General features: G+C 39.9%; 1 protein-coding gene across 3 annotated transcripts; it reads left to right on the forward strand.

Annotated features, from left to right (window-relative positions):
* Positions 1-17,131: 17,131 nt before the first annotated feature.
* On the forward strand, positions 17,132-106,331 carry LOC115573267 (epidermal retinol dehydrogenase 2). Of its 3 annotated transcripts, none has more exons than XM_030403979.1 (7): positions 17,132-17,286; positions 21,718-22,045; positions 43,317-43,448; positions 55,698-55,797; positions 69,782-69,926; positions 83,113-83,238; positions 105,664-106,331. In XM_030403979.1, the coding sequence occupies exons 2-7, from the start codon at positions 21,725-21,727 to the stop codon at positions 105,758-105,760; spliced, it is 921 nt and encodes a 306-aa protein (XP_030259839.1). In that variant the 5' UTR covers positions 17,132-17,286; positions 21,718-21,724; the 3' UTR covers positions 105,761-106,331. The 3 variants fall into 3 exon arrangements, with proteins under 3 accessions (XP_030259839.1, XP_030259838.1, XP_030259841.1); XM_030403978.1 differs by lacking the exon at positions 105,664-106,331 and adding an exon at positions 91,952-92,442; XM_030403981.1 differs by lacking the exons at positions 83,113-83,238; positions 105,664-106,331 and adding an exon at positions 70,256-70,959.
* Positions 106,332-144,179: the final 37,848 nt, after the last annotated feature.

Here is a 144,179-nt window from a genome sequence, read left to right on the forward strand (position 1 = left end):
AGCACTGTTCGGGCGGACAGGGACGTGACAAGCAGCGGAAAGAAGAAAGGAGGAGGGATTGCACTGTATGTGAGTGAGAGGTGGTGTAATCCCGGACATGTTCACGTGAAGAAACGTCTCTGTACCCCGGACATTGAACTGTTGACTGTGGGGATGAGGCCTTATTATTTGCCCCGGGAGTTCACATCCGCCATCATTATCGGTGTGTACGTTCCTCCTTCAGCTGATGCAGCGGTGGCCTGTGACGTCATCCACTCCGCTGTTGCCCAGATACAGACGCAGCATCCTAACGCATTTATCGTCATCACTGGGGATTTTGATCACGTCTCACTGGACAAAACCCTCCCAACATTTCACCAGTATGTTGACTGCCCCACCAGAGACTGTAACACACTGGATCTGTTGTATGCAAATGCTAAGGATGCATACAGTCCCACAGCCCTCCCCCCTCTTGGAAGATCTGACCACAACATGGTTCTGCTGACCCCTAAGTATATGCCTGTTGTTCAGCGGCAGCCTGTCCACACTAGGAGTGTGAGGAGGTGGACTCAGGAGGCTGCTGACGCACTACAGGACTGCTTTGAGTCGACAGACTGGGATGCACTTGTTGAGCCACATGGAGAGGATCTGGACAGCATGACCGACTGCATCACAGAATACATCAGGTTCTGTGAACACACCACCATGCCAACCCGGACTGTACGCTGCTTCCCTAATAATATGCTGTGGATCACCAATGACCTGAAAGCCCTTCTTAACAAGAAGAAGAGGGCGTTCAGGTCTGGAGACAGGGAAGAACTGAGGAGAGTGCAGCATGAACTCAGGGATATGCTGAGGACCTGTAAAGACGCCTACAGGAGGAAGCTGGAGGCCAAACTCCAGCAGAACAATGTGAGGGATGTGTGGACTGGTATGAAGCAGATCACTGGGTGTAAGGTGAGCTGCAGACAGTCATCGGGCAGCCTGGAGAGGGCAAACGAGCTGAACAGATTCTTCAATAGGTTCAGCTCACAGCCTTCTGTCGTCTCCCTGACACCTCCAGACCCCCACACACCCTCACTGCCCCAAATGCTTCCTCCCCTCCCCCCTCACTCCCCTGCTGTGAGCACTCCTGTGCAGCACCTCTCCTCCTCCTCCACCTCTTCCTCCTCCACCTCCTCCTCCTCCTCCACCTTCACCTCCTCCTCCACCTCCTTGTCCTCCTTGGCTGCAGGCCCTGATGGTATCAGCCCCAGGATCCTGAAGACATGTGCCAGCCAGCTGTCTCCTGTCCTACAACACCTCTACAACCTGAGCCTGGGTCAGGAGAGAATACCAGTGCTTTGGAAGACTTCCTGCCTGGTTCCTGTTCCAAAGAAGTCGACACCATCAGACCTCAATGACTATCGACGAGTGGACCTCACATCTTACGTCATGAAGGTGCTGGAGAGACTGGTTTTGGCCAACCTGAGGCCGCAGGTGAGAGCCCTGCTAGACCCTCTGCAATTTGCTTACCAGCCCCACTTGGGAGTTGATGACGCTGTCATCTACCTGCTGCAACGAGCCCATTCGCACCTGGATGGTGGAGGAGGCACTGTGAGAATCACATTCTTTGATTTCTCTAGTGCTTTTAACACCATTCAGCCACTGCTACTGGGGGAGAAGCTGCGGGTGATGGGTGTAGACGACTCAATGATCTCCTGGATTACTGACTACCTGACAGGCAGGCCACAGTTTGTCCGTATGGGCAGTGTTCTGTCTGATGCGGTGGTTAGTGATACAGGAGCTCCACAGGGGACTGTACTGTCTCCTTTCCTGTTCACCTTATACACCACTGGCTTTCAGTACAACACCGGGTCGTGTCACCTGCAAAAGTTTTCTGACGACTCGGCTGTTGTTGGGTGTATAAGTGAGGGACAGGAGGAGGAGTACAGGGCACTGGTAGACAACTTTGTGGAGTGGACTGGACAGTATCACCTGCAGATGAACATCAGCAAGACCAGAGAGATGGTGATAGATTTCAGGAAGAAAAGGAAGACAGCTACCCAACCACTGTGCATTCTGGGAAGGGATGTGGAGGCAGTGGAGGATTACAAGTACCTGGGTGTTACCATCAACCACAGACTGGACTGGAGATCTAACACTGAAGCTGTTTACAAGAAGGGGATGAGCAGACTTTACTTCCTGGGGAAGCTGAGATCCTTCAACGTGTGCAGCAAGATGTTGGAGATCTTTTATCAGTCTGTGGTGGCCAGTGTACTTTTCTTTGCTGTGGTTTGTTGGGGAAGCAGCATCAGAGCCAGCGACACCAACAGACTCAACAAACTGATCAGGAAGGCTGGCTCTGTGATTGGCTGCAAACAGGACACTCTGGAGGCTGTGGTGGAGAGGAGGACACTGAAAAAACTGTTATCCATCATGGATAATCCTCTCCACCCTCTCCAACTCACACTGGTCAGACAGCGGAGCACCTTCTCCGGAAGGCTGCTTCAGCTTTGCTGTCGTAGCAATAGATACAGGAAATCTTTCCTGCCACAATCCATCACTTTATACAACAACTCTCTCACCTCTGCCTGACAGAGAACTCTGGTCTCTCTACTGTTCTGTTGTATATATTATTATTGTTATAGTATATTTAGCATATTTTGTTTTGTTGTATATATTATTATTGTTATAGTATATTTAGCATATTTTGTTTTGTTGTATATATTATTATTGTTTATTGTTTATAGCACACTATGCACTGTATATATACACTATGTATACATTGGATTCTATTTGTGTTATGTACGAAGTGTTTTATTTGCGGACCCACTACTGCTGTAACAAAATAATTTCCCAGTCTGGGATCATTAAAGTAATTCTATCTATCTATCTATCTATCTATCTATCTATCTATCTATCTATCTATCTATCTATCTATCTATCTATCTTTCTATTTCCCAACATTTAAACTACATTTAATGATTGATTAATGATGATTATTTTTTCACTCATTCAATGTGCGGCTCGATCTGACTCAGTATGCTATTATTCAGTTTTCCAGAATATTAATGTTTCGCGTCGTAAGACGCGAACTACTGCGAAACATTTCCCATAAGGAATGAATGGGACTAGGTCAAAAAAGTCACAAATCTGCAACGTTTTTCAAACATGTCCTGCTCTGGCATACATTCACCTAGAAACACCATTCAAACTTTAAATAGTAGGCACAAGTCCTGTGTATTTGAGTTGTATTTGAACTTTTTTCCTATGATGTGTAGTTTTTGAACGGTGAGAGACTTTAAAAAACTCTCAGAAATGTTCTCTTTTAGTGATGCTCCCAGCCACAAACTTTACTCAAAAACAGTGATATTTTCCAGGAGTTGTAGCCACATGTGTCTTCTTTCTCCCAATGTGTCTTCTTTATCGGTAGGATTTATGGTTTTGGATTTACCTGCCTCTAACCGACAAGAGTAGCTCTCAACTGCTCCATTCACTCCAAATTAAATCGGGAAGAGGGTTTGCAAAACTGCGGCCTTTTTTAACTCGCTCCTATTACCACATTTCTGAAACTAGGACCACAAAACTTGATGCGTGTGTTCCATAAGGCCTTGCCCGCTTGATGGTGAGGAAACTTTGCTGATGCCATGTTTGCTTTTTCGTCACGGGGCAAAGCGCTCAGCCCACTCTCGCGATTTCCCAGCGGGGAATTGTCTAGTTAGCATTCACACTATTGTTCTTCTGGAGTTTATTAGTGTGACTAATGACTGCAGAAGTGCGCCATGGCTACTGCAGTGTGACATTTCCAACTTTACGCACACGTTTATTGACACAAATACTGAACACAAGGAGACAAAAAAAGGCTTGTTAGATAGCTCTGCCACTCTATTTTCACCAGGGAAAAAACAAATACACATATTTGAATGCACGTGCCCAAACGGGCATTGTGCTGGTTTAAATTCGGGGCGCAATTAAACGGATAAATTATTTACTCACCGAGAAGCCACCCATCGCGCACCGTGCCAGCCTCCAGCCTGTTACCAACCATGCTATTAGTTAGAATGAACGAGTCATGCGTTGAACCAGGCCACCTTGCCACGATGTTGGTGAGCTGCATTTGCGCATCACATATTATTTGAACATTTATTGAATGAAAATGTTTCCTGTTCACAAAAACAAATTCATCCTGTGATGGCGCTTTTATAGCAACATGTGTGCGAGTCAATACCTCCGATTACATTAGGGAAACCGGCTCTTGCTGCAAATTGCGCTTTAATGTTGGCCTGTTCAACAGCTTTGTATGGGAATTTAATGTACCTGGATGACATTCTTATGATCCCGTCCCACACAGCTGGCATGGCTCGGCTCAGAGTGGACTGGCACACTCCTGTTGCCAGAAACCCCAGAGTGGTCAGCACCTGTGTGGGCACGGACAACCCCTGGCTCCTGGCTGTGTGTCGTTCTAGGGCCACAGCTCTGCGCACAGCTCCAGTAACACTGGCCTCGGCAACCTGAAATGACTCATGAGCCAGTTGTCGTCATTTGCCAACAGATCTTCCCGTTCTCTAAACACCCTCTCACATCTGATATAACCATTTGCGATGTCTTCTAACAAGGCCAAGGCTGCCATTGTTAATGCCATTTTTTCATCACTTTGCGCATGCTTTTATATCCATCCATATGATTGCAAACACGTGTGTGTTAATTGTCCATTAATGTGTCTCTGATGTGCACATTACACTGAGGATTAATTGTTTTCACATAATTAACAGTTTCCCAGCATCACCTCTAAGTGTCGCCAAAGGAACAATAGCTGTAGAAACATGCGTACGCCAGCCATGAAGCTTGCGTGGCGCACCGCACATTTCCATGGTCATTTCACTTTTGATACATCTGAACGTTGGCGTGGAAAATGGCGTACGCCACGTTTTTGTGCGTACGCAACATTGATACATGAGGCCCCAGGTGTTTATTTGGGACAGGCGTGTAATTCCCTCCTCACAAAAATCTGGGATGAAAATGTCACAAACTTCTCCAGCTTCTCGGTGAAATCTCTTGCATCCTTCTGGGCAATAGTTGTCTTCTGCAAGTAAAGTTGTTGCGGCGGAGGAAATGATTCAGCCAACCAGCACTGGCTGCAAACTCCTCATCTCTGCTGTCACTCACGGTGGCGGACATTTGTTTCTCAATCACCCTGATCATTTTGCGGGACACTCTCTCGTGGCGTGCCCGTTTGCTGTTAACTAATTCCCGCATGTTTATCTGAAGCTCCTCGCCAGCCTTCTTCCTCCCTCCAGCAGGCAGCCTGGCCCTGTTGCTGTCCTCCTCGGACAGACGCTGAAGCTCTGTTTTATTTTTTCACCAATCTCTCACTATCTTGGGGTCGACAGAGAACATCTAATGGCTGCTTCTCCCGAGTTTTCCTCTGCATGGCGATCATCAGGGTGATACTGACTGACAGAAAGCAAGCACAATACGTGAAAAAGGCGAAGAAAAAAATCGTGCAGTGTCAGTGGTCACGTCTTCTTCCTTGATGTTTTTTTAAAAAAGAATTTTTAAAATTTTTTTAGACTCGGCATCAATTTGGAACTTGCGGTTATCCAAAATATTCACCTTCACCCGGCGTTTAAAGGGGACCACATGTTGTGTTTTATGATGTGTTTATGTGTTTACAGCTGCTAATGTATGTAACGCTGTTACTGTGATGACAATGACAGTTAAATATTGAATCTGTCTATAATAACCACGTCCTGACATGTAACTGTGATTTTTGATAATCTAAGTACTAATAATAACAATCATAACAAAAAAGACTGCAGATCACGATAAGAAACTGCAACTGGCAGTGAGCTGCTTTCTTTTCTTTTAGCAGTGAAGTGATGCACTCCATGACAGAACATTATAAAATATGATGATGTATAAAATAACATTTAATGGTAAAAAAAAGTACAGTTGCAGTAGACTTCTGTTATAAATAAGCAGCATATATATAGTTTATTATTATTATTATTTTTATTATTATTATCATTTTTATTATGACTACTATTTTTCTGCATATTTTTGACTTTGAATGGGAGCTGCTGTAAAGCATTTCTGTTTCTGATTTAATATATTATGCAGTCAGTTGTCCAAATTTTAAGTTAAATTAAATGAACCAAGACAGATGTCACATTAACATGTCAGGGTGTAGTTATTATACACACAGATTCAATATTTAAGTGTCAATTATCATCACAGTAACAGCGTTACATACATACTCCCCCCCCCCCCCCCCCCGCCTGTATAATTTCCTGCTTTTTTATCTTTGTCCAATCACATCCGTGTTTTCTAAGTTGTTGTAGTTCTATGTTTTTCTGTAATTTACTGCAGCAACTCTGAACACTCACTCAGAATGAACTGTTGAACAAGTCAGTTAGTTATTGTTTTTCAAGGAAGGATGCTCTTCTTTTTATGCATGGGACACTGTAATTTTAGTTTGTGAGCAGCCTTGAGCAAAAGTGAGGATGTGTTCGAAGGTGTGAAGGCCTTTTTGTTTGTCTACATGTCCCAAGGAAGGTGTCTACATCCATTGACACACTTCTTTAATTTTAAAGCAATACTGGTTGGAGTTGAGTTGTTGGGATTGTAATAAAAGTCCTGATTGAAATGTCTTTTCAGCTAGTTTTTCATGTGTTAATTTTAAAGTTTGACTCAGCTAGTTCTCATTTAGATGATCTTTGACTGCAGTGTCAGACAGGAGGAGGCTGTCGAAGGTGCGGGCAATACTGCAGCATGGCTCTCACCCTCTCCACAACGCTCTGGTCAAACAGAGGAGCACCTTCAGCCAGAGACTGATTGCTCCTAGATGTACCACTGAGTGCCACAGGAAGTCTGTGGCCATCAAACTGTACAACTCCTCCCTCTGATGATCAGACTTTGACATAAAAAAACAAAACACAAAAACAAAAACACAGAACAAAACAAAGAAAAAGCAAAACTGTAATGTAAAAATACAATTATTTCTCTGTATAGTGTATATATTATCTCACTGTATATTCTATTGTATATATTTCCAGACTGTCTACTTTATTATTTAATATTTTATGTTATTGTTTACTTTATTATGTTATTTTATTATTGTCTACTTAATATTTTATTTATATCTTTATCTTTATTTCTTATTTCCATTCATGCTGTATTTCTACTTCTCCTTTGCACGGAGCACCTGTAACAAAAACAATTTCCCCTCGGGGATCAATAAAGGATTCTGATTCTGATTCTTTGTAAAGATCACTTTTTTGAAATGTATCAATTTCTGTAAACTTAAATAACTTTAATGTTTCATTTAATGTTGAGCTAACTTGATTATTAATTTCAAATGACTTGATAAAATAAGTTCAACTAACATCCTTTTTAGTTATCTGAAGTAATATTTTCTAGTCCAAATTACTTGACACAAGGAGTTGAGTCAACAAACTGCATGTTGTATCAATTTATTATTTCATGTTGTGCTAACTTGATGAGCATTTGTAAGAACTTGATAAAATAAGTTCAACCAACATCTTTTTAAGTTATCTTATATGATATTTTCTAGTCCAACTTACTTTATACAGGAAGTTGAGTGAACAGACTGCATGTTGCATCAGCTCAAGAAGTTTGACACTATAAGTTGACTCAATTTAACTAAGTCAAAGCAACAAGATGACTTGATTTAGTCAAGTTGAGTCAACAAATCTTTTTTAACAGTGTATACTGAATCTTCATATCATATAATAAAGACCCTAGATAACACACACTCCTCCCTCTCTTACACAAACCATGCCATCTGACTTCTGTAGATAATATCTGAGTGCATGATCAGCCTGATCTATATTCATTACACCTTGAGGTTGAACAAGAGATTAACTGTTTCATTAAAAATGTAAATTAACTCCTATCTTGTCATGAAGTCTGGATTAGGACAGATAGTATCAGCCACCACCACCGATGTAATTTTATATTAACTGTTCAATCAAAATTGAAGTAAATTTTGTTTTTGTGATCCAAAGTTCATCTCACAACTACCATGGTCTGTGGGTAGTGCAGATACAGATTTACCATTCACCATGACATTTTGGTATTGTGTATTTAGGCACATATTATGTTCAAAAGCATAGAAGTCGTCATAATTTTGTTTTTAACTCTACAGTTTAACCAAGATAGATTTGATGTTAGTTGCAGTAAAGTAGTTCATGTGAATACCGTTCACTATAGGCTATAGTCTATTACACTTTGTGAGTCTTCTTTGCGGGCCCTGCGATGAGCTGGCGACTCATCCAGGGTGTACCCTGCCCTTGCCCAGAGACAGCTGGGATTGGCTCCAGCAAAAAACGCTGCGACCCCATAAAAGGGATAAAGCGGTTACAGACAATGGATGGATGGATGGATGGAGACTTCTTTGCAGATCACATGCCTTTATATTCCACATATTTTTCCTCCATTTAAAGAATGAATGTTACATCATTCTATGCCACTTCCTGTGTGTCACTGCTGAGAAGAACTGCTTCATGCATTTATAATAAGCAGTGAGTCAATGATGGTAGCAACACAACATATGACAACACATGTCAGGAAAGACACAGGAGACTGACACACACTCATGAAACTGAAAACAAGCATACAAATGAAACACCAATGATCAAACACTGGAATTTGACGTAACTTTCTTATTTTGCAGAAGGTTATAATAGATTGTTTTTTTAGAATGGTTCATGAAAAGTTGGATGAATTATGCTTAGACTCTTTGATGCATTAATTTCAATGGGTTGTTCCAAAATGGTACGATGTTGCAGGGAAAGGGTTCCATCGTATGAAAAGAGATATTTTTGAATGTTTTTACATTTCAAATGGTATGTATTGTATCCTGTTGAGGCTATGTATGTGTACCATAGAGGGTTAAACTGTCTTTTCAAGGTGGGAATATTGCGCAGCATAAAAGTTACAGAGGCTGAATAGAGGGACAGCGCCGTTCCAACTCCGACTTGCAAGCGGAGGCAGTAACAGAGTCATAACAAAAAAGGAATAAAAGGCCGGACGTTAAAAATAGAATGCAGTGGACACAACGGCAGGCATCAATAAGACACATTAATTAAATAGCCTAAATAAAACAGTTATGTATAAACCACCAGCCACAAATTTAAAGGGAGACTGCATAGTTTACACAGCACCTTGCACATACACACTGTAGCCAGGTGAGCTGTTATCTCTTAGTGCCATTGATTGGCTATTGTTGGGCTGGCCTACACTTTGCACCCCCTTAGCATGCTGTGAGTTGGAAATAAGTATGTATGTTGTTTTTGCTTTCTGTAATTACATATTGCAGCGCTCGATTGTACTGGAGTTCATCTCCTGCTCAGTTGTTTCAATGTTGACTAACAGTTGTCCTCTTTAGGTGTTGGCACTCTCCATTTCGGTATGCTGTCACCACTTAGTGCAGTGTCATGAGTGATGAGTGGCGCCTGCACCACTAGATTGTGGGCCAAATATGGCTTTGCTTTGGCAGGGTGGAGGTAGCTTAGGCCATGTCCACATGTACCAGAACGATCTCCCCTCTCCAAATGGATCCATTGTAAACGACTCAACAGGTTTTAGTTCATATTTCAGGCCTATAGGTGGCGCTTGAAATTCACCAAAAACGGAGAAGAAGAGACAGAGCAAGTGCACTGTATACAAACAAACAGTAGAAGGAGAAACTGAACACAACAAGAAGAAGATGAAAATGGCTAGTCAGTTGTCCATAATCCTTTATCGCTCAGCGTAGTGGCAGAGGAGCATAATTGCCCTAGTAACCCTAATAGGCTCAATATCTTCTGCAGCACGAACACAAGCATGTAGTCTGCCATTGTTGTTGTTGTTGTTGTTGTTATGAGACGCTGCAGGGTTAGGAGGTCGAAGGCTAGAGGTCGAGGGGTGGGGTGATGGTGTCATCGTTACGCAAAGTATGCGGATTCGCTGTCCACACGAGAATGCAAGGGTGGCGTTTACACACAAAAGCATTTTCATGTGATGGCCCCTGACTGTCCTCTGTCATAGTTGATGGGCCATCAGGACCCCTGTGGATAGACACCCTGAGTCTTTCATGACCTCATGTGAGACCTTCTATCCTTTGCCACACCTTTCTGCAGAGGCTGAGAGATTTCAAAACTTGTCCTGTGAGAACACTCAGACTCTACGTTGACTGTCCTTCCTATGTGCCCTCTGCACTTCAGTCAAGCTTTTTGTGTCATATGGATGACTCACATGGACAGGCCTATTTAAAAGCAGCCTCAAAGCGCTTTCAAATAGCGCCACAGCTCCCAATACTTCCTTTCTCCACTGATCAAGGACTCAACCATACACTTAACTGTCACATAAAGACTGATTGTGTTTTTGTTCTTGTTGTTATTTAATATCTCAGGAACCCTGCACATTGCACATTTGCACTGGCACATTTAGTATCTATTGCACACATCATGCACACACAAGGCCAGTATCAGTATTTATTCTATATTAATTCAAATAGCTATTTTTTTCTTTTCAATATATCTCTAATATTGTCTCTATTTTTTGAGACTTTCTCTTGTGCTACTACTTATTTACCTCTGTGCTGCTGTGTTACCTGTGAATTTCTCCCAAGGGAGATAAATAAAGGAACATCTTATTTGAACTTATTTTGTCCATTGGTCAGTGGATTTCATTGCTCTTGTTTATGTATTCTTCAGGGGGAATGGCTGCATCGTGGGTGCTGTTTCAGGGCGCATCCTTTGAAGAAGTGTGTGATGCTGCAATGCGAGGAACATTATTTGTTACTCAGGATATCTACAGTGATCTGCATGAGGCACTCGTCATTGTAATTTAGTTGTTATGATCAGAAATTGTCTTATTTTGTTGTTGTTTTTTGAATGCGCCATCTTGGTTATCTGGCGTCCTCTGTTACGTGGCTAGTGCACAACAAGCTCCTCTGTGGGAGGGGCTTTGAAGGCAGGGCTGCAGGCAGCAGAGAGGAAGAAGGAGGGAACTGGGAGCTGTATCATTCAAATATTCTGGCTAAGTCCACTTTATTCTCAAAACTCCAGACTGCAGCTTTAACTCCTCATATGGTTTAATTTAAATAGATATCTGAGGCTCTTAGAGGCAAAACTCTGATATATTTCACAAAAAAGCCAAGATTAGACTAAAGGTATGGAAAAATGATACAAATTTGTGTAGCAGAACTTTTTTCCATATTTTCTATTAGCCCATTAATAATGTCAGCACCCCTTAGATTATCTTTTGAACCTTTGATAGGGGGCCCAACCCCTTGGTTGGGAACCACTGAATGAAACGACCTAATAGTATATTAAGTAATTACAGCTACAACAGAGTCATCTATGGTAAATGATCTATAAATGCATCAGTCAAAAACATCTGTCACTTTCTACAGAACAACTTTTGATGCTTTCAGCTGATACTAAACTACTAATTGCTACTACTGAAACTCAATTGAATTCAATTGAACTTCAGGATTCCTACATATACCCTGCATTGACGTGCTATTACTCATTTGTTTGTATGCTGGCAATGAAATGCTTGAATTCACTGTGTTCTGTTGTTTTACTAAGATGTGGTCAACTCTGTAAGGACACTCCCACACAGAGTTTAAAAGCTAGTAGCTCCTCCAGTTAGTTAGAACTGAAGAAGCCTCTTGGATGAGAGGTAAAACGTCTTCAACACACTGAAACACGTCCAGTTGCCTACAATACAGCACTTAGATTTGTATGGTTTATCTACCTTATAGGTGGTGCCAACTCACTCTCCTGATTTTACTGATGTGGTCTACTGTTAGTAATCAAAATAACTATTTAAAAAAGCAAAGTCTCTACTGAAAAAATGGAACATTATCATTATACATATTATATAATGATCTGAAAAATAAATTAGCACGTAACAATGCCACATAGCAATACATATAACACAGTGCATACATCAACAGACAGTACATAAGACAAGTGCAAACAATTTGGGCTGTCAAAATTGCTACAAAATGATGTTTGAATATTCGCTCTAAAAAAAACACATAGGTTCGAACCATTCGGATATCTATATTTTCTCATTATGTTAACTAGTGCAGTGCCCGTAAGAAAATGTATTCCTATAGAAAAGTGGGAGGTTAAGTAGCTTTTTCATGGATGGCCAAATGAGGCTGTGTTTGAAGGTGGGACGTCAGGGATATTTAGGTTTGTTGTGAAATCCGATATTCCAGGGTATAATTGGCCGTTTTTGACTATTTTTTATTTTGCCATTATATTTCACCTAAAAAACTATTTACTTGGTGTCATTATTTTCAGCACAACCTCACATGTGTGACTGTACAGTTATTTTTTTATTTTGACAAACTGTATTAACACAATGGACCTAAAATCACAAAAAAACATAAAATCCGAGTAGAAAAAGTTAGATTTTCTTACTGTGAAAACCACAAATATGTTTAACAAACCATTTTTTATTACTTATAATGCAAATAAATTAACAAAAAAATTGTTGTTTGCTAAATATGTGCATACATTTTAAAAATGTACAAAGTTATATGTAACTATTTACATTTAAATGCACGCAATGCTCAGGTCTGCCTGAGCTCCTCAGCTGAATGAAGAGCTGCACTGCCTGCTCCACATTCAGCAGTCTCCTCATTGTCTTGACTCATTAAACAAAAAACCGACTCCACTACACACACTACACCAAACACTACATAACACACTAACTATACACTCCAAACGCGCTAAATGTCACAAATCTCTCAACTCTCAATATTGACGTCGTTGCCTGTCATTCATCCGCCTCTGTCCCTCCCACAACTTCCTGTTCCTCGACAACCAAACTTGCTGCTTGGACACTTTCGTGACAAAAGCCAGTTTTTACCGTTTCTTCCTGCACCAGACACAAAGCAAATGTGACAGCAATGTTCGCGAAAAAGCGTGGCGGACATTTTTTACCCCAAGTCCGGTTTTGGACTTGCCGGTGCGTTGGTCCGTTGCCTCGGGAGGTGGGCCGTGTGGGCATAGCGGCTAGCGGCTAGCAGCTAGCTACACACGAACATCCACAGATTCCGATTCCACTTTGTCGTCCGCGCGTATCCGATCTCCTCAGACCCAAACAGACTCGGTCCAGACTCGTTTAGTCTCATTAATCCACAACAGTCAGTTTAGATCCACAGAACTGAACGGGATCGAACCGCTGGCAAAATCCCGGTCCAGCTCGCGCCGCTGCAGGTATAAATCTGCTTGTTTCTTAAGGTGGGGGGTCGCGGTGGGCTCTGCAGTGATTGGCTCTGGTGCGCACGTGACTGTGGTGGCTCCGGTGGACAATGCTCGTGAATTTGTAAAGCATTTATGAAATAATTTATTAACGGTGTCATTGCAGTCCAATCAAATGCGAAGTCGCACACACGCATGAAACACGCAGCAGCCATGTTGTAAGTCTCAGGTCAGTCTGATCCTGATCCTCAGAGATATTTGAGGCATACACACACACACACACACACACACACACACACACACACGCACACACACACACACAGACAGACAGACAGAGATTCCTTGCTTTTATAGAGAGATAACAGGAACGCAAACTAATACAACAAGACATAACTACTTGTATAGGTATTTTCGGTATACGGTACCTCGGTTTCAATTCTTGACAAAACGCTTTGAAGCCCGTGCTATCAACGATGCTGATTGGCCTCATGTCCTTGCATTTGAACAAAGCAAGTTTCTTCGTGCATGCCTCTTGTTGTGCTGCAGATAATATGGATATGAAATTGCTCAGACTGGCAGCAAACTTGATCTCCACCACAATTTGTCACTTATTTAATTTAAGTTTAAAGAAATGTATTTTTCCTCAGGCATGGAAAACTGCAAAAATTATTCCATTACCCAAGAATCCTACTGTATCCTTCTGTGGCTCAAACAGCAGACCAATAAGTTTGCTGCCCGCCTTGAGTAAAATAATGGAGAAAATTGTCTTTAAACAAATACAAAATTATTTCGCAGCTAATGATTTGAACACTGATTATCAACATGCCAACAGGGAAGAGCACTCCATTGTCACAGCTCTCACTCAGATGGCTGATGAGTGGCTACGTGAAATTGACAACAGACACCAAGTAGCAGCAGTATTATTAGATTTTAGTGCAGCTTTCCATATTATTGATCATAATTTGTTGTTACAGATATTAGCTTGTTATGGTTTTAGTTCGACTGCAACCCGCTGGCTTGAGAGCTATTTGAAAAACAGGAAACAGACAGTTCTATTTAATGGAAGTTTGTCTGAACCAAAAGTAATTGATTGTGGAGTCCCACAGGGAAGTAGTCTTGGTCCATTATTATATTCAATATTTACTAACGACTTACCACTGACCCTAAAGGATGCTAAAATTTCAATGTATGCAGATGACTCGACAATATATATAGCAAAACCCACAATTGATGAACTTAGTAGTGTTTTAAATCAGGAACTTCAAGCAGTGGTGACATGGATAACCAACAATAAGTTAGTTCTTAACACCGCTAAAACAAATAGCATTGTATTTGGGACAAAAACTATGTTAACGAACGAGCCGAAACTGAGGCTATATGTAAATGATGTGGCTGTAAAACAAGTGCAAGAAACCAAACTTCTAGGAATAATATTTGACAATAAATTAACATGGTCTAAACACTTTGAGAAAGTAATAAATAAAATGGGCAAGAGCCTTTCGACCATAAGGAGATGCTGGGATTTTCAACCTTTAAACGTAAGGGGAAGTGTCATCAAAAGCCTTGTGTTATCACACCTAGATTGTTGCTCAGAGGTTTGTTCGTGTGCTGCCACATCATCTATTAAAAAACTGCAAACAGCTCAGAATAAGGCAGCACGATGTTTACTTTGTTGTCCATATCGTACTAATGTTAGTAAAATGCATAATTGCCTTGCTTGGTTGAATGTAAAGAACAGATTTATTGTCTTATTACTTACTTTTATTAGAAAAATATCTACATCTAAGCTGCCAAGGGTTTCTATACAAATGTCTGTCTTTCAGTTCGGATGAACATGGTTATAATACGAGGCATGCTACGGAAGGTAGATTTATTCTACCTAAAGGGAAAACAAACAAGATGAAAAGTACGGTAATGTACAGAGCCATGGTTTTATGGAATGCTCTGCCAGGACATATTATTCAAGAGAACAACAAATACAGATTTAGATAACTACTGGAAGAATATTTGTTAGCCAAACAGCTCTCTGTGTCTGTTGATGTTTAGTGGAGGCTAATTGGTACAATCAATTTGTAATTTATTATTTATTTATTTTCTTTATTATTGTTATTGTTGTTGTTATTATTGTTATCACTATTTTTATTTTTGTTTTTGTTTTTGTGTGTGTGTGGGTGTGTGTGTGTGTGTGTGTTTAGCTGTGTAATGTGTTTTCTGTATTTGTGTGCTGCAGTGAAAAGATTATGGTGTTGGGTATGGACTCCAGGAAGAATAGCAATGGCTTTGCCAAAGCTAATGGAGATCCAAATAAAAGATAAAAGATAAAAAGATAAAGACAAAGAGCTTGTGGTAGGCGGTGAAAAATATGAGGCGAGACGTGGCTGTTTAGTTGTAGTTCCAGATATCATGGCTCATTTGGGTGCACATTTTGGAGATGTACCCTCATGTTGCTAGTGGTGGAATGGTAAGCTAACTGTAGCTTACAAAGCTTGCATAGAACTTTATCTCAAGGCTCCGCATTTTTTCCGTCTCCTGACCAAAATCTGAAGCATTTCCAAAGGGGCTTTTTAGGTTGGTTGTCTAAACCACTCTCTCTGCTGCCGAGTTGGGCTCTGAACTTTCTGCCATTACCTTTTTCTCTGCCATCTGCCACGGTTTTTGTCGCATCTCACTTTCAGCAGTGAGTGACGCTTGCAAGTGCGACTCCTGTGACCTGTCCCTGACCTGTCATGCAGTGCGCCCACTCGCAAAGCAGCCACTGATGTGTGTTTTTCCACAGTCGAATCTCCCTTTTTTTTTTAAATATTCAAATGTGTATTTGAATTTAGAATATTCGTTGACAGCCCTACAAACAATACAGTGAGTGCCACATTCATCCCAACCCTCAGCCTCATCATGTCTTCCCCCTCCACAATGTATGTGCATTATAGACCATGTCAGTTATTCTAAGAAGTAAATATAGAGTGACAAAGTCTTATAGTGTCCTTTGATAAATCCAACTCAAATGTCCCAAGTCCCAGTGTTCCCCCCACATCTGGTCTGTCAAATCACATGAAGACAATACTATTAGCTGGAGATGTGACCACATCAGTGTGTTATTTCTCTGAAAATGTCTCATATCAAATGACTCATTTGACATCATGACTTCACTTCTATGTCTTATATATTGAGAACATTTAGGCATAGGCCCATTTTTGTTTAAGGAAACTATTACAGAGGTCCCGACTGCGTTGACCTCACAGCTGTCTACAGCCATGGAGGAACGTATCAGATAGAATGATGAGACACACAGTTAAGACAGTTTGTCACTGTTCAAATGTGTTGCAGTAGTGTCGCACGTCTTATGGAATAATTAATGAGAAAAAATCTAAAGATTTTTGGGCTGGGTAAAGTCAGCTGATCAACCATTTCAAGCTCCTAACATCTGTCAGCATTTATTATGATGTTCTAGGAAGAACCCCAACTGGACTTACAAAGCTATGACATCACAACAAACTGAAAGGTCTTTTGCTGAGACATTTTTTTTTTTGTAGATTTCTCAGAATAAATTCAGAATGCTGAGAAATGAGTCAGAACTCAGGATATTTCATTTCAGCAGCTCTAATCCTCTTCCTGACTGCAGAGGATGTTCATGAGTGGTCATGTGGGCATCCATGATCGGTTATATGGTTGTCATATAAGGTCACTAATATTTACAGTCATAATGAGGAAAGAAACACAGAAGGAACGTTAGGTGGCAACCTTTGTAGGGTCAAACAGAGAAGTGTAGCCATACGTAGACTTTCTATTCCCACCTGAGTGTACAATAAAGATGCTTACTCTTTTCTATCAGCCTAAATAAAGGAGCGAAAAAGCACACACACACTCCAAGTCCCACAATACCTCGCGTGGTCGGGAGACGGGCGGGGCTGGGACTGGTTAATGAACAGTCATGTGACACATCCGGTTTCTCCCTGTTCGCAACAGAGTTTGATGGGATACGCTGCTCTGTTCTCCTCCCGAGGCTATACTAACGGCTGTAACGGCTCCAAGTACAGAGAAGACTCACCGCTCTAACTGCTCCACACCTGCCGCCCTCCTGCCGCCATCCCGCACCACGGTACGTCCACCGACCTCCGGAGCCGCTAACTTCTTGATCAGTGCAGTTTATCAACCTCAGTGTGCTAAAATACGGTTGACGGGAGCATTGCCCCGTGTGATGTAACAAGAGCAAAGGTCCTCTACAGAGCGGAGGACTGTTCACATGTTTTCTTACTTTTTCTTGTAAAAAGTCGTTCGTCTTTTGTTCACTATGTCAGATGTATCGGAGACGTGATGCGGTCACAAGAGAAAGACAAACTTCTAAAGGGGTTTAAAGTTATTAAAACCCTCAGAACAAACGGGTCAACATACATGCTCTCCGCGGAAATGAGCCGGGCTCTCCTTATATATATACTCATTAGTGCTTTTTTCAGAAACTTGACATCATGTCAGTAAAATGTGTAGTGGTGGATGTGTATTCTACGTGGGCACTAAACTATGAAAATGTGAGATGACTCTGTAAAAAGTCTGAATGGAATCTAGAAGATTTTATTTTCATTAACTTAAAGGGGCACTGTGAAGTTTTGGAGAATGCATTCACATTCAGAAATTGTATCTTTGCAATATTAATGATGTTGTAACTTTTTTCCATAAGTGAACAAACCAGCTGTTGTCAGTGTGAAGTAAGGTCCCAGAACAGTGTTTGAAACAGCTAGAAAGGTGGCAGGGTCCGCCACATATAAACAAAGTAAAACAGTATGATTTGTGTTGTCCTTTGAGGTCAGTTTGTTTGTTCAGTTTATTCAGTTGTGAAAACAAAGAGAGTTTGTTTATTAAGTTATAAAAAATCAGCCGATGAAGATCCTTCTCTTCTCATTAACATTTCATCTCCAAAACTAGAATGCTGCGTTTACTGTAAATATAAAAACTTTGTTTATTTCGAGCTGATTAAACTTAAAATGTTCTAGTTTCTATTTCAGACCCGCTTCAGAAAGTATGTGCAATATGTTTCAGGCAGAAATACAATGCATTTTGCATCAGCTTACATTCAATGTAACTACAATTTTTCATGATGTCTTGACAAAGTGTAACTCATTCATCAAAACTGCATGTATGCATCTCATTTATAACAGCAATTTCACTCACACTGGTCACGAGACCTTATTGACCCGATGAGCCACAAAGTGAAAAAATGACAGCTTTGAGTTTACCAAAAGCTAGACAGTAGTTAGACACCTAAAAAAAGCACAGAAACACCAGATAGGTTGGGTCATCATGTTTATAATCTTTCCATGTTACCATTACAACTAAAAAACACAACAGATATTAACAAGTTATGTTTGCACATAACTCTGCAATGAAAATGAGCAGCTAGAAGAGTTGTTATTACGTCAAAGTGATTTGGTGTATAAACATGAGTTCTTCTAACATGATGTTAAGTCATGATGTTTTGACTTAAAATGATGAATTGGATGAGCATTCTGAACAGAGATCAATTAACTCAGTAAAGAAGTATAAACAGCACATTTCTTCCCAGCATGCATTGCAGGGTTAAAACTCTTGTGAGACCCTTTTTCTTCCAAATTCCCTAACCCCCCCAACAAAAAAAAACAAACACACATTTTATGCGTTGTAATGTACATTCTTACCCAATTTGGACTTCTTTATTAATACAGCAAATTTTATACATGAAGATACGTCTTTCTTGGTATTAACAAACATTGTATCCTTTTGTTCCAGTGATGTTTATTTAGAGCAGGGAAGTGAGTTCCCATCACTCGCGACACATGTTAATGCCCGCTTTGTACTGACAGACTTAGCTGTTCAGTCCTTGTATCAGTTATCATTCTGTGCAATCTCATCACAAGTAGAAAGGCTCTAAGTACACTCGCACCATTAGATCTTGCAATATTGAAATGTGGGGATATTTGTCGTCAAGGTGAAAAGCTGTCTTGCCATATCAGTATGTAACAGAGAGCAGCCCGCATGACAGTCTGCTAATTTCGAGTTCTACGTCAAAGATGCCCCTTTCAGCAAACAATATATAAGCACTGTCAGAAAATAGTGCTGCATACCACGGCTAACATAAGCACTATGCAAAGACAGCTACATAAACCAGCACAGCTCTGTACTAAAATCAACCACACCTGTAAAGAAAAAGAAAGCCCTGAAGGCCAGACAACACTGACAAATGCTTTTGCATCAGTCCATCACTTCATCCACGGACGTCAAGATGAGCAACTGGACAGCTGCTGAGATCCAGGAGATGCTAGCGTCTCCTCAGTCTCTGTAGCTGTTTGGTTGTGTCTGCGTGTTGTTGTAGCGGCAAGCTACGAACGGTTGCTACTTTCAAATTAAAAGCCCCCCGCTAAGAACCCAGTTCTAAACTCCAGTGGGGTGCAATGTAAAGCTCTTATTTTGAAGACAAATTTGTTGTCACCGTTCACTGGCCAACTTTGTGCTTCACGTTATGTCACATGTTTACGCCTACCCCAATGGCGGCCAAGTGGTGGCTTTTGGAAAAGGAGGATTATTGCACCTCCCTTTTAGAAGACACATTGCCGCCTTTACCTTGCAGCAAATGTGACCCTTTTGATATCTAAAAGGGGCTATACTTAGTACCCAAAGGTCTCAACTGCTGCCCCGAAAACGTAGACATGCTTATCTAAGAGCTGTATCGTATGCAACTGAATTTGTTTCAGTTTGTTTGAGACGTCTCACCTCTCGTCCAAGAGGCTTCAGGGAGTGGAGGCGCAGGCTTTTAAACTCTGTGTGGGAGTGTCCTTATAGAGTCGTTAAGGGACACATGTGAGCTCTGAGTGTCAGAGTCGTTAGGGCCACTTGTTGATCGTTGGTTAAACTGGCCTTCATGTTGGTTGCTAAGGCTAGGTGAGCCCAGCTGTGGTTGTTAAGCTGTCTGGGGAAAGAACTTAGTCCAGCATTGTAGGTGGGTGATAAGTAATGTTGTAGGCCACCTCCTCTGTTCAAAGATGGTCGTTCCAGTTTGACATAGATGGATTCTTTAACTCCTCTTTGAAACCATTTTTCTTTTGGTTTAAAAAGCACCTAGATGACCATGATAACTGAGAACCTTCATCAACATAGACATGCTTATATTCTTGAAAAGAACGTGACCATATGTTAGGCTGGGCAGTGCAGTTGTATCCAGCTCTCAGCTATGTATCATGCTTGAAGAGAAATTTGGTCAGTCTCCTTTTGCCCTTGAAGTGCTAAGAGTAATACTTTGATTATGGTTTGCACTTAAAAAATAAGACTAAGAAAAACTTTGTGTTATTTCTTTTTGTAACTTTGTTACTGTTGTCATTTTTTACTTTCAATTTGTAGAAAGGAATTCAGTTAGATCTTCACACACAGCTGCATTAAAAGGGAAAAGCTCACACATGGTTCATGCCCACTTATAAAGTCTGAAGAGGCTAATGAGAAGCCAGTGAGTTTGAGTTGAGTTTGTGGTAAAATCTTGGACAGTGCTTACACATTGCTCGTGTCTTTTACAGCATTAGTGCAGTGGCATTCATACTTGGTCAGGAAGTAGAACTGATGTGACATTAATTATGAGATGATTACTAGTTAAAACATTTAACAACGAACCTGAGTTGTTTTGCATTTTGTGACTTAAGATGAAATAACATTTGACAATTATTTTTCTTAAAAACAGTGTTAAAATATCGTCTGGTTCTCCTGGGCTGTGTGTATTGTCACAGCCCTAGTGTGAACACCCACAGGATGCATTGAGGTAGCTCTTGAAACCTGATCAGTCAGAGGTGGTTTGGGCTGCACATGACCCCATTCTTTTAGCATTGTGTACTCACATGTGTCCGGGGCCACATTGAAGGAATGCCTACTCAACTCATTTCCTCTGTGAAACAAGAAGAAAAAGAAGAAGAAGAAACTGCAACGAGAGGCTGAATGGAACGCACACCATTAGCTCTCCATATGGTTAACTGTAATGTAAAGGACATGTTTACTCTCTTAACCTGCCAGTGTAAGCAGCAGATGTTTGTGAACACAACGTTTCAAATAACTGTTGTTTACACAATACTAGTTATGGCAATATCCCCAGATTCCCTTACAAGATGGCCACATTATTTTAAGAGCTGTTGAGTGAGGAGGAACCTAAAAAGCTTTGTGAAACAGCTCCAGTAAATTCTATATTCTAAAGTCCTTGGATTCCCATAAAGAAATGCGTAATTTTAAGAATTGTTGCGTTAGGTGAAACTTTATACATTTTGTGAAACACTGTCTACAACACATTCTTAACTATTTGGGCCTTCCGGTCGTTTAGGCAGACATTATGCATGAAGATATTTCTTTCTGCTTGTAAAAAATGTTGGATTTGTTTGTTCCAGTGATGTAGGTGTGTATTTGCATATAGAACAGGGAAGTGAGATCCTGTCACGAGAATCAAACTTGTGATCCAATCACTAGGCTAACCAAATGTGAACAGCTGCTCTATTTCTCTAATGCATACTTTCTCTTCCTTCCCTTCCAGATCCATTATGAATTTCCTCCTGGAAACAATTCAAGTCCTCCTACTGTCCATCTGGTACAATGTGGAATCTTTTATCCACCTGTTTATTCCCATTAAGAAGAAGAACATAGCTGGCGAGGTGGTCCTGATATCTGGGTCAGGTAGCGGCATCGGTCGTCTCATGGCGCAGGAGTTTGCAGCTCTTGGCACTGTGTTGGTATTGTGGGATATTAACCAGGAGGGAATGAAGGAAACAGCTAGACTGGCTAAACAGAGCGGTGCCAGCAGAGTCCACTACTATCTGTGTGACTGCAGCGACAAGAATGAAGTTTACAGAGTGGCTGACCAGGTAATCCGTAAAAGTTTCAATAACATAGTAACCATCGAAGTCATAGCAGGTATTTGGGAACAGCAACAGCATTAATGAAAAAGTATGACTTTAGACGGTCATGCAGGTTTTAAACTAACAGTTTGGCCAACAGTGAGCAAAATTTTTGGCTCGCTGGCTATCAAGCTGACTGGTAGATGAAAAAACCTGCTGGCCAAGCGTATTTTTAATCTGCCACAGATGTTGTGTCAAACACCTTTTTCAGTACATTACGTAGAGGTATTAATTGGACACAGGACAGTTTCAGTTTCATTTTAGTTCATTTCAGTGTGAGTTAATCCCTCGGATTTAAGCATATAACACAATGATATTTGCTCAGAGTGATTCAATTAATCACAACTTGATAAAACGGATAGAATTCTGTGTGTAGGCGGCAGAAGTGTACTTTTACTGAGAATGTAAGAAGCGCTGTAAGCCTAAAACGGTGATGGTGATAAGAAAAGTGTATATTATTAATTTCCATGTAAAATGACAAAGTCTCAAGGAGCCACTGCAGAGGGCCTCCAGATCCACATGTGGCAGATCCCTGAGTTAAAGTAATGTAAAGTTGGACACTGCATTGTGTTACTATTAGTAATGAACACACACTCCACCAAACATTAAGATATGTGCAAAATGTTTAACCCAATATATAACCTAACTGGTCTAAAAGGACACTGCCCAGCTGAGAAAAACCTGAGAAAAACCTCACTCACTCTAATATTTTGTTTGACCACCTTTAGCCTCGATAAGGCTTACTTTGCTGAGCGGGCTTTGTTTCCTATCAGCGATGGGGGTACCAGTCAGCCAGCTGATGTAGATGGGCAAAGTGCTCTCGCTGGGGCGTGTAGTCTTACCAGTGTTTGTAGGTAGATAGGTGCAGTTCCGTCGGCGGCTTTGAAGACCAGTACCATCTGCCTGAATTAGATTTGGGCCGCAACAGGAAGTCAGTTTAGGTCACGGAGGAGGGGTGTCACATGGGAAAATTTGGGAAGATTGTAAATGAGGTGAGCTGTAGCGTTCTGGATACTCTGGATGCAACAGTTAAGTCGCAGAGGCTGGGAGTCCAGCCAAGAGGGAGTTGCAGTAGTCCAGGTGGGAGATGACCAGCGCTTGGACCAGGAGTTGATTCAGGTAGTCAGCTGACCTCATGTTTTGGGAAGATAACGTTGCTGAACCTAGACCTGACCAACTGAATCTACCTTAGATCACTGCCCCCATAGGCTTGTACTTTAGGCACTAGGCATGAGGGGTCCATCACTTCATCTACCTCTCTTCTTACCCTGATGCAGTGATAAGTGGTTTTCTGAAGGCTCCACAGCTGTTAAGTACCAGTCCCTTGAGTTCACTTCACATTGTGTGTGTGGAAATGCTCTTACTTTCACTATTAAACATAGTCGTGAGTTAGACTGTTGATTTTTTACCATTTGATTTCACTAAACATTCAAGTGATCTCCGATCTCCAATCACGACATTCAACATTTTTCTCTGACCACATTTCTTCCTGGAAGGTGGAGGTTCAACACTGTCCTTCCAGGTTTTAATAATGCGTTTGACAGTTCTGAACCCAGTTTTAGTAGTTTCAGCATCTCCTGAGTTGTATTTTCTTTACTTGATGCAGGCCAATAATTTGACCCTTTGGAAATGGAGTCAAATCTTTTCCACAGGATGTGTCTTCAGACATGGTTATTTAAGAAATGAGAAGCTACTCACTTCATCAGTTAGGGTTAAAAACTTGTTGCCAGCTTAAACATATTAATCACTGCAGTAATTATCCAGTGGAAGGCTCTTACCCCTTGCTTAGTTAAATCCAACTGGTGACTTTTTTTTGGCCAGGCAGTGTATTCCAAGACCGGCAACCACATACTACTTTCTGAAATAATCTTTAACTGAATTAGTGGCTTTAATTCATTTGAAGCCCTGTCTTAAGACTATGAAGCAACCCATAATACTTGGGTGAGACTGAAGGATTAGAAATAGAATATAAGCTGTGAGCCAAACTGCAGTGCTGACTTGAATTTGTATCAAGAAGCAGCTGATGAAATATGAAGAGATGTAAGAGTGAAATTAATCAAATACTCTGAATTGGACCGAAAAGTTAAGTAGATCTCAATGTATCAGTGATTGGGAACCTTTAAATACAATGAATTTTTTGGCTTGAACGATTGAAAAGATGATAATTAAATATAGTTAAAGCTGCAGTCTGGAGTTTTGAGAAAAAAGTAGATTTAGTCAGAAAATTTGAATGATACAGCTCCCAGGTCCCTCCTTCTTCCTCTCTGCTGCCTTCAAAGCCCCTCCCCACAGAGGAGCCTGCTTGTAACGATGGTAACAGAATACGCCATCTAACCAAGAAGGCGCATTAAAAATAACAACATTAGCCCTAATTCTTCTTTTTATGATCAATACAACTAAATTACAATGCTGAGTCACTGTAGATATCCCGTGTAACAAACAATATTTCTCACATCGCGGTGGACAGAGTTTCCACGTAATCATCACCCGGTGCAACGCCATGCTGCCTTTCTGAAGCATGAGTTAATGTTGTTTCTTTAAAGCGGTTCAACCACTTCAGAGCGTTCTGAACACAAATGTTATTATAACTGCCCGGCCACTTGAAAGACACTTTTGCTAACCAGTAGCCATAAAGACAGGGCTAAACACCGGAGTTAATATACAAGCTAACAAGCTAGATTTAGCAGCAAGCTATGTAGCTATGTAGCCTATAACATCGTACAGTGATATGTGCTATATGCTGCCACCATAGCCTTGTGGTTAAAACATAGAATTAAACATATATCGGTCCTCTCTTGTCCAGCAGAAAAGTACTTATAAATCCCACAGCTCCCTCCACCTCTGAAATGATGCTCTGATATTATCCTTGTTTTCTCTCTGGCTCGGTCAAATTCTTTCTTTTTACACTGCTTTTCTTCATCAGTCTTCTTATTTCTTCTCTTTGACGTGGGCAATGGTGGGGCAATTTTTGGCTCTGTTGTTGTTGTCTGTTCTCCACCAGGTAAGAGCAGAACCTGCACTTGCGCAGGGAAGGGGCACTGCCCAGTACACACTGCGTGAGGGAGAGGGGCTGCCAGCAGCCTTATGCATGAGAATGATTGACACTTCTCAGACACTCCCCTTGGCTCCAATTGGTTGTGTCAATCCAGTAGCGGTGGATTCTTGCAAATCAAATTACAGCCACTGGGTGGAGCCACAGACAGCTGACCTGTATCTTATTCTGCTGTCAGATCATAATGACAATTTTAGCAAATATAACAAAAAAATAGTTACAGACTACAGCTTTAAAATTTTGGAAAACATGTTGTGTGTGTCGTGTGTACATGTGTGGTCACATTTGTGTGTGTGTGTGTGCCACTGTGTGTTTTAACTGACTCATTGATAAATCCGTCTCTCTGTGTTGGTCCAATTCTTATCGGTTGCCATTGAACTGGTAACTAAGTTGTGCATGGTAACGACCTGAGAGAGCTGATTTCACATTATCACCTCACCTCACAATGCCGTGCTTCTTCTTCAGAAACAGTAACGGTTATCACTTAAATAATGATATGATAGAAACTACAAGAGTCTTGCGAGCACTTTGAAATATTTGTATAATATACACTACTCACAATAAGTTAGGGATATTGTGAGAGACTCAGTGGATTTCATACATACAGTGTTTGTTTTACTTCAGAGAGTTTTGGGATAGGGAGGCAATTGTATTGGGGTGATAGATACACCTCATTTTGTGTTTTCCGCGTAATGGTCTCACTGTGTACAGTGTGCCTTACATATTGGGGCCAATACCAAAAAAAGACAACCCTTTTTAGTGGGGCATCAATTTCAACATTCTGTGGGTATAAAAAGCTGGTATTGTCAGTAAGTCATTCCAAGTTCATCATTCAAACAGCCATGAACACACAACGTCACTTAACAGACGAGCAGCGCCACCTGGCCATAGCGTGCCTTCGGGTCGGTGGCAGGCAGTCAGATGTTGCTCGTGAACTTGGTGTGTCTCAAAGTGTGATCAGCAGACTTGCATCAAGACACAGAACTACTGGCAGAGTTCGTGACAGACCCAGGAGTGGAGCCCCACGAGTGACAGACCGCAACGATGACCAGTACCTAAGGACCTATGCACTCAGACATCGTTATGTAACTGCCACGCAGCTGCAGGCCAAGTTACGAGATGTGAGGGGTACTAGGGTTTCCAGACAAACCATTCGAAACCGACTCCAGATTTGGTTATTGTAGATGGCCCAGTCACTGCACGTTCTTGCCTCAGAGACATCACAGAACCCATCATCATCCCCATATTCCACCAGCACACCCCCAACTTTCTGTTCATGGATGATAATGCTCCACCACATCGTGCCAGAATTGTCACAGCTCGACTTCAGGAAGTCGGAGTGCCTCATATGGTATGGCCAGCAATGTCCCCTGACCTGAACCCCATAGAGCACGTCTGGGACCAGCTGAAGCAGAGACTGGATGATCGTACCCCACCCCCATGTGACCTGGCAGAACTGCGTGTAGCACTTGTGGAGGAGTGGAACGCATTGCCTCAGAACAACATCATGAGGCTAGTGAGGAGCATGAGACGTCGCTGTCAAGCTGTCATTGCGGCAAATGGTGGAAACACCCGCTACTGACATTGCCAATTTTTGTTATTTGGGGCTACCCTTGTTATTGTCTAAATTTTTGGGGTAATAAATATTAAACTAATGAAAATGGTGTTTCTTCTCATTCATTATTAGTAATATCAAAGGGAACTTTTACTTATTTCATTAAAATTCAGACCAAATAGGAAAAGCACTCATATAAATAACAATATCCCTAACTTATTGTGAGTAGTGTATTTGTATTTGTATGATCAAAAATGCGTCCAGACTTTTTTGCTCTGTTTAATGGGACTTAATGCAACAATTGGTCAGTGTTCCTGTCATTCTAAAGCCGAGCCCACCCATTAAAACGTTTTGTTTGACTGCCTCCAGAGAAACACTGTTATGTAATTTCTCTGCTGGAGAAGATTGTGGTAATGAACGCAAGCTGGAGACAAGGTTTTTAGAATTTTTTGAGCTCCTCCCCACTCCGTCAATTGGCTCCTGCACTCTGGCTGTCAGCATTCCACCCCATACACACCAATGTAAAAATCTGGAAGTGGCTGAAGAATTAGGAATTTTTGAACGGCGGCTGTTCAAAAAGTATAAATGCTATGAAATACTCGAATGGAGGGAGAAGAGTTGTAAAATGAATGAGTTTGAAAGGATTTCTAATTGACTTCCATTATAATTGCATTTATGACTAAGTTTAAAAGAAAGTTGAATATTGAATATTTAAGTTTTGTTGGGTTTTGAAAGATTGATACAACCTTGAATGAAGACTAATTGTAGAATATTTTATAATGTGAATGGAATTAGAATATCTCCGAAATTATAAATTACATCAATGAGAAAAATGGATGCAGTCCATTCCTAATTCAATTCAATTGCAATTTTATTTCTAAGGGATAATGTGCAATTAAAACATAATTATGTGAGATGAATATTTTGGTGTTTGAATGGAGCAATACATTGAAAAATGTGGAGGCAGTTGGCAAAAAAAAAGAATTCCTTGTATAGAAGAACAAAGATGACATGTAATCATAATTATAACTAAATGTAACATGTTTCTGCATCATTTTTAGTATTGCAGTTCTGGTTTGTCCAAGTGGTTATTCCGTAGTACCCCATCTAGCAGAACTCGTTGCGCAAATGCTGTGGGTAGGCAGTGTCAAACACTTTCTCGCTATTTCATTACTTTCAAACATATAAAAAACAATGCTAAACAACAATGTAATATGAGTGTTACATAGACTATATTAAAGCTTTTGATTGTGGTTTTGTAAAGTGTTGCGAAAATGTTATTTCATAAATGATTATTGTCTTGCCATGTTGCATGGAATGTATACTAGCTTGCTGGCTAGAAGTTCACAGAGAAATCCTGTCAGAATGTTAGCCAGCTAGCTAGTATACTTTTCTCACATTAGCCAGCAAACAGCCTTTATACATTCAGAGCATATTCCACTCGCTAGCTGCGTGAAGTTAGAAACATCACTGGAAAGATATTTTGCTCGCCACAAATTAACCCAGCAACCGACAGTGCTCATAGCCGTATGAGCAAATGTATCTGCTGCCAATCCAAGTTTACTTGGAAGTATGTAGATAAAAACAATAATTGGCAGCAATAGCTTACATCTGCTTGGGTTTTACCCCCTCAATGTTGACTCCTTGCTTTTTGAAGTTATTCTGGAGAATATTCTGGACCGTTTGGGATTGTTGCAATAATAATAAACATACATTTGCATAATGCATATTTATCCACTCCCATGTTGACACAAGTATCAACAACTTATAATGATAAACACGGATATATCCCTTTTTAAGGTACATTTAGAGCAGATAAAAAATGTGCGAATAATTGCGATTTAACTTGGACAATCATGTGATTAATAATGGTGAAAAAGTTGAATCGGTTGATAGTCTTATTGAAAACACTACAAGGAACTTTTTCAGTTTCTGTTGTTCCTGACGGCCTCCGTGGACAAAAGCTGGATGAAGTGCTACATTTGCCTGTTGTGAAGATCTCGATCTGGCTCATGCATTTGTTTAGGAAGTGAGGCTTATTGTAGTCTGTGAGCGAGCAGAGCTGTGTCCCACAGGGAAGGCACCACATATTGCCATAGTTAAGTTAAAGTAAGGGGAAATGCTGTGTCAGTGAAAGGGTGAATGCTGACCTGACGTTTAAAGTGCTTTGAGTGGTCGATAAAAAAATGGTAATGGTAAATGGACTGTATTCATCCTGTGCTTTTCTAGTCTTAGCGGCCACTTAAAGTGCTTTGCAAAACAGCACTCAATCACTGCGTCCATGCAAGGCGCCAGCTGCTTATCAGGAGCATTAACATTCATACACACACACACACACACACATGGAAGAGCCACTAGGAGCAATTGGGGTCCAGGGTCTTCCCCACAGATACTTCAGCAAGTAGACTACAAGGGCGTGGGGTGTAACCGCCAACTTTCCGATGGTGGGAACACTCTACGGCCTGAGCCACATCCGCCAAATAGGACTAGAAAATTGCTGTCCATTTACCATTTATTCATTTAACTCACATTATCAACAGAGTGAAGAAACAACAGTGTTGACATTATGTAGAAGACGTCTATGTGCTGTGTTACAGAGATGTCTTCTGAAGTTAGCATGCTAACCAGCTAGCCCCAACCTGTTCTGTCTCCCAGTGCCTCATGAGGTGATGGTGTTATTTTATCTAAACCTCAAGAGAGTAAATAATCTTAAATCTATTATAACTGTTATATTATCATTATTGTTATTATTATTTTCCACTGTCACCTTTGGTTTGGTACAAATAAATCCTCAGTTCATAGAGTAAGATGTGAACATACTCCTGCTCTCCAGATTTGAGGTCTAATGTGCGCCTACCTCGTTACAGCCAGTGTAACAACCCCCTTCTTTCCCTCAAATGAGCCTGTGTTATGAGACTCAACTGGTGTCTGTGCAGGTAGCCTAAGGTGCTTTTAAGTGTCTGATGTTCTGTTCTTGGTAGTTTTGCAGCTTCTTACTGAATCTTTGTATGTTAGCCCTTTCCTCCCCTGTGCCCTTGGATGCATACAAAAAGTGTACGTGAACCCAAATGCTGAAAATGGCCTGCGGCAAAACATATTCAGATCTATAAACCTGGCGTATGCCCAACAATGGGCAACTTCTTTTTATAAATCCCCAATCCCAACCTGAAAATGTGTGCACATGGATCTGCCTCATAAACCGCCCTCTCCACACCCACATTCAACCATAAATGGTTAATGCAAAGTGCCTCATTAATGTTTATGCCTGGAAATGACCTGCTGATTGATGGTCATGAATCATGGCCACAATGAGAGACAGACAAAGGGGAAAAAAAAATTGTGCACAGAGAATAAGGGGTTGGTTGGTGAGGTGGAGGTTACAAAGCACATATTGTATATGTTCATTCATGTTCTCTCTAATAGTGTGAGGACAGTGACAGTCCATGCAGTATCATGCAGAGTGGCGATAAGCATGTGTATGTGTACAGTGATCAGAATGACTGTTTCACTTGCCAAGAGAGCCGCGACACTCAGTATTATCCACCACCCTGGGACATCATTTGATGGTAGAAGTTTGATGATATGATAACGTGCATCTATAAACAACGTGTGACATGAAGTTAAATCAATTGGTGATTTGCACTCACCTTTAATTTCTACAGTCTGCTGCAGTTCAGCACCTCATCGTTCTTGTTGCCAGTTCGTCTAGCCTCTAAAATGTTCGTAAGCGTGAGTCAGAGTTTGCTTACAGGAGCGCACATTCTCTAGTCAAGTTGTTTTTTGTAAATCACAACTTTAGCATGGTAAGTGGCGTGCGCTCTACCAGGCCCCATTTTGTTAGTACAAATTCTTGTAAATGAGATCCCAGAACAGAGCAGATGAGTGTTTCCCTCCTGGCCCAAAGTTGTTTGTGCATCATCCCTTCACCCGTAGTAAAACAGCTCATGGGAGACTTCATTCTGGTCTTGAGAAGGTGCAGCCTTTATTTACTGACAACCGTGACCTTTACTGTATAATGTATTTACTGATAAAGTGCAAACTTCAGTGCCCTCTTTTCCAGACGCTCTGCTCTGCATACTCAGGCCCCGTCCAGACGACAAAGTTTTTTTTTCTAAAACGCACACGTATTGCATCATTTTGGCCAACCGTCCATACGGATCCTGAAAACGCAGCACCTGAAAATGCACTTTTTGGAAAACGGGTCTCAGGGTGGAGAAATCCGAAAACGCAGCCCTCCCGTTTTCATGTGGACGGCGAATCTGCATACTTTCCAAAACGATGACGCCATCGCCCCACCCCACGACGTCCCATAACAACAACAACAATGGTGGACTACATGCTCGTGTTCGTGCCACAGAAGATATTGAGCCTTTTTTGCAACTTACTCGCCTTGTAGTTGAGTATGAGTTGCAGCAGCAGTTCGACCTCATTACCGGTCCACACAAACGATTCTGGTTTCCTTGCACTAGCCATTTTCATCTTCTTCTTGTTGTGTTCGGTTTCTCCGTCTACTGTCTGTTTGTTTACAGCGCGCAAGCTTAATGCGCATGCTCCATGTCTTCTTCTCCGTTTTTGGTGAATGTCAAGCGCCACCTAGAGGCCTGGAATATGAACTACAGTGTTTTCGGTCGTTTTCAGTGGAGACTGGTGGACGCAAATATTCTTAAAACGATGACGAGGGAGACGGAGAAAAAAAAGATCGTTTTTGCCCGTGTGGACGGCCCCTCAGTTTCTTCTCTCAACATTGAGCTGTCTTAAGCTCTGCCCTCTTGCAGTTAAAGACCAGCAGCTGCTGTGATGTGACCCCGTTCTTCTGTTTGATCCTCACACACTTTAGTGGGATTTTATCACGCTTGTGTTTTTACTCTGTAACAGAGTTGACTTGAAATGTAACAAAGTAAAATACTTGAGATAAGAAATAAAGTAAGATTATAGATTTTTTAAAATACTCAAGAAAGTACAAGTGCACAAAATGGAGCCTGCTACAGTAACAAGAGTACATTTCGTTTGCTCAACAGCAGCATAAACTACCTCCTCTGAAATGAGCATAAAGTTGAGTCAGTAAAACGTTTCATTAGAATACGTAACATCTATACCCTCATGAAGGCAGGAAATTTTCTAACCTGTTTTAATTCTTCTGCGTTTGTTCTAGCTACTCAGATATAAGTGTATATGTGTAGTTCTATGTAAATAAGGGTGTGTGTGTGTGTGTGTGTGTGTGTGTGTGTGTGTGTGTCCTCAGGGCAGAGGAGGGTTGGATGTTGTGTAAACAGACAGTTGGCCCATTACCGTAATGTCTTAAACAACTAGGCCCAAGTGAAAAAGAGAAAGCAGGATCTAACCAACAGTAATATCCCTTTTCCACTGTTCAAAAATCCCACCTTAACCCTCTTAGATCCGGCTGTTTTGTGCAATGTGAAAGTGTAAGCTCTGCATTTACACCTCGGTCAATTGACTCTACAGTAGACACAGGTTTTTATCACCTCTGCACGGCTTGGCTTTGATCTAAACATAAGACCCTGGTGAACATGCTAAATTCTGCTGTGTGAAGTGTTGGAGGCCAAGTCCCGTTCATTCCTGTGAAAGCTGCTTGGTGGTGTTGGGAAGCCAAAAAAGCTTGATCTACCGGCTGTGAAGATACCTGGATCACTGACTGACAGTGGACAGTAACAGAGTAAATTTACTTGAGTACTGTACTTAAGTACATATCCAGAGGATTTGTACTTTACTTGAGTATTAGATTTCTTTGGTACTTATTACTCTTACTTGAATACATTTCCAAGACAAATATTTACTTTTACTCGAGTTAATTTCTAGGAAGGCTGAAAAGTACTCGTTACTTTCAGGTCTGCTCTTTTTTTTTTTTTTTTTTCTAAAATACTATTGGACACAAGCTGTGTTTGTCAAAGAAGGAAACCTATCACAGTGCACGCTCTCCACTGGGATCTACGTAAAAGCGGAAATACGTCATTCCTCCCCATAAGGACACCACCAAAGTAGCCACGCTCTCGACTGCGTTTGTCAACACAAAACTGCAACAATGACTGCATCAGATGTAGTTTTTTGTAAAGCAGTGATTCTCAACCAGTGGTCTGGGGACAACATTGGTCTTTGAAGGGGTTCCAGTTCCCAACTTCTGATAGAGAGTTAGTTGGACGGTGCAGGTTCATTTGGTTACAGTTTTAATGATTGTTAATAAACATCTGCATCTGCAACATCTGCTGTCCTCCTGTGATCCCATTCATTGTATTTGTTTTTATAGGTGTTTCTGCAGGCTTTATATAACATTGTGGTTCTAAAAGCAAGCACATCAGTGCAGGTGGTTTCAAAGAGTTAATTCTCAGAAACAAGAGTTAAAAGGTCCTTAAATTCATTTAGAAAAAATTATAGTAATTCACTGATGTGAAAAATAAGAAATTTACTCTTACTCTTACTTTTACTTAAAGTAAATTTAAAAGCATGTACTTTTGGATACTTAAGTACCATTAAAAGCAAGTACTTTTTTACTCTTACTTGAGTAACATGTCGACTGAGCTACTTTTACTTGTAACTGAGTACATTTTGACCAGTAGTATTTGTACTCTTACTCAAGTAATGGGGTCGAGTACTCTGTCCATCTCTGCTGACTGAGTCTGCTTACTTCTGGTTCAGCGCCCAGCTAATTTTAAAGGGGATAAAATGAATTAATTACGAGTCATTTCCCAGAGGGTGTGAAGTTTCATACTTCTCTCACAATGAAGAAAATTCTGTTTCCGGCACATTTGTGACCTGAAAAATGACGTCAGTGATGTACAGCGTAATGCTTCAGATAATAATCAAAGAGGGCTGCCTTGCCTGCAAGAAGTGGGAGTGTGGTCAATAGGCAATTTTTAGCGGGTTGATCTGCATTAAAAAAAAAAACATGTAGACCTGCTTATTTTAATGGAAAAGCGGTATAAGTTAAACAGCCTGGAAAACCATGGACGCCACAGCTGTGGTTGTTAGATGGCTCAGAGCTGTTACAACAAAAGTGTGTGAATCTGAATTCAAGGTGTGGTGTTTTAAGACAGATTAGCTGTAGTTACACTAACATTGTTAGCTCTGTATATTGTATAATGCTTACAAGACAGGAATGTTACACAGCATAGTGCTGCAAAAATTACTTCTTCAATCTTCGAATGGTGTTCAGTAATGATGTCATTATCTAAACTTGAAACTTGAGGTTCCTATACATTTTCATTAGCATATTCAGCTGTGACAAATTATATATTAGTCTATATACGGACAAATTAATTGTTTGACTTCCATCACATTAAATCAAATGTTATTGTGCTGTAAACAGCCTAAATTATGATTTGAAATAGCAGTACTACAGAGGAGTAAGAATTTAAGGAAAACAAAAAGTGTCACCTGTCTGTACATGGATTTGGAACTTGAACCAATAGAAAATCCATCAAACTAAGATTTATTATGAAAGTGATGACGTTACTGTTTCAAGCAGTTTAAACTTCAACTTCATCCAAATTGATTTGTGTCTTCAACTCCAATCTCAAAGTACTTAGACCTCCAAACTGTTCTCAGCTGAAGTACTTGAATACATTTCTTTAAGGTGAACTTATTGTGCTTTTGGTGTTGTTGGTGTTTATTGATCCAGCTCCACAGTTAACAAGTGTACAAGTGATTTAAAGTGAAAATACAGTCACCTGCATCTATAGCACTAACTGGCTGGTAAACACCAGTAAAGGAATACTTGGTGCATCATCAAGTTAGGTTAAATAGATTTGCCACCAGTTAATGTCAAAAAGTACAATGATACAATCTGTAAAACTGTTGGCAGAAATACAATTGGCCTATGATAAAAGAAAGGAAGATTTACACTATTCACCTCAAATTATAATGCCTCCCCCTAATAGACAGTAACTACTATCAATTAAATAAAGACATGGTTAAAACTACGAGTCTTCTAAGCACTCTGAAATTGGTGTATATTGTCAAAAATGTGGCTGGTGGAGCAGTTCAGAAAAGTGGATGTGTTTGCTGGCTTCCAGATTTTTTTCCTCTTAGTTTAATGAGACTTAATGCAGTAAAGCAGTTGTTCAGTGCTCACAGAGACAAGAATGCTGGTCCGATTGTTTTCCAGAGTCACATTTTTCCGACCACCCTAATTCTTCCCACAAGAAGATGATTTAAGTTTGTAGGTGAGGTGAACCTTTTGAGGATGGGAGTGTGTTAAGACAAAGGTTATGTTTTTTTTTCTTTTCCTTATAGCTCCTCCTCACTCTGGCTGTATTTCTGTCTTTTCCATATACATCAATGTAAAAACCTGAAAATGGCAGCAAAATTATGAATTGTTGAGCTGTGACAGAATATATTAAAATTAGTGGGTTTAAACAGATTTCTGATTTACTTACATTATGATTGGGATACGACTAAGACAGAAAGAAAGTTGAATATTTTGAAAAGATTTAAATTGGATTTGAAAGATGAATAATACCTTGAATTGAGTTTCGGTCTGGAAGTATGAATGAATAGATAGAAAATATTTTAAAAAGTGTGAAAATGTGGGGTTCTGTCTATTTACTTGAAGGGAAAAAATGGCTGAAAAAAGCTGAATAACTCTTAAATTTTGGATGATATCGATGGCAGAAATAGAAAGCAACCATCTCTTAAGTGAGCTGAATATGTTGATGTTTGAATGGATGTGGATGAAGTTGGCAGACAAAAAATCAGACCTGAAAGAAAGTAGAAGTAGCCTACTCAGCATTCACAACCAACAATAGAATACACTTTGACTAAAGAGCAAAGAGACAGGTGCTCTGGACCCCCTGCACGTTACTGGGCAGATTACATTATTAGGAGGCCAAGCCCGAGAGGCCGAGGGAATGCGTATGCAAGCAGACGCGTTTCCTAGGACCAGCAGTGCTAGGAATCTATCGTAATTGTTTATGATTTTTTTTTTTCTCACGCTAAAAGTTTTTTTCGCAAAAATTGGAAAACCTACTTTTTCAAACTCCTCCTTGGGATTTTGTCCAATCTGCGTGAAACTTGGCACGTACACTCTTCAGCTGGACCTGATCTGAAGTTATCAAAAGAATTTTGCTTGGTCATAAATGCACAAATTATTAACAAACAAATTTCTGTAGCTAGCTATAAAAATGTAAACTGTTTGATATCTCGGTCACACTAAATGCTATTAACACCAAATTTGAGATCCATGGTTGCCATGAGACTGGGAAGATATGAGCCGAATATGGCGAATTTTGGCCACCGATTTTTACGAAATTTGGTCGGTATGATGTAGGGCCAATCCTGAGGCCATATCTTGAAGGTGGTCATGACTGGTCAATGTGGACCAAACAACCTTTTTTGCTAGCTAAAAAACACATATTGTTTAATATTCGGTCAAACTAAAGGCTTTCAACATCAAACTTAAGTCAATTGTTCCTGAAGTCATCCAGAGGCTCACATTCAGCCTTTTGCACTTCCAGTGCACTTCCCATTACAGCGAATACCACGGCTCAGACCTTGGCCTGTGTCCTCACTTTTGCCCAGAGCCTGTCATCCTTTGGGGCCAACTTCCGTGGGCTCTGCGGTACGCGGAGTCGCGCAGGGGGGCTTGTTCATAACTGCTTGCAGTTCTAGTTGTTACTTGTCTTGTGAAGTGTAAAGTTTGAGCATTTCTTTCTGAAGATCTCTACTGGAGTTTATTACAGACAAGTCACATTTTGTTGGAGTGAGAGTATAATTAGTTGCATGATGTGCATTCACATTTGCATAGCCACAACTAAGTTTGTGAATTGTTTTTTATGATTTTGGCAGCATAACATTCTACTGTTTCTCCCATGAGACCACTGCCTGTCCCTGAACGCTCCATAGGGACTGCTTTCTGTATAAAGTTTCAGCAGTTTCTGGTACCTGTGAATGTGGATTGTAATATGAAGTCTTTGTATTTCTACAATTGGTTATATTTTGTCGCCATCGAACTTTGCTTCTTCTGAATTTTTAAGTTGAATGGCATTATTCTGCTTAAGCGAAATGGCCCAAATTTGCAGTGTCAACAAAAGAAAAAAATATGTTTTTATATTATTTTTCTTAATAATAAATACAAAATGTGTTGAACCCATTATTTGGATTTTGCACACAAAATGTAATGGTCCTACCATGGCTTATGCTACATCCTTAAATTACATTTCATTAAAATTGGGACAGTAGTTTTTTAATAATGCTGATAAATAAACAGACTGAACCAAAAACACAACCTCATTGGTGGAGGAATAACAACAATCATTACAAAGTGAATTTTAGAAAAAGAGAGACAGCACACAGGTAGACATGAAAGAGCAGGGAGGGTTAATAGATGATAATATTAGTTAAAATAGACTTCCGGTGAGCTCCTCAAGATGGCGGTATAGACCCCCTAGGTCTCCCGGTCACTTTGACATTATACTCCACTAAAACTCGAATATCGCACTTAGAATAAAGCAAGAAAGCACTGGGGAAAAACAAAAACAACGACGAGGGGAAAGAAAAGAAAACAACTTACGACAGCAAACCCAGCGTGGGAAGAAGAATGGAGTCAGGTAGCGAGGAGGATGACCTAACCATCGCTAAAGCTATCCAAAACCTGGGCAGCGATATACAAAACCTGAAAACAGAACTCAAGCAGGAATGGCTGGACTTCAAGAATGAGCCTGGCACTTTCAAGACGGAGATAAATCAAAATTTACAGAGTATTTTGCAGATGTCCGCAACCAGGGCACGAGGCTAACTGAAGCAGAGCAACGGGTGGAAGAGACGGAGACAGCTAACACCGAGCTAAAGGACGCCCTTTACTCGCTTAAACAACAGAGACTGCTTCAAGTCAAAGTCACGGACCTGTGGAAAAATCTCGCCTTAACAATATCCACATATACGGCATTAAAGAAGGTGCAGAGGAAAGATCAATGCTAACTTTTATTGACAACTTTCTGAAAACGGAACTGCCACTTGACAGAAACTCTGCAGATCTAGCGAGCCCACCAGTCACTTGGCCCTAAACCTCAAGATTAGTGTTGTCACAATACCAAAATTATGACTTCGGTACGATACCTGCCTAAAATATCTTGATACCGATACTGAAACGATACCATGGCGGAAAATTGAAAACATCATCAAAAGTAATGGAATAAAATATATCAGGTGACAGAATGTCAAACTTAAAATGATTTATTTCTTTTTATTAATTAAAACACTTAAACTTAAAACATTAAAATAAAAGAAATATATTTTTGTAAAAGCTGCTGAGCTTTATAGCTTCTGTATCCAAGAAGACAAGTGTCTTCTTGTTTGTTCATTTGTCTTGTTTGCTCTCAGAGATTATTAAAACCCGATTTTCCATTAAAAGCTCAGTGCTTGTAGTAGAAAAAAATAACAGCACATTAGCTACAATTTTATTCAGCATAAAAATAATTAACATAAATGACATTAACTGAAAGTCTGGCAATTCATAAAATAAGATAATACTTCATTAGTCCCACAAAGGGGAAATTTGCAATTTGCGTTTCATGTTGATAAAGTTCAAACCCTTGATTATTAGCCTGCAAACTACATTAGCACAATTAACACAAATGACCCAGACCTGGTGGAGGTCTGTGCTCTAATTGGACCATTTTCTAATAATATGAATTACAATATATATTATAAATTATTGACAAAAATGTACATGCTATGATTATATTACTAGTTCTGGTTGACTTAAAATAGATAATAGAACTAGTGGTGTTGTTGATCAGCATACTTGTGAACACCGCGCATGTTATGGTAAAGTTCATGTTACCAGTGATGTTGCGTTTGCATACAGAGATGTGTGGAGCTACATCGGACTGTTAAACAGTTAGCTTTACTCCTGACTGCCTTGTGCAACTCTGATGGGGAAAAAAGTTTGCAATACTAAAACTGGCTTTGGTGAAGAAGATCACTTATAAGGGAAAGGTGGTCACTTTCTCGCATGACTGAGGTCACAGAGGTGAATAACAGACTCCTATCAAGAAAATCCTAAAGGAGAAACGGGTCCGCTTCCAGACACCGTATCCTGCCAAGATGAAGATTCAGTGGGAAAACGGACCCCACGTCTATAACAGTGCAGTCGAGATATCCAACAATATGAGGAGGAGAGGCTACACCGTGGACCAGCCACCACAAACTACAACCACCGACTGGGAGCAGAGGCTCAGCGGATGCGCACACTGGAGCAAAAAGGATGTAGATCACATCGGACAAGTCTGAAAGATTCTGAAGACTTTGAAAGACTTTGCTTGCTGCGGAGAGCGAGCCCCTACACCCTGTAGGACTGATTCTCCACTAGCAGATGGATGCGTTTGTGAAGATGGCAGGGCAGTGTAAGACCCTGAGGTTGGAAGTCAACACAATACTGGTTCATAATGTTCTCGTTCACATTATTTGTTACTGTTGCAGTTCATGTGTTAGTGTTGCCGGCAAGTTGCTTCCTGGAATGTGAATGGCTTAAACAACCCAGTGAAGAGGAGTTTAGGTGATGACAAAAATGCAAAGAGAAAATAGCCAAATCATATTTCTACAGGAGACTCACCTATCTCAGAGTGAACATGAACAATTAAAGACATTTAGATATAAGAACACATTCTACAGCATCTTTAAAAATGTCCAAAAAAGAGGAGTTGCACTATTATAACATAATCCCATTAATTTTGAGTTGGCTAGGGAGATCAGGGATAGTTAAGGCAGATATATTCTAGTGCAAGGCAAAATAGAAAATAAAATGGCTACCCTTATCCGTGTTTATCATACCCCCCCCCCACACACACACACACACAGCCAAATTTTGACAAATTTGATACATCTAATAAAAAGAGGAGCATAACTCCCCAGACTACATTGCTGAGAAGGAGTTTAGGTGAAATGGGCTTACTAGACATCTGGAGGGATCTTCATCCATCTGAAAAAAGTTACACTTTTTACTCTGCAATGTATTCAAGGATAGATTACTTTTTTATGTTTCAAAATGATAGACACAAAATCTTGGGTTTTGATATTGGAACTAGCGATATCTCAGATCACTCACTGATTTACTTGACGTTTCACTTGGATAGTAGGCCCAAGAAAACAATTTGGAGGCTAAACACAAGCTTGCTTAATAATAAAACAGTCATACAACAAGTTAAAGCTGAAACTGCGAATTTCCTTGACTTTTACGACAATGGGGAAGTGAACCCAAATATACTTTGGGACACCTAACTAGGGCCCTATAAAATCTGTTTTATTTTTTCTCAAATTCCATTTCATTTTTTCCCAAATTCAGTTTTTTCCATTTTAATTTTCGGGAATTCCACCTCTTACTCTTATTATACTACCAAAAACTGTGTGTTTTTAATGTAAATGACTAAAATGTGCACGAATTAAATAGAAATTACCTTTAATTTATTGAGGTGACAAACACATTTCCTCAGTACTGTACCGTACAGTACATTAAAGTGCATCAAAAACATTTTGACTTCATCATGTCTTCATACAGTAGTATATTTTGCGTTTTTATGGGTTTCATTTGGGTTTCATTGAATAAAAACATGGTCAGCTCTCAGGCAGATCCAGTAATTGTTTGCATAACAAAATTGTTCTGAAAATTTAAGTTGTAAATATTTAAAAAATTAGCAAAGATGACCAACAAAATGAGAAATTATACTCGTGACGTTATGTCAAGTTAGCATACTAACCAGCTAGCATACTAACCAGCTAGCAGTGAAAACACCAGCCCTCCCCCTGTCCTCTGAGCTCCCAGCCAAGGCAGAGTCAGCTAAGAGGGCTAACTAGCTAACAGTAGCTACTGTTAGCAGCAGTTAGCAGTCACTCTGGTATTATATGCCAATAAAATGAATCAGACAGGTGGTTAACTCTCACGTATTACACATTTTAATTATGATATCTCAGGCGATTCTGTGATTGTGGAAATCATAGGGCCCTACCTAACAGGCAGTTATCAGAGGTACTTAGTGCAGCAATCAAAAAAGCTAAAGAAAATAGACCTAAACAGCTCAAAAATAATTTAAAAGAATTAGAATCAATCAAAGAAACTAGAAATCAGATCACGACATTTATAAACAAGAATTAGATAAAAAATATTAATTTCTAAAACAATCTTATTATGAGATACAAAATATTTAGCAAGGAAATTCGGAAAAAACAGATCTCCCAATCGGTCTGCAAGATATTAGATCCTGGAACAGGGCAAATAATAATTTAGATAAAATTGAGACTGCATTTCGAATATATTACAAGACTCTCTACACTTGATAAAAGGACAACTCTGCCTTCATGGAGCGAAGCTGTTATTTTAGTCATTCCCAAAGAATGCAAGAATAAAATGCTATGTAGCTCATACAGACCAATTTCAATCTTAAATCAGGATTATAAACTATGTGCCTCCACCATGTCCAAGAGACTGGATTCTTTCATTCCTGAATCGATCGAGACTGACAAAATTACAATCCCTCACCTGGGCTTAAGCAAAGAATCCCTACTGACTGGTCTCAAAAGCAATCAGATATCTGGGGGTCTGGTTAACGCATTGTCCTGGTGACTTGTATAAAAAAAACTATGAAACTTTAAACAAGAAAATTAAGGAGGATCTTAATAGTTGGTCAACATCCCTACTAAATTTTAGAGCAAGAATTGACACTAGAAAAATGTCTATTCTACCCAGATTGCTGTATCTATTTAGGTTACTACCAGTTAAAATCCCAACCAGTCAATTTCATGAATGGGATAAACAAATTTCGCGGTTTATTTGGAAACCACGGGTTAAATATAGTACTTTAACCACCAGTAGGGTGAGAGGCGGCATGTCTTTACTTAATCTTATAGATTATTACTATGCTGTCCAACTAAAGGCTATAATTTTCTTGTGCAGTAGTGAATATGAGGCAAGATGAAAGGTGATGGAGAAAGAATGTAATGGTGTCCCAATACAGGCAATGATTGATGATCATAAATTAACAATAACTTGTCAGGACCAGTTGAGTCCACTTCACTTATTCACTTTGCACACCTGGTTTGATGTGGTTAAGCAATTACATTTGTGGACCCCGCTGAAAAAACTTAGGTTGGTTGCACATGACACAGAATTTAAACCAAACTCTATGGATTCTAGATTTAAGTACTGGTTGAAAAAAGTTATTACTGCCTACTCTACCTTAATGGTGAAATATACATTACAAAATTTTCAGATACTGAGAGATAAATATAACATAGAAAAATATGATTTTTTAAAATACCTACAGCTACGCCCATATTTTTATAAAGAAATTGGGGAAAATGAGGCAATTACGGATCCCAATGAAATAATACAATTAACAGTTAAAGCATACATGGGTGGCTCTAAATCAGTGGTTTCTAAACTTTACCAGGGAATAACAAAGGGGAGGGGGGCTACTACATCCTATATAAAGGAGAGATTAAATGTTAAGATATCCAATTAGCAATGGGCATACATGTGCGGAACTGCCTGCTCTACCTCTTGCTCTATGTATTGGTGTGAATTCTGTTGGAAGAACCTTGTCCGTTTTTTTTTTTTTTACTCCTAAAATGAAGACATGCCTGACATGAATAGATCATAACTGTTGGGTAAAATGTGGGAATGATGGAGCAGACCACCACCACATCTTTTGGAGCTGCCCAAAGATACAACTATTTTTGGGACATTCTTGGAAAATTATGCAACATATTCTTGGGAGGAAGATTCCGTTTATATGTACATCACTTTATTTGGGTGACATCCAGAGGAAATAACAAGAAATTATAGATATCTTCTGAAAATACTGATAGTAGCAGCAAAGAAAGCAATAACTCATAAATGATTACAGATTGACCCACCAACGGTAGACAATTGGCTTGAGGTGATCGCGGAGATCCGTGAGATGGAGAGACTGACTTTTTTACTCAGACTGAAGAATGGCTTATACATTACAAAATGGTCAAAATGGAGAGGATATTTGGTAACATAATTTTTGAGGTGGTGTCTTCTGTTTTGTTTTATTTGTTTGTTTTTTTCCCCGTCTGTCCTGTACACTATCAAACACGGAAACTTGTTCAAAGCCCCTTGTCCATAACCCTTAATGTAAAATCTGTTGCATGAAAGTTCTGGATGTTATAATGCTGCCCAGCAATGATGTTTGACGAACTGTGCTGTTACCTGTTTCTGTGTCAAAAAGCTTATAAAATCTAAGTTGAAAAAAAAAGAATAGTTGGAATAAGTTCTTTTTATAATCAAACATCTTACGATGTGAGTGCAAATTATTATTCTTGCAACTGCTGTCATAAAGTTTTGACTTACATGTAGCTTAACTGTGTTATTTAATTTCCTTCAGTACACTTCATGAAAAAATATTGAGAATGTTACCAGAGAAAGTTTCAGAGGAGCATTTAATATCCAAAAATTGATATTATATTATTAAGATATATCTTATCTTATTTTTTTCAGCAAATAACAGTTATAATGGTATGAAATTTAAAACAGTCTTCAGTAACAGCTGCAGTTGCATTTCAAATCTGAAAGCTTTGGAAGCTCTGTCTGCCTTTGGGAATACCTTTTACAAAATGGAATTGCATCACACATGTTGAACATTTTCCTTTGTTCCATCTAGGTGAAGCGAGAGGTGGGTGACGTCAGCATTCTGGTGAATAATGCTGGGATTGTGACGGGAAAGAAGTTCATGGATGCTCCGGATTCCCTGATTGAAAAGACGGTGGAGGTCAACACTATGGCTCACTTCTGGGTCAGTTTGATATGGCAAACATGCAGAGCTATCAGCTAGAATATCACTGTACCTTTTTCAAGTTGTTTCCTGTGTTGTGGGTTGATGCGTTTTCTGAAGGAGACTTTATCTGTGAAAATGTGAAGATGCAGTTAAAGATTTGTCAGTGTTGTAGTGTTAAATTTAACATTTACATATTAATGCCTGTTTGAGTGCTTGGCTGCTTTCTCGAGAAAAGCTCATCCAAAACCCTTCACACTGATTTTATTGAGTGTTCAAAACATTAAAATTTAAACTGAAATTAGCTAACACTTTGTTAGACAGAACCAGTGCCTTCATGGCTGTGGGTATGAAACAATTTAGAACCGATAATTTTTCTATCAATTAAAAAATGTATTATTTGAGTATTAGTGGTTTAAACTATTAACCAAGTTAATAATTATTGTAAACCAGTGTTTCCCTCATAATTTAATTGTGGCAGTGACTGTCCAGCTGGTGTGAAAAAGTCGAAAACTTTCTTCATTAATATTTCAATATTTGAGTTAATCAGGTATTCATCATTATCTAATTTACATGCTTACTGCCATGTTGTGATGTTAATAATAATAACGACCCTCTCTGTTTGAGGTCCAGTTTTCGAAAAATATTGGACCTCAAATTTGAGAGAAAGCAGCATGTCGCTGTTTTAACAATAATAATACATTTTATAATTTGTCATTAATTTAATCAATGAATCTCATTAAAACCAGTTCCTCCTAATGTGTAATAACATCCTGTCATGAGCAAGCTGCATGCTCCAGCCAGGTTTAGGCTGTTATGGGTAGTTATCAATATACTAGCCTGGTTGTCTTGCACTGTGAGCAAAATAAAATAACAGAAGAAAACAAAACATTCTATGAACAATATCTGATCCACTGATTAACGTGATACATTACCGCTCTGGAGTGGCTGTAGTTTGTGCACCACTGGTTGAATGGACCGCATACCAAATTCCTTCTTTTCTACGCGCCACCACTGGATGCTAATGGCGCTTCATCACTTCGCGCTGCAGAATTTAGTGTGTTCAACTGGGTCTTACATTTGCAGCAAAGCCAAGCCTAGGTGATAAACATGTGTGTCAACTGTAGAGTCTATTGAACTGGTTGTAAATGCAGATTTTATTCATTACCATTGCACACAAAAGCCTGATATTAGCCGGTTTAAGTGGGAATTTTGAGCAGTATTAGTCTGGACCAACTCTGCTGTTAAGAATGCTGGAAAATGCTGTAATGTTGCATAAGTGGGCTTTTATTTTCTCTTCCGTGACAGCAATGAACATGCATTGACTGAGATCAGGGGTCCCCAAACTTTTTTCAGAGGGGGCCACATCAACTTTCCTTTCTGTGGTGGGGGGCCGGTGTCAGTCTATAACAGGAAATAATATGGGCCAACTACCACAGTTCAGCTATTAAACACCAAGTCCTTACCACGTTACAGAACAATTACCCATTAATCTCAATGTCCCAATACAAAATGTTGCACCATAACTGCATATGAAAAACAATACAAAGGGATCTACCATGTTAAATCAAGTTTATTTAACATTTAATTTATTTTCATTATTTGTATATATTAGGAATTGAGGAAAACATCAACACTTATAGAGAAAATATAACACTTATAACATTGAATGAAAAAATGCAATACTGCTGTTACATGACTTTTCCTAAAAGTATCTGTATTTTAACTTGGAATAGTTTTTATATAAATTACACAAAATATGATATGTTAACCTGTTTCGGCCATAGGCGGTCAAACTGACCGCACATCACTTTATGGGGTTTCATTGTTCCATTTTTCATGCGGTTTGCTGCTTTCATTGTCTCTCTTGTCTCTAACTGTATTAGCGGTCTCCAGCTGTGCCTCTTTGTGAATTTACTTGTGAGTTGATAATTATATAGTTGTATTAAATAGCCTGGTTGGCACCATGGGCAAACAAAAACGGGAGTTCCTCCCTCCATGAAACAGCGAGTGGAACTGTTCACAACACAGGTGCTGAAATGATGCGACTCTGACTGTGTACCAGCCAAGGAAGAATGTCTGCATCCTGAGCACCTGCACACAGGTGTGGGCACCTTTAGTGGGGCGAAGGCAACACCAGAGTCTGTGATGTACTACAACAACACCAAGTACGGCGTGGACTTCCCGGACCAGATGGCGAAGCCGTACTCCGTCAAAGGCGGAAAGATAGCCAGTGGCGGTCTTCTATAACATCCTCGACCTGGCTGGGATCAATGCCCACATCTCATTCAAGGAGCACCAGCAGCAGGAGAGGCCGGAGGAAAGTCCTGCAGCAGCTGGAAGAGGAGCTGAGGGCAGAATACATGGAGGGGAAAGGGGCCGCGGCAGTCGGCACAATTAATAATTTCATTTAAGAAAAATATATCATGACATAATGAATGCATTCATCACTCAATCGGGTATTTACATGAGAGATTATAGAGTTTAAAATCTAGCGGTCCAAATGACCGCTTACGGCAGTTCAAGTAGTTGTGGATTTCCGGCCTTCTGAAGTCCAGCTGACACTTTGGTCGAATCAGAAACATATAATTTGACCGGATCTAACTCTTGGGTCGTGAAAAGCGCACTGTTATGCCTTAACCAAGATATAGATCATCAAGATTAATTGGATCATATCTGACTGGAATGAATCCATCACAGTTGCTGGTAAACTGATTCAATTCACCCACCAGGCGCCAGCACACAAATTCCCCCGCATTTGGCGGATGGCGGGTGCTAATTTCGATCCCTGCAGTGTAATGAAGACATACATTCATTCTTTCCCCGTTACATAGTTAGATATGATTATCGAGAGCTCTCTCTCTCTCGCTCGCTCTGGCGTCTTGCAACGAGGATGGCGCCCGACACTGCAGCACGTTGCCAAGCTCTATAGGAAATGAAATTTTTAAAAAATAGGCACGTTTAGAGAGATTGTTTGGGATCGTTAAGCGGGCCACTCCAGTTGTTTAGGATGTGGCCCGCGGGCCGTAGTTTGGGGACCCCTGATTTAGATACTAACTTCTATACTGTAACCTGAGCCTATCCTATCCCATATTGTACTGTTTTTCATCACTTTTACACAGCTGTCAGAGGTCCAACAACACTGTATTTGAAATGCATTGCCCCAAACCCATCCGTGGTCCTGATTTCAGCTGTCTAAAAGTCGCTCAAGTGAGCTCTGCTGAGAGCAGGCTGTTTCTGTGCCTGCACCTTTCTGTAGCTAGCTATAAAAATGGAAACTGTTTGATATCTTGGTCAAACTAAATGCTATTAACATTAAATTTGAGATCCTTGGTTGCCATGACACTGGGAAGGGATGAGCCGAATTTGGCGAATTTTGGCCACTAGGAGGCGCTATAACATATGGGAAGTTTATATCTCTTGAACGGCTACACCAATTTTTACGAAGTTTGGTCAGTATGATATAGGGCCAATCCTGAGGCCATATCTTGAAGGTGGCGAGTCGCGCGGGGGGGCTTGGCCCCCGTTCATAACTGCTTGCAGTTCTAGTTAACATTAAAATCGCTTCAAACGCCACTGAATAGCTGACCGAAGCGGAGCTAACTAGTTTGCCAATTTCCAGCTGACTCCACCACAACTAGCTATATAAGGTCCAACAGTTGACAGCGCATGTCAGAGCACAAACCAAGCAATGAAGTCCAAGGAATTGTCCATAGACCTCAGGGACCGGATTGTATCGAGGCACAGATCTGGGGTAGTGTACAGAAAATGTCTGCAGCATTGAAGGTCCCAATGAGCAAGGTGGCCTCGATCATCCATAAATGGAAGAAGTTTGGAACCTCCAGGTCTCTGCCTAGAGCTGGCCGTCTGTCCAAACTGAGCGATTAGGGGAGAAAGGCATTAGTTAGTAGGGCTGAACGATATGGACAACATTTCATATCTCGATATTCATGCCAGATATCTCGATATCGATACGATACGATATGACTACAGGTTCGGTGAAAACCAAGCATTTTTCAGAATGTATTTTCAAACCGTATGTTGCACATTCAAAAACTTTTATTATTATTATTTATTATTTTAAGCCATATACAAATGGTTGATAGAGAAATCTTTACCAAATAACCACAAACTCACTACAGAGACAAATATATATATACTTGCAAGATAGCAAGTCAGCTGGCCTTGTATTGATGGCTAAATTTTTAAATATATTATAATATATATATATATATATATATATATATATATATATATATATATATATATATATATATATGTATATGCTATGTATATATATATATATATATATATATATATAATCTATATCTATCTATCTGTCTATGTATCTGTCTCTATATATCTCTATGTCTTGTCTCTGCCTATATCTGTCTATGTATATGTTCTCTATATATCTCTGTATCTGTCTATGTCTCTCTCTCCTCTGTCTCTGTCTCATCTCTCTCTCTCTCTGTCTCTCTCTCTTACTGTCTCTCTCTCTGTCTCTCTCTCTCTTCCTCTCCTCTCTCTCTCTCTGTCTCTCTCTCTCTCTCTCTGTCTGTCTCTGTCTCTCTGTCTGTCTCTGTCTCTCTCTCTCTCTCTCTCTCTCTCTCTCTCTCTCTCTCTCTCTCTCTCTCTCTCTCTCTCTGTCTCTCTCTGTCTGTCTCTGTCTCTCTCTCTCTCTCTCTCTCCCTCTCCCTCCTCTCTCCTCTCCCTCCCTCCTCTCTCTCTCTCTCTCTCTCTGTCTCTCTCTCTCTCTCTCTGTCTCTGTCTCTCTCTGTCTCTTCTCTCTCTCATCTATGTAATCTTGTCTATATATATCTCTCTCTTATTATATATGTATATGTCTCTGTATATCTTCTCTATTGTTATGTCTCTGTTCGTATCTCGATCTGTCTCTGTATATATTGTCATCTGTCTTGTCTCTATCTAATCTCTATATCTCTCTATGATATATATATCTGTCTTATATAATTTATATTATTTTCTATATTATATATATATATTATTTATATATAGCCATCAATACAAGGCCAGCTGACTTGCTATCTTGCAAGTATCATACAAGCTGGCTTACATAACATGATAATAACAGCTGTTTAAAGTTCTGTTCCGATGAATTTGGCGCTACCCAAGCCAGCCGTAGTAAGTAACGCACTTCTGGTAATTTTCACAAAAATAAACACCCATTGTCCTTTAATTATAAAGAAAACAATAAGGATAGAATTTGCGCTTTTATTGTATAAACAGGAAGCGAACCTCCCCTCGCTATGGCTAACTTGAAACTGCCGTAACTCTGTTTTAAATTCCGCCGGTAACATCAGGTTTTAAAGCTTTTTCGTGTGAGAAAGTAGCTGTTTAGTTGCCCGTTGGGCTGCCAGTTTATCCAAATAACGCTTGTTTGCACATTTGCTCTGACCTGGTGGGAGAAGTCCAGACCAGCCGCACCTGTAGTGGAGCAGCCCAGCCCGGGTCTGCTGAGGTGATCTGCAGTCAAAACTTCACCGTCATACCGGTAGAAGAACACGAGCCGATTAATTTACCTGCAGCTTTTTGGAGATTAAACACGGGCTGGATAGCTTCATTTCGGAAGATACATGTAGGTCTCATAGATGAAAATAAACATCTGTGGCAGCTATGTTAGCTTATTTGAATGAAAAGTGTAAAATGTAAATAGCATCCGACAGTGTGCAGAGAAACAGACAACAAGCGTGGGCTGGCGCCTAGATTTTCATGTTTTTTAAGGGGGGTGGGGGCCTGCGTTGGCGGGGCGGGCCGCCCCTCCAACAGAATGGTAGGGGAAACACTGAAGTCGCTAAGAGGGTTTGAAAAGTCGCTAAACTAGCTAGAAAGTCGCCAAGTTGTGTGTGTGTCTACGTCTCCCTTACTCCCGCCCTCGTATGTTTGTCATTGGTTAGCTTCAGCTGTCGATCCACAGCAAGCATGAAATAAGGTTTGTGGTTGGCTGGCCTTAGCGGTGCATTCAAGGGCAATCATACAAAGGATGTTTGTTGTGACTGCCAGAGCTGTACGTGCAGGGCGAGCGGGGTAATCTATATCGTTTATATTGTTGCTTTTTCGATATGAATATCTTGAATGTTCATATCTAGATATAGATACGATAACGATATATCGTTCAGCCCTATTAGTTAGGCACCAAAGATTGAATTCTCTGGCCTGAATGCCAAGCGTCATGTCTGGAGGAAACCAGGCACCGCTCATCACCTGGCCAATACCATCCCTACAGTGAAGCATGGTGGCGGCAGCATCATGCTGTTGGAATGTTTTTCAGTGGCAGGAACTGGGAGACTAGTCAGGATTGAGGGAAAGATGAATGCAGCAATTAACAGAGACATCCTTGATAAAAACCTGCTTGTGAGCGCTCTGGACCTTTGACTGGGGTGAAGGTTCATCTTCCAACAGTACAATGACCCTAAGCACAGAGCCGAGATAATAAAGGAGTGGCTATGGGACAACTCTGTGAATGTCCTTGAGTGGCTCAGCCAGAGCCCAGAGTTGAACTCGATTGAACATCTCTGTAGAGATCTGAAAATGGCTGTGCACCGATGCTACCCATCCAACCTAATGGAGATTAAGAGGTCCTGCAAAGAAGAATGGTGGTGTTCCAAGCTTGCAACAACATACCCAAAAAGATTTTAGGCAGTAATTGATGCCAAAGGTGCTTCAAAAAAGTATTGAGCAAAGGCTGTGAATACATGTCCATGTTATATTTTCGTTTTTCAATAAAGTTGCAAGTTTCATTTTGCCATTGTGGGGTATTGTGTGTAGAATTTCTGATGAAAAAATGAATTTAAACCATTTTGACACAAGGCTGTAACATGACAAAATGTGGAAAAAGTGAAGCGCTGTGAATACTTTCTGGATGCACTGTAAAAATACTTTGTGTTTGGAGTTACAGGCAGACCAAACTTCTGTTAGAGATGACAGAACATTGAGCAAGTGGTGGGGTAGAAGCATTTAGGGATGATACAGCTTTTTCACTTCCGATACGATACCGATATTGCAGCCCTGAGTATTGGCCGATACCGATATCGATCCGATACAATATCAGCACGAATTATACATACTTTTATTGCTTATTTGGTAGTGTGGAATGTTAGAAAAGGCTTGATCAAGTGATACTACTCAAACAGAGAACAATAGTCAGCAAAAGGGTTAGGAAAACTGACCCATTTATTATTAACCAATGGGTTACATACATTTTAACCTTCAACATAAGAATATTCTACAATTTAATAAAATAAATGAAAAATAAATTAGAAGACCCTGAAAAATAGCCTCAATAAATCCAATAAAAACTAATTATACTTTTAAAGTGCAAATAATTCAAGTTCACTTCAGTTATTTTTTACTGTCAGTATATGGTGGGAACAACTGAGGATGGGGACAAAAAAACAAACAACATCATCAACACAATATTGTCCACTGTCAAGCTGCTCAAAGTTAAGAGTCCACAGCTCAAATTTCACTGACTGTGCCCAAAACAATGTGGTCATTGCTCTTAGTCAATAAACATGTCACTCTAATAACAAGAGCAGAAGACAAAAAATAATCAGTCAGTTAACTAAACTGCTGACTACCCTTACTACTCCTCAATCTCCACTTTCTGCAGTCCGAGCATGATGTGGAGATTCTTTTTTAAGAAGATAAGCATTTTGGCATGCTTTGCTGTCAGCCTGCTCCTGTGCTCCTCAATGATAATTGACGCTGTGCTAAAGAGCCTCTCGCTCTCGACACTCGTGCAGGGAGCACTTAGGAACTTAGCTGCTGTTGCTGCCAGGGTGGGGAATCGAGCTTGGTTGGCTCTCCAGTAATGTGAAGGATTGTTCTTGCGTTCAATAGGAGCCTCACAGAGGTAGCTCTCCATTTCACTGATTGCCCCTGGGGTGATCTGCTCAGAAGGACCTGCTGCTGTGCTGCTCTCCTCCAGTATCTCATTGAAAATGCTGCCAAGGCTGCTGCTTGCACCCCCCATCCGTGGAGTCTTGTTTACTGGCTCGGACACAGTTTCATCAGATGGAGGCGTCGTCTTCAGCTCTTCTTCTACTTTCACTGCTGCCTTTAATGCTGCCTTTGCATGTGCCCAGGTTTTCCGCGTTTGTGAAGTACCTGGCATAAATATGAAATATATAATATTTTAGAGCTTTTCAAACCCAGTCCCCACACATTTGTGCTCACAGAAAGAAACACAGTCACACACAGTCATGATAATCTAAACAGTGAATCTGTAACCCACTTCAATAAATTCATATCACTATGGGTGCAATAGTTATTCATTATAATGATTTCTTCATCTGTCTGATAGTTAATTATCTGTGCAATATCTTTAACTGTGAAACACTAGAACAGTACAATTTTCTCATATACATCATATTAGGCTAAATACATGTAACAATTTAACATAAATTTCCTTACCTGTCTTTATACCGTGGATCCAGCAGTGTTGCCACGGTGAAGAGGGGCTCAGATTCCACATGCCTGAAACGTCTGTGGACTGCATCCAGAAGGGTGGCTTTCATAGTTTGGATCCCCCTGGTCATCTTCACTCTCGAAACGGTACCAGTACATGGACAGATGGGATGACATAGGCTGCGGTAGCAGAGGCGGCACTGACAAGAGTTGTTAGCTCTTCAAAGGGGGTCAGAACCTTTGAGGTCTTCTCTAACAGCCCCCACTGGTTTGCTGTTAAAATGGCTGGCAGGGTGTTCTTGTCTTCAGATGACTAGACATGCAGTGGCCGTTTTTGATGAATGAGGCTGTCAATCATGTACTTGGTACTGCTCCATCGTGTCTGGACATCCTGCTAGAGACATTTTGGTGTGACGTACATCTCTATTTGTAGGTCTTCAAGGCTTGAATAAGCCTTGGGGGAATGTTTAAAGTGGCCCACTATTTTTCTCCCGTTGGCTAGTGCATCACTTACAGCTCGCTGTGACAAGACCCCTTTATGGACTACGAGCTGAAGACTGTGTGCAAAACATTCTAAGCTTGGCACACCTAACTGATCCATAGCCTTTCTCATATTAGCAACATTGTCTCTTAAAGGACATGGACCTTCTTTTTGTCAATCTTCCAGTCATGCAGCATCTCCTCCATGGCGTTTGTGATGGCATTAGCTGTGTGTGAACCTCTGAACTTGCGTGTATGTAACACTGCTCTCTGCAATGTAAAGTCAGCGTCTATCCAGTGCGCTGTCAGACTCAATAAGGACAGCCGACAATCTGACTTTCAGATGTCAGTGGTGAAGCTAACAGCATTTGCTTTCTCCACATGTGCGGCAATACACTTTTGAACTTCTTTATGCTTCTGGGGTATAGTTTTGTCGACAATGTAGTGGCGGCTTGGCATAATGTAGCGAGGCTCGAATAAGCCCAATTAAGCGTTTAAACCCGACATTACTCACCACCGACAGAGGCTGGTCATCGAGCACAATAAATTGGGCTATCTTTTCTGTCATTGCCAATGCCCTATTGCTGTCCCGTGGGAGTTTGTCATGCTTTGCAAAAGTTTCAGCCAGCGTTGGTTGTTTGAGGGAGCCAGAGATTTGTTGTTTCTTTGCCTCAGTGGTCTTGCGAAAATCCTCATGCCAGTTTTTGTGATGCTGCTTCAAATGCGCGATGAGGTTGGTCGTATTAAACTTCCCCGGCTCTGTGCCACCACGGGAAACTTGTGCATGACAAGTTTTGCAATCAGCTGCAACGTCTTTTTCTGACTCTGTGGAAAAACACTGCCACACGGCCGACATCACTTCTCCTTACTACTTTGTTAGCAGTAGCACACACACGCTGTTGTTATGATCACGTGGGCTCTGCATGCATCCAGTACGCAGAGCCCAGGTGATCTCAACAGGCGCTGCTGGATAGAAGTGCTGGAGCGGAACGGAACAGACAGCTTGTATCGGAGCACTTATATCGGAGATTTTAGATGCAGTCCGATATAATCCGATACTCGTTTTTTGACTGATATCGGACCGATATCTGATATCAATATCGGATCAGGACACCCCTAGTAGCATTAATACAAAGACTGAGACCACTAAGACTAAAAGGATATTTTCCCTAAATTCTGTGTTCTCTTATACTGTATTTTCTTGATTCAGGTTTTATTTTTTTTAAATGTTGATTTAATCCTGTTTCTTTGAATCAGTCAACATAAAAATAACTTGTTACCTCAACATTTGGAATGGTGATTTTATTATGCCACTGCTAAGTTACAACTACAGAAGATGATTGTTTGTTTGTTTGTTTGTTTTTTGGTTTATTGTTTGCACTTTAATAAAACATTACAAACAAAGAGTATATCAATGGGTCAATCTTAGGTCCAACTCTTTTTAATCTTTACATGCTTCCCCTTGGGGACGTCATCAGGAGGCACGGCATCAGCTTTCATAGTTATGCTGACGATACGCAACTGTATATCGCCGTGTCTCCTGATGACACAGGGCCTATTGATGTCCTTTTTAACTGCATTTTAGATATCAAGACATGGATGGCAGCGAATTTCCTACAGCTCAACCAGGACAAAACAGAGGTTTTACTATTTGGTCCTGAAGGCCAGAAAGAGAAACTTTTACCAAAGTTAAAGGATTTTAAACCATCACAATCTGTAAAAAATCTGGGTGTGATTTTTGACTCTGAGCTCAGTTTTATTCCACACATCAAAAATATAACAAAGACCATCTTTAGAATATAGCCAGAGTGCGCCCGTTTCTCTCTCAGGCCAGCACGGAGGTGATGATGCATGCTTTTATCTCGTGTCGTTTAGACTACTGTAATGCCCTGCTCTCTGGCCTTCCCAAAAAAAGCATTTAGAATCTGCAATTATTACAAAACTCGGCTGCACGAGTGCTGACAAGGACCAGAGGGCGGGAGCATATTACACCGGTTTTAAAGTCGCTGCATTGGCTCCCCGTGCGTTTCAGGATTGATTTTAAGGTTCTTTTACTAGTTTTTAAGTGTCTTAACGGTCTTGGGCCTTCTTACTTATCTGACTTGCTTTCACCTTATCAGCCGCCGCAGACCCTGAGGTCCTCCGGCACCGGCCTTTTAACCATACCACAGGTTAGTTCAAAAAAGCACGGGGAGGCGGCTTTCAGTTGTTATGGGCCCCGACTGTGGAACAGCCTGCCGGAGAACATCAGGGTCGCGGAGACTGTTGAGGTTTTTAAAAAGAGGCTTAAGACCCATCTTTTTAACCAGGCTTTTAATTGAAATCTTAACTCTTTTTAATTCCTTTTAGGCTGTGCTAATCAGAGCACTTTTTATCCTTTTTTTACTGTTTTAATCTCTCCCATGTTTTAGCCTTTATGCTTTTATTTTTTCAGTCTCTCATGTCTTATGCTCTTATGCTTTTATGTTTTAGTCCCTCGTGTTTTAGCCTCTATGCTTTTATGTTTTAGTCCCTCGTGTTTTTAGCCTCCATATTTTAACCCTTTTACTGTTTCAGTCTATCAGTTTTTAATCTCCAGTGTTTCCTCATGGGGGCCTGCCAGATTGGGAGTTGTCTCTGGTCTGGCCGCGGGGGGTGCTGTCCGGTAGACAGTTCTGGCCCGGGTGACTAGAGGGCTCTGCACCTTGGTGTGGGGCCTCCTGTCTGCCCGGGTTGGGGCGGTCTCTGTGGCGGCGCTCCCTGCGACCTTGGACTGGGATCTCTCCCAGTGTGGTTGGCCCCCCAAAGGTAGCTTCCTCTGCGCCTCAGGTCTCGCTGCCCAGCCATGTCTCTGTAGTGACAGCTAGTGTATGTGTGTGTATGAGTGTGTATGTATTTGTGTATGTTTCTGTGCATGACTGTGGGGGTGGGAGGGTTGGGCTCTTTTAATTTTCTTCTCCTGATTTTATTTGATGTTTCTCTTTTTCTGCTGTCTGTACATTTCTGTAAGGCACTTTGAGATACTTTTTTGTATGAAAAGTGCCATATAAATAAAGGTTGATTTGATTTGATTTGATCACATAAAGGAAAAAATATATATATACAATAGATAATATATGATAAACTACAATGAATCACTGCTGGAGAGGTTTGAAACCCTGGGAGGGCTTATCGAGAACCTCACCATTTAAATAAAGATAGCTAGATCATAATTAGAATCAGCTGATACTGCTTCAAGCAATTGATGTTCATTCCCCAAAATCCTGATCAGAGCAATGATAGTACTTGCGAGGGATATTGTCAGTTGTCCTCTGAAATGTGTCTGTTCAGGCTTCTTGATTAGTTTAATGGTTTATTTGTGTTCTGTTTCTCTCCCCTCAGACCTACAAGGCCTTCCTTCCTGCCATGATAGCGAACAATCATGGCCATCTTGTCAGCATTGCCAGTTCTGCTGGACTCATAGGAGTCAATGGATTGGCAGGTTTGTGTTTTCTCCTCCATAACATGAATGTCACGAGTGCCATTGAACACCCATAAGTATACACTTTTTATGTGATTACAGCATCTTTAAAATGTTCTGATCATCACAAGTTTTGTTCTGTTCAGATATGGTGAGAATGTATGTCCTTATGTGTCCTGCAAGATTTCTGTCAGGGCCGATCACAGCATCGTTGAAATGATAGTTAACTGTTGCCTAAAGCTGAACTCGGTCTAGAGTTTTTTGTATGCCATTGTGCTCTGGGCAGTGTTTCCGTGATTGGTGCTGGTCGATGTGTCCAGTAAAATATAATCTGTTGTTATGGAGCTTCAAAACAAGTCATAGAGACTACTAATGCTGTGCATCGCCAATGCATAAGACAACCTGAGAATGAGTTGCAACTATAAACTTTCTCCAGAAAGGCTTTTTATACAAAAAAACACTGACTGCGGTATTATCTGATATTAATCACCCCAGACAGACAAGTAACTTACTGTACATTAGCCATAAAATAGCAAGTAACTGTAGTCACTGATGGTATGTTTGTGCTCAGCTTCTGACTAAACTCAGCACTCACCAGAGACACTGGTTATTTCCTTCCAGTCTCTTCTCTTCCCCCAATCCTCTCTGTACATTCATCAAATAAAATAAGTTTTCCCTCCAGTCAGGGGGCAGCTCCAGCTCTGCCCCCGGTCCTCTCCTTCAGAGCCAAAACATGGAACAGGGCATTTTATCATTGGCTCTTATGGTATGAAGGTAGATTTGTGTCTTTATTATTCAATCAAAAAAAAGTTTGCTTCAATCAAAATATATATTTTCAATTAAAAAAACCTTCACTTCAATCAAAATAACCCCTTTCAATCAAAGAAAAAAAGTGTTTGAATGCAAAAATATAGTTGAGACTCAAAAAAATGCATTTGAACACTTTTTTTCTTTGATTGAAAATGTTTTCTTTGATGGAAGTGAAGGGTTTTTTGTTTGAAGCAACTTTTTTGATTGAAGTAATCTTTTTTGTGTTTGGGCCATATTATGTTAGGACATTTGTGTCTTAATTATTCAATCCCAAAAAAGTTGCTTCAATCAAAAAAATCATTTTCAATCAAAGAAAAAACTGTTTAAATGCAAAAATAAAATTGGGTCCCCCCCTTAAAAAAAAAATAAAAAATCATTTGAAGTGTTGTTTTTTATTGAAAATATTTTTTCGATTTGAAGAGATTTTTTTTTTTCGAATGAAGTGAAAAAAGTTTTGAAGTCCTTTTTTTTTTTTATTGAATTATTTTGACACAAACATCCCGCGGTGGGCGGGTGCTACCCCATTGGTCAGACATGTTTGAGTGACAAGTGTCTGCACCAACGACGTCTTTCTGACAAGCAAGTCATGGCCGCCAGCAAGCCAGGGAGCAGTGGTGGAGTTGTTGTTAACTACAGCATTAAAATGATTGGTGTCATGTTATTAGCCTACTCTGTTTGATATTTCAATTAAACATAAAGCCTGCTAACTTGGTTCACGTTGACTAATTTGTGTGATGGTGTTAGATATCTAACGCTGTCATATTGTCAGGCAGGCTAGCTGATAACGTTCGCCGATGGCCCTGCACATTGAATGACCTAAGTACAGAGGCTTGCTATGTGCTAGTGCTATGTTATGTTATAATAAGTAACGTCATTAGTGGTCAAACAACAGTCCGCAGCGCTGCATGTTTAGCAGCAACAGATCATGCAGAGCCTGAGTCTATCTTCTCACACAGCCCAGTGGATTACTGCGGTCAAGCCAGCCGTGGTTCGCGTTTGCTTGGTCAAATCAGCCGCACGTTGTTTTCTACTACTACTAACATTTACGGTAATCGTAATGAAACCGCTCTGAAGAGCTGCTGGTAGTGACAGTGGGGTAGACTGCAGTCACACAGTCAGACCCTTGAAAATTACGATACTTTTACAGTAATTATTCACGGTAATAAACTGAAGGTATCACGAAGGTATGCGTCCGGATTTCAAAGTAAAGGACGCCAGAAAAAACTTAAGGATATTTCACCCAACTTTGAGGTGGAATGAAAAGCATATTTTCCATAAGTAGTCTATGATTCATATACTGCTGAACTTAGTACTTCCTAGACTACTTGCATTCATAATATGAAGTACTTTTACTGTGTACTGTTGGAGTAATCCTTACATTTTTAAATATGCTTAATTAAGTTAATTTAAGTTAGTATCCTTACATATTTAAATTTAAACAAATGTCCATATTCATAGTAAACACACATAATATGCTAATATTATCTGTCAATATGATGTAACCGACCTGTATAAAGCATGTAAAGCAGCGGAATTAAGATACAGTTTAACACACAGACACAGAGATATTGGATCATTCTATAATGAGGGGTACATTTCAACCAAAAAGTCAAAATAACAGTATGATTTTTTTGATAAATAAACTAGATGTTTCCATAATATACACAATTGGCAAGCTTAAATTAACTTAATTAAGCATATTTAAAAATGTAACTTAAGCTCATTGTTTGGATACACATTTCACTGCTCTTTTACAGAAGCAAGGTATGTAGCCTATTGTATTTATAGGTGTTTTATACACTGTATAACTACACTATATGAAAATGGTGTTTGGAAACAATTTATGCTGTGAAATTGACCAAGAGAATGTAATGTATTTACAGAAACTCTTTGAAAATGTGAAATTGAACTACATAAACTGAGAAGAGGTAAAAAGATATGCATTGTGCTTATGTGACTGTTATGATACATTATGTTAAACAAATCATACAGAGAGGCAATCTGGAAAGGAAACAAGACAAACTGTGTCCTCATTCCCCTGCTTTACCTGCTTATATCGGTCACATAATTGTTACCGTGGCCTCCCAGCCCTGGGATCTTTTTGTGCTCCATCTTCTTGATGTTACTGTCAGCTAGGATTGGCAAATCTATCTCAACTCTTCTCTTCTGCTCCTAGTCAACCACAGTCAATGTCTGCTGGCAGATGGTCAGCTGAATTCTCAAGATGTATCCATGGCCATATATGCTTGGGGTGTTATGACTGTAAAAAGACCTACTCATGAATCCAAGTTTCAGAATAACACAGTGTTGGTGGAAATACTCTGATCTTTTACTTAACAAAAAGGGCGAACTATCCTTATTATCCTTGTACTCTGTTAAGGATTTTGACACAGGATTACTCAAACAGTACACAGTAAAAGTACTTCATATTATGCGTGCATGTAGTCTAGGAAGTACTAAGTTCAGCAGTATATGAATCATAGACTACTTATGGAAAATAAGCTTTTCATTCCACGTCAAGTTGGGTGAAATAATACGTTTTTTCTGAGGTCCTTTGAAATCCGGATGCATACCTTCGTGATAACTTCAGTTTATTACCGGGAATAATTACTGTAAAAGTATCGTAATTTTCACGGGTCTGACTGTGTGACTGCAGTCTGCCCCACTGTCACTACCAGTGTTGGTCAAGTTACTTGGAAATAGTAATTAGTTACTGATTACTGATTACTTCTCCAAGAAAGTAATCCAGTTACTTTACTGATTACTTATTTTCAAAAGTAATTAGTTACTTTACTAGTTACTTTACTACGTTACTTTTCAAAAACATGATGCACAACCTGAATACGCTATAAAGCAATAGACCTTTCGTGGCAGCGGGAAATAAATGGACAACAGTCAGACATGAGATAAACAAACCCAGTGTGAGCCAATATTACAGTAGCACCAGCTCCCAAAGGGCTTTGCATCACTACCCACCTCTTCTAGTAGGGCTGGGTATCGTCAAAGTCCTTCTAGGCAAGTCATGCCACTCGGCGGCCATCTTGGCGACGCCTCGAAAAGCCCAAAGAGACCAGACCCCTATCTAAATTAATGGAGGCATGGTCAAATCCACCCTTTAACGTGATAGCAGGACGTAAAAAACATACAGACATGCTCGCCAGTGAAATACGATACACATAAAAACCAAAAAACATCGACTTTACCGTAGAAATGATGTTTAAAACGCGCTTTTCCTACAGGGAGAACTCCACTGCGCATGCGCACGGATTTACGACACCGACGTCCATCGTACGGCTGAATCTGTGCCGGCTGCTGTGCTCTGGGGCTGTGTCTGAAATCACCCACTCATTCCCTACTCCGTAGTCACTACATAGTGAGTCCAACATAGTGCACTATATAGTGATCGCAACGGCAGAAAGAAAAACGGACTTTCGGACACTACTCCGGTGCCGTTAATGACTCTACTAGAGACGTTCTCGCTGTCGTAAAAGCTACTTGTGCGCATGCGCTGGTGAAACAACATGATTGGGTTATAATTTTCCCGGTTCGGCTGTGATAACGCAGGTGATTGGCTGTTGGTGAAAGGGGCGGGATATGCGCCATCTTTGGCGTCGCAGATTTCCCCATTCAAAATGATCAGAGTGATCTGTCTCTACAATAGTAGAACGTCTCTCGATTTTGATTCTTCATGTCGCAATTCGATTTAATATCGATTCGATTCAATATTGATTTAAATGCTTCGATATGGATTCAGTAATAAGCAGTAATAAACAAATAATTAATTAGAGTACCTGTTGATAATTTTCAAATTCAAAAAAGTAATCTTAAATTATAAATCTTTCCTCTAGGAAGCTCTAGTTGAAATGTAAACAAAGGCACACGATGTGTTAAATTATAAAATAGTACAACCATAGTTAAGCTGAGAAAGTGCCATTGTTTCTGGGACTGCGTCGTACATTTTTGTCTGACATAATCAGACATAACCGCAGTCCCTCCGCCCTCCAAGGGGGTAACACGTTGACACTGAGCCCCCTCTCTCCTCCCGGAGGAGAGTGCTACTCGCGGGCCCACGGTGCAGCGGCCAGGATGAGACCGGTTGCGCTGTTAGTTTACGTTACAGTCTCCGAAAGAGCGGTGCGTCAGACATGGGCTAGCCGCCTCCGCAGCTCCGATAGTCTTTCCACAGCACATCACCCTCCGACCCTCAAGCGAGATCGCGGGCGAGGCGCTTCCAGCTGCTGGAGGCGGGGACCGAGAGGCGTCCGGCAAGGGACAGCCGCTGCAATCAGCCCTGCATACGTCATTGTCACTCACGAGACAGTCTCCAAAAAATCACGGTTAAGTAACGCAGTAACGCAGCCTACTTGCGGGAAAGTAACAGTAATCTAATTACTGTTTTGCTATTGTAATCCCTTACTTTACTCGTTACTTGAAAAAAGTAATCGGATTACAGTAACGCGCCCATCACTGGTCACTACCAGCAGCTCTTCAGAGCGTCTTCATTACGATTACCGTAAATGTTAGTAGATTCGCGCACTAGAAAACAACGTGCGGCTGATTTGACCAAGCAAACGCGAACCATGGCTGGCTTGACCGCAGTAATCCACTGGGCTGTGTGAGAAGATAGACTCAGGCTCTGCATGATCTGTTGCTGCTAAACAGGCAGCACTGCGGGCAACAGTTGGCCTGTGGACTGTTGTTTGACCACTAATGACGTTACTTATTATAACATAACATAGCACTAGCACATAGCAAGCCTCTGTACTTAGGTGAAATAAACAATTAATTCAGTGTGCAGGGCCATCGGCTAACGTTATCAGCTAGCCTGCCTGACAATATGACGGCGTTAGATATCTAACACCATCACACAAATTAGTCAACGTGAACTAAGTTAGCAAGCTTTGTTTAATTGAAATATCAAACAGAGTAGGCTAATAACATGACACCAATCATTTTAATGCTGTAGTTAACAACAACTCCACCACTGCTCCCTGGCTTGCTGGCGGCCATGACTTGCTTGTCAGAAAGACGTCGTTGGTGTAGACACTTGTCACTCAAACATGTCTGACCAATGGGGAAGCACCCGCCCACTGCGGGATGTTTGTGTCAAAATAATTCAATAAAAAAAAAAACACTTCAAATCGAAAAAAATGTTTTCATTAAAAAACAACAACACTTCAAATGATTTTTGTTTTTTTTAGGGGGGGATTCAATTTTATTTTTGCATTTGAACAGTTTTTTCTTTGATTGAAAATATTTTTTTTGATTGAAGCAACTTTTTTGGGATTGAATAATTAGGACACAAATGTCCTACCCACAGTGTTGGGAAGATTACTTTGGAAATGTAGTTGGTTACAATTACAAGTTACCCTGTTGAAAATGTAATCGTAGTGTAACTATTTCAATTACTTTCTCAAAGTAATGTAACTAATTACATTTGATTACATTTTGATTACTTTTCTTAATTTTGAATGAAATCTCTCAACTGCTAACCATTTTCACATTTTAAGACCTATAGTGTGATAAGCCTTTCAGTTCAAAGGTTTAACCATATATTATGAGTCTGACCTTTGGCCTGTACTGCGAAGAGGCTCACTTCCTCACTAAATGGAGCGACAACTGGCTGATTTCAGCCAAGAGGAGCAGGTTGTTTTAATGGAGAGAGTATGAGCGATACAAAAAAGCCTGATCACAGCCTGAAGCAACAGTGTTGCTCCTAATATGACAAGAGGAGGCTGATTTTAATTTCTGACAGCTCTACATTGAGCTGCTTTTAAATATGAAGCTTTAGAGCAACAACAACTGTTGTTTTAAACTGTGTTTTATGTTGTTTTGATATATAATTCACTGATCGCAATTATAAAATGCCAGTGTGTGTTTTATTGAAAGCGAGGCTGGTGTGCGTATGAAAATAGGTTACAGTGGGTTTTTTAGGTGCTGTAGCTACAAGAAAATTTCATGTTGTCTCTGTACAAAGACCTTTTTAAATGTGATAAAACAGAGTAGACCTACTCAAGATTTGCGTTTGGGCAACACATAACAGGCGAAACAATTAATTTATTCATGGCCACATTAAGTTAAATTATCTGTCCTGCTGCGAGCGCACAACTTCTTTCAGTGGTGACTGACTGTATATAAAAGTAATCTAATAAATGACCTCCTGACGCGAGTCAGATCAACAGCTGAGCAGCGTATCCCCTCAGCTGAACATCTGTAGGCGGAGACGCTCAGAGAGAAAGTAAACAGCAGCGGATCAGCGCGATCTCTCCCTCCGTACAAATGTTCTGATCCAGCTCCACTGGACTTTCAAAGTAAAGGTGACGCCAGCTGTAAATGAGTTAAATAGTGACACAGCGGCGCTTTTATAGCCGATTTTATGATTAAACTCTGAACAGAATCTGGTCGGGACCAGGTTATGAGCTAAGCATAAGTTACCATGTTGATCTAGCTGGGTTGTCTGTATTAAGTGTTTTTCATATTTCCAGCCCAGGAACATCTTGTGCGCCGCCGACACTGTTGCTGCTGAGACTGCCACTGTACGGTTTGTCGGTTGAGTCGAATGGCACATGACCAGAGAGAGCCAATCACAAGCGTCAGTTTTGGAAGGAGGATGTTAATATGAAAAAACTAAAAACAAACATGAATCCAGGGGGGCGAAAAACTATTTGATAAATCCGAGCTTTTGCGGCGATTTTTCAAATGTAACTTAAGTTGTAATCATTGAAATTTCCAAAAGCAACTGTAATTTAATTACATATTTTCTCCCAGTAATGTAACGGATTACAATTACGTACATTTTGTAATTAAATTACGTAACGTCGTTACATGTAATTCGTTACTCCCCAACACTGCCTACCCATAATATGGCCCAAACACAAAAAAGCCCCTTTCAATAAAAAAAAAGTCTTCAAATGCAACTTTTTGAGTCTCAATTATTTTTTTTGCATTCAAAACTTTTTTTCTATGATTGAGAACGTTTTTTTTTTTGATTGAAGTGATTTTTTATATGGAAAATATTTTTTTTTTGTTTGAAGCAACTTCTTTTTTGATTGAATTATAAAGACACAAATGTCCCACCCATAATATGGCCCAAACACAAAACAACATGACTTCAATCAAAAAGTTGCTTCAAACAAATAAACCTTCACTTCTGTCAAAGAAAACATTTTCAATCAAAGAAAAACAGTGTTCAAATGCATTTTTTTGAGTCTCAACTATATTTTTGCATTCAAACACTTTTTTTCTTTGATTGAAAGGGGTTATTTTGATTGAAGTGAAGGTTTTTTTATTGAAAATATATCTTTTGATTGAAGCGAACTTTTTTTGATTGAATAATAAAGACACAAATCTACCTTCATACTGTGGGGATTGACTCGACTTGGACCAGCCTTGAGTGGCCAGCTGAGGAACTTTCTTTATGGCACTTTCACATTGGCTTCATTTTACAGCCCTGGAGGCTGCTGCTTGCTTACACTGCGAAGCTTAATTAAAAAAAAAATAAAATGAAAAAATAAAGTGATTGTATCAATACATGAACCTAGAAATAAACACAAATCCTAATGCTGGTCGGCAGCTTGTCAAACTCTTTGTACAAACAATTAAATCTAAATATTTAAGCTGAAAGTCAAAAAAAGAATAGACAAAAGAAAAAAGTAAACTGTACAGACAAGAAAGACACGTGCATTTGTGATTTGTTTGTCTTTGATCAGTTGACACAACATCACCCTTTAGAAGACACAGAAAGAAAGAAAGAAAGAAAGAAAGAAGTTTATAGTGGTAACTGTCCATCTACCTGTTATCTGTTTTTTGTTGGATTGGATTGTTTGGATTAATAGCCAAAATATCTCCAAACTACTATTGTTGATGTGGCTCATTCATCTTACTTGTTGTCTCAAGCCATCAGTGCTTGGTCGAAATTTGGACAGAGACAGACAGACCTATATAACTGCTGGTTGCGGCTTAAAATAAACCTTCTGTTTTCTTTCAAGTTCTGTGCGGTCAAAGCCGCATGGCATGTAAAATCTGATGCGTTAATGCTAGTGTGAGGGTTTCTTTAGGTGCAAAGTTTGATATTTTTTCTTAGTATTGTAAAAGGATTGTTGCATGTGCCTACCTATGTGCTGTGCCAGGAGTTTAGGCTTTAAGATACTGATATGAATTGATATTTTCACTTTGCATCAATGATATTAATCATTGAATTGATACAATGATCCAGATCAAAAAATTGTTAGTTACATTGCTAGTGACAGGTAGAGCAAGCTTGACCTGTAAGAATGTGTAGGTCTGATAATTTTGTGAATTTCTCTTGTAAACAATGTTATTTGTGAAGAAAAGCAGACAAAACAAAGTTACAGGCGGAGCGTGGCTGTCTTTAAAACGTGTGGTAAATAGTAGCACCTCTGACATGCCCTGCTGTTGTCAGTCACATGGTGATGATGCAGCTGAACTAAACACCTGTTAATGATTGAATGTTCGTGTGTTACTTGTAGCACACTCTGTTATCAAAAGATGTGATAGGCTGTTCATGACCACGGTTTATTCACTATGTGCTGTCAACTTAGTTTGCATTTAATGCATACAAGTGAAACTATCATTTTACCAGCCTTTTTCTTTTGCATACATATTGCTATGATTTTAATAAATGCACTAAACTTTGAAAAAGAAAACACTTTATATATTCTTCAAAGAGTTTCCCTCACTTAAACCAAAGTAAAACTTCTGAATAAAGTCAGGTTTTGACTAGGGCTGTCGAACGGTTAATTTTTTAAATCGCGATTAATCGCATTTTGTCCATAGTTAACTCATGATTAATCGCAAATTAATCGCAATTTTTTGGCACATTTTTTTCCTGTTCTAAATATATTAATGTAATTTTTTCATGTTCTTAATACTTTTAAGAAACTTCTCTCCTCCCAGAAGTTCACTTATGTATCTGTAATACAAGTGAAAAAGTTCTTCAGTTAGGAACCTGATTCTGTCTGTCTGTCTCTCTCTCTCTCTCTCTCTCTCACACACACACACACACACACACACACACACACACACACACACACACACACACACACACACTCTCTCCAGGACTGTCGCCAACCTCTTCAGCTTATCTGTTGTTGGCATGGTGAGTTTGGTCTCATGTAGGGATGAGCTTGCATTGGCTTGCAAATTATATTTGAGACTCGACGTACCTCAATGCTAACTCACTTCATGTCGACAGTGCGTGCAGATAACTTTTGTCGTATCGACCGAACCATCTGGCAGTGTTTTGAGTGAAGTGAATTTGCCGTTCATAAGTCCTTTCTCCATTTCCTTTCGCTGCTTTTCAGTCCACCGTGTTTTTCCCGAACCACCAACCCTGCTTCTTCTTCTGATTCCCTTTCTTATTCTTCTGCCACCGTCTGGATCAAGACTACCAAGGACCGTAAATCATACAATGCGCATTTCTTTTTTTTTTATACCGAGCGTTAATCGCGCGTAAAAAAAAATAACGGCGTGAAGAGGATGTTGTGTCACCTCGTTATTAACGTGTTAACTTTGACAGCCCTAGTTTTGATACTTACACAGTGAATATTTTATACCATACATACCAAAAAATAAGAAGAATGTGGAGCCCTGGGTTGGGAATTAAATTGTGAACTAAAGTTTGAGTGTGTTTGATTTAACTTTAAGGTTGTTTAATTTAGGATTACTTAAACAAACCACCCATTTTTGGATGGAAATGCAATAAAGGAATCATGAGGCAAACACAAGGGTAAAGCAAATTTGGTAATACTGGTTTTATTTCAGATACTACTTACCACTGACTGTCCAATCAAGTTACGTCAGTTGTATTTATATAGTATTTACTAAAATCGACCATCAGGTTGTCAAAATGGCCTCCAGCCTTAAACCTTCTACAACAGCAAGATGCTGAGTTTCAACAGGAAGGGAGAGAGTAAATTTGGCAACGTGTTGATCATTGAAACCAGAGCTCATTTCGGAATCAGCAAAATCCCAGTTTTGCATGAAAGAGCTCCACAATCTGTTCAGCATATGACATCCTCTATACTTGATGAGGGTTGATGAGAAGTTGTACTGCTTGGTCTATACTGTACCACATTTTTGTCCAGTCAAGGTCAGAAAACCTTTGGTCTCAAAGGAGATGATATTATATTTATTACAGCTTTATCTGTGTTCAAGCATGATTGTCCCTAATATACCAGCCAGTAATTAACAATATGCTGTATGTTTCTGAACTCTGTTGTTGGCCTCAGTGCCCTCACTGGCCTGCACTCCCATTGCTCCTGAGCACGGTTACCTCTTTTACAAACCCCAATTCCAATGAAGTTGGGACGTTGTGCAAAATGTAAATAAAAACAGAATACATTGATTTGCAAATCCTTTTCTACTTGTATTCAATTGAATACACAAAGACAATATATTCAATGTTCAAACTGATAAACTTAATTGGGTTTTTTTGCAAATATTCACTCATTTGGAATTTGAAGCCTGCAACACATTCCAAAAGAGCTGGGACAGGGGCTGTTTACCACTGTATTACATGACCTTTCCTTTTTCAACACTCAATAAGTGTTTGGGAACTGAGGACACTTATTGTTGAAGTGTTGTAGGCAGAACTCTTTCCCATTCTTGCTTGATATACGACTTCAGTTGCTCAACAGTCCGAGGCCTCCGCTGTCGTATTTTGCGCTTCATAATGCGCCACACATTTTCAATGGAAGACAGGTCAGGACTGCAGGCAGGCCAGTCTAGTACCTGCACTCTTTTACTATGAAGCCACGCTGTTGTAACACGTGCAGAATGTGGCTTGGCACTGTCTTGCTGAAATAAGCAGGGACGTCCCTAAAAAAGACGTTGCTTAGATGGCAGCATATGTTGGTCCAAAACCTGTATGTACCTTTCTGCATTTATGGTGCCTTCACAGATGTGCAAGTTCCCCATGATGCCATGAGCACTAACACACCCCCGTACCATCACAGATGTTGGCTTTTGAACTTTGCACTGATAACAATCTGGATGCTCCTTTTCCTCTTTGGCCAGGAGGACACAACATCCATGATTTCCAAAAATAATTTGAAAAGTGGATTTGTCAGACCACAGCACGCTTTTCCACTTTGCATCAGTCCATCTCAGATGAGCTGGAGCCAAGAGAAGCTGGCGACATTTCTGGATGTTGTTTGTATAGGGCTATCGCTTTGCATTGAAGAGTTTTAACTTGCAATTGTAGATGTAGCAACAAACTGTGTTAACTGACAGTGGTTAACCAAAGTATTCCTGAGCCCATGTGGTAATATCCTTGACAGAATGTTGGTTTTTAATGGAGTGCTGCCTGAAGGATCGGAGGTCATAGGCATTCACTGTTGGTTTCTGGCCTTGCCGCTTATGTGCAGAGATTTCTCCAGATTCTCTGAATCTTTTGATGATATTATGGACTGTAGATGATGAAATCCCTAAATTTCTTTCAATTGTTTCAGAAACGTTGTTCTCAAATTGTAAGACCATTTGCTCACGCAGTTGTTCACAAAGTGGTGAACCTTGCCCCATCCTTGCTTGTGAATAACTGAGCCTTTCGGAGATGCTCCTTTTATGCCCCATCATGGCACTCCTGTTTCTAATTAACCTGTTCACCTGTGGAATATTCCAGGTATTTTCAAGGCATTCCTCAACTTTCCCAGTCTTTTGTTGCCCCTGTCCCAGCTATTTTGTAATGTGTTGCAAATTACATCAAATGAGTGGATATCTGCACAAAAACAATAAGGTTTATCAGTTTGAAGATTAAATATCTTGTCTTTGTAGGGTATTCAATTCAATTAGAGTTGAAGAGGATTTGCAAATCATTGTATTCTGTTTTTATTTACGTTTTACACAACGTCCCAACTTCATTGAACTTGGGGTTTGTACATATGTTATCACGTCGTATTGAAGTCGCAGCTAAATGGAGAACAATACAGAGAACATGAATAACTTTACTGACTTTTTGTGGCTTATTTTGTGTTGTTTTGGTCACAGACTGCCTCTTACATTCCTGTATTTCTTGTTTATGCAAGGCACCGTGATACCCATGATTATACTTCATGTCCACGTTGCGCACCAGTGCTTGTGCTCGTGCATGTTCAACTGTACCATGCCATAGCACACCTCTTCCAAACGCGCTAGTGTGAGTACGCCAGTTTTTTCCCCTGCACTTTCGGCCGTGCCGGGTCAAACAGAGCTGCGCTGACTTGCTCCATTACAAGTTTAACTGCAAAGAGTAAGCCAGGTTGCGACCGCCCTGCCTCCAAGCAGGCCATGGTGAGGTCTCGCAACTGCAGCCAACCCGTGCCAAACACCCGTCTACCTCGACATACATTTAAAAGATGCACTGTGTTTGTTTATGCACAATTGTATATAATTAACTGTTCTGTGTTTATAGAGCATGGATGAGTTTAAGAACTTACATGACATTATGCAACCCTGAAAACCCTAACACAAACTTAGAAATACTTATTTTTTCCCTAATTGAATAAACAAGCTGTTCTCAGCATGCTTTACATAGATATAGTTGTCTGGATCTACATGATTCATAAAAAAAAAAAAAACGTTTCTGAGATGTACAAAGTTTGAATGGTAACAGGCTGAAAGTGAAATTCAGTGTTAAACGTTTTTTTTGAAAATTACCCAGAAAAACAATGGCTGAGTTTGGCATTTTCTTTCTTTATTTTATTTTTTAACTGACTTGGACATGTGGCTGAGGTGTTTCTATCATAAGTTAAACAGGGTTTGTACTGTATAATCTATGTAACATCACTGTAATGCCCATCAATGTTAGTCTGTTTCAGTTGAATTGAGCAAAAATGTGGTTTGGTGTTTGGAACATTTTACTTGATGATCAAGGAAACCATATGTAAAGACTGCCCTGTCTGTCCTGATGGCAAAATATTATTGAACCACGTACATATTCACTGAAAACTGACAGTATTTTGGAATAGGTGGTGGGGTTCCTGTATAAAATCACTGCCATAGTCCATATGCATGAAATGAAAAACAACTAATATCTAAAGTAATTAATTACCATTTCATGTCCTGTTAGAATGTATACTATCTAAATGAGACTTCAGTTAAACAACAAGTAAGAGTATAAACTGATGTCTGTGACTCCTTATATGTGGTGTTTCTTTTGACATATGTTTTCCTGTGTCTCTGACCCTTCTCCATGCAGACTACTGTGCCAGTAAGTTTGCAGCAGTAGGTTTTGCAGAATCAGTCGGTCTGGAGCTGGTTGCAACTGGAAAAGATGGTGTCAAGACCACGATTGTGTGCCCGTACTTCATCAACACTGGAATGTTCGATGGTTGTCAAACTAAGTAGGTATCTTTATATGATTTTCACCTTCGATCGTTTTTATTTAATTTTAGGTAACTTCTTGGCTGAAATTAAAAATAATTTGCACATGTAAAGGTTTTATTCTGGAGCTTGAGTCAGGCATGAAGTTGCAGAGGAGAGTGACATAGTCAGGCATCAGCAGCAGGTGAAAACAGTCTCAAGTGGTGATCGTCAAATATTGTTGAAAATATTCAGGGTAACCAGATGCTGTTGGCCAATATTCAGCATGTGGTCCAGTCCTCACCACATGCATGGCTGTTCACACAACACACACTCCGACACACCCCTCTTCCTCTCTGTCTCACCTCAGGTCATCACCTCCTGCACCAGCCTCCCCTGCTGTCCTCCCCTGGCAGTACCACTTCCTAAGCCCTAAGCCCTTTAACTCAAAGCATTCCCTCAGCATGTGTCCTCTCCATACTATAAATTCCCCAAAATGTTGTGGTTATGTTCTACAAGCACCAGTTACCGTACACTTGCCCTTGCCAGTATACCAGTACTAATAACTCTTAGAAACAATACCACATCATAGTTCCACAAATATAGCTGCACTTCTCTTTTCCAATGTTTGCAATCTTGCCGACATCTCATGAAGCAGCACCTCTTGAAGACAAGACAAGTTAATTCCTTAACTCAAAAAGGCTTTTTTGTAAACCCATGTAGACTGTTGAATACAAACGTCATGAACTACATTGACTCGTTCAGTCTTACCAAGTTAGTCACAGATCCCACACGCTTGACTTCATTTTGTTATTCAGGTTCCTGCTGTTCAGATAAACAATGACAGGTTATCTGATCATTGGCCCTTTATGCTTTGAGCCTTATTTCCACCCCAGACTCCTAAACTGCCTTATTTGATACAATAAATACTTAATCCGACACTCACAAATTGATATGAAGCTACACCGGATACCTTTGAAGATTTCCTGGGATTTCTTTATCAGCAAAATTGACATTATACATCCTCAGATCTTACCACCTTCTTCTGATCCATCAAAAATAAGTCAATGCACCTCGATTCTTAACAGCTTAAGAATGGCAATCATGCACACTGTTAATGGTGCCCACCCAACTTTTTCATTTACACTCCTGATCAAAATTTTAAGACCAGTTGAAAAATTGCAAGAATTTACATTTTGCACTGTTGGATCTTAAAAAGGTTCTAAGTAGAGTTTCAAAATGCAAAAAGAAGAAATGGGAGTGACACAAAAAAAATTTTGAGTAAGCAATTTATTGAAAACAACAATTAAACTGAAATAGGCTGTTCATCAGCTGATCAAAAGTTTAAGACCATAGCTCAAAAAAACCCAGAAACCCCCCTAAAATAGAAACAAAAGTTTCAAAAAAGGATTCAGTAATGAGTAGCTCCACCGTTCTTGTTGATCACTTCAAAAATTCGTTTCGGCATGCTTGATGCAAGTGTTTCCAGGAGGCTAGTGGGAACGTTCCTCCAAGTGGTGAAGATGGCTTCACGGAGGGCATCCACTGTCTGGAACTGATGTCCATTTTTGTAAACTTCCCTTGCCATCCATCCCCAAATGTTCTCAATTGGATTTAGATCAGGGGAACAGGATGGTCCAAAATGAGTAACGTTATTCCTCTGGAACAGGGGTCGGCAACCCAAAATGTTCAAAGAGCCATATTGGACCAAAAAAACAAAAAAACAAATCTGTCTGGAGCCGCAAAAAATTAAAAGCCCTAGATAAGCCTTATATGAAGGCAACACAGGCTGTAATTGTATATTAGCTATATTAGCCTACTATCAAAATGACTAAGTAGGCTACAAATACATAATGAGCATTCATGATTAAATGTTTATTTTCCCTGCAGTGCATCCTGGAGAGAATGACACACCACGTGACTACTCTGCTGTATGATATTTGGTGTTTTAAGTTTAACTTCCATTACAATATTAATGTATTATGTTTTGTTGCATTGATGAAATTATAGAAATACAGTAAAGAAATCCGTGTTTGGCCTTTCAGTGGTATTAATTCGATCATTTCTTCTTGCGGCCCATCAGAGTTCACATACCTGCATAACAGCGCTGTCCGTTCGATATCGATCACATCACACGACTCATCACAGGCAATTGAGTACGCTGGAGCTGAATTAATGTCCTTGATTTGCCGACTGGTGATGTCACCTGCCATTTTAATGGCCCTTTCTTTCACTGTCTTTACGGAGAGAGGCATGTCTTTAATTTTCTGGATTATCTCGGTTTTGTTTTTGAAGTCTGAAAATAGGTGCTCTGATATTTTGATGAATGAATCCTTCATGTAATCACCATCCGTGAACGGTTTTCCATGCTTTATTATCTCTCGGGTTGCAACAAAACTTGCAGCAGTAGTGGAGTTTGGAGATGCAATCCACTTCTTAAATCTACCTTTGCGCTCTTCTAATTTCTTATTTACTTGGTGTCATTATTTTTTTAGTACAACCTCACATGTGACTGTAGAGTTATTTTTTTATTTTGACATACTGTATTAACACAATGGACCTAAAATCACAAAAAAAAACATAAAATTCGAGTAGAAAAAGTTAGATTTTTTTACTGTGATAATCACAAATATGTTTACAAACCATTTTTTATTACTTATAATATAAACAACAATTTATATTTGCATTATATGTGCATACATTTTAAAAATGTACAAAGTTACATGTAACTATTTACTTTCAAATGCAGGCAATGTTCGTTCAGCAGTCTCCTAATTGTTTTGACTCATTAAACAAAAAAATGACTCCACTACACACTAAACACTACATAACACACTAACTATACACTCCAAACACGCTAAATGTCACAAATCTCTCAACTCTCAGTATCGCTGTCTCTACACCGACGGTCGTTGCCTGTCATTCATCTGCTTATGTCCCTCCCACAACTTCCTGTTCCTCAACAACCAAACTTGCTGCTTGGACACTTTTGTGACAAAAGCTCGTTTTTACCGTTTCTTCCTGCACCAGACACAAAGCAAACGTGACGGCAATGTTCGCGAAAAAGCGTGTCCGGTTTTGGACGTGCCAGTGAGTCCGGTCCATCGCCTCGATCGGGAGGTGGGCTGTGTAGCTAGCGGATAGCAGCTAGCGACTAGCAGCTAGCTACACACGAACATCCACAGATCTGATTCCACTTTGTTGTCCGCGCGTCTCCGGATCGCCTCAGACCCGAACAGACTCGATCCGGACTCTTTTAGTCTCATTAATCCACAACAGTCAGTTTAGATGCACAGAACAGAACGGGATCGAACCGCCGGCAAAATCCCGGTCCAGCTCGCGCCGCTGCAGGTATAAGTCTGCTTGTTTCTTAAGGTGGGGGGTCGTGGTGGGCTCTGCAGTGATTGGCTCTGGTGCGCACATGGCTACGGTGTGCAGTGATTGGCTCTGGTGTGCACGTGACTGTGGTGGCTCCGGGTGGACAATGCTTGTGGAATTTGTAAAGCATTTATGAAATGATTTATTAACGGTATCATTGCAATCCAAACAAATGTGAAATAGCACACCCTTGAACCACGCAGCAGCCATATTGAAACTCTCAGGTCAGTCTGATCCTGATCCGCAGAGATATTTAAGGAATACACACACACACACACACACACACACACACACACACACACACACACACACACACACACACACACACACAGACAGACAGACAGACAGACAGACAGAGGTTACTCGCTTTTATAGAGAGATTATGCACATTTTTACAGCATTGGAAAACGTTAACAATGTTTGTCCTCCTACAGAAACCATATTAAAACAAAAAATATATCCCACCATCCATTTTCATACATTTTTGAAGAGGCTCCAGGGAGCCACTAGGGGAGCGCTAAAGAGCCGCGGGTTGCCGACCCCTGCTCTGGAAGAAGTCCTTTGTCAGGTGGGCATTGTGAACTGCAGCGTTGTCCTGTTGAAAAACCCAGTCATTACCACACAGACGAGGGCCCTCAGTCATGAGGGATCCCCTCTGCAACATCTCCACATAGCCAGCCGCCGTTTGACGCCCCTGCACAACCTGAAGCTCCATTGTTCCATTGAAGGAAAAAGCACCCCAGATCATGATGGCGCCCCCTCCACTGTGCCGCGTAGAAAACATCTCAAGTGGGATCTCCTTGTCATGCCAGTAACGTTGGAAGCCATCAGGACCATCAAGGTTAAATTTTTTCTCATCAGAGAATAAAACTTTCTTCCACCTTTCAATGTCCCATGTTTGGTGCTCTCTTGCAAAGTCCAAACGGGCAATTTTGTGGCGTTGAAGGAGACGAGGCCTTTGAAGACGTTTTTTGTTCTTAAAGCCCTTCTCTCGCAGATGCCGTCTGATGGTTATTGGGCTGCAGTCGGCACCAGTAACGGCCTTAATTTGGGACGAGGATCGTCCCGTGTCTTGAAGGACAGCCAATCGGATCCTCCAGCTCAGCGCCGGGGAAATTTTTTTGGGTCTACCACTTAACTTTTTTGTTCCATAACCCTCAGGATCTTTTAAGAAATTCAAAATGACTGTCTTACTGCGTCCAACCTTAGCAGCAATGGTGCGTTGCGAGAGGCCTTGCTTATGCAGCTCAACAATCCGACTACGTTCAACGAGAGAAAGCTTTTTGGCTTTTGCCATCAGGAGGTCATGACAGTGTGAATGCCTGACAGAAAATGACATTGAATCCACATTTTTGCGCAGATTTTGGCTTTTAAAAGCTGTGGTCTTAAACTTTTGATCAGCTGATGAACAGCCTATTTCAGTTTAATTGTTGTTTTAAATGAATTGCTTACTCAAATTTTTTTTTGTGTCACTCCCATTTATTCTTTTTGCATTTTGAAACTCTACTTAGAACCTTTTTAAGATCCAACAAAACATAATACATTAATATTGTAATGGAAGTTAAACTTAAAGCACCAAATATCATACAGCAGAGTAGTCACGTGATGTGTCATTCTCTCCAGGATGCACTGCAGGGAAAATAAACATTTAATCATGAATGCTCATTATGTATTTGTAGTCTACTTAGTCATTTTGATAGTGGGCTAATATAGCTAATATACAATTACAGCCTGTGTTGCCTTCATATAAGGCTTATCTAAGGCTTTTAATTTTTTGCCGCTCCAGACAGATTTGTTTTTGTTTTTTTGGTCCAATATGGCTCTTTGAACATTTTGGGTTGCCGACCCCTGTTCCAGAGTAATAACGTTACTCTTTTTGGACCATCCTGTTCCCCTGATCTAAATCCAATTGAGAACATTTGGGGATGGATGGCAAGGGAAGTTTACAAAAATGGACATCAGTTCCAGACGGTGGATGCCCTCCGTGAAGCCATCTTCACCACTTGGAGGAATGTTCCCACTAGCCTCCTGGAAACACTTGCATCAAGCATGCCGAAACGAATTTTTGAAGTGATCAACAAGAACGGTGGAGCTACTCATTACTGAGTCTTTTTTTGAAACTTTTGTTTCTATTTTAGGGGGGTTTCTGGGTTTTTTTGAGCTATGGTCTTAAACGTTTGATCAGCTGATGAACAGCCTATTTCAGTTTAATTGTTGTTTTCAATAAATTGCTTACTAAAAATGTTTTGTGTCACTCCCATTTCTTCTTTTTGCATTTTGAAACTCTACTTAGAACCTTTTTAAGATCCAACAGTGCAAAATGTAAATTCTTGCAATTTTTCAACTGGTCTTAAAATTTTGATCAGGAGTGTAAATGAAAAAGTTGGGTGGGCACCATTAACAGTGTGACGTGATAGCCATTGGTTTGTGTTTCTTTTCAAAGCCTTAAAGGACAACGAGTCCCCATATATCAGCTGTTTATTTAACTGGTCACAGAGTCACTACTCAATACACTCCAGTGATGATATAATTTCCAACTTCCCTGGGTAAACACTACATTTGGGAAATTTTTCAACTGGTCTTAAAATTTTGATCAGGAGTGTAAAATACTATGAGTGGAGTAACAGTCATCAGTAATGAATTGACGGCAGGGTGATTAACTGTGTCTAGTGGAGTAACAGTGGAGACAGAGGCATGTCTATAGATAACATCGCCATAATCCAGGACAGATAAAAAAAGACAGCTTCAATGATCTGTTTCCCACAGAACATGGGAAAAGTAGTTCTGTTTCTGTATAAATAACCAATTTTTTGTCTAAGCTTGCTAACTGTGCCCTGTTAGAGTTGTAACATGCAGACCAATATCTGCAATGTCTCTGGCTCTTGAGAATATCATGAATTAGATTTAGTTTGCATTGAGGATTAATTTCAGGTTAAAAAGAGAATCTTGCAGTTTGTCAACAGCTTGCTGGAGAATTGTTATGGCTTTATGTGCAGTTTTAGCACAGCAGTACGGGACTGTATCATCAGCATACCAGTGGCGGCTGGTGACTGAAAAAATTAGGGAGGACAGGAGGAAAACCAGTCCACGGTGTCATGTTATTTTATACAAGTAAACTACTGTAGGATAGTATATGGTCCTCACATGGGCAGCACCATAAATATATAATGTAGGAGACACTGCTCACACACTATTTTGATATATAGTGATTAATGATAATTAATCACTGGTAATTAATTTTACACTTGTAAATGGGGCACCACCTCCGTGTTTAGTCATTGGAATAATCCGGAGGAAATTATTCCAAACACCTAACTGTACCAGTTGGCTTGGACAGTTGGAGTCCATTCAAAATCAGTTTATTCAGTCTCAGTATTCTGAAGTAGTGACTTCTTTGCACGTATCCATCGGTTCTCCACATTAAAATTAAGTTCCAGACAAAGACAAATGATTATATATGTTTATTGACTAAATAATTTGGGGTAAAATAAATGACATAACAATTTTAGACAAACAACAGATAACAGAAAAGGTAAAGACTGTAATAAGGAAAGTAATAAAGTCGTGTGACCGTCGGTAGATGGTAAAGTTAAAGGGTCGGGTTATATATATATTAAATATTACGGGAGTGATTTTTAATACTACGAGACCCTAATCTTAATTCTCTTAAGTTCATAAGATAGAAGTTAGAACTTAGACAGAAGTCAGAACCTATACAGAAGTCAGAACTTTAGACACCACTCATTCTTACGTGTGTGGATCCCGCTGCACGAAGACGTTCAGCCTGTTTTGTCTGGGAGTCAGTAGGCACTGAAGTTTGGTGTTCTTGAGAGTTCTGGGTTTGACTACGGCACGGCGCGTCGGTCCAGTAGCCAGAGGGAAGGCCGGTACTCTGTTGAGGAACTCTTGGTCCGAAGGCCCAGCGGGGTTTCCGCCTTGGAAGCGCTGGGGGCAGAGTCGGTCTCGGCTGGGAGCACACAAAGTCTCTTTTGTTGGAGACTCCTTGCAAGGCTTCTGAAGCAGACAATGACTGCAGTGTTCTTCATCAAATGATCACAGTCTTGAAAAATACTTTTCTTGGTGGTTTCAAGTAGTGGTACTCAAGTTCTGATTCTGAAACTAATTCAACTTCTTCTGAATCAGGCGGTGATACTTAAACAGTATATTTAAAATCAAAATGAAAAGAATTTGTTCTATTAAAACTGGGATAAAAGTAAAACACTTAAAGTAGGGATTCAATTTGCTTGTCTTAGAGCTTGTTGCCAAAATAAAACTAAAGATTACTTAAATATATAAAAAGGAAAGAAAGAAGAAAAGAGAGTAGTGGGAGATGTGAAGAGAAGAAGTCAGGAGAAGGAGCAGGGAGAGAAGAGGAGAAAAGACAGGGCAGAGCAGAGCGGTCTGTTTTATGACCTGCAGCAGGCAGACTGAAAAGGGGGGCCGGCTGACAGTGTCACACCTCCTGTGATCTGAGTTGAGGCTCCCCAAAATTTAATCTATCTACACTATTGTATTTAATGTTTTGAAATCGTGTTTTAACCTTTCCAAAACTTCACCATCTTAAAAGTCGAATTTTTGTCATTGTGAAAAGATGCAACATGATAATGATAATTTATCATTCAAAAGAATTATAACCTGATTAAGACATGAAGCAATAAAGTATACAATACACAGTAGGACCAAGGACTTATACACATTCCTTGTAGTTCTATCTTAACAAAACATATCAGACATTTAACTGGTAAATAACACAAGTATTACTAGGGATGTCCCGATCAGGTTTTTTTTACCCCGATCCCGATCCGAGTCCTTTAATATTTAAAAAAAATTGATCTTCCTCTTGCCTCTCAAAAATAGAGGAGGATCAACCTCCTCTGCCTCTATGGACGAGCCTCCTCTGCAGCATACATATGGGTGTTACAATTTGTTACAGAGAATATAATATTTTTAATATAGATTGTGAATAAGACAGGACCCAGTATTGGACCTTGTAGAACCCCTTTAGACAATGGTTGAAACACGGAACGATCATTTCCTACAATCACACATTGTTGTCTTTGAGACAGGTAGTCTTTGAACCAGAATTACAATCAAAACTAATCACTTTACCTATGTATGAGCAAAGCATGGTCAACAGTATTGAAAAATCGTGGAAAAAAATAGTTACTGAGGTGAGAGCAGTAACAGTACTATGCTTAGCTTTGAAACCAGGCCAGTGAGGACTCAAAACAGGATATATTGAGAGGATGATTTGAGCTGGTTGTTGACTAATGATTCCAGGCCTTTAACAAGACAAAGCAGTCAAGAAATTGGTCAATTTTTAATATTAGCTTTATCACCACATTTATGCAGTGGGACATGTGCAGTTCTCCAAATCTTAGGGTTAACCCCCGAAGAAATGGATAGATTAAAAGGATAAGTAATTTCATCAGAAATAAATGGAGCACAAAGATTTATTTAAGTAAGTAATGACCCTAGATCATGCCAACCTAATTGTATGCTAATCCATGAAGCAGATGCAAGATAGAAACCTTTCACATTTGTGCTGCCCTCTGGCTCAAAATGTTTGAGTAGGTCTATTCCCTAACACGGCCTGAAGATTCCTTTCTAAGTTTTCTAAGATCGATTACATCGTTACGGGCATTTTCCTGCTAGGTGCCGCCGTCTTCAAAGTCTGTTGTCTATTGTTATTTGACTGATCGTGCTCATTTATAACAGAAATGTGCAACTCAGTCCTACACTGCTGTAGACCTATTTTGTGTTAATGGAGTCAATATCCAAAAATAAGAATCCACATTACTGGTTCTCAGTTTATGCTAATTAGCCAAAAAAACAGGCAGAATTCTATGGTCCAAGAGGCTTTTTTTATAGATCAAATTGAGCTGGATTTCACTGTCCCTGCTGCACCTGACTCATACCTAGCTCCAGTAAAGCTTAGATGTGTAAGAAATAACTAACAGAATACAACAAACACAAAATAATGGCGTCTTTGTCATGACGTATTGGTCGTTTATGTGAGTTTGACAATATCTTTTTTTTTCTCTTGCAACTCACGCACCATTGTGGTACACTCCCAGATGTCCTGCAGTCAGGTTTTAGAGGTGTTTGGAGACTTGTGTCCATATTTGTTTTGTCTCCCTGCCTTCATCCATTCAACAAGACCCCCAGGCCACCAGTACATATGCTCTATGCCACCGCCAAGTATTTCGCCTGTCAGTTTCCACTTCTCACATCTGTACCTTGAGGTCCTTAAATAACCACCAAACAACACATTCTGATGACACATGTGCTCTGTGTATCTCACCAAGCACCAGTGGACCTAAGAGTATGTTTTCTGACATGTATTTCCTGCAGTGGTAGACTCAGTTGTGGGGCTCATGCTAATCTCTGCTAAATTACTGTATACACATCATGAGCTATTTTATATCGAACATGTAGGCTGTGTTCTTTTAGAGGCATAGGTAAGTTTATCCCCCTGGTCAAATTATTCATGTGTACTCAGATCTTGACCATCAGAATTATTAGGGTAATAACAAAGGTGTGCATAAATGAAATGAGCAACATGTATGTAGTGTGTTTCCTTTCCTCTGTTTCACAGTTCATTCTAAAAGCATCATTTGTTGTTCATTTTGCTAAACTGTATTTCACAGTTGTAAATGGAGAGCACTCTGTGCTGCTATTGGTCAACATCAGGAAACACACCATGGAACATGTTAAGGCAAAACAAATCTGACTTGCTTGCCTTTCTGTTGGGTAATTGTACTAATGACATCTTACTCAGGAGAAAACTATCAACTGTCGTGGTCAATGCCCATTTTTGTGTCTAATGCCCTATATCTGTCTGGCTGAAGCTGAGAAAGGAGGCAGGGTCTGAAAAAAAAATCCAAAAATTGCGACACTATGAATTTTGGCAGGTTTTGTTTAAACATCAAGTGCTACATTGTGAATGTATTCTGAGAGACGCTGACTGAAAATGTATTCCGTTATCCCCAATATTTACAGTTTTTTCGATTGCTATGACGCATTGGTCGAAACTGAAGCGACATGTTCAAAACTCTTAGTTCAGTCTGCAAAACAGAAATGCATGTGGGCTAAACTGTGTCTCATTTTTCATTGCTTTCAGACGAAGTGCATACAGTGACCACAGTCACCGAAATGGATGAAGTCTTTTCTCATTCACTAGTTCACACCTGCAAAACACTATGCTTTAACAGCACATTTTTCAAATGCTAACACACTTTGTTCAAAACAGTTAAAAACACACTCAAAACAGAATGATAGGGGAAAAAACACTGGGAATTTCTGCTGCAGCCACATTGAAATCTATCGAAAATTATATCAAAATATTGACAATAAAAATAAATAAATAGTAGAGAGAGAAGAGCAGCCAGGAGAGGAAGGCTCTCCACACAACCAGCTCTCCTTGCTGGATGCAATGAATGCTGGTTGTGGAGATATTTCTCCCGAAGCCTGCCAGGGATGGATCAGACATTCAAGAAGATTCTACCCTAGGTGCCTTGCCAGAGAAGATATAATTTGTGACGTTGAGGAAAACATGTGGCCGAATGCAGATGACAGGGTCTGAATATTACAGTATACATGTGTTGTTTTTTAGTTTTATCTCTTACTGTAATTTGTAATCTACCCCTGGAATTCTGAGATTCTGCATTATTCTTTTTACGTAATCTTTATTTTTTGTATGGTCCTTAAGTACTTATGCAAAAGCACAAATGTTCTTGAATAAATCTCTGCATTCCTGATTCAGTGTTGTTGCAATATATTACAGCATATACAATAATTTAGAACCATTAAAGTGCAAAAGATCCTATATAAAATACTGATTTACCTGACAAAAATCATTCTAACTTGAAATATAAGATGTATTTGATGTTATGTTCTTTGTTGTTAGTATTTTGTCGTTCCGTTTGTTAAGAGTGATTGTGTGTGTTTCCAAAGTGAGACAATGTGATAGTGTTTTGTTGAATGAGCTTCTTTTGAGACAAGTTTGAAGTGTTTTGTTGGTGAGACACACTTTTGGGCATGAGATTAACTGTTGAGCTGAGCTGCATGATGGAAATGCAGACTGTGTTAAGAGTTTTGAACATGTCGCTTCAGTTTCGACCAATGCGCCTTAGCAATCGAAAAAAACTGTAAAGCTTTGTGCAGACACCTGACCTCACTGATATCACTGTTGCTTGGTAAATGGGTACCAGTGATGTATTTTAGGGCCGCTTCAGAGCCCTTCTGTCTTTGGATGTGCACATTGCAAGCCCATTTGTGTTTTTTTCCTGTCAGGGTGCTCTCTATCACTCCTCTAAAAAGTTGACAAGAGCTTGGCACAGGAATTAGAAATTACACAGTACTTTTTACAGGGGTGAAAATGTTTGATGTCCATGACAAGTTCTCCATTGTTCTCTAAACACATTGAACTGCTCCACCTCAGCTTCACTGATATAGACAGGGGTGTGTTTCTGTGCCTCCTCTTTTCTAAAATCCCAATTTGAACTTTCATAATTTTTAAATCCAGCTGATGATGGTCATGTCATTCACAAAATATGTAACATCATCCTCTTAATATCTGGGGGTGCAATCCCAGGTGTACTGTGTGAGCAGGAGGGGGATGAGCACACAGCACCAGGGTGGGCTTTGGTGTTGAGCGCTAACGAACAGGAGGTGTGACTGACAATCTGAACTGTCTGCAACTGGATTTTGGACTTCCTCAACAAACCTCAGAGTATGAACTTTCATGGGTGAGATTGGGTTGAATGCCGAGCTGAAGTCAACAGACAGCATTCTGATGTATTCGCCAGGTGTGTGAAGACTGAGTTGGGGGCAATAGAGATATAAGGTGTGAATCTTTACTGGCCTTATCATTTGGTTCAATTATGATTTACCTGTTAACAATTCTTGATGCATCTTGATTCATCTCAATATGGTGTCCTCAGTCTTATATACAACTAGGGCTTGGACGAATCGTCGACGTAATTGACGACATACATTCGTCGACATGAATAATTTGCGTCGACCCCGTCGTCCCAAACAGGAAGTGGTAGTACCTGCAGAGGCTGAGAATAGCCCCTCTCACACAGAGACGCTGCATTAACGCAGCAGCGGTTCGTCAATTCTCCGCCGTTGGTCATTCACACAGTGCGAAGCACCGCTGGAATAAAGACGAACCGCCATGTAGTTCACACAGAAAGCTGCGCTGCCGCTCCTAAAGAAAAATAGAAAAATAATTGTTTGAAAAATAATCGTTTGGGACAGCTCTATATACAACTGCTCACACAACTACTTTTTCATCATTTATTACAAGCAATAAGATAAATCTAAATTTCCTTTTTACTTAGAAATTCCGCAACAGTTCACACTATATAAAATATGCATCTTTTTTTATGTATACCAGTATCTGTGTGCCACACCTCAGTAAATAAACATCATTTTAACAAAACATAAACCAATTTGTAGAGCATTACATGTGTGCTGTAATCTACATAAATATATTTTTTCGATAAAGTAGCAGTCCGTGAATGTGGTAAACATCGCAAACATGACTCTGCTGCACACACTTTGTGTCTTTGCTTTGTGTTTCTACTTCTGTGCCCCCCATTCCACTCTCCCCCACATTGTGACATTCAGCCATAGCCTCTCTAGGACATGCCATAAAGTCTAAAGTAAGTTATCAGTCAACTTGAATTAATACAGATTGTTTGGAAATGCCATTTTAAAGAGAACTACAAAGCCACAAGTCATGTCTGAGAGGGCAAGTGCAGAATGTAATGGTTGTTGGTAAGTGGTTCGGTGCTGTTAGCAGTTGTATTTTAACTTAATCATTTTTCTTGTCTTCATCAGGTGGCCAAGGCTGCTGCCAATCCTGGATCCAGACTATGTAGCCAAGAAGATCATCCATGCTGTGCTCACAGACCAAGTCTACCTGCTGCTGCCCAAGAGCATGTACCTCATCGCAGCTCTCAAGAAGTCAGTCTACCTTTTCTCTTCTCTTCCAAATTACTGCACTAAAGTGACACACATCTCTCCACACCTCTTATCAGGATCTTCCACAGTTCCATTATCAAAATGTGAAAGCTTAACATCCTCAAATAGTACTTTGATTACTTCCTTTGGTTTCTATTGGCAAACAACCTAATAGACCATTACTGTCATCATTTGATAAGAAGTAAAGTTAAACAGTGGTTGTTATTTTTATTTATTTTTTTTGATGTACTATTATAATCCCAAATTGGGAAATTCTTTTTTCCACTCACATTACACACAGGTGCGCACACACAAACAGTGTAGAGGAGATGAGCGAAGGGGTAGCCACACATGCTACGGCGCCCAATGAGCAGTGTTAGGGGCCGGTGCCTTGCTCAGGGGCACCTCGGCAATGCCCAGGATGTGAACCAGCACTCTCCAACTGCCGGTCCACATCATTCTTTTTTGGTCCGGGTGGGACTTGAACCGGCGACCTTCAAGTCCCCAAGCCAAGTCCCTACGGACTGAGCTATTGCCTCCCCACTGACTGAGCTATTGCCGCCCCAACGGACTGAGCTATTGCCGCCCCACAATAACACAATTAACACAATATAATACAATAATATGACTTTAGATGAGACTTAGGCCGGGCTCACAAAGGAGTATCAGGCTGACTGAACCCCAATTTGCCCCTCACACCAATTGGAGGAGACATCTGGGAGGAGATCATGGCCGGGGACAAAGGTTGTCTGATATATCTTGTGAGGTGAGAGGTGTACAGATCCAGTTTTAAACCTCCTGAACTGCTCCGGGCTCATCAGGGTTGTCCTGATAAATATCAAATGTGTTTGCGGTTTAGGAAGCAAAATGTGGAGGACAGCCAATGAGAGATGTATCCCAGAGCAGCTGATTGTGTTGCCAAGCAATGGCTAACAACCCTAGCCCTTGAGGCTAAGGTTACCTAGCATAGGCCAACTACTGTTCACAGATGATAAAACGGACAGTTAAAATCTCCCCTCCTGCTTCCTCCCTCCTCATGGAAGAATAGACAGCCCATGTTGACTGTGTCTCCCGAAACATAATTTTGTAGTGTGTGCAGGTTTGACATTAGAGAGAAGAACACCTGTGAAGATTCTCCATAGGTCCAGGACACACCCAGATTTTATGGTTGGTCAGTTTTTCAAAAGTCCTGCAGTATGAACCCAGCCTTAAAGGGATATTCCGGTGTAAGTTTAATCCATGGTCTAACACACCGTGAAACTGTGTTAGACTCCCTCTCGAGAGATCAAGTTAGCAGACCGCTAATTTACGGAGTTTTATCAACCTCATAAACGACCACACGACAACAATACACTGCAGTAAATGGATCCAAATATAAACCGCCACCAAAAAGCCACAAATAATGCACAGAACAGCACTGAACTTCAGCAACAGTACAAATAGTGTCTCAGCACACAGTCTGAGGCATCTAACCTCCGCTAGCTTAGCTGGATTTCTAAAAACAGAGTTCACCTCTCCTCCATCAGCTTCCGGGTCGGGGAAGTCCTGACGTGACGATTACCGAGTGCGGTTAGAAATGCTCAATTCCGTCCTCTTTCCTGTCCGCTCTCGATAATAACTGTTATAAACTTTCAAGTAAGACACATATGAACTTTGATTGCTTTTCCATGGAGTCATAATCATACATTTTCATCCATGAGCTGTGGAACTCTACTGCACTGGGTAATCGAGTCGTCGGGACTTCCCATCAACAGGAAGCTGCTGCAGAAGAGTGGTAAATTTAGTCATCTTTTCAGTCGAAATCCAGCTAAGCTAGTGGAGTTTTAATGCCCCAGACTATGTGCTGAGACTCTATTTGTACTGTTGCTGAAGTTTGGTGCTGTTCTGTGCATTATTTGTGGCTTTTTGGTGGTGGTTTATATTTGGATCCATTTACTGCAGTGTATTGTTGTCAAGCGGTCATGTCTGAGGTTGATAAAACTCTGTAAATTAGCGGTCTGCTAACTTGATCTCTCGAGAGGGAGTCTAACACAGTTTCACGGTGTGTTAGACCATGGATTAAACTTACACCGGAATATACCTTTAAGCAGCCTGTCTGTTGATCCTTTCAACTTGTGCAGGTGGCTCGTTGGTATTGTCGTATAACGACTTCTCTTTTCTTCGTTGGTCCAAAAGATTTCAAAGATCAAAAAGTCACCAGGAGTCTTCAAGGCTGAGTGCAATAGAACTTTATTTGCCGGCAAAAAAGAGCGGGATCAGACACAGACAAAATCCATGAAAAAAACAAACTGACCCGAGGTTCAGCATCCTTTTTTAAACACAGAAAAGGGGGTGTGTCCGTTCTGACAACATGGCCTCAACCAATCACTATTCTGCTTAATTTCTGCTGACACTGCTATTTCTCTTTGGAAAAACACCATATTTCTTATGGAAAATCCCTGTACCTCTTGTGGAAAAACCCAGTATTACCTGCTGCGCTTGCGCGAAGATTGGCGTACATGCCGAACTGCATGTTGACCAGTTGCTCCTCGCCTCGCTTTGGTTTTTTATGGAGGAGCTCTCACTGTGTCCTTATCGCTGGCTTTTAGAAACTGTGGCCTTCGGGCCTGCAGGTTTTCTGATAACTCAGTCCCTTTCTTGATGCATCCCATTATATCTGATCACTCTTTGCACAATATTTTTGAACTTAATGGCAATGTTACATATTTGGTTATATGACTTAATTCTTAGATTTGTTGTTATATTTTCACACTTCACATCATCTGACTATAGCAGCTTTAATCAGTAGATGCACTTTTCAGTCAGCTGGTGCCCAGTAGTATGTTTCAGCAACTCTTTCACATTTATTACCCTTCGTTTCTTACTTTGATTATTATAACAGTTATTATCAGTTACCATTAGTCACTATTTTTACTAACTGTGGTTATTTTATACTGACCACTATCTACTTGCTATGATTATTTTATACTACAGTATTCAGTGCCACTTTGAACCACATATATGGTTTATCTAACTAAGTGGTGTAATGGTAAAGGCTTGCAAATTAATTGTAGAATGTTTGTTGATTGAAGATGAACTCTCATCCTAGTAATGGGTCTAGCTAAATAACTACATTAATGCTAGCTTGTACTACTGTTACAGTACAGTCCTGAGTATTGACCGTGACTTTATTCAGACTTGTGTTTTCGTCTTTCATACCCTGCTTTGCTGTGAGAGAAACATCTCCACCCTCTACTCCCTGACATGAACCCGAAAGTCTGACGTCAAGTAAATGGTCTGAGGTCAGCATGACTAGTACAAGTGGTCTATTCAAAGATGATCATCCTCATAGTTTTGATATTTCTACAATAAAAGATCACTTAGTTCCCTTGCACATAACTAATTTGAGAAAATTCTGCGGTGCTTCCTAGAGTTGTGCATCTCTCTCTTATAAGACGAGCTGATATGTATCTAAATACATTGGCTACAATACGATTCAGAGAGGATACTTTTTTTTTTTATGGAACGAATCAATATTTCAAATTCGATTCGATCTGGTTTCAGTATATGATACAATACAATCAAATGCAATTCTTTGTTTCATGTAGACATTCCTTTTTTATTATAGATTAGAGTAAGCCTAATCTAGAAAAGTGGCATTGCTTACCTTCAAATAGATATTTCATAAGACCAGGGAACACCAGGAAAGCCTCTGTACTTTTCTTACTATTATGTATATCTTTATCTTCACCTGCTTATACCTCGGTGTGTAAAAACACACCTTTAGTCTCATCCTGGATCCGATGAACAACTGTGCTGTTGTCTGGATCTCCATGAGCTGGATCTGTCTGCACTGGATGTGGCTGACTTTCTGTATCCTCTGCTTCCTTGCAATAATCAGTGTATAAAATCACAGCTATGATTATCATTGATACAAATGTTTACTACTGATAAACTCAAAAGCTGGATTAACTTAACAGTGTGCATGGTGCTGCAACTGTCAGTAGACAGTAAACAGTGTGCAGTATGGTTCAATTCAGTACGTAATGTCAGTAGACAATGACAGTTCACAGTTCGCAGCACTACCAGCAGTCTCAGAATACAGCTAATGATGGCAACACGCTCAATCAGAAGAGAAGAATCGGTGAGGAAGGATGCGGACAGAGCAATTGTCTGTGGCCACCACATACAAAACCATTCCCTTTTTAGGGGGTTGTCTTGCTTTTGCCTCTCCACTGCATCTGGTGTCATTTTCATTTGCACCAGAGCAGGTGAAACTGATTCTTAGTCAGCCCTCCTGACTGAGACTTCAGGGAACTTTCCCCCACAAAACAGCCTCCCTCCCTACGAGTGAGAGAACCAGACAGCATCCTGTTAACTGATGGCCATTATGTAATTATTTAATTTAGAGCAAACAACATAACTTTGTCACTTTCCAGGATGCATGGATTTCAATCACAACACATTATAACAGCATCCATATGATTCTAAACAGTCAGCTGGTACATGTTTATGTTATCAATTGTAAACATAAAAAAAAAACATGGATGTCTTCATCATGATGCGTACCGTCCCACCCCTTTTCTTTCCACAGCACTAGTGTGCTTATATAAAATGACACACTGGTGTGTGTTATGCTGGTGCTGCTTGGTTCAGTGTGAATAAATAAAGGTGACTTAAAGACGAGCCTTCGTTGTAGTGATAATGCAGAGTCTCTGTGTGAAAAGGGCCAGTGAGAGTTGATTTAATGGTGAATTTAGACGAGGCTCTCTCTATCATACGTCTCCCTCAATGATAGTAAATGCTATCACTTAAATGATGAATGGTAGAGTCTCCTGAGCACAAAAGACTGTGTCTTTTGTCAAAAGTGTGGCTGGTGGAGCAGTTAACGAGCAAACCAGGTTTTTAGACTTGTTTAGAGCTAGAGAGTCAGTTGAGTCCTCAACTAGCTGTCTACATTCTGCCCAGTACACACCACCTTCTATAATACATTAAAAAAATGAAGAAGATCGAAGAAACAGAACCAGGATGTCCCTTATTTTTTATTTTATTCACCGTATTTTATCATTTAACACTTATCAGGTGTGATTGGCAAAGGACAAAAAAGCAGGAAAATATACGGCTCCACTTTGTCTTTCTTTACATTTATTTTGTCCTGTTGTTTGCTTCAGCTAAGAAAGAAATAGTTCGCCCTACACATCCAACCTCTTGAGCATTAGAGAACTTTTTTACCATTATTTTCTATATAATTATATTTTTTTTATGGAAACAGAATCTGCTTCAGAAGTCAGTGGGCCACATGACATGGAAACAATTTCTGCCAATTAATATTCATATAGAATAGAGGAAGCACTAAAATCAATGAAAAATAGCTGTGTCTCATTTCTCCAGTTTACTAGTACAATCTGCTGCTGGATTGGAGTCACTGGGTCACATGACATGGAAGATATCGAAAACACAGCAATTATTTTGTATCAATATATTTATGCTAATGCTAGTGCTAATGACGATCCTAAATCAATTTCCAGCGGTTCAGTGCGAGGCTCTGGGAGGTGAGCTTACCGTCCTCCTGCTGCTAACACTGGGTGAACCTCAGTAAAGTCGCGGCTGGACCCGAGTGAATATCCGCCGAATATCCAACCTGAAGTGGCGCTGAAAATCCAGCAGCAGAATGCATATAGGGGAAACACTGACACATCAGATAACCTTCCGCAACAATTGCAGGCTCTTTGGTGGAGCTCTGCTTTGAATGAAATTCCATCGTGACAAATGAATGGACTACTTGCGGAGTGACATGAAGACATGAATCAGAGGCACAAAAAACGTTGACAGCGGTGGCTGGTCATTATGCTTACCAATACCCGACCCGTGCCTTGTGCACACACATTTTTCCCATTTGTTTTGAAATATTATAGATCTGAAAAAAAAATAAATAATGAGATATAAATATAAATATACATATATATCGGATCCCTGATCGGGTTGTAATGTCTGATTCCGATCGGGTCTGAAACCACGTGATCGGCCCCGATTTCCGATCACATGATCGGATCGGGACATCCCTAGAGGTAGCTGTTTTAATAAAGTCAAAGTTTCGGTTGTAGGTATGTTTTGCCGAGTCTGTCGCTGCCACTGCCAGCGGGCAACACAGGGATCCTCGACCAGAGCTTTTATTGAAGCTCCTTGCACTACTTATAGGCAAGATTTGGTGAATGCTCATGTTGGGTCTCTCTACCATTGCACCAGCATCCATATGGCAGCAAGCAGAATGCCACATTGTTTCAAATGTAAATATGTCACTGATAATAATGAAATATCCATTATGAAATATCCAATAGTTATCTTGCTCTGTTCTCATGTTGTAGGCTTGTCAATCACTGCAGCATTCGAGCCAGTGATTAATATGGAGCATGAAGACATAATTGGTGCTTTTAAATGCCTTTACTGGCTCCTAAAGCACGAAATTGCCCACCATACGAATGAACTTTTAACACTGATTTAATGCAAGGCAGTATGTAACCACTTAACGTCATGAATCTGTTACCTATAGGGCACTGCCATCAATCAGTTGCTGACCTGTGTCAGGCCCCTGTCACAAAAAAAAACGTGCTCTGCCGCCAGTGGGCCGCCCTTCCAACCTACCACCAGGCTTAGCAAGTTTTCTGGGGGAAACCCTGGACTATGTTAGAAGAATGACTGACATGAAAAAGACGAGTTGTTGTGAGAAAGCCCTGATCTTTGTGAACATTTAATCATTTCAATTACGTTTTCTATGTGAATTTATGAAGGAGTGGGAAGAGTTTGAAAATGAATGGGTTTGAAGGGATTTCTTATTGACTTGCATTATAACTAAACTTCAAAGACAGTTGAATATTTTGTAGTTATAGGTGGTAGCTAAAAGCATGACTGAGTAGATGAGTTTTGAAAGTTGGAAAAAAAGTTGATAATGTGGGATTTTTAAACATTCCTAATGTGGAAAAATGACCGAAAAACTTTGACATCTCTGAAATTCTGAATGATATGAATGTGAAAAGTCAGCACATCATTTCTCATCATTGAGATTGATAGTGCTGTGCGATATGGACAAAATTTTATATCATGATATAGCTAATTTTATAACTATATATATCCTGGCGTGTCTTTAAGTGGTAGAAAAGATAGATGTGTTCGAGTCGCTAGTAACAACTTGTTGGCGGCATGTTTTGCAGATTACCGTTGTCTGGTCGGTGTCTGACTTTTTAAAGCCAAACCAAAGTCAAACGATGGAATTCCGGTTCCCCCTTTTCGGCACAAATCTTCATGGGGTTCTGCTTCTGTATCCGCGTCTGATGTAACGTTACTAGTAACGTTATTTTCGTCTTCCATTGCGCTCTCCTCCGTCTCCGCCATGCTGCTTTGCCTCTGTTTACTCCCGAGCGACCGGTGCCGGAAACGAGTCCTTGTGGGTGACGTAAAAATGCTACCACAAAGCAGTAGCATTGCTGCAGTTACATTCACTTTCATACAATAGCTTGTTTTGAACTCAATGTCGATATCCAACGGTCAGTCCGACATTGAGTTGTGCTCTAGATGGCGTATTAAATTACAACCGTAGCGTACGTTAACGTTAGTGTAGCAACAGTGCTAATCAAGTAGCCTACACGTTAAAATTACGATATAAACAATAGAGGGTTATATCCTACAGGAGACAATTTTATATCGCACTACGATATATATCGTAATATCGCACAGCTCTAGAGATTGATATTGAATTGAGTAAGTATGTTAAAAAATAGAAGGAGTTAAGGTCCAAAAAAACAGACCCGGAAGACCAATACTATTGAAGAATTCTTGTCATAGAAAAACATATATGTTGCTATGCTGACCTTTTGTGCCATTAGCTTTGGTTTGCTCTGTTGATGTGCAAGGCAAGCAAAAGGATTCGGAATTTCCAACAATACCAGATAAAAAATGCCTTCTAAAATGCTATTGAAAATCATGAATGAAAGACATGACATAGTCTTAAGAATCGAATAGATAGGAACCATCATTTTACATAGCTGCACCCCCCCATTCATTATCCAGGTCTTTTACCTCCCCCATCAGATGAAATATAGACAAAGTTTCTTCCCTGATCGTGATGACTAATCTGTTTATGATTAATTTAAGTAAATTACATTTATGATTAAATGTATTTTACATTACACAATTTCTATGTGTATGTATTTATGTTGGTATGGTATTATTATTTTTTGTAGTTGTTATTTTAAGAGGAAAACACTCTCACTCCACAGTGAATACCAATTCATATGGTAAAGACCATGTTAGTGAAATTTAATTCATGACTGAATTTCTATATCTTATTATAAATGTTATTACCAAAAATGTATATTTCATAACTTATTCATATTTTATACACAAAAACAATCAAGCAATGCTCCTCTTTCCAAAGTATTGCTCCAGCACCCCTCGACGCTGTCCATATGCCCCTGTAAGCAGAAACACCGATCTAATGGATGTATGAGATATGGTTACATATTTTAGAAAAAACAAGCAAACAGCATCAGCAATATCAATAGCAGAACAAAGGAGGTGCCGGGTATCTCCATTGTATCAGTCCAATGGACAGAGATGATATATATTGATTAATTAGAATAATGCATGAAGTGCCTTCAGCTATGACAGAAGTGAAGTCAGAGTGGAATATTTTGTATATTTCTTCCTTGCCCTCATGCTGTCCCTCCGTCATCCTCCTCAGTGTCCTGCAGTGGAAGCTGACCTCCCTCATCGGCTCTTACCTGGGACTGTCTGAAACAGAGTGCCGCACTAACCTCAGACAGCCCTGCAAACTGCAGTAGCACACGGTCAACATTATTACCATGTTTTTCTGAACAACTTCTGTGCATCTCTGCCTATTGAATGGTTTTCACAGCCATCTAATTGGCTACCAGGGCTATAGTGATGTTATGGAAAATGGTGTTAGTGTCTGTCTCTGTGTGTGGACATTACATTTTCATGTCTATTGAGTGTTGTTGAATGAGGGAGCAAAATGTATAACATATTAAACATATAACAGGGCGCCAGACTTACTTGTCCCTGTAGTAGCCCTGGTGTTTCTTGCTGAAAATTTTAGGAGCACCAGCACCATTTAAATGGACAGGCAACAACAACAACATTTATATTTTCTCTCTATAAATTGTATTGCTGATAAATGCTTTGCTAATAAATATCTATCTATAGATATCTATATATATTTGTCCATTATTAGATTATTTTTTATAAGGTATATATGCTATCCCTATAAAACAATAATTCATTTTAAGAGGACGTTTTTTTAAGTGCTATTACTGCTGTGTACACTGACACTTTTGGGCAATTTGATCGAAAGTGATTTGGTTAAAGCTCTTCATCAAAAAATCAATCTGCAAACTAGTGCATTTTCTGATGAAATTACATGGGATTGTAGGTGATCTGCTGATATCTGCTGCCGTGCAATGCGTGCAGTAATCTACTGAATATACTGAAAGTAATGAATTGGTCACAAAATTCTGCACTCGTCTGCTACCAAAGTCAGCCGAATTTAATTTGTTCTGTAACACCACCTAGAATTGATTGTGCGAACCGAATGTGGTGCCCATTGAATCGTGCGTTAAAGAGATATGATGTCATTTCATTAATGACCAACAGGTGGCACTGACTTTTGAGCATGGTCCCAGGAAGTCCATGTGTCTCGAGGGCTGTCCAAACTCACATTTCATCCAGTCCACAAGGACCCTGCAGACTTCCAGGGAGTCCACTTGGGCTGCAGACTACACCTGACTTCACTAATTTACTCATCTGTATGAAATGGCTGTTTGCTTACTATGCTGCATGTTTATAAGAGCTGATCTTCAGGGGTTAGATGGAAAGATCTCCTGGGTAGAGTAACAAGTGGATTAGATGGTGGGTTGTTTTCTTTTGTGATTTAATTATTTCTCTTTGTTCCTGTTGCAGCCATGGAAAAACATTACCAGCAGTTTTTGTTTCAGAAAACAGGATTATGAGTATGTTAAACCTGAGATGAGGGAAACTCTGGATTTTCCATTCCTGAAAGAGAGAACTTAATTTCTGGTTCAGTTACTACAGTAACTGACACTGTAAGGCTAACCTGCTGGTTAGCATGGAAACTCTGAGTTTCTTCGTTCTCCTCCCCTCCATCTGACACAGACTCATCTAATGATAAAGACAGAGGCCACATAAGGTGCATTTCGTTTTTTAATACACAGTCAATCATATAATCAGTCAATCCAATGTTTAACTGTGGGTATGTATGCTGGACCTTCACACATGTAGTCAGTTTGAACCTTGTCATGTTTTCAAGTGTAACTCCACAGAGTCATTGTCACTGGGTCAGAGTATATATTATATTGAAGGCCCATAAAAAAAGTTTTATTGGGGCAAATATGGAATCAAAAGAATAACTTTAAGGACATGCAATATTTTGACACCAGGACACAGCTCATTGCAGGCATGTTAATACAGATGGGACATCAATAACCATTTGCCTGACTTCACTCATGGTGAGAGAATGGCTTTTACTCCAACAACTGTAATCTATTAGAAACATTTGTGGAATTGGTGTGAAGAACAGCTACACCAATTATGGGTTGACAGGTAACATTTGTGGTGATGTAGAGCGCATTTAGACATGCTTGACTTTGGCTTATGGTCTTAAACGCATTGTCTTAAAGTAGCTGGGAAACTCCACCCACTTACCCCAACACACTATAATATCTTGTCCTTTTGAGACATATTTGTTCTTCAGCTGCTACAACCTTAATTTCCTCCCTGTCAGGTTACAGGCTATTTAAAAATGTAGTGTAAATAAAAATGATAAAATTACACTAAAATTCCAGCACTATCATGCATTAAGGACCTTTTAGTCTGGTGAATGATGCATTTTTTTAGATTACGCTGATTTAAATAGTAGTTTTAACTTATTGGCTACTTTCTCCACGCCTGTTGTTTTCTTTCTGAAACATGGCTCAGGTCTCCAATTTGATGAGTTCACAATGATGGTTTTAAAAAAAAACACAGGGGACATATTTGCAAGCTGCATTGGAACCACAAGTTATACAATTTTCCAAAAATCGTCTTGAGACACAACTCAGTGGTTGCATTCTGGAGCCCTAAAGACAAAAAAGTTATAATAAACCAGAAATCCTTTGATTTATTGTCTAGCACTTATGTACTTTGAAAAGCTTTTCTGAAGTAGATACAAAGTACAAATGCACAGAGGATCTTATCACTGGGAGTATTGATCTTACTAACCCTAACCCTTACCCTATTGATTTATGGAGCAAATGCACTGCAGAGCAGCACTGACGGCGTGGTTTCTATCTGAACTCAGACAGACAACATAAGCAATTGTCACTGTTATCGTGGACCTGAACCTGTTTGTTGTGTCATGAAGAGACACAGCTGGCTGAGGAACCAACGTTGAAAGATTGTTTTCAGGTGGTTTCTTGTACATGGGAATAAAGATGTTCCCATAGGCAAATCAGCTCACTTTGTCAAGTCTGTTTTCAGTGTCTGTAGCTCTGGGTGCAGTGCAGTGTGTCAGACAGGTTCTCTAGTTTGGCGAAACCCTTGTACAGGCTTTGATTGAATGTCAGTGTCAGTTGAAGTAAGCTTTGTTATCTTTCATGCTGCTCTTCAAGTATTGCTCGAGTAACTTCAAGCAAGTTAACATTTAAACACTAAAAAGTGCCTCATTACTTTGCCTAGTTGTTCTCGCCAAATGCAGGTATACGAAAGTATTTAATTAGCCTCCAACAGGCCTTTACTTGATGAGCTGTGATCTTTGAACGTTGTGGCCTGTAGTTGATATGCAAGGCCAGAATTAGAAGTCATTAGAAGTCATTTGATTAAATAAAAGATTGACTGTTTCTAGCTTTTTTTTCCCATAGCATACCCATTAACACCCTCCAAGAAGATGACTGAAATCAAGAACCCAGTCATCTACAGTTTTTTTTGGGTTTTTTTTTTCAGCTAAGGAGGAGTTGAAAAGCATGCTTTGGAGGTTGCATTGAGTAAAATCTCTCCGGTTCAATTCTGTCTCCGTAGTCTTTTTCTTTTCATACAACACTTGGTGCATTGAATGAGCCTGGTTGACACCGTGCCTGCTGACATTGTCTCATTTTTCAAAGCTTTGCTAAAAATTGATAAATCCCACATTCCCTTTTGAAAAGCTCATGAGCACATTTAGAATAAACCTTGGCACAGGCAGTTTTGATAAATGAGTAAATGTAAGGGGTCATCACAGCTGGACCTGTTTTGTAATTTCATCAGTGCTTCACCGAGCAGTGCCAGGACATACAGACCTTTTTCAATTTTCACTTCACCTCTAAAAGCATTTAGCTTTAGTCTGTTTTTCTTCCCTAAGCACCCTCCATTTTTTGACTTAATTTTAGAAAAATACATATTAAGAGTTCAGGGCTAGTTCAATTTATTCAAACAATATTTTATCAGAAGCGGGGAAAAAACAGGGAAAGAGACAATAGGAAATAAAAAGTAACCAGCACCCAGATCTAATAAATGACAAAACTACAGGACAATATAGAAATAACTGACCAATCAAACTCACTATATGGGAGAACAAATGAGAAGAAGCTTTGATAGTTCAAATCAGAGGGAAATCCCTGAGGCTGACTGCACACAATAGGTGCTGGGCAGAACATTAGATTGTATATGATGTCAGTAGTGGCAATCAGTGAATGCATATGAGACTGAAAATCTAATCTTGAGTTGACCTTGGGCTGGTGCAGTGGCTGTAAAGTGTGTACAGTGTGGCATCCACACTGTAACTTGTGTGAGGAAACATTTGCCATACTTAGGAAAAAAACAATTAACAGGGCAAAAAAAAAGAAGATGTAAGAAACCTCAGGAAGAGCCACAGAAGTGGGATCCCTCACCCAGGACAGACACACATGCAATAGATATCATGTGTACAGAAAAGAACAACAAATCACAGTTTACAAGTTGCATTGACAGCATGTCTGATACAAATTGTGGATCCAGGAGACGACCCTGCAGACGAGGCATCACCAAGTGGTGCCCAGGCCACAAGACCTCCTCTCCACCCTGGTGACATGGAAGAGGGCAGGCCACACAAAATTATTAGCAGTTAAACAGAAATGATCGGAGTGAAGAGGCATCAGATGTTACAGAAGTACAGATATAAGGAGACAGTAAAACAGAGGAGAGCAACGATCCAGCAGAGCCCAGGGTCTGATGATCCACATCTATCAGTATGTTAGGCAGCAGGAGCCATGAGTTCCCAGGAGTTTTCCTTACGACAGAAACTTTCCTTAAGAAGCTAGGGTTAGCAAGCTGTTGTAATACTCATTCACATTTTCAAACATTTTCATATATAGTATGACAGTTGTCAAACCATTGATCTGATCTGATATTTACTAATACACTTGCAATAATCAAACAATGGCAGAGCTGTTTAAATTGAAAATTGAATCGAATGGTTCAGATCAAAAGAATTGTGAGACCCCTAGTCCACATAGAGTTGTAAATAAAGGTGGGTCATTCTGGTACTAACGTGTAGCTTAGAGGGAATTATACAATACTGGGGTTATAGTGTTAGTATCACCACAATAGGGAAGGATCTTATTAGTCTGAATAGCTTCACAGTCCACTCATGCTGATACTATGCAAGTTTCAAGCCAGATACTGTTCTAACCTGCATGTTTCTCTCACATGAACAGAACAGTTGATAAATGAATCAATAAAACAAGAGATGGATAAAAAGTACTTGGTTGGATTCATAGATGTGGGAATAAGATTGCTTCACACCCGGAGCACCTCAGGTGATAAATGCAGAGCTCGACTGAGTACAGAGTGGACTAACACAGCAGAAACCACAATCGGAGACATAATATAAGAAGTAAATCAGTGTTTATGACCTTCAGGCCTCAAGCTTCCTGTTGTTCAGCCATGGCAGTTGGAATCATTGAAACCATCAGTTTTATGGAAACACCGGGTGTCATTATGACAGTGGGCACAAGTGTTTGACTAGATATGCCTTATGAGGCATGATAATGTTCCTGTCAAAAGCTATTTTTGAGCTAATTTTTTACAACTCAGTTTCAAGTACACACCAACAAGAAGAGTTGGATTTTTACGTGCAGATCTTTGTGTAACACATTAGTGTAACATAAATTAAGAATGGCATTTCTTGGAGAATCAATGCAAAAATTAGTAAGTATAAAATCATCAACTTATTACACTCAAGAACATGTACATCATGTCAGTCTTCAGTTCTAAGGATTTCTACAGCTCATGTTTCTATGATGAATGAATGGAACACAAACTACTTTGTCACAAAAACATTCATGAAGTTTGGTTCAGTAATGAATTTATCATAAGTCTTCAGAAAAAATACACATAAAGTAATTATAATGTTTTGGTTAAAGGTCTCTTAGCCATTTTCACCTCAGCCATCCACAAGCCTCTGGTCGTCCTCTGGCTGAATTTGTAACCAATACAACTCTGTCTATGCACAGAAACAGAAATAATCATATACATTATTTTCATCAATGTATAAAGCTGTGTGTACTCCTAATTCTGAGTTATAAATGTCATCGTTGTGGAAACTGACACATGCTGATAAGATTCACTTCCACTCCCACAATCATAGTAACGCTTTAACATCTTTGTGTCTCAAAACATGTGCTCACTCCACCACAATTGGGCTGTCAATGAGAAGAAATACAACTGATTGTGTCCCATCAGCAAGGCTCTCCAACAGTATCAGTGTAGCTGACATTTACGTGCCACTGTTACGCAGGGATGGTGCTTTTTATAGTGCCTGCACATGTACCTGTGAACCGTCATTACAGTAATATCTCAGTCATCATTAATAAACATCTAAAAGATGTTCAGTAGTTAATCTATAGATCCAAACAGACTTTACAATGGGCTTGGCAATACAGGATCAGATGAAAAGATCATTAACAGGGAAGTCACGACTATGTTAATAAAAATACAAATCAATTCATCACCCACATAACATTAAGTTCATACATGCTCTTGTGAATGACATTTTTTGAATGCTGTGATGACAAATGTTACATCTCTGACCTCATATTTCATGCCCACTTCAGTAATTTCGCCTGCAGCTAACTAGAAAAATGTGTGTACGCAGGTATTTTTCTTTTTAAAATACTTGTTTGTTGTTTGGGAAAGGGCATACTAATGGCTCGTGTGTACACATCATTATACATCCGGACCCAGAAGTCATAAAACCCATCCTCATCACTTGTTTTGGATGCAGTGAGTAGTCCCAATGCAGCTTGTACATTCTGTTACTGTATGTATATATATATGTATGTATATGTATATATATGTATGTATATATATGTATGTATGTATATATGTATGTATATGTATATATGTATATATATGTATATATATATATATATATATATATATATATATATATATATATATGTATATATATATATGTGTGTATATATATATATGTATGTATAAATAGATTATATATATATATATATATATATAGATTATATATATATATATATATATATATATATATAGATCATATATATATATACATATATACATATATATATATATATATATATATATATATGTCTTACTGTAAATATATACAGTGAACTTTTTCAGACTCTTTAAAGGTCTCAGATGCCTCCACGCCAAGAAGTCAGACAATGAAAAGGCATAGTACATCCGGCCAATTTTCTAGATAAAATACCAGATGTCGACTTGGGCTCACACAGTTGTGTACTGGTCCCTTGTGAAGTGGGTATACTCTCAATTTTTTCCCTTTTTTAACACAGCCAAGAAAAATGCTCTGTTTTAGAAACAGTTACATGTAAGACTACTCTATTTAGTTTACCCAAAACTCTATAAGTAGTATTTGCTCATTGTCACATAATCTCTGCTGCTTGATCTCAGTGAGGAAGGATTATGAAATTACTAAACCAATACTGGCCCACAGACTAGTGAGACAACTCGGCATTTTGTGTGAACTATTTCTTATTCCTTAGCCTTCTTTTGTCCTGACTCCTGGACTTCCCTTCCTCATAAACGTCCTACATAAAGAACTCAATGTTAATAATCCTGAACATGGAAGTGTTGAAATATTTGATGTAAACTTAGAACAAACCTCTACAGCCCTGATTTTGATTAGGAAACATTCCTTTATTTTGTTGTTCTTTTATCTGCTTTTTAGTAATTATTTTACATATATTTTGTTGTTCTAATCTGTTTTAACTAATCTTTCATCCTAGCCTTTACTGTACTTTATATTATTTCATTCCTCTTATTATTTAAGATTTTAATAGTTTTATTGCATTTCATTGTCTTCATTTCTATTCTTTTCTAGTTTCTGAGAGCAGTAACAGGGATGAGTTGATGTTGGAGATTTTCTTCATTGAAAAGAAGGTTTTAAGCTCCAACAAATAGCTTTAAGTTACGCAAATGAACACCTACATGGCATTAATGCAAGAATATGAATGTACTATTATAAACTTGAATTAGTGCATTAGATTGAATGCTAGCTTTCTGTTTCCCTCCTGTCACATAACTCCACTTACATGACAACTTGACTTGAAAGAGAAGTCAATTTTCTGCTACCTCTTCCTTTTTGGCATTCCTCACAAAAAGAATAATGATCATGTTGAATAATGTCAAAATCAGTGGGTGTCTCTAGTAAACTGTCAGTTACCATTAACTTTACCTGGCTTGCATTCACTTTGTTTGCCACCTGGCTTGCTTAATATTAGCTGACATGCCACAAAGCAAGACATAGTTTATTTATTTACAGACAAGATTCCACATTATTAACTAGTTAAAAGCCGTTTCATACACTGCATGAAAAGTGGGATTTTCATCAGTAAGCGGCACTGAAGATTGTTGTGGAAGTTCAGGTTTACGACTGCACACGGCAATTTGCAGGCAACACTGAAAACTGCCGCGAATTGCAGGAAACTGACGTGGGCCTTGCTTGGCAGTTGTCCCCCCATGACCCCCCTCCCCCTGATTCTAGCGAAGGCTTTAACATGTAAATGAAAATGCTGTGAGCTATACAAATGCAAATCAGGGTAGCAGGGGGAGTTTTACCCCAGGTGACCTTTTTCTAAAAGGTATTAACTTCATTTTAAGAAAATCTCTGGTATAAATAGATCAGGCTCAGTATAGCCTGATTATAGACCCTTATATTTGAGCTTGAATTGATTTATTTAATGAAAGAATGCTAGATTAATTACTGTGTATGTCATTAGCAATGGCCAATATTATGTAAAAAAAGTACACAAAATTATTTATTTATTTTTTCTCTCAAGTTAACAAGTTATGTTTGTGTGTAAATGTACATATACATTTATAATGACCCAGGGTGACCAATAGTGACAGATCACGAGTGAATTTTCTTGTTTAAAAGTAGTGGTTTCATCCAATACTGACTGAGGAGATTCAAGCCAGGCCACACATCCTCTGGCCAGGTGTGGTTTCGCTGTCATTCATATGCTAATTGGAGCCATTCGCACCTCCGCGATCTCCACATACGTCATGGTTCGTTTCCGTCAATGTGGCACAGACGAACGCGACGTTCACAGCCTGTAAATTGTCGTTAACTGCCGAAAATTAGGGAGATTTCCGGGCATTTACGTGGACGAAAATCCCACTTTTCATGCAATAATACCTCTGCTCTGCTCGCTGTCTGCGGCAGCGAGTGACGGCAGCTCTCGGGCGGCCGGGACTACTGGGTTTGGTCAAATGGCTGTGATTGGCTTGATGGCTTGTCAATCAATCTAACTTGACCAATGGGTTTTCATGTATATTCACCGTATTGAGGTCCGCTCCATTTCAGTACGCTGGTACACCGCGAGGGCGGGCAAACGGTTTAATACCATAGGAATAAGTGGGGGGGATGAAATCACCTCGTTGTTCACCGGTGTGATACTATTGCGTGCACATCAGGGGGCATTTAGAAGTGGATATACGCAATGCTGACTGACAAATAAGTGGGTATACGCAGTATACCCTCGTATACCCAGGACTACACCAGTGGCTCTACAGCACAACAAAGTAGGACATATTAACAATAAAACAGACAAATAACAAAATGATTTACCATGTAGCTTCCTCAACCACAGTAGAAATCAAGAAAAAATTATGAAAATAAACACAAATCGAGCATTCAACAACATCAGGCAGGTATGATGCTCTGCTCCTGAAACCCTCCCGGTGGGATATGAAGTCACAAGGAGGACAGATCAAAACAGCGCCAGCCATGGCAGGGTTAGGGTTAGAGACTCGAGGTTCTGTTTGTGAGACAGGCTGCCTGTTCAGTACCATTAGTCCTCAGACACAAACCTTGTGCACCACTGTGAACAAAGGCCTTCTGATTGCTAGAAAAGAGGTCACATCTCTGCGTGATTTCTTGAGCACCTCGATGACAGTGATTGATCAGTGATTGTCTTACAGTCTTCCTTAATCAGTCTTTCCATCTCATCATTTTTCCTTCCTCCTCTCAACTACTCACCAATTGTCATTCCTTCTTTCTTGCTCTTTACTTAGCATTCCTCAATTTGTCTCCATCATATTCACATTATTTCATATATATATATTTCTTTTCCATCCCTTTCTCAATACCACCCTGTTATGCATGTTAATGGTGAAGGTAAACATTATTAATAACTGTATTTATCAGCAAGGTTACAAAGTGCTTCACAGAAAAGAATCACCTACAGATAAAACCAACACAGAGATGAAATAGCAGAAACCTAGATATGACTGAAGGTTGTTTAATACATAAACTTCTAATTGTTTTGTCAGTATTTGCAATTGCTGCCTGTAGTGTACAGTGCAATTCTTCCAAATTGACAGTGTAGGATCTGTATGATACTGTAGTCTGTATGTATACTGTGCACTGTGTCTTAGAGTCACAGGAACCATTTATATCATTAAATGTGTTTCTATTATTCATTCATCAGTTGCCTCTGATGGAATGATATTCTGATGTGAAGTCCCCAGGCAGAAAAGAGAATCTGCAGCTTGAGAGAACTGCAAGAAAAAGTCATGGCACGCTAATGAGTCAAGTGGAATGTGCGAGTGCTGGAAGTGTGCACCAGAGAGTACTGGCCCATTTCAACAGTATTTCCCAGTTTCTTCAGAATTGCCCGTCTAAGCTGAGCTGTTTTTGTAGATTCTACTGTGAAACCCGGAGCGGATTTTTCAGTTGTTTTCCAATATTGAACTAAGATGATCTATTTGTTTTTGTGGTGCTAACTTTTGGAGGTATATATTTTATTGCCACTTGCTGTTTACTTTATTGTTTTCCATGGTTTGACAGAGCTATTTTATCTCTATTTCATAATTTAATAATATAATAATAATTTGTAAGTAATTTTATACTGGGGAAAAGAAAATATAGTAATAATATTTTTCCAATATCGTGCAGCCAGTCAGGATGCCCAATTCTTATATTAGCATGACCATCCATTTCAATGACTGCTGTGTCCTTTACTGTTCATAACAGTTAAACTGTGACATGACATAAAACTGATCATGCTTGAAAAGTGCCTCCACGATAAAAGGTTTTCAGCCTCCTACACTCCAAAACAACAATGAACAGCACTCAGTGTAACAACACTTTCAATAACCATAAACCTGTTCTACCTCAGGCTGTTTAGGTTTTGTGTGGATAACATATTGTACCCCATACCGAAGGTCTACTGTGCAACATATACAGTAACATAAAGGCTATAGGCCTACATCCTGACAATAGTCTTTGCCTCTTGCACCACATAGAGCTTACTGTGGACATGCATCATTATTATTATTATCATGATTATTTATCATTAATGGACCAGGAGCCTTATCCACATGGCCCTGACAGCCAAATCAATCATTGGACAGGAAAGAGACAAGATACGAGCCCTCAGTTATTTAAGTTGAATATTTGTTTTGTAAGTTGAATAATTATTTCTCATAGACAATGTTTGGTAACTAAAAGTTAGGCCTCTTAAAGGCTTGAATGGACTTAAAAGTCTCCTGATTAATTCATTATTACAAAACAAAAGAAATGCACAAGAAAATACCTTCCTAAATACAACTCCCACGGTGCATTTCAGTATCAGACACCAGTCCGATCAAAGTTGTATCGAATGCCGATAAAACAAAATATATGCAAAGACCACAGTTCTCTGTACATTTGAATTTTAAATGACACAGTTGTTGAAAGGGTCTCACAGTACATATATTTAGGAAATTTTGATCGATGACAAAATCACTTTAAAATCACATATGGACTCGCCAATCAGAAAATTCTGCAACGCTTGTTTTTTTTCTACAGAAACAGCTCGTCTCTACGGAAGAGGATTAGGGCCACATGTGAATTTTTTTTTTAGTTCTGACTTTAAAGTCAGAATTCTGAGAAAAAAGTCAGAATTCTGAGATTAAAGTCAGAATTCTGAGATTAAAGTCAGAATTCTGACTTTAAAGTCAGAACTAAAAAAAAAATTCACATGTGGCCCTAATCCTCTTCCGTATGTCTCCCTGTGTCTTGCAGACAGAGGATTGTGGAAGCACTTCCTCTCAGTGCTTGATTATGACGATGTGATTGAGAGGCATGCAGCAACATCCACTCATCCACCTCCGAAAGCTGTATACCATTAAGCCCTTAGATTTATAACTGAAGGCAACCCTGACAAATCATTGTGCCTTTGATTAAAAGTGGGTCTGCCTTCTCGTTCTATTAGAAATTACCTGTATTTTATTTCATTTATTCAAGAAGGTCTTCTCCAAAAATGACTCTCATATCCAATATCACTTATTGACTGCAGAATTGGGTTTGGATTGAATGTTTATGATAAAGTTGATATATCATTGACGTGATCTGAAGTTGAATCAAATGTGAGATCCATCATAATGCAAAGAACAATGCCTCTCAATTAATTTTAGTGATGTGGCTTTAATTGGCCATCTCAAAATTTGTGTTGATGATTACCCCTGCCTACAACATGTTTGTACAAATGGGTTTTTATAAAGCCCAGGTAATGCTCATAAATTGGTGTACCACATTTCAAACCCTTTTTTGTGCAGGCAGTATTTATAAATGAGGCCCCTGTAGTACATATTTACCAGACCAGACAAACATTCCAGAGGCTAATACTTTTGTTAGTGTCAACAATAAGAATCAGTTTCACAAATAGCATGTAATGGAACAATATATTTGTGCTGATGTAAATAAGCTCTGTTAAATCCCTGTATCCCCATAAATCAGCCTGTGTTAGAAGCTTTTGGATGACTAAAAAGAATCCTCTGACTAACAATGAATGTCTTCAAAGATGGAGCAGAGACAAAGCTGGATAATACAAAATTACATTATTAAAAGCTTGAATACAATGGCTTTCATGTAAAATGAACAGAAGGTGACAGCTGAGCACTATCTCCATTTATGTGAGCTGTGTTCTACAGATGAAAAGCTTTCTAATAGAGAATAATGGCTCTGTCCTCAGACAAATGGACCAGAGGAAGAAAAAAGAACAATGAGAGAAGACATCCGAGAAAATTCTCTTGTCAAATGTAATCAAAGGGCAAAACTACTAAGTGGAAGCATTGAGGGTTTTAGGCATACAGTAGTTTTGAGAAAAGGTGAATTTTCATTTCCATTACCAATCTAACTGCAAACATATTAGACATTTTTAATCATTAAGGTCAAGTGATGCTGAGCTACCAACAGTAATTCACTCCGCCATCTTTCTAGTGGAGCCTCTGCAGAGTCCAATGTGTTGCTAAAGGGAAAAGGAGGTGCCACAACTAAGCCTACCTAAGTTTGGCTGTGATTAAACTACAATATGTTCACACATTCCAATACTGTGTCCTTGAAGTTGAATAGAGAATAGAGCTTGTTAATTCAAGAAAAAAAGGGAAGACTAAAGTGTCAGCTTGTCTACAGAGGTCCAGGCTCAAATCCTAAAATACCCTGAATTTCTGCAAACCTGTTGAAACACTGGTGACAGAGCAGGGTAACTTTGAGTGTCATCTCAGTAATATTTACAGTATTTGTGATTTCAATTTTTTTTGAATAATGAGACACAATGGAACCACATTATATAATACATACATTTATATAAAGAATGCATAAGGATTGAGGCTAGAGGGATTCTTTAATAATGTACAGTTGGTTCACCTATACCCGTCTTGGTAGGATTAAGTAGTCCCTGTCTACATGTCGGAGGAAGTGTATAGACCACATCTTATTGTACTGCAATTTATTTATCTAAAACTCATGCCCAACACTAACCTAGGCTTCTGTTTTTTGAGCTAAACCAAATTCCTTCCGTGGACTAACATGGAATCTTGAAGACATGACGACTGACCAAAAGTCTTAATGACCAGCTAATTTCTTTGTTGTGTTTCCCTCCACAGCATTCTCCCCATGAAGCTTGGCATTCTGCTGGGCCAGTATCTAGGAGCCTTCAACCTCATGGACACGTTCAAGGGGCGCTCCAGGAAACAGGACTAAATGAAGAAAGAGGAGAATAAGAATTGAAGGATAACCAAATGGAAGGAGACATGTTTTAAAGCCGTCCACTCAACACCTATGTTTTCCTTTATCTCACAGTGTATAGGTGTGATGATACTGAATAGGGCAGTTGTGGTTGGATTGAATCTGAGAGTTTAATTCCTCGTAATTTCAGTGGATCATGCTTGAATACAAATAGCTATTTATCTGTCAATATCGTATACTATATATTATGTTTTAAGCATTTATATCCTTAATGTACTTGATTTATTTTGTTTTTTATTGTTAGTGCAATGCACATTTGTTTGTATTAATAACAATAGCTCCTGCACAGGCAACAGAAGGACCCCTCCTGATAGATTATGAAATATACATGTAATTTTTTGTATATTGTAAAAATTTGTCACCAGGTGCTCGTACTCAGGAACACTGACAGGTTTCTTAATTATATGTGGTCCAGACTAGAGCTGTCCCAAACAATTATTTTTCCAATGATTAATCTAGCGATTATTTTTTCGATTAGTCGACTAATCTAACGATTAATTTAACGTTACATGACCAAACAAAAGTAACGTAGTAACTGTAACTGTCGTTGGTATGTGAAAAAAAATACCACAGTTGTAGGCGGAGCAGCGTCTGTCCTCCTGCCTGTCCTACCAACTCTTCGTCACATTTCTGCCCGAAAAACAGCGTCTGTCACCGGCAAAAACCTTTAACTCACTCAAGTGGTTGTGTTGATAGAAAAAACCCTGCGATGGTCAGCCCTTCCAACTGAGACTTTAGTGAACTTTCCCCCAGAAAACAGCCTCCGTCCCTGCAAGTGACAGAGTCAAGCAGCGACCTGTTTACTGATGGCTATTATGTAATAATGTAATTTAGCACGAAAAACGTAACTCTTTCACCTTCCAGGATGATAAGGGGGCCTAGTTCTCAATCACTACACATTATAAATGGTCCGCGGGTTTAGATTGACAGGGGAAACACCTGGGAAACACCCCGACGTCATCATCATGATGTGTACCGTCCCGTCTCTTTAGGAGCGGCAGCACAGCTTTCTGTGTGAATAACATGGCTGACCAACAGCGGAGAATTGACGAAACGCTGCTGCTTAATGCAGCGTCTCTGTCAGTGTGTTTACATGACACTCAAGAAAACCAAATTACTGGGTTAGTCCGACTATGATCGGATTTTTAAGATGCATGTATACACCTTAGTCTGACTAAAATTGGACTGGATTGGATTTCTCATATTCGAATTAAAACACCTAGATTATTCGATTGATAGTCACATTACTCCTGCATGTATACGTTCTATCAGATTGGATCGGATTTTGCGTTCTGTGCAGGCGCGAGATTTCTTCCCCGGGGCCGTGAGCCAGAAGTAGAAGGACGGCGACGGCAGCGTCTTTCCTCTGAAATCATCGTAAGAAAGAGCGTCATTGTGCATCTAGTTTGTGTAATTATCATGAACACCATATACGAAATGTACAGAGATGTAGCTTCATCTCGCTCTCTGTACGCCGTCTTTCTCGAATGCCAAGGCAGTTTGTTATTGCTGGTGACGTAAAAAGGTCAGCTGGAGGTGGCTCTGTTACCACTAGTTGAAATAGGTACAGCGCAACGTATTGTACCGAGGTATGACATTCTTCGGCCAATAATCCAAAAGATTTTCTCACCGGCATGTATACTCGGACAATTGTAGTTGTCTGATTGAGTAGCATAGTCGAACTATGGCTGTAATCCGACTAAGCTGTGCATGTAAACGTACTGTGTGTGTGAGAGGGGCTATTCTCAGCCTCCGCAGGTACTACCACTTCCTGTTTGGGACGACGCGTCGCGTGCAAATTATTCATGTTGACGAATTTATGTCGTCGATTACGTCGACGAGTTGTCCCAGCACTAGTCCAGACCACTCAAAGCTCCTGTGTTCAGACTGATCATGAGGAGAACTTAAATGTTTCATGATCCAAATCACCATGACACTGTGCTAACAGCGACGGTCACTTCTGGGTAGAAAACTGGCCGTTAACTGCATAGTTGATGTATGATGTGATTTTTTTTTTTTTTTGTTGTTGTTTTTTGTGTTGTGATTTTCAGCAGTTACCGTAACATTTAAAGATATATAGTTACATGTTAACATGGTGGTTCGACCTATTTCACATTTCTGTTGTGAAGGGCTGGACAATTAATCACAAAATAATGGAAATCGCAATATGACTAAATGCAATATCCAAATCCCAAGAGCTGAAATTATTTTATAAAGGTAGAAAGTGTCACAAGATAGTGTTTTAATGAAAAGTTTTAGTGCTGCAGAGATGCTGTGGCCTACAAAGCTTCTTCTTCAGATTTAATAAGACATGCTTGTTTGGCAGAGATTCAGGAGCAATGCCACATCATTATGATTTTACTAGTTCTTTAATGACAATGAAAATTGTGATGTAAAATGTAATCATCCATAATAATCATGAATTATATATCATGATCACACAATATATCTGAAAAAATAATCGCAATATCACTTTTTGATCATATCGTGCGGCCTTACTACTGTACTTCATTTCATGCTCAATATTGCAATGCTATCGTCTTTGCTAACTTCATAACAGGAACATCTCAGACTAACTGTCAGTGTTTTGTTCCATTTAGGTAGAAATGCATTATATAAATCTATAATACATAGCTAGTGTGTGAGTCAGGCCCCTGTACTTTCCTTCTTATTGACACAATTTCTTCAGTTGGTGGGAGTGAGCCTCAAGCTAACACAATTTCACCTTGTGCAGATGCTTATTCACCTGAGTTAGCCATACACTGCACAATGAATTGAAGTCATTAAATAAGGTTGATTAAAAAAGATATAAGACTGAGTTGCTTTCAAGAGTAAAAACATTTCAGAAACATCCCACTCATACTCCTACACTGATTCTTCCACAAATCACACCCTGTTTATCACAATAAAGATATTGGCTTTTGCTCCAGCTCTGGCAGTTACAGTGTTGCCATGGAAATGGCAGAGTAATATTGAGTAAGTGTGCTGTCATGCTGATGTGAGCACATTCTAAATGTCTAGCTGACCAAACAGATTGCTTGATTGCTACTGAGCTACAGGTAGAATACCATGTAATGACCACATAAAAACATATCCACATATCTTGTATGGCTTTAACTTTGCTTTAATCTACAACTGTTAATGTGTGTATTCTTTCTCCTATGTAATTTCCAGTCCTATTTGGAACTGATTGCCATCAAATGAGTGTCTCTAATTTGTAGAATTTTATATTTTCATTTTCAACACAAATTATGAAGATAATTACTTACTGATATATCTGTATTATGATGATTGCGGTTAATGGTATACATGTACTGCATAAACCATGCTAACAGTTGAATAAACTCATACAGGCAGTTCTGGAAACATGAAAAAGAATGTCAGAAATGTAGAGATTGTTTTAAGTATGCATCTTAAGGTATATTTGACTAAATGTGTGTGTTACTGTAATTTGGGGAATTTTTATCAATACATTTTTAAAATTAAAATATTTATTCCTGTGTTTTGAGATTCTTGTCCAGCACAACAACTTTATCCTTCTTTGAGTACACTAAAAAAAATCACAGTCTTATCACATTATCTACAACGCTGATCCTAAAAAGTTGGGACGCTGTGTAAAATTGAAAAAAGTTATTTTTTAGCCATACAGAACAGTACAAAGAAAATATATTTGATGTTGTAAATATTTAAGTTTTTTATGTTTGTCAAGTGAAAAAAGTTTCAAATAGTTGACACTGTACCAGCAAAAGACAGGGACAATTGTGAAACAACCAAAAATCAAATATTTGGAATTTTGCAAATGTAAATTGGTTCATTTGTAATAGTTGATAATATCATGATTGGGTATGAAAGGGGCATCATAGAAGGACTCAGTTGTTGGCAAGGCCGGAGCGAGGTTCACTGCTTTGAGAGGAACTCTGGGCAAATAGTTTTAGAGCAAGGTTTGTCAGTCGACAGCTGTAAGCAATTTAGGGATTTCAATATTTGCAATCCATGATGTCATCAAAAGCTTCAGAGAATCCTGCAAGATCTCTGCACGTAAGGCCAAACCTTAAATGTGACATGATTCTGGAAAACTTTGAAAAACCAGTCCACCACTGCATCTACAAATGTAACTTAAGACTACCTTGCAGCCTGAAACCCATATTTTAACATCCAGGAACGCCACTGGGCCAAGTTAATCTCGCAAGGACTGACCACAAGTTGAAAAGTGTGCTGTTGTCTGGATCTCAAACTGTGTTTGTAATTTGTGGACACTGTGAAGAAGCACCAATTCAGCAGGAAAAGCAGCTTTACTAATTGAGATAGGAGCATCAATCATACTAAAAGTATAACAGTAATAATGATAGTAATAATAATGATGATGACAGTAGCAGTCAAGCAGGACCACAGCAACAGGGCCAACCATCATGCTTGGGAACCTGCAAGATGAGAGAGCACCAACATTCTGGGGAAGAAGACAAGTTAGTATCATGTATTAATGAGGCATGAATGTGTACTGATAGAGAGAGAGGAGTGCAGTGCATCAACGGAAATCCCCCAACAGTCTAAGCCTATGGCAGCATAGCAGAAAGCCTGTGCTGGTCCTAACTATAAGCTCTATAAATAAGGAAAGTTTTAAGCCTGCTCTTAAACACAGAGGGTGTCTGCCTCCTGAATCAACACTGAAAGATGGTTCCACACGAGAGGATGGCTGAAGGCTCTGCCTCACATTCTACTTTTGGAGACTCTGGGAACCAAAAGTAACCCTGCACCCTGAGAGTGCAGTGTTCCTGTGGAGTAATAGAGTACTGTCAGGTCTTTAAGATATGCAGGTGCCTGGCCATTAAAGCTGGGGTTGCTAAGATGGAAAAACCATCAAGCCCAGGCTAGATTTTGAATGTATCTAGCCAGTAAAACCCACCCCCTGTACTTGGGCCTCTCTCTTAAGTGGAATAGGTCTTGGTGACATTGTGTCCTGCTGACAATTTGGGAGATGCTGCTGGTGATCTTCTTGCAGTCTGCTGCACTCAATCCAAACCCCACACTTCCTTGTCTGATGTTGATAAGCCTGCATCTCTATCGTAGGCAAAGCAAGCTTCAGTAGAAGTGGGCATGGAGGTGAAAAAATCTAAAAATAAACAAAAAATTTAGTGATGAATCAAGGGTTTAAGGATAGTGGGTGTCATATGCTATGTAGATTGTAAAGCCCCCTGAGGGAAATTGTAATTTGTGATATTGAGCTTAATAAATAAATGATTTGACTTTGCTCACAAGGCTGAGCGCAGGGCAAAACACTACCAATATTCGAGAATATTCCACTTTCTAGCAAGGCCTGCATACAGAATGCCAGATACTTAAAGGGATGTCACTGGAGGCCCTTGATCATGTTAGCCTCAGCCTTGGCTGACCAAATGTCCCTAAAGTGTGTGTGTAAATGCATGTCTTGAATATGAGATTATTTTATAGCACAATATGAAACATAAGGAAGGAAGGAAGATGTTATGAATCTTTGTTAAGCTTTGATTCTTGTTTTGGTCAACAAACGTGATAGTAGATAGTTGTACAAATTATGCAATGATTCAAATAACAGTGGGAAAAAAGTAAATGTCTTGAGGAAATGATTAACTATTTGAGGCCAGAGAAAACAACCAATGAAAATGTATCTGATGGACCAAATGTTAAATAGTGTTTGGAATCCATTGTAGAACCTGAAGGGAAAAGAGCAGGGAATTTATTTGGCATATTGTCTCATGAATGGCACACTTTGGCACACTAATAATAATAATAATAATCCTCTGTAGTGGGTAGCATCTGTGTGATAAAGAATAAAGCTATATTTCAAAGCTGAAGTGTTCCTTCCTATGTAAAGCATACTCTGAACCCTACAGAGAACAGATGAAGAGTAGAGGAAGCACAATCAGTCTGTCTCTCAACTGAACTGCTACTGCCATCCTATGGATAGTTCTAACATTGAACTTTGTACAGACTTGGATTTGTTTTCCAAAGAAGCTCATCTTTGTCTTGCTGAAGAGATTTTTTATATATATATATATATATATATATATATATATATATATATATATATATATATATATATATATATATATATATATATATATATATATATACATACACACACACACGTGGTAGCTTAACTAAAGGTACAACAAGTCTGCAAGAGCGTTTTGTGGAAATGTGTGTTTTATGATGTGGATATTATCATGAGGATGGCAGCATTCTTGTTTGGTACCTGTTTGTGTGCGTTACACATATTTTCTTTTATGCCAGGAAATCATCAATCACATTTTGTAACCACAGAGTGTAAAAGAAATACAGCTATCATGTTAAGTGCATTGATGAACAAGATTAGTGGAAGGCTGGTAGAGTTAATGATTTTAATTTGATATAGATGTTTTCTTAGGGATGGCAGCTATTGTGTTTAGTGCTATTATATATAATTATAATGTAATAACATTAAGGTTAATATGGCACACTGACAAGACATTGTAAAATGAAGCTCAGAGGTTGCCATCTCCTGAGAAATATGTGAAACAGTTGAAAACACCATAGCTGTATCAAAATGACATATGTTCATCATGATGTAGTCCTCATTAACATCTCCCTCTGACTACACCACATCTATATACATTCATTGGACTACCAGTACACAACTGAACTGATATTTAGCATAATGATCACTAAGATCAACTACAATTGCACAAGGACCAATGAAAATAACACTTCTGGAAATCTGTGTGACGTGACTGTGTGATGCATATGTTGCAAATTGTTTGAACTGTGTTTTGAAAATCATGAGGGACTCTATGTGATCTATCCCGGCACAGCACAGTGCAGCTGTGCTTTGACTGATGCAGTTGTCATTTCAGGCCCATGTTGTAAATAGCCCCTGGGTAGGTTGGTCTTAAAGTGAAGTGTGGTCAGGCACACTGATGGAGGATTGCTGTAAAACCAAGGTCAGCCTGCTGCTGTTCAAAGGTCGCATTAGATGCTCCTACACAGGCGGCAAGTACAGCATTAGCTGATACATTCAGCTTTTGAGAATAAATTATCATTAGAAACACCCCTGATGAAAATCTGACAAGCTACTACATCACTGGTCACTGTGAGATTTCCATCCTCAATCATCCAGCTTGGCCTCTAACCCTTACTCGACATAAGGAAAATGCCTTATGAAAGAATAAAATAAAATAAAATAAACCTTGTTGTTAAAGTAGATGCACACTACCTGCTGTGTGTTGATGTGGTTGCTGGTTGAAGTCTGCTGAGTGTGGTCAGCTCTGTGGATTTTCTTGAGTAACTGGGTCATGATTTCTGGAAAGAGACATTACTGTTCAAATGTAGTTTTTTTGGCACTTGGAGCACAACAAGACAACTGCCATCTAGTTCCATTATACTATCTGATAGTATAATGGATCAGATAGCGCTGATATCTCCAAAACTCAGCATCTCACACTAAGACAATGAAGATGGATAAACAGCACGACAGGTAAGACCAAGACTATGCATGTTTAATTTGGCGGTGAACTGTCCCTTTAAACTCGTTGTTGTTGATCTCAAGGATGAACATCTGGTGTGCTGCATCAACTTGTTGACTGCTGTGATGTGAAGTTGACTGATTATCAAAAATATTGTTCATGGAATGATATGTAGTGCAGATGTATTGTCAGTAGAGGGCAGTGTACAACAGACAACAAACCATAAACTGGATCAACACACACACACATGTGCACACATATTTAAGAAGGATGTTTTCCACAGTGGTTCTCTAATTGTTTTTGTTGCATTCTGTGAAAATTTCAAATACAGAATTACTCACATTGAATGTAACAGTCACAAAGTGCTTCACAATGAGAGACAACAATCAAATAAAAGGCAGAGCAGCATACATGACATGCAGACATTAAAGATAAAATAAAGTGTTAAAGGTCCCATATTATGGTAATTTCTGCCTCTTAACATGGTTCCTTGAAGTCTAAATGGAATGTTAGTAACATGCTTTGGTCGAAATAAGCTAAAGGATTGAGCACAGCAGGGTTCTTGAAACACCAGTTTCACAGCCCTGCTCCAGGTGGCCTGTTTCAGTGCCTTTCCCTTTAAATGCTAATGAGCTACTGCGCGCCGCCCACGGTACCGCCCACCTCTTCCTGCCTGCGGAAGACGTGAGGACGGCATCATGTGACCATGGCAACGGCGGAGTTTCAGGAAGTAATGGCCGCTGGACAACAGACTGCGGTCGGACCCAGAACAAAAGGCTCCAGAAGAAAGTAAGCAGCCAAGAATGAACATTGATGTTTCTCAGTGGTTAGTAGTTAAGTTTTTTTTACCTCGACATTACTTTTATGTAACTGCAGACTAACGAAAGTCTTACGAGCTTACTGGCCGTCTGCCCCGCATAGTTACAGATAACAGCCCCCTTCTCCTGCCTCCAGTGTTTACATCATAAAGCTAGCTAAACCTCGGCTGGTGTTTACTGCTGTCCAGTTGTTGTAACGCAGATGCAATTTAGCAACAGCCATTACAAGACAAAGCGTAACCCCATATCATTATTTACCTTTATGTAGCCAGGTAAGTTGATTGAGAACCTGTTCTTATTTGCAGGGACGACCTGTAATTAGCTACTGCCAGCAATTTTCAACAACTGTAGTTTTCAGTAAGCCACAGTTGCCTCCCATCACCTCTCTAACAGTAGAATTGTTTAACCAGTTACAACGGTTTATAAACTTTAGTTATGTTACCAAAGAAACAATGCGACGTGATTAGCGATTATAGTTTACAATGAATAATAAAAATTCTGCATAAAAGCAGGTGTTCCTGTGGCAACTGTGTACAAATGTCTACATAACCTGAGAATATCTGCTGCATGGAAATACCACAATTAAGTGTGAACACTGGGCAAACATGGTTGTCATTTTGCAGTCTATCTTTTCTCTAATCTATTGTCACTCACTTACCTTTCATAATTTCTAGGTTACACGAAGACTACAGCAGCATCCTGAGCCACCATCATGCATGGTGGACCCTCCTGGCCTGTAACCTGTCTGCCTGAATGTATCTGTACTGCAGAATGCACTGAACATTTATCGGACAGACTATGGACCTTTACGTTTGGGGGGAATAGTGCAGTAAGCTTTTGGTCCCATAAATACTATTCATTTATCGCAAAAGTGTTATGATGAAAAGTACATAACTGCTTCCTCTATCTTACATTGCTTATAGTTTATCTTTTACTTATTACCATGAAAATTACTTAACAATGAAAACACAGAACAGTCAGGAAAGATGTTTTATTGTAAGAAACATCTGTAAACATGTGTTGACATGAATGAAATAATAACAAGAAGAAAATAAATATCTGAAGTGAAACAGTTTGACTTTATATATTAACTTAAATATCAATATGAAAATAATTACAAAGAAAGTATCTAGTTGCCATGGGTGTAAACATTCAGTGCTGACTTTATATTGAATTGTGTTCAGCCAATATAGCCTACAGAAGCTTTGTAAGCTGGTGCTGGGGCTCTCTGGCGTGGAGAGTGAGAGTTGTGCTGCCTGTCTGCGTGGTCTGAGAGGTCTTCAGGGATTATAAGTTTCAGCAACTCGTTTACATGGGGCAGGGTCCTGGAAAACCTTCTTGAAGATCAGGTCCAACAGTGCATCACCTCAGTCTGCAGTGCAATAAACAAATATGTATGTTTACAGGAAAATTGCAGTAGAACCAAAAAGCCTTGTGCTGCAGTGTTGTAAAGTGTATCTTATTACTTAATTACTTCTTATTTATACATTCTTATTATTATTTATTTTGAAAACATCTTAAAAGAATTCAGATTTTAAGTGCTTGTGTTTGTTTTCAACCTTTTGTGTGATGCCTGTGTGTCCATGTTTATTTTAATTTGAGAAGTTCAAATAAAAGATTGTAAAACTTACAGAATGTCATGCATGTCTTCACGGGTCTGGCTCTGCACTCTCCCTTCCTGGACTTTGGAAAGCTCAGTTTGAAAAGAGGATCTCCTGATGATGTGGTGGCTTGTCCTCTATCAGCATTCTCATTGTAATGCAGTGCAGCCAGGTAGTGTCTTGAACAGTAAAAAGACAATAAAACATAAAACAATTGCAAGAAATGGGCAAATGTTCTCAACAAGTAATCACAGGAGTAACACATGACAGCACTGTTACAGTATAATTCAAACACTAAAGGCTGCATCGCGTTACGTTACTCTAACCTGACCTCTTTATTTCTGTAACGAGTGATCTAACATTTCCAAACCAGTGATCAGATTAAAATTTATTTATTCAAGTCACTGTGCATTACAATTATTTTTATCATTTTCCTTAGTAAAAATATATATTCTTGCCTTTTTCTTGCGTCTCGGGGAGTGATGTCACGTACGTCTCAAGTCACGTTTTCACTCATGTGTAACACCACGCAGCAACACAAAAATGGAGGGAGGAGAGAGATGCGCGTTTTCTAGCTGGAAATATGGTCATTATTTTGAGTTATTAAAATAAAAAAAAATCAGGATTACTTGGTCAAGGGCCCAGCCTGTCCCGGCCGGGGATAGCGGCGGGGTCGGGCTGGGGCAGATAATCTACGTTAACGTTAAACTCTGTGTAGCATTCAGCAGTACACTGGTTTTGCCCCGGCCTATGCCAACATATTCCAACTTAGAAAACGTTTTCAAATGCATTATTTCACAAAATCCTGAAAACTTAGACCCAGTGGAGGGTGTGTGTATACCGCTTTACCGACCGGGTCTCTGGGTTTGCATGTGGAGACTGTTGATCGAGAACTAGAAGCTCGCGGTTAGCATTAGCTGGTACTATGTGACGCTGCTTGGTTAGTTCGTGTAAAATTGCTAAATAACACGGCTAAATACTTGCACATGCAGACATTTACCTAGGACACGCATTACATAATGTGCAAGATCAGAAATGTAATACACAGAATGATTCTGCTGTAGCACTAACTTGTGTGGTCAGAGAAGCTAACGTTAGCGGTTAGCTGCTAACCATACCTTGTTCTCAATGGCAAAACACACAGTACATCACACACGAGTTCAGCCTTATCTACAGGAACACACAGCACATTATTTGTATACTTACATGTCCTTGGTCTGCAAGTATTCCTTTGAGTACAACTCTGCCGACTACTCCTGCCTTGTACTGGACCAAGTTGGTGAAACAGTCAGCGTCAAAGTGGTTCGCACACACGAACAGTTTTTTGCCAACTTCAGCTGGGACATTGGCCTCAAAAATAAATTCAATCCATGCTGCTCTTTTGTCCTCTGTAGCTGGGAGACGATGGAGACGAGTGTTTTGTGCTGGTCCTTGCAAACAACAACAGTGCACTTCTCCTTGAGCTTTGACATGGTGATTTCAATAGCGTAATGGCGGATCTCCCAGACGGTAGCTGTACCTGGTGGGTGGAGACACCGTGCGGTGAAGGGAGGGGCAGTGGGGTAGCCATATGCAAATGAGCTGCCGTCGACGTCGACAGCAGCAGCAAATTTGACTGGTGTATCTGGAAACTGCAGGCAGGACCCCTTTAGATATCTGTATCTCACTCAAAAAAGCACGGATAGTCTTTTTTCAAAGTTTCTAGGTGTGTGGCAGCACCATAGACCCACAATAACACCCCAAATCCCAGAAAAAGTCAGTTTTTCATAATATGGGACCTTTAAAAGAATAAAAGTCAACATGATAATATAAACTTAACAAGAAAGTCCAAGCAAGTGAGTCTTGATCAGCTTGTTAAAGGTTCCATTTTGTAGAACAGACTCTCAGTTTTGAAACTAATTCTAATCCAGATGTGAAAAAAAGTCATTCACGTATGAGCGTGTGTAATGAAGTTCTGTAAACCACCACTGTTGTGGTGAAGAGCGAGCTGATTCAGAAGGTAAAGCTCTCAATTTACCAGTATATCTGTATTCTGGACCTCACCTATGGCCACGAGCTGTGGGTGGTGACTAAGAACAAGATCGCAGATAAAAGCGGCCGAAACGAGTTTGAGGAGTTCAGGTTGGTGTAGAGCTAGGCCTTGAAATGGAGTAGGTGGTTTAGGCATCTGGTTAGGATACATCCTGGGTGCCTCCCCTTGGAGGTTTACCATGCACAAGGACCTGGGAGGAGAGCCCACAGCAGACCCGGAGTCCGCTGGTGGGATTTATATATCATCTGGCCTGGGAACACCTTGTGATCCCCCAGGAGGAGCTGGAAGGCGTTGGTAAGGAGAAGGATGTTTGGGATACCTTGCTGACCCTGTTGACCCTGCTGCCACTGCGACCCTACTCCAGATAAGCGAAAGGCGATTGATGGATGGATGGATGTGAAAAAAGACAATCATCTGTGAAAATATTCATTTCAAATGTGAAATTGAAGTGTCATTAAAGTTTTTTTGTTTTTTTTCTCTCTTTTTTCCTTAAAGCTTTTGCCAGGAAACACTGCTCCTGATGGTGATACATACTGTCGGCTCCATTGCTGATTGGGTGGCCTGGCCCCATACAGTAAGAGAGGTGTGATAAAATCATGGCGTGCATACATAGTTGTGAGCTAAACTAAATGCCCTTCCACATCATTGTCTTTTTAGGATGAGAAGATGCAGCCTTCAGGGCAGGAGATATGACTGCTCTCTGCTCTGCCAGGTCTGCGCTCTCAAAGGGCATCAAGGCTTCGAAAGGCACCTATGCAGAGAAAAATCCCGGGACCCCTCTGTGACACAGGAAACACCAGGCGGATGTGGCAGGGAGTCCAGGTGCTGACGGATTAGAAGTCCAGGCAGGGGATCACCGACAATGATGCTTCTCTTCCAGACAGGCTCAACAACTTCTCTGAACGCATTGAAGCACCAAACCCGACAACCAGAGGGAGAGCTGTTCCCTCTCCACCATCTATCGGGCCTGCCCTAACCATCAATGCTGCAGACACATCCAGGACCCTAACCAGGCAGTGGCGGTTCTAGACCAGTTTTAATAGGGGGGCCAGGTTGGGGCCGGCTTTACTGGCCCCTGCTGGCCCCCCCCCCCAGAACTGCCCCTGTTACCAGGTTCAACCCCCAGAAAGCGGGAGGCCCGGATAAAATCCCTGGACGTGTGACCAGAACCTGCGCTTGTGAACTAGGAGATCACCATCTTCAACATCTCCCTCAGTCAGGCCATCGTCCCCAGATGCTTCAAAACATCCACTATAATACCAGTAGCAAAGAAATCAGTTGTATCCTGTCTGAACGACAACCAATTGTGATGAAGTGCTTTGAGCGGCTTGTCAAACAACACATCGCAGCCAGCCTCCCTGCATTACATGACCCATATCAGTTTGCTTATCATCCCAACCACTCCACAGAGGATGCAGTATCCACCACTTTGCACTCAGTCATCACTCACTTGGACCAGAAAGACACCTATGCCAGAATCCTGTACATTGATTTCAGCTCAGCATTCAATACCATCATCCCCCAGATACTAATGGAGAAACTCCTCCTACTCGGCCTGAACACTGCCACATGTCTCTGGATCCTGAACTTTCTGACAGAGAGACCTCAGTCCGTTCGTGTCGGAAATAAAACCTCCAACTCCATCACGCTGAGCACTAGATCTCCTTAAGGCTGTGTACTCAGTCCATTGTTGTTTATACTGCTAACACTCGACTGTGCATCCAGACACGAGGGGAACCTGATCATCAAGTTTGTGGATGACACCACAGTGGTGGGACTCATTCATACAAATGAGGAATCTATGTACAGAGAATAATTAAACACCTAGAGGGTTGGTGCAGAGAAAACAATCTGGTGCTCAATGCAGACAAAACAAAGGAGATGATCATCGACTTCTGGAGCTCACAGCCTGAGCACGCTCCTCTCAGCATCAGTGGCCGCACAGTGGAGAGCAGAGCTGCCAAGCGTCACGCTTTGAGTGTGACAGTCACGCAATTTGACCCAATCTCACACCACACTTGACATTTTTCACGCTTATATTTCCCCATTCAATACTCTATATTTATTTTTTTCATGATAATAAACTTTGGTCCTCGCGGATTGCCGTAGTCTGAGTAACTCTGACTGACCGAGATAACCAATCCCAGACCAATTTATCAGTCCTTTGTACCTAAATCTAACCAAGCTCTGATCAAGATGGCGGATCGGGTGCATCATAACTTCTGAGCGCTGTCTGCTTGTCCCAACTTTTCAATAACTTCACCGTCCAATTGCCTTACCAGACCTTTCAACCTTTACACTATCTCGACATTAATTGTTGACGAAGAATTGAGCCATGAAACCGTCTTCAGCCCACCGAAATACGGCTGCTACCCACCACAACTACGCAGAAAAGATGGAACCATCAACCGAGAGCCTCAAAAGAAAAGACCCATTCTCTCCGGTAAAAAACCAACCGACCGCCAAAATGAGAGACCCGACTACTGATGAAGGTACGAAGGTCGTCCTAGAAGCGATAAAAAAGCTCAATGATAAAGTGGATAGTCTCGACAGCCACATGAAACAGAACTCAGTTATGCTAGCTAGCATGGCTAAAGCGGTTGAGTTTAACACGGCGGAGATCAAAGACTGCAAAACTCAGCTACAAACCACGAAGCGGGAGATATCGTTGATTAAAAAAGACAACACTGAGTTAATGGAAAGAGTCTTGGAGATGGAAAGGTACAAGCGCTGTTGGAACCTCAGAATCCGAGGGATCAAAGAAAATGATGGGGAAAATACACGAGAAATGGTTGCTAACTTGCTGATAAAAAGGGCGAGAAAGCAAACTTTATTTTATTACAAGAAACACACTCAAAACCGGATGATGAAAAATTCTGGATTAATCAATGGGGAGATAAAATTATTTTTGACCATGGCTCCACAAGATCAGCTGGGCTGGCCATTCTTTTCTGTAACTCTCCTGGTAAATTGGTGGCTTCTAAATCTAGTAATAATGGTCACTGGCTAATCTGTGTTTTGAATATTGATGAACAGTATAGTAGTCTCACTAATATCTATGGCTTTAACTGTCAGGTTCGCGGGGTAAACAGGGATACTCAGGGAAAGGGGTTAGACCCAAACGCAGTAATTCAGGGGACAAGAGGCAAGAGCAGTAAGGAACAAAAGGCGAGCTTTATTTTAAAGCCGAATGCGAACTCAAGACATAACAGGGAGGAAAGAACAAAGTAGCAACTAAACAGAGAAACAAAGTGCAAAGGAAAAAAGGGCAAAGTACAAACCAAAACCAAAGTTCAAATCAAATTGCAAAATGCAAAACTCAAAATCCAAAAACACATACCAGAAGGAATGGGGGGCCGACGGGAACAGAGACAGGAGCAGGCATGAGCAGGGCAGACGAACCAAACGGAAGACATAAAATAAATACTAAATACAGAGACACTGATTACCAGACAAGGAACAGGTGAGGAGAGAGGAGGGAGGAAGCCAGGTGGGTTAACGAAGGGGAGGAGCACAGAGGAGCAGACCAGGAGGGAACAAGGCAGACAGACAGAGGGAGACAGAGGGCAGACCATAGGAAAAACTTAAAGGGACAAGGCATGAAAAATCCAATCACAAAAAACACAAGGCAAAATCAGGAATCATGACATTAACAACCCAGCTCAAAATAAATTATTACTTACAGAGCTTTCTGATAATATTAAAAATCTAAAACTCACCTACCCACATGCAAATGTAATTGTGGGAGGAGATTACAACATGGTTTATGATGAATATCTGGATAGATACCCTTCTAAATGTCAACACAGCTCTCAGAACCCTGCCTTATCCCATTTCTGTGGAAATCATAACTTAGTAGACCCCTGGCACTTAAACCCTAACACTAAACAATACTCCTGGTTCAAACCTAATAATACATTAAAATCCAGAATCGACTTCTGGTTAATTTCTGCTTCAATGATGCATTCTGTCTCAGACTGCTGTATGTCAGCAGCTCCTCTATCTGATCACTCGGTTATTAAGTTGAGTTTTAAACCCCCTGGTGGCTGCTGCAGAAACTAGGGCTACTGGAAATTCTACTCATCCTTCTTAAATTGTCAAGCATATTGTGATGGTATAAAATCTCTAATTGCTGAAGTGATGGCTGACGACACTATAATATCCTATGTTTCAAAGTGGGAGTTCTTAAAATTCAAATTTCGAGAATTTTCCATTCATTTTGGGAAATCATTTCACAAAAATAACAAACTAGCAGAACTTAATTTAATTAAAGAAATAAACATTCAATGTAATGAGGCATCACCAACTGACAATAATAAACAGAAATTACTAACTCTGCAAACAAAACTTGATGAGATTTATCTCAAAAAAGCAGAAGGGGCCTACATAAGATCCAGAGCGAAATGGATCGAAGATGGTGAAAGAAGTACAGCTTATTTCCGTCAATTAGAAAAAAGAAGGCAAGAGAGAAATTCAATTAAAACCTTATTGATTCAAAACCAACTATGTACAGATCCAACCTTGATTACAAAGGAATTGACTTCCTTTTACAGTAAGTTATACTCGTCTGCCTTCTCTGCAGTTGATTCAGATGCCTTTTTCAACCATATCAAGGATCTTATCCCCTGTATTGAAGATGATTTTGCAGAGTTATGTGAAGCTGATATTACTATTTTTGAGCTGGATAAAGCTGTAGACAACCTGTCTTTAAATAAATCTCCCGGCTGTGATGGCCTTACATCTAATTTCTACCGACACTTTTGGGATCTGTTAGAAAAATCCTTTTATTCTCATGATAAAGGAGGCTACTGATAATTTGTCTTTTCCTCCCACTATGAAACAAGGTATAATTACTTTAATACCCAAACCCGGTAAAGACTCCAAAATATTGGATAATCTTAGACCTATCACGTTATTGAACGCTGATTATAAAATTGTAACCCTTGCTTATGCCAATAGATTAAAGAGTAAACTAGATACAATTATAAGCGACTCCCAATCTGGATTTATGAAAGATAGATCCATTCACAACAACATCCGTTTGGTGATCGATCTCCTAGATTATAAACATTTAATAGATGATGATGGCTTTATTTTATTTCTTGATTTTTATAAAGCCTTCGACTCTATCGAACACCCCTTTATTTTTCAGTGTTTAAAACTTTAAGGCTTTGGGAACAAATTTCGAGCCACCATAGAATCTCTGTATGATAAAGCAAATAGCTCCATTTCATTACCAGGAGGTACATCACCAAGATTTGCTATCAAACGTGGGGTCAAACAAGGCTGCCCTATCTCTCCATTCCTCTTTATAATTGCCACAGAAATGCTTTCTATTTTTATTAAAAATTCAGATATTGCTCCTTTAAATGTTATGGGGCTACCTGTTGTCATTAGCCAGCTTGCTGACGACACGACCATCTTTATGAAACACCTAACTGAGACCCCCAAGATAATACAAGCAATTAATATGTTTTCCAATGCCTCTGGGCTTAAACTTAATTTGAACAAATGTGAGTTGATGCCAATTCATCAAAGTGATTTAACAGAAGCATACAACATTCCTATAAGATCAGTTGTCAAATATTTAGGAATACATATATCTAAAAACCCAACTGAAAGAGAAAATTTGAATGTGTGGAGAACAATAACTGAATGTCAAACTAAACTTAATTCCTGGTTGTTGAGAGACATCAGTTTACTGGGGCGAGTCTTTCTTACTAAGTTGGAAAGCATTTCGAGATGTATCTATCCAGTGTATTCGTTAGCCATCCCTAACAGAGCCATAAAGAAGATCAACCAAATTAATTTTGATTATATTTGGAGAAAAAAAATGCACTATACACTGAAAAAATTTAAACATTGGCTCAAATTAAAAAAATTGAGGTAATCGATCACACACTTATATTGTAGTTTCATACAATATAAATAATTCATTTTATTTGACCTGAAATATTTAACTTCATGTAAACCCATTTCTGAAGGTTGAACCAAAGCAATTATTTCAGATTTTACTAAATTAAAATAAATACATTGGTTTTATTACTGAATGTAAATAATATACTTGGTTCAACCTGAATATTTTAAATTCATTTAAACAACTTTTGAATATGGGAGCAAACTATTTTTTTAAGTTGTCTCAAATAAAATTTTTAAGTCATCATAATTTAATATTTATAGACCTGAATTTAAAAAAACAATATTTTTAATACATTTTTGATTTACACTCAGAAGCCATTCCTTTTCAACACAAAATTTTATTGTTGAATTAAGATTTTTTTTTCAACATCTCAACCATAATGGTTACAAACAGCATTTGAACATTTTTTTCCTCACTGAACAGTGACCATTCCATCAAGGAACAATTCCTTGAAATAAAAAGTGTAATAAACAAATCAGTGCTCTCCAGGTTTTCATCACAATGCCCACTAGTGCCTGTGAAAACTTAGGCAGATTATTTTGTCAATACTGCAGCAGAAATGCAGTTATGCTAGTGTAAATTTCAAACAACAACCTCAGATAAAAGGGTACATTTTCAGCACAATGCCCTCTAGTGCCTGTGAAAACTTAGGCAGATTCTTTTTACAATAATGCAGCAGAAATGCAGTTATGCTAGTGTAAGTTTCAAACAACAACCTCAGATAAAAAAGGTACAAAGTCTTGGTTGTAGAAATGCCATTAAATCAGGCCAGACAGTGGAACTCAACTGTGCCTACTCTTGGCTGTAAAGCTGGGTATTCAGCCTATGAATTTTTGGGGACATCTTTTTCCCACCAAGCTCCATCAGGACTTTTTGCACAAACTCAAGGGTGTACTGCAGATTTTTTGGATATTTTATGTTGAGAGTGTAGGTGAGTCCGAAGAACATAGCAACAGCCGTTGCTATTGTGGGCACCTCTCTGAGGACCTCTGTTCCGTCAATGACGATTTTAATGTCCTCGTTTCCACTGACGATTGCCATGGCTGCTTCATTTTCCTGCATATCCTGCACGCACAAAAAAAATCAACAAATGAGGACAATTAGAAAGAGCATTTCGTGAAGACAATGCATGTCAATGCTGAACACCATTGTTGAAGCAATGCTGAATCCACTGAAGAAACTGCTGAAGCAATGCTGACAAGGCTGACGCAACAGCTGAAAAGTAGAACTTGTAAGCTACAGTAAAGGATGAATGGTGATGAATAGGGAGTTGAAATGTTAAAAATGCATGTTTAAGTGTAATAGTTGAGTAGTTTGAATAATTGTTTCCAGTGTATAACAGTGGATTTAGATTCTTCAATCATATTTGCTGGAACTGTCACTATATTTTGATTAATTAAATGGGTAATTTAGGACAAAATCTGACTCCTCTGGCTCCACCTACATCCAATCACAGTTCTCCACCTTCACCCTCTTCCTTCAATCAGTCTTAAGATGTCATATGTTGTGATGTTCTCTCTCTCTACCCTCATCCAGTACACAACATTTCTCGACCCACCTCCATCCCTTCACCCCCCCAATCAAGATATAGACCATCTCTATCTTCAACCAGAGGTTTCCATGTCAGGAGGCATCATCCCTACCACCACCAGTGTCTAGGCCCGGCGGATATTTTCTCAGAAAGAAGCTTTCTGAGAAAACACACTGCAATGTACCCTTCAAAGTTTTTCCCAGCTTTTCCACAAAAACCCCATGTTGTTCCAATGTTATGAGATCAGCAATCAAAGGCTCCAACACTTTTTTGTAACCATAGACCTTAACATCACTGCTATTGATCAATGCAGCCAAATGGATAGAGGACAATGAGGAGTGACAACCAGGTGGCAGATTGCCTAAAATCCAATACAAGGCACAGATTTTGTGTTTTTTACGGGATGTCCCGAGGGGATTGCAGATTTCAAAGTCGTCAACATACAAAATCACAGAAATTGCACATTCTTTTGATAGAATAGCATTACTTTTCCAGAGGCGTCCATCCCAAAATGATCTGTATACTTGTTTATCACTCTGCACTGGATGTTTTTCCTTCAAATGTATAGCCTTATTTAGTGTTGTTTCACAGTTTAAAAGTTGCTGCAAGGATTTGAGTAGTGGCACATACTGAAAAGTCTTATTATTCTTACGATCTAAAAAATATTCAATGGGCTCCACAACATTAAAGTTTTTTCTATAATATGCCTTCCTTTTCCATGCAGTCGAGAGAGGACCGCCCTTCCCTACTGCAGCTTTAATGGGATTTGTAGTGCAAAGTACAGTCGCTAACTCTTTTACAAGAGATTCATCAACTATGCAATTGTTACTTTTTAAGGAGTCCAGTAGAGTCTTCTGGGCGACAGGGACAGAAGCAGTACCAATTAAATATTGTAACTCATCAAGCAGTTCGGTTACAGCTGCACTTGGCACCAGAAAAGAATTTTCTAACTTAAGCAGGACCGAGGCTAACTTCACTTCAATAGATTGTGTCAAATTTGTTGGTTCTTCATTAGTAAGTTCTTCAGATGTTATATCATCATCATCAGATTGTACAGTAGCACCGCTTTCAAAAGATTCTTCAACAGCAGAACTACCAACAGGTCCATCAACTATTCCTGGCTTAAAATCATGAATTGTGTGGGGGTTATGTCTTCGCCACTTGTGAGTATTAAAAGCTCCGTAAATATTTGTTTTATATGAACAATCATTAAAAACGCATTCAACAGATTCACGATTTCTTAAATGTGTCCCAGTGTGTTTAAAATAATCAGTCTCTGTAGAAAGTTGATTGTTGTTGCAGATGTGGCACTTGAATGCTGAAAAGCTATCTTCCTGTGGGGATTTTTGAGTAGGATGGCATTTGCTTAGATGAGTCAGCAGAGCTTTCCATGTTTTGCAAGTGCATGGGCAATTCTCATAAGTACAGGGGTAAGCACGGCCCCGCCCATAATGATGATGATCAAGTTTATAATGTTTCAGAAGTTCTGATCTTCTTGAATATGAATTCTCACAGTCTTTACATTTCCACATACATGGACAACTGAGGAAAAATAAAAAGGCAGAAGAGAGGACGGTTTTAGGAGAGTGATCTAATTATCACAAATGCCCTCATGATATTGAACTTACCACTACAATAAGACGAGGGACTTCCAAATTGGTGGTTGCACAGCAGAACACAGTGGATCTTGTGGCTGCTCTCCTTAAATTAAAAGAGAAAAAAACCTTTTAATGTTGGATATTCTCAATGTCCCATGAACATGAATCTAATACAGTTTAAAATTGACAAAACATTATTATGCCTTCTGTTCTTTTTAAATCGGATTTACAATGCCTATGAAATAAAATACCTGACAAAACGTAACTTATGTTGCTTCATTATTACTTAGTTCAGTTTAGCTTTACCAAAAAGAGAAAATACAGCACAGTAAGCAACACATAAACACAACACAATAGCACAGTAAGCACCACAGTACCAGTAATATTTATTCCACTAGCTATAAGTCAAACACAAGAACATTTGCTCAAAAATAAAATAGCTTATCTGCCTCTCTTAATCACCATCCTCTCTCCCCCTATCCCACTTTCACCTGCTTGTCTGCTCCCACTCACTCACCTCCTGCCCCGGCTGTATCCGCCCTCACACAGCACAACGATAGCAGCCCCCCAACCCCCCCCGCCCGCCCGCCGTTTTTGAATTATTATTATATTCAACATTTAATTTTAGTCCCTGTTTAATTAATATTCACCGCAAAATATACACCGCAGGTCCGCAGTTCTTGCTGAGCTCATGAGACCGAGCTCAAGCATCGCTGCTCCCACACACACGCACCATGGCGGCCAGCTTCCTCTCCGGAGCTCCGGTGACCTCCGCTCGGCCTCGCCAACGACAACGGTGAACCCCCTCCCCCCAGCGCAAATCCTAGCAGAACGATTAATTGCCCACAAAAGCACAAACGTAAGACAGACTCTTTGTCTGGGGGCTAAAGTTTACGCCCAGTCATCTTTAAAAATCGTAATGACTTCCCTTAACGTCGCCACAATGCCGTGGGCCTGATATTTTTCTCTTCGCACGACGTCTTCTGCGATGGAGGACTGAGGCGGAAGTACAATTGCCGCCAGAACTTTTAAAGAATGCGCATGCGCGAATCGCTCAGTCTAATAAAAATGCTTTGATTAAAATAAAAAAAATCAGTTTGGTACATCGCTGTCAGTTTACATTAAAGTAAAGTAAAAAAAATAGATTCAACCATAAACATAAATAAGAAAGTTTAGTTTACTTGAGCAAAGTAATTTTTTTTATTCATTGGAATGAAAACAAACACATTAAATGAAAAACAGCTTTGTTTCACTTTTTTCAGTGTACATTGAGAAGGGATAACATTTTGCCCATTCTTATACATCAGTTTGGGATGGATGTGACTCCTAAACCGTAAATAGATTAAAAATTGTGTTTCACTGAGATTTTATTTGATCCTGAGCTGTCAGGAGTTATGAGATCTTTTATTTTAGAAATACCAGCATCCTTACATGTTTTGAAACCCACATCTGAACAAGACTGCATAAAATCAGGATAACATAAAGAAGTATCGAAGCAGGGTAATACATCTTAAGTCAGGGGCACTTATACCTTCACACAAATTTTAGAAATCCTACTATGAAGTGGTTTAAAAAACTTAAATTGAACTGCAACATCTTCATATGATATAGTGGCCATGATAACAAAGCAATTCAATTTTTTTTTTTTGCTATGTAAAACTTGTTGTGCTGCGGATCCTACCAGGACAGATTCTGACTCTCAGTGGGAACATTCATGCTAACATAAAGGACAATAAAAAAGTACAAATGTCAAAGATTATTCCTGTGGCTCCTCCATGGTTGTGTGAGCATGTATCACTGGTTATTGCGCATGCTGAGAAGATTTCGCCTTGCACATTAGCCTCCATTCATGGGCTAGACAGCAGTATAGATAAAAGGGACAACTGTGTGTCAAGGTCAGTAGAGTGGCTGATTACCTGAAGACAATTCAAGAATACAAATGCAGATTAGAGTTCTCAACGAAATTACAACCCGACCCGATACGGCCCGCGGGTTTTTAAGCCCGAACCCGAGGCAGCCGGACACACCAGCATGAATTGTCTGCCCGAACCCGACACCCCGCGCGCCTGCATTGTTTTCCTCATTGTTATCATGATCAGACAGACAGCAGACGGAAATTCAAATAAAACTTTAATTAAAATTAAAAGATTTAACACAAACAACCGAAACACTTTAAATAAACTAACTTTAAATAGCCTATATAAATAAATATGCCGTAAATAAATATTAAATTAAATCTTCACACAACACAAAATTAAAAGAACTCAAACACTTATCAGTCAGGCTACTATTTCAGTCTTCACATGTATCTTAAACACTAAAATGGACACACAATACACAACACACACAACAATAGGCATATATCTTAGGTGGAGGTTTATAAGGCATCGTGAAGGAACAGTAGTGCGTCCACAGTGGATGAACTGAGGCGTGTCCTCCTCTCCTAAATGGTACGGCCAACCTGCAAGAAATGTGTTTTATGAAATGTGTTTTATAAAAAAAAAAAAGGAAGCCCGAGGCACGACCCGACCAGGCTCATTTGCGTATTTTTTCGGCCCGAACACGGCCCGAACCTGCGGTCCGGTCGGGTTTGTCGGGCCGGCCCGACCTGTTAAGAAATGTAATGCAGATTGAAATTCACTGGAAGGAGTGGTAGTTTATTGTAAAATGAAAATGAACTTTCCTACACAGCAGGTATTAGTCGTTGGTTCTTTAAAATAGTTTAAAACATCGACACTATATACTGTATCCTATATATAATTATCATCTCAGTCCATTCATGGTACTGATAAGACCTCTAGGAATCTAAGGACTAAGGAGCAAATAGAAAAGTATTTCCCTGTAAGTTATCACCCAGACCAGACGTGTTCGATTTGTTATCCCTAATATATAAACAATATTTCATCATATTTAAAGTCAAGGTGCTGAGTATACATTAACTACCTGTTATCAATAGTGTTGACCTTGTTCATTTAGACCACTATCTCATATCTCTGGCTGTGGTGGCCTTGCAGGCTGTTATCTCCTTCAAATCATCTAGGCATCTATTACAGGTCATTCATATTTATATGACTGTGAACTCCTTTTAGATATGCCTGTTAAGACCTTGGGCTTCAGGAGACAACCCCGCCTTCTGTCTGACTTGAGATGAGATAATGATTTGCAGTAAATCAGGTTTAATTGAACTGATGTCCCTGACAGTGTTACGGACAAAAGCACGAGTCAAAGAATCTTTTGTAATACAACACATTGTTATTTATATTAATAGTTGTGACACATTATGATCATTGGTGACTGAAAGGCATATTTTACTTGCTTTTGTTTTTATGCATCTCTGTTTCATCACAAATCAAAGATCACATGGGCTTTACAGTCTGTAGAGTATGTCACACCCTGATTTCAGAAAGGAAAAAGAGGCTGTAGCGGGAGGGAAAGGATGTACAGATAGAAGATGATTATAAAACAGACGCAAGCAATGATCCATGATAGGACTACCATACAGTATGTCAGTGCATACTGTAGCTCTGACAAAAGGCTTTGAGCAGTTCAGCAGACAAGTGGGTTTTCTTAAGTGTTTTAAAAAGTAGGGCTGCTATTGAGCCTCTGGACAGAGTCTGACTGTCTGTGGGCTGTTGGATTGAAAGTCCTTAATCCACATGCACAGGGGGGTACTGAGACCGAAGTCAGGGAGTTTGGTGACCAGCCTACTGGGGACAATAGTGTTAACTGCATCACTGTAATCCATAAAACGCATCCTCACATATGTCCCCTTTTGGTCAAGGTGGATCAGTAGAGATGGCATCTTCTGTGGACCTATTTCCTTTGTACACATACTGGTGCTGGTCAAGGTATGGGAGAATCGGGGATTTCATGTGCTTTAAAAGCAGTCTCTTAAAACACTTTGTAATGATGGTTGTGCGTGCCACTGGTCTGCAGTCATCCAGACAGCTAATGTTAGTCTGCTGGGGCACTGATTGTGGTTGATTTCAGACAGGTAGGTCCAGTGGCCTGGGACAATGACGGTTTAAAGATGTCTGTAAACACATCTACAAGCTGGTAGATGCAGTCCCTGAGAGCTCTGCCTGGGATCCCATCTGACCCCTCATTTTTCTTTACATTTACAGTGCTGAGGATCAGTGGTGGACAGTAACAGAGTATATTTACTTGAGTACTGTACTTAAGTACATATCCAGAGGATTTGACGGTGCAGGTTCATTTGGTTACAGTTTTAATGATAGTTAATAAACATCTGCATCTGCAACATCTGCTGCAGTGATGTTGCTAGGTACGCGTCCTGCGTCCCTGACGCATTAAAATCTGAAAGGACGCACTAAACTCACTATCCATGCGTCCCGGGGACGCACCTCATTTTCCCCATGAAAAACGAAACATTGTGAACATTAAACAACTCGTGTTTAATCACAGTAACTGGCAAAAGAAACCTTGTTGTTAGCAGACCGGGCAAGCGCTGTTTCAAACCTCTGCGCATCTACTCGGCGCAGACGTGATCCCCTGTACAAAGTATCGCGACATCCTAATTTAGCCGCTACCAAAACAACGAGCCCGTCACCGCTGATTTCCTTTCAACCAGGGACATCGCACTCGTGGGGGATGTGTGTGTTTTAACACCCACACTTTTCCCGGTGAGAGGGTTCAACACCCACACTTTTTCTGCAGTTTTTCTGCAGTTTTGCACAAACGCCTTACTGCGGCCGCTTCGTCTGCTCTCGCTGCAGCTGCCTCCTCTCTCCTTCCTCTCCTGTTGCTGCTTCAAACATGACACCGGCTTTGGGACTGACCGGCTGATGATTGGCAGTTCTGCCTTAAGTCCCGCCTCTCTTGCTATGTTAGATTTATTGTTCAGCTCGTGCTGATGAGGCGGGATCTGCCGTAAAATACCAAATAATAGCCGGGCGTGTATTTGTCTCAACCACTTAACAGACCAGGCGTTTATTTGGGACAGGCGTTTAATTCCCTCCTCACAAAAATCCGGGTTGAAAATGTCACAAACTTCTCCAGCTTCTCTGTGAATTCTCTGGAAACGGAGAGCAACCAAAAACAATGTCTGTAACGTTCTCTGATGATTATAAACGTTGATTACTCCTGATAAGTTCAGTATACAGGTCGACACCAAACCACATGATGTGTTTTATAATGTTCTTATGTGTTTACAGCTGCTAATGTATGTATCTCTGTTACTGTGATGACATATGACAGTTAAATATTTAATCTGTCTATAATAACCACATCCTGACATGTAACTGTGATTTTTGATCATCTAAGTACTAATAATAACAATCATGACAAAAAAATTAACAGAGACTGCAGATCAAGATAAGAAGCTGCAACTGGCAGTGAGCAGCTCTCTTTTCTGTTAGCAGTGAAGTGACACATAATCCATGACAGAACATTATAAAATATGATAATGTATAAAATAACATTTAATGGTAAAAAAGAAAAAGTACAGTTTCAGTAGACTTCTATTATAAATATTATAATTAAACGAATCAAGACAGATGTCACATTTACATGTCAGGGTGTGGTTATTATAGACACAGATTTAATATTTAAGTGTCATTTATCATCACCCCCCCCCCGACCCAAAATTGTGTTAAAAAAAACACCACCACCACCACCACCACATCCATCCCCCGCACTTTTGAAAAGCTTGCTACACCTCTGATTTCAACAATTAAAAATACGAACTTCATAGTAAATAAACCCACGTTTCCACTGCTCGATGCTGTGCTCATTTGTGTCGATTATATTTTAACGTTTAGGGGACGTACTGTAATGAAATAAATAGAACATAATCCGGTGGTGGTGATGAAAACTACATTGAATGGCAGCCGCCATTTTGTTATGCCCAAACGGTGCAGGTCAGCAGACTATTTGAATTTTAGTAATTTATTTTGGTGCTATTTATGTTGCTACAAAAATGCTGTTTGATTTGAATGTCATATGCCACTGTGACAGTTGTTTTGCAATAAACTTTTCAGATCTGGAATTTTATTTGTTTCATTTCAGATACATTTTGAACATACATGAATATATCCGTTTATTATAACCATATCATACCACCATCAAAGGACTTTAACACTCAATAAAATTTAAGAAAGAGAATAATATAAGAGAGAAAGAAATCTTTTTAACTGGGGAGTCGGGACCCATTGAATTTCCCAGGTACCCACCCAACTCACCACCTGTGGGTCCCGGGGACTCACTACATTGAAAACCTATCAACATCACTGTGCTGTCCTCCTGTGATCCCCATCATTGTATTTGTTTTTAAAGGTGTTTCTGCAGGCTTTATGTAACATTGTGGTTCTAAAAGCAAGCACATCAGTGCAGGTGGTTTCAAAGAGTTCATTCTCAGAAACGAGAGTTAAAAGGTCCTTAAATTCATTTAGAAAAAATAATAGTAATTCATTGATGTGAAAAATAAGACATTTACTCTTACTCTTACTTTTACTTAAAGTAAATTTAAAAGCATGTACTTTTGGATACTTAAGTACCTTTAAAAGCAAGTACTTTTTTACTCTTACTCGAGTAACATGTCGACTGAGCTACTTTTACTTGTAACGGAGTACATTTTGACCAGTAGTATTTGTACTCTTACTCAAGTACTGGGGTCGAGTACTCTGTCCATCTCTGCTGAGGATTTGCCTGTACAGTGGGTATGTGCAGCTTCATTATCAGATTTAGTTGTTTCACATGCAAAGTGGTTGAGCTCATCAACCAGTGAGGTGTTGTTATCTGTAGCTGGGTCTTTCTTACTCCAGTATTGATAATATGCAGGATACCCTGCCATATCCATGTCAGATCACTATTGGTGAGGTCTTCCTAATGTCTTCCCTTAAATGCAGCACACCTGATGCCTTTCTTCATGTCATGCCGGGCAGTACTGTACTGTTCTCTGTCACTTGATCTGGAGACTATGTTGGGATACTTCAGAAGGGTCTGGACCTTCAATGTCATCCATGGTTTCCTGTTTGGAGATACTGATGCATTTGTTGGTGGTGACGTCATAGCAGCAGAGGTGTCAAAGCATGCAAACATTTTTTTTTACTTATGCAAAGTGCGACTTCTGGAAGGTTTCTATTTGCTGGCAACATTAGAATAAGTACATATGAGGTGTAATAAATAATTTCCCAGTCTGGGATCATTAAAGTAATTCTATCTATCTATCTATCTAAAGATCCAATATTTCAAATTTATCTGATAAAACATGCAGGGGCAAAATCACCTTTGGTGGGGACAATTACATGACATTTACTCAAGAGCAATTCCTAAATGGGGCACCGAATGTAGTGCTGAAAAATACATGTGTTACTCTGCAAGAAAAACTACATTGCTACATTGCATTGTGTGTGGCTAGCTAACTATCATTCATTCATACAAATATTCGTTGTTAACTCTTCTTTTTTCTAGAATTAATTTGCATCAGTGTTGTCTAGTCAAACAGTGCTAATTTGCCTGAATTTAACTACATTATTTACATAATCATTAATATCTCTGAGGGAATCTGTTAACTGTCGTTGATTGATGGCTGCGGTGCCACACACCCCTCGCGCACAGTAGGCCAGCCTTCAGGCTGAAGAAAACAATCGGCTCATGGGGAATACCTACTGTCTTTATATCAACATGATTCATGAATCAAAAAGATGTTATTTATTTTTAAAAAATGTGTTAACTTTCATATTGTCAAACACATGACTGCCTTGGCTGTAATGTTACCGTACAACACTCGTAAAGTTGCAGGACAGGTTTTTCCTCCTGTGAGAGTAATTATCTTGAATCTGTCTACATTACTTGCTTCAGTGTCGACATTTATGTGATGCTTGTTATAATCATTGAGCTGAAATATTCAGGTAAGTGCAAAGTTCCTTGTTCATATGCAGAATGGTTGATGTTAGTTTCAAAAGATGGCCTATTACAAATGTGTCGTCTCTTTTCCACCTATATGCTTTTACTCGCAGAATTGCTCTTTAGCTTTATGAGGGTCCTTAGCACAAAATGATATAGGCCAATTGTAAGATAAAATGCAGCCCTCTCCACTCCTCTGCTCCTCTCTTACTTTTCCTCCTTCTCCTCTCATCCCCTTTCCTCCTCCTCTTCTCTCCTCATGAGAAAAACAAAATTCAGCAGCAGAGATGCATGGCTGGCTAGATGCATATAGGGCAAACACTGAGCATGTAGTCTCATTAATGGTCCAATTTAAATCCAACAATGAACAATTAATCTTTGGATCCCAAGATATTGTAGGTTTGATATGGATTAGGCTGAAGAGTGAGTGCATCGGAGATCCTGGTGCAGGCATTAGAGAAGATGGTTAGTTGAATGCAAAGACACTGAGTCTGTATGAAGCATAACTTAACTAACATCAACCAGGCAAAGTCAATTACCAATAACCCGATTAACCAGTTCATTTTACCACTGCTAATGGGTTCAATACATGTACATTATACAAAGTTAAACAGCCCTGTGGTTAGCTGTGCTATGATATGCTATTCTAGGCCCAGTTCAACAATACAAGTCTTGGAGAAGGAAATAGTGCTGGTTGTGCTGGTTAGGTGATGCCAAACTGGGGAAATCTGTGGTTCCAAAGTTGAACAGGTCGCTCCTGAAGGTTCTTGCAAAGTCAGTAGCACTGTACTAACTTGCCACGTTTCCTCTTGCTTGCAGAGTTAGATGTAAGGCTATGTGTCACATGGTGCTAACTTAACTTGGATACGAGGCAGGATGTCCATTGTTGTTGTAGACAGATTCTGTGAGCCTGTTGGAGCTGCAGCAGAAGACCACGTTGCAGGCTGACTATAATATCGAAAAGGACCTGCTTAGTAAATACTACAAATAAACCTAGACAGCATTACTTTTCTCAAATTATTACTGTTAGGGCTGCGTCCTGAGTCCTCTGCTGTTCACCCTGATGACCCACGACTATTGTGCCAGGACCACTAATAACTACACTGAACAAAAATATAAACGCAACACTTTTGTTTTTGCTCCCATTTTTCAAGAACTGAACTCAGATCTAAAACTTTTTCTTTATACACAAAAGAACCATTTCTCTCAAATATTGTTCACAAATGCACTTCTCCTTTGCCGAGATAATCCATCCCACCTCACAGGTGTGGCATATCAAGATGCTGATTAGACAGCATGCTGTCAAATCAGCATCTTGATATTGCACAGGTGTGTCTTAGACTGGCCGCGATAAAGGCCACTGTAAAATGTGCAATTTTGCTTTATTGGGGGGGGTCAGAAAACCAGTCAGTATCTGGTGTGACCACCATTTGCCTCACATCTCCTTTGCATAGAGTTGATCAGGTTGTTGATTGTAGCCTGTGGAATGTTGGTCCACTCCTCTTCAATGGCTGTGCGAAGTTGCTGAATATTGGCAGGAATCAAATCAAATCAAATCAAATCAAATTTTATTTGTATAGCCCTTTACAATAGCCAGACGGTACCCAAAGTGCTTTACATCAAAGCAATAAAATAATACATAAAAACAATACATAAAAACACAAGAAAGTGCTACAGTGCTGCAAGAAAACACAAGAAAGTGCTACTAGTGCTACAGGGTGTTAAAGGCCTTCTAAAAGTGCATAAAGTAAAAAACAGGCAAAATAAGTATACCTAAGAGCAGGACTACCCTAGTCAGAGTTAAATGCCAATCTAAAAAAGTGTGTCTTCAGCTTCGATTTGAAAAGGCTGAGGTCGGTAGTGGTGCAAATGTCAGGGGGCAGTCTGTTCCACAGCCTGGAAGCTGTGACAGCAAAAGAACGATCGCCCCACTGTTTAAATCTTGACCTTGGGACCTCTAACAGGAGCTGGCCGGAAGAACGGAGGGCCCTGCCATGATCACAGACAGTTAAAATCTCTGACAGGTAGGAGGGAGCCAGGCCATTAATGGCATAAAAACCAAACAATAAAAGTTTAAAATCAATTCTAAAACGAACTGGAAGCCAGTGGAGTGACGACAGCACAGGGGTAATGTGCTCGCGCCTGGACGTGCCTGTTAAAAATCGGGCAGCAGCGTTCTGAACAAGTTGGAGACACGAGATTAAAGACTGGCTGAGGCCGACATAAAGTGCATTACAATAGTCCAGTCTTGAACTGATGAAGCGTGGATCGCCTTCTCGAGGTCCTGCCGACTTAAAAAAGGCTTCACTTTGGCCAGGAGACGCAGCTGAAAAAAAGCTTGTGCTAACAACAGACCTAATCTGTTTATCGAATCTGAGCCCACTGTCAAATGTTACCCCAAGATTCTTTACATGTGGTTTAAAAAAGGGCGCCAGAGTCCCAGAGTTTGTAATTGAAACATTTGACATAGATAGCGTGCCAAACAAAATACATTTGGTTTTGCTGCCGTTCAAGTGCAAAAAGTTCATAGCCAGCCATTGTTTTACATCAGTGATACAGTCCAGTAACTGAGTAGGTACAGTGTTTTCATTGGGTCTCATGGGCAAATATAACTGTAAATCATCAGCATAAAAATGAAAAGACAGATTGTGTTTTTTTATAAATGATCCCAGCGGTAGCATATACAATGAAAACAGAATAGGGCCAAGAATAGAGCCTTGTGGCACCCCACAAGAGAGGGATGCCTGTGAGGAGCAGAGGTCACCAATCATTACAGAAAAACTCCTATTTGCCAGGTACGACCTAAACCACTGGAGAGCGGTGCCACGGATGCCTGCATACTGCTCTAGGCGAGTTACAAGGATTGCATGGTCGACTGTATCAAAAGCCGCTGTGAGGTCCAGCAGTACCAGCACAGTGGGGTCCCAGCATCCACGGACAAGGCAATATCATTATGCACCTTTAACAGTGCTGACTCGGTGCTATGTCGGGATCTGAAACCAGACTGACATTTATCGAGAACAGAATTAACCTCTAAAAATGTTTGTAATTGAATAAAAACAACTTTTTCCAATACCTTAGAAAGAAAAGGCAAGTGGGAGACAGGCCTAAAATTGGACAGCACAGAGGGGTCAAGATGTGGTTTTTTGAGGAGGGGCCTAACCACAGCATGTTTGAAGGCAGCTGGAACAGACCCTGAGCTAAGACAGGTGTTTAGAAAAACCAGCAAACTTGATCCAACAGAACTAAAAACCTTCAGAAACTTGGCTGGAATCATGTCTAAGGGACAGTTTGTGGGTTTTAAGCCACTAACCACCTTAGTGAGAGATGACAGAGAAATAGTCTCAAATTGCTTGAAAACAGCAGATTGTGCAGGAGGAGCACACACATCATCAGGGGACATAAGCAAATTACTGATATTCTGCCTGACTGATGCCACTTTGTCTATAAAAAAAGAGACAAACTCTTCACAGGTTGTGGTGGAGACATCGGACAGGACAGTAGAGCATAGGTTTTTAACAGAGTCAATAGTTTTAAATAGCACTCTTGGATGATTAGAGCTGTTGGCTATAACAGAGGACAAATATTTGGACTTGGCCTCCTTCACAGCTCTCTGATAAGCAGCCAAACTGTCCCTTAACCAGCCCAGTGAGACATGCAATTTGTCCATTTTCCACCGCCGCTCAGCCTGTCTGCATTGTTGTCTGCAGACGGATGTGGTCATTTAACCAGAGATCGGCCTTGGTTTTGGTGCTTTTTTGCCGAAAAGGGGCAACAGAATCCAGAATTACAGAGCATGTAGACTGGAAAGTGGAGAGTAAGGTGTCTGGACAAAGGGGAGGAGCCAGTCCACTGTCAGCATGCAGCTGAGAGTCCCCAAAGGCGACAGCAAACTCTCTGGCCGTTGATGGAGTAAAGATACGGCGTCTGTGGGCTGGGGGAACGGGCTTATTGGCAGGTGGGGGGGCAGCAAAATCAAAAACAATAGGGAGGTGATCCAAGATAGCAGTGTCCACTATTTCTCTAAGGGAAACTGAAAGCCCATGAGAAATGACAAGATCAAGAGTGTGCCCATGTTCATGTGTTGGTGCATTAACAGATTGAGTGAGGCCAAACAAATCCAAAAGGCCTTTAAACTCATTTGCCAGTTGATTTGCTGCACAACAAACATGAATATTAAAGTCCCCACAAATCAATAGTTTATCAAATTTTGGAATAAAATCAGACAAGAACTCAGAGAACTCTTGGAGAAAGTTCTTGTTAAAATTGGGTGGGCGATAAACTGTGGCACACAGCACAGGACAAGAGAGGTCGATCACAAACAACTGCAGCTCAAAACTGGAAAAATTATTAGCGGTTATTATTTTGCAACTGAAGCTCTCTTTAAATATAGCAGCCAGACAGCCGCCACGACCGGCAGCTCGGGGGGTGGGAGGAGCTCCGAGAAGGCGCTGATCTCACCTGGTTTCAACCAAATAAATGTCTTATTTGTGAGAGATCTGGGCCAGTATTCACAAAGAATCTTAAGGCTAAAAGTAGCTCCTAACAGGGGAATTTAGGAGCAACTCCTAAAAATAATGGGCGTGTCAGTCGTAACTTTAAGACTCCTAATTTTTGAAAATAAGAGTTATTCACAAAACATGTTAGGCCTAAAAGTAGCACCTAGGTCTGGGAGACATTAGAAGTAGTCCAGAGGACTCCTAACTCACTAAGACCTGGTCACAGCCCAATGTTTTGGAGACGCTAAATAACAGGGAATTATTAAAACGATGTCGGATGGACCGCAAAGGGATTGAAGTTGTGGTTGAGTTTGTGAGAGACGCAATACTGTCCCCAACCAACCGAAACAATCCAATAACGCCGAGTTAAAATGTTTGGCAACACTCCAGTATTTGGCTATGGGGAAAATGCAGCTCTTCACACGGGACTAGTATTACCTGGGGACCTCAAGTGATTTAGAAATGATCCCACCACGTCTGTGTTTCGTACAGCGCATTCGCACAGAATAAGCGAAGTCTGTGTTTTAACTCGAATTTACTGACATTATCCCCCGGGTCGATCGCACCGGAGCCCTTGTTGGAGCAGAACAACGGTTAGTTATGGATATTTTTAATATAATAAACTGGTGAGCCTGTTGAAAGATGGAAAAAATTTCCTTACTGCATGCTGCCATGCATGTAATCCATCTAATCATCTTTCGAGATAGCTCTTCCGATGAGCCTCCTGAATTTGCACCCAAAATGCCGTCAAAACTTTTATTTATAATTCCCAACACAGTCGCCATAATTCTCAACCGGGAAAAAGGCAGGAAAAGGTGTGGAAAACACAAAAAACCTTAAGAAAAACAAAAAACGACCCCAAATCACAGAGATGCCGATTCGCATGGGACTAATATTATCAAATGACCGTTGTGTTTGTCGAAATATGGTAGGTCATTTGCGGTGGAATTTTTACTTCACAAATTACGGACATGGCAGATTCGCACAGGATTAAGATCACAGATGACCTCTGCAATTATTACAAATAACTGGAGGTCCCCATGTTACACTCATCCCGTGCGAACAGGGAAAAAGTTGCATTCCATCAATACACAAATGCATGTTACAATATACTGGATATTGTTGCGAAATGGCCCGGATCAACACACGATTCCCGAATTTTAATGGAGAGTTTGACGCAGCTTTTTGAGTTTTTCATCGCAATCTTCTAATTTGTCATTTTTGTCAGAAGCGTTTTCGTTTGGGGGGGGGGGGGGCACTTAATTCTCCTCATAAATATTTTCTTTTTATCCAATATCTTTTCATAGGCTTTGTCATGGGCTTGTAGGCAACTTCCTTATTTTCGCTTCATGCATTGCGTAGCCTAAATGACTTTTCAATGGGCTGTGTAGTCTGTGAGGGATCCGGCTGGCAAACAACGGAGATCGTGGAAGGAAGAAGCCAGATAAGTTTTCACTTTAGGATCCCTCCTCGCTTTCCGCGTCTTCTGCGGCGACTGTTGCAAGGTAACCAACAGGAGAGACGCCGTAGATGTGGCGGTATGGACGCCAGGAGAGGTGGCGGCGTCTTTGATTGTCCATCAGAGCCACAAATTGGTAACTTTTCGAAAGAGTCACGAATATTAAGAAGTGTCAGGCGATCATACACCTGCAGCGGTGACACAATCCGTGCAACAAACAGCAGGCACAAGGAAAACAGCAACACACTCAGCAGAGGGAGACGGCCAGCCAAACACAGGGGCGCCATCTTTCCTACACCACCAGACGGGAACTGGAACATGCTGTCGTATACGCCGTAACAGAGCATCCCAAACCTGCTCAATGGGTGACATGTCCAGTGATAATATATATATATCAGTCAAAAGTTTGGACACACCTTCTTATTTAATGGTTTTTCTTTCATGACTATTTACATTGTAGATTCTCACTGAAGGCATCAAAACTAAGAATGAACACATATGGAATTATGTAGTAAACTAAAAAGTGTGAAATAACTCTAAACAGTGTCGGAAAAGTTCACTTTCTACACGAACTAGTTCAAAGTTCAGTTCACAAATTTTAAAATGAACTAGTTCAGTTCATAGTTCATAATTCAAAATTTTGAACTAAGTTCACAGTTCCAAAAATGAACTAGTTTATAGTTCTTTTTTTTTCAATATGTTGATGCGAGCTATTATTTTTCAAAATTATTGCCACAGCCCATATAGAACCACAGACGGCTATTATTCTATCAGATTTAACACTGAAGCTGCAGCTCTCCCACAATATTCTGCAGAACCAGGTTGTCCAGCTGCAGCTTGGAGATGAAGACAGCGGAGCCGCTACTGTACACCGTTAATGCAATTTGGGTTGTAGAGGATTTGTTTTGGCTCGCTGTTGCCGTGTCTTTTGATTTTTTTATTCACTTGCACATACCTTGAAAGGCTAGCCGGGTGCTTTAGAGTTCAAATTAAAAATAAAATACATAATTAAGTAAATAAATAAATAATTTAAAAAACGAAGAAGAAGAAAGGGAAAAATAAAATAATAAATAAATAGATAGTTCAGACAGTGGCTTCAGGGAAAAACTTTTCATAATGACTCAGTAAGGTATTACTTTTTTTGTTACTTAACAAAATCAGAGATTTAAGCAAAGAGCTCAGTTCCAGGAGAAAAGGAGCAGATTTAGGTAGTGATTTTGCTCATTTTTGTTTGTGAATAAAACATTTTGCATAGGATAACAAAGTTCGTCGTGTGTTCAAGAGCATTATCTTCTGGGTTAACATAGCAAATAACATGTTTAAGGGTAAGAGAATGGACAGAGAGCAGCATAAAAAAGATGAAATTCAACATCACTCCAAAACTTTTGAGATATATCACAATAAAAAAACAGATGTGAAGCCTTTATTTGCCTCGACTATGTACGAGGCAACAAGCATATTCATCTCATATTTCGATGTTGTCAGTACCTTCTGGTTCTGTTGAAAAGAAAGTTTTGGCTGCTTGCTTGGCGTCTCATTCATGTTTCTCCACGGTTCCTTAGCAACAAGCTTTGTGTGTGCGTGCTCTCTCTGTAGGTGTTTTGTTAAGTTTGAGGTAGTGTTAGCAGCGGTGGAGAAAAGTTTCCAACACAGGCAAAGTGTGCACCTTACAGTCAAGTTATTTTCCTTACGTTCAACAAATTCAAAGTAATGTTTGTATCTCCAACCATCAAAAGTGGCTGTACGCAGCAGGGGTCTTCAGGCAATTTTGTAGAGCAAGTAGCAAGAATGTTACGAGTAATTTAATGAGTAATGTAACTAATTACTTTCGTCAGGGAGTAATCATATAATGTAAGGCATTACTATTTTTGAGAGTAATTGTGTAATTATGAGTAACGAGCCCCAACACTGAGAACTTCACAACTGCCTCTGGACTAGGCTTTATAAGCAACTTTGACTACTGGACTGAACAGGACCTGTTTAAAAGTGATGGGTTACATTTAAACAGGATGGGCACCAACAGGTTGATTCACAATCTAATCAACTTCATTGTGTTCAGTCCAAAATGACACTTTCCCCGGCTAGACCCTGCCCAATGTCCTAACCTGGCATCCCATAACCCTGTGAAATCACCAGTGCGTGTCAAGCTGGTGCTGGTGCTGGATCTGTCTCTTCCATTGACTCTCTCACCCATGTTAAATCCTGTCAGCCCTGTTTCTATTTCTGTTGGTGCTGCTTCATGTATCTACAATATACCAGTCTTGGTTTCTCATCAAACTTATAATTATAATACACAGATTTTACACAGTAATACTAATATATGTCATAAGTCTGCAACCCCTGACTCAGTTTAAGCATTAACTGTTAGTCCAATCACATCTGTTGGTTGCTCTCAGCCTCAAAGTTGTGATAAGGGTGTAAATAGTAACAATCTCATACCATTAACTGATCTCTGTTCTTCGAAAGCTTGCTGTAATCTAGAGCCAGGTTCTGATTGTAAATCTGTCCCAATAGCTCTGGAGTGTCAAGCGAACTTCACCAAACAAAAAGGGCTGGGGGTTATTCACATGACCGTGCGTAGTTTAGTATCAAAATTAGATCTAATAAGATTTGGGCTCAACAAACCAACACTGATATCTTTGTTTTCTCTGAAACTTGGTTGTCTAATATTATTGAGGATGAAGACATTGCAATCGATGGCTAGAATGTTTTCAGGACTGACAGGGAAGGTTTCACAAAAGGAGGCGGGATTTCAATTTTGTGAAAAAATGCCTTTCTGTCTCTGTTATCAAGTCTATATCTAGGCCTAAATGTTTTGAATATTTAGCCTTAAATGTCTGTTTAGGGAGCACTGCAAACTGTGAAAATCTATTTCTCATTGGGGCCTATTGTCTACCATCTGCAAAATCTGGTGCTATTGAAAAATTATTCAAGTTAATATATGCCCAGGAAAAGACAGAAATTCTGCTATTAGGCGATCTGAATTTAAACTTTTTAACAGATGTGTCAAATACTTTGAAAAATCTATGTAACAATTTGAATTCAACCCATAAGAACCCGGACACATTTCTCCTTAACACAGTTAATCACTGCTCCTACAAGGCCTAACACAAATGATCCTGAGCGTGGTTCTCTTTTAGACCTTATTTTAACTAATAGGCCTTATAAGTTTAAATCTAGTGGCGTTCTTCCACTTGATTTCAGTTATCACTGTCCTATTGCCTGCGTTAGGGACACAAGACTACAGAAATTTCAAGCTTGAATAATTCTTAAAATACATTTTAAACATTTTGTCTATCAAGCCTTCTTACATGACTTATATATCGGTGACATCTCGTACTCTGCTTCTATCCCTGACCCTCTGATTGCTCTTGATCACTTTATTAGAGCCTTTAATTCTGTTGCCAACAAGCATGCCCCTTTTAAGGAACTAAGAGTAAAAAATAGAAGCAATCCTTGGTTCACCTCAGAGATCTCAAGGATGCTAAGGGTCAGAGATACTGCCTGGAGCAAAGCCCGTTCCTCTGGCTTGAGATCTGATTGGCAGGATTTTCATCGGCTGCGCAATCATT

The sequence above is a fragment of the Sparus aurata genome, chromosome 21, assembly GCF_900880675.1.
Source record: "Sparus aurata chromosome 21, fSpaAur1.1, whole genome shotgun sequence".
In the NCBI taxonomy this organism is placed as follows: domain Eukaryota; kingdom Metazoa; phylum Chordata; class Actinopteri; order Spariformes; family Sparidae; genus Sparus; species Sparus aurata.

Bases quoted from the DNA above. Each gene is read 5' to 3' on its own strand.
- LOC115573267 (XM_030403978.1), top strand. From the start codon at position 21,725: ATGAATTTCCTCCTGGAAACAATTCAAGTCCTCCTACTGTCCATCTGG. The intron at 55,798-69,781 runs GTTTGTGTTTTC...TTCTCCATGCAG, and splicing joins AGGAGTCAATGGATTGGCAG to ACTACTGTGCCAGTAAGTTT. The intron at 69,927-83,112 runs GTAGGTATCTTT...TGTCTTCATCAG, and splicing joins TTCGATGGTTGTCAAACTAA to GTGGCCAAGGCTGCTGCCAA.